The following is a 144,179-nucleotide window of genomic DNA, read 5'->3' on the forward strand; positions in this document are numbered from 1 at the left end:
TACCCATCCCCAGCAGCATTGGACGGCTGTCCACTGGTGCTGCTGCTGGTAGTGGTGGTGGAGGGAAGCTCCTGTCCATCCCCTGCAGCCTCGGATGGGTGCCCACTGCTGGTGGCGGTGCTGCTGCTGCTGGTGGTGGTGATGGGGGGAAGCTCCTGCCCATCCCCTGCAGCCTCAGATGGCTTCACAACCATGGTTGGTAGTGGGGGCTCCGGCTGAGTCCCAGCACCAGGCCCTTGTCCTTCCTGCCTGCTGGTGCAGGCCCCTTGCCCTTCCTGGCTGCAGCACGGGATGGATCCTTGCTCTTCAGGGCAGCAGCTGGTGCAGGCCCCTTGTCCTTCCTGGCAGCAGCTGGGGATTGCTCCTTGCCCTTCCTGGCAGCAAGTGGGGTTGGCTCCTTGCCCTTCCGGGCAGCAGCTGGGGATGGCTCCTTGCCCTTCCAGGCAGCACTTGGGGAAGGTGCTCTTTCTGTGAGGCTGTCTGGTACCCTGTATCCTTTACCACCACGAATTGCTGTGGACATTACTGGGCCCATGGACTGGGTGACTGAGGTGCTTGCCTGGGTTTTACCCACCCTGGCCAAACGTAGAGGACGGGGGGAGGGGTAGGGATGAGGTCATTGGCAGAGAGGAATAAGTTCTTAGGGACATTGGGGCGGGAAGAGGGAGAAGGTTTAGGAGTGGAGGAAGAGGGAGTGGTTGTAGGAGGTGTCTGTCTGCTGTGTTTGGGTGCAGGTCCATGGGCTGGATGCTGTTGTGAGGTGGATGGCTGTTGAGTGCTTGCGTTTGTGTACCTTGGGAGGAGGGGACACAGACACAGTGGGAGAGGACACAGGGGACGTGTGCATGGCTTTTGGGGTGGTGTCTGCCAGTGAGGTGTGTGTTCTGATAGGTCTGCTCCTGATGGCAGTAGTGGATGAGGATGTGGTGCATGCAGGTGTGAGTGTAGACGCAACTGGGAGGGAGGTGAAGGAGGAGGAGGAGGGGGACACGGTGGAGGCAGTGGACGTTGGTATGTCTGCATCTGGATGGTGTTTGTGTGAGTGCCTGTGGGATGAAGTGTGGAGCTTGTGTTTGCCTGGTCTACCTGTGTGCTTGGGATAGGTTGGAGTTGAGGAGAATGGGATTGGGTAGAGGAAGTTGGAGGGGGAGGGTGGAAACAGGGACAATGGCTGCCATCAGAGAGGAGGCCAAAGCTTGGATTGATCTCTGTTGGGCCACCAAGCCAGTGTGAATGCCTTCCAGAAATCCATTGGTTTATTGCATTTGGGCTGCCAGCCCCTGGATGGCATTCACAATGGCTGACTGCCCAACAGAGATGGATCTCAGGAGGTCAACAGCCTCCTCACTCAGGGCAGCAGGGCTAACTGGAGCAGGACCTGAGGTGCCTTGGGTGAATGACATGCCCACCCTCCTGGGTGAGCTTGCACGGGCAACTCGCTGAAGGGCTGCTCGGAGGGTGGCGCTGGCATGGGGGTGGCAGCTGTACCTGTAGCTGGGGTGGGCACAGAGGTGTCCGCCACCACCAGGGAGCTTCCATCGGAGGAGGTATCTGTATCCGAACTGTCCCCTCCGGCCTCCGCTGTGGTGCTCCCCTCATCCTCCATCCCACTGGTGCCCTCACCGTCGGTGGACTCTGCCTCTTGGGTCCTGTGGGAGGCAGCTCCCTCCGTCATCGGTGCCTCTGCTCCTCCGCCAGATGATGCTAATGCACATAAGGACAGGATGACAAAACAAAAAGGGCGGGGGAAGAGACAAAGGAAACACTTGGTAAATGGCTACACCAACACCATCGTTGGCGTACACAGCACCCTCACATACAGTGAACAGCCCCACGCACAATGCAATGCACTGCCAGTAACAATGCTAGTCACCAGGGCATGGGGAGGGACACATACCACTAACTGCAGCATACCTGGGACCCACACAGCCCTGCCCAGTAGTGTGTGCCTACTAGCTAGGAAGGAGGAGTATCACATCAGAACCCTGGCCAACATGGGGCCTACTCTGCGATGTCAGGCCTGGCCTAGAGGCACCCACAGACACACATCCCCAACCCGGATACCACCCTACCAGCGTAAGTTGTAATGATGAGAACTGTACTCACCCTCTGTGGCTGCTGTGATGCCCTCAAGCGACCACCTAGATCCGGATAGGCCACCGCCAGTATGCAGGCCATCACGGCGGTCAGTGTTCGACGGGCACCCCTTCCTCGTTAGAAGGTAATCCCCAGCTGGGCCTCCACGATCTTCCGTGCACGCGTCTCAGGTCCTCCCACAGTTTCCGACAGTGGGTGCTCCGCCTGCCATAGACCCCCAGGGTCCGCATGTCCTTGGCGATGGCACGCCATATACCCTTCTTTTGATGGGCGCTGATCTGCAAAGAAAATACACACAGGGAAAGGTATTAGTCAGACAGTCCTGCCTCTTACACTCATGGCCCACCATACCCCTTCCCATCCCCATTTGCACAGACATGGCCCAGCACACAAGCTGCAGGGGACATCCACCAACCCCCCTTGCACGAGCCCTTCACACACACCACTCCATGCATTCATGTCCCATGCATCGTGCTCACAGTGTACTCACCTGTTAGTCTGGAGGCCCATACAGCAGTCCGTACTGGGGTAGGACCCCATCCACCAGTCGCTCTAACTCCGCCGAAGTGAAGGCAGGGGCCCTTTCCCCACTCACACGAGCCATGGTAGGTTCCTGTCACAGGTGATAGCAGCACAGGCAGTGTAGGTCCTCTCCTGTTGAAGGTCAGGTAACAAGTGAGTGAACAGATAGAAAATGGTGGTGACGTCCGCAGCGGTGCATACCTTCACCGTCGACGTACATCACCATTGGCCATTGTACCCCATGGGCCCAATATTATCCAATGAGGTGTTGTACGGCGGTTCCAGACCGCCTCGCGCAACGGTGCACAACATCAGCAGAATCACCTCACTTCCACCAGTCCATCCACACAGGACAGACGTGAAAGCTGACTTCTATGCAATGGTACATATCCCCAACATAATTGGGGCGATTGATGGAACACATATTGCATTTGTTCCCCCTCCTGGCAAAATGAACAGGTCTTCAGAAATAGAAAGAGTTTTCATTCCATGAATGTCCAGATGGTGTGCCTGGCGGACCAGTACATCTCCCACGTCAATGTGAAGTATCCTGGGTCTGTGCATGATGCCTTTATCCTGAGGAATACCAGCATCCCAAATGTGATGGCCCAACTATAGAGGCACGGGCTGGGCTAATAGGTGAGCCCTTGTTCCCACCCAATGGATGTTGGTGTTTGGGTATGGTGTGGGCCATAAGGACTAGTGTGTGGCTAAATGTTGTCCCTCAATATTTGCAGGTGACTCTGGTTACACCAACCTATCATGGCTACTGCCCCTGTGAGGAATCCCAGGACCAGGGCAGGGGAACATTACAATGAGGCACATGGGCGAAGAAGAAGGGTCATAGAACGTACCTTTGGCCTCCAGAAGGCCAGGTTCCGGTGCCTCTATCTAACAGGTGGATCCCTGTGCTACTCACCCAAGAAGGTCGGGCAGATAATCGTGGCATGCTGCATGTTGCATAACCTTGCCTTGAGACGCCATGTGCCTTTTCTGCAGGAGGAGGAGGCTGGAGATGGCCATGTGGCAGCGGTGGACCCTGTGGACAGTGAAGATGAGGAGGCAGAGGATGAGGATGAGGGCAACAGAACTGCAGTGATTCGACAATATGTCCAATAATACATAGGTAAAAGAGTGGTACTCCACATTTCATTGTCATTTTTTTGTTTAACATTGTCACTGGCAGGCTGTGATTTCCCACTTCTATGCCCACTCACTGTACCCTTTAGAAACTCTTTTTGCAGATGTTGGTGCCCCACTATCACTCCTGGTGTGTTCACTGCAGCCAACTACAGGTCTCTCCTATGTGCACACAACTGTACAGCAATGTTTGAACCTTGTTAAACGAATACATACTCAAATCATTTGACATACTCCATACTTGTATTTTTTTTAAGTGTGTTTATTGCAGTACTAAGAAGAAAACGGGGAAGTGCAATGGGCTGGGGTGATGATGGAGGAAAGTCCAGGGTATTGTTCCAGTCTATTTGCAGCACAGGTACATTGTCCAAGGGGGCATAGGAAGGGGAGCAATGGCAGTTCAAGGTGGACAGGGTGACAGAGTGGGACACAAGGGTGACAATCAGGAGAGTCTTATTTCCTGGCGGGGGTCTTGTCAATAGTCTCTGGCTTATGCCTCGATCACAGGGAACGTTTGCAGGTGGTTTTCCTTCTGCAGGGGGAGGGGTGCTGGTGGCCCGTTGGTCTTGTGGCAGGGCCTCCTGTCCACTAGCGGCAGCAGAGGTGGAAGGTTGTTCAGATGTCTGGCTAGTGGCAGGGGCCCGCTATTGTAATACTGCCTTGCTTATAATTTTGGACATGTCTGCCAGCACCCCTGCAATGGAGACCAGGGTGGTATTAATGGCCTTCAAGTCCTCCCTGATCCCCTGGTACTGTTCCTCCTGCAGCCGCCTGTTCTCCTGCACATTGTCCAGGATCTGGCCCAGCGTATCCTGGGAATGTTGGTATGCTCATTCAACATCTATGTGTGGAAAAAACAAGGGGCATGGAAGGGGGTATCCTTTACTGACTATAGTTTACCAAAGTGAGACAGACACCCGTTTTTCGGGTAGATCGCCTCGTATACTCAGCATGAACGGACATGAAAAACATTAGTTGAAAGGGGCCGGCGGGTGGAAAAATTAGTTCTAAGCCTCGGTTTAGCATCGGAAAGGCGAGGATTGGATAGTCATGACATACAATAACAACTAGCCTTTTGTAATTTCAAGAAGTGAACATAAAGGGGCCGGCGGGCGGAAAAATAGAACCAAAGCTGCAGTACATGTTCTAAAAAACACAATGAATAGTCATAATACAGATGACAGTAAGCTTCATTTACAACATATTGATGTTAAGTGGCAATATCCGTAGTTCAAAACCCACATTGGGTTGGAAAGCTAAAGGGTAAATATACCACACATAAATGCACAACTACTTTCGATTATGACAATAATGGTAGTTTATTTTCATACAGTGTGTGACTACAGGGTGGTGCTCCACACCCGGCTTTGATAAAAGCGAGTGATAATGAAAATTCGGTGAGTGCACACACACATGCCTTCTTTATCTGTTTTTGGACTTGGGTATATGATAAGAAGACACGGGTGGATTCGGTAAATTTATATCTTGTCCACAAGTTTTTTACATAAAAATCAGGGGATCTGAATGCACAAGTTTAATAATTATTTTTTCCACACATAAAGGTGATGGTTTGGGGATAATTGAATATTATTAGCTACCATATCTTATTGACTCTTGGGCATCTTGCCTATTATTTCTTCCTACAGATAACTGAGTGTGTTGACAAATGAGAATTTTCTTAAAGGGATGAATAAGTGAACCTCCTGATTGAATGACAGGTAGGGATACTTACAATGACGGGGACAGGACGAAGGTCCTGACGAAGGCCGCATGACCCAAGTTGGCATTTTGAAAAGGCCGAAACATGTTGACCCTCCACAGATATTGGGGTGTACAGGTAATTAATTCCTGAAAACACCACTGATAACATATTTTAATCCTGTCCATGCTACACTAGAATAAAATAGGGTGAGTGATCAGCCTGAGTCATTTTTATATTTTCTCTGTTGTTTGTCTCTGGTTCTTGCACCATTATTGTTGGTCTTGTTTGATGTGCTTTGATGTCTCCCCACCCTTACTACTCCACTCCGAAGGGGATATATTTCTCGGAGTGTGTTAGCAGGGCCCTATGATGAAGCATGCCATAAATTGTGGGTGAGGGCTGTTTTTTCCACACATAGATGTTGAATGAGTCTGGTCTCCATACCAGATATTTTTCCTTGTCCTTTTTGTGAGAAAATATATAGTATAGGGAGGTTGAACAGGAATTTCCTCTCACCCCTTTGTAGTGCTTTGATGTCTTAGAATGGCCGCTGAGCCGTAGGGGTCTAGATTCTTTTATGGGCAGTGGAAGATTTTTCCATTCTTAGGTAAAAAATACCCCACAGTGGAATATTTAGCATCACCAATATGGATAAACAAGACTTTTCCTACAATGATGAAGCTGTGGCTTCGATCCTTTCTGGTCCCTCCTTATTAGGAGATACCACCATTAGCCAGGTCCTTACACAGATAGAAGGTTGGGATACTCTTATTGATTTGAAAAAGGCACTGATTAAAACAATCCTTTATGGAGCAATTCTTACAGAATATTTAAGAGCAAATGCAGCTCGTAAAGGACTACTGGTAACAAACGAACCTCTTATTTTTTTGGAGGACCCTCAGTTCAGGCGGGATTGGTCACTCATAGCATGGAAATGTACTAGGGACTGGTTGATTTTAATTATCAACACAGCTAAGAAGATCTCAGGTACATTATTAATTCAAATCCAAGTGAGTGAACAATCCTTTAAAACACAAATCACAAGTTTCAAAAAGAAACTAGATGAAACCAACAAAGAAGTAGCTGAATATAAAGAATTCCTAATGCAATCTAAAATTAATAAACTGCAGAAAGATCTAAAAAAATTCTTTAAGGAGAAAGTCTACCCATACGTCACTGACGAGTACGTGAATAAAACAGATTTGGAGAATAAAATAGGTTCTAAACAATATGAAAAAGAAGATGATCCCTCCAGTTCAGGGAGTGAGGACAGTGATTGGGATTTTAGACCCCGACAGAGGGGAAGGGGCAGGGAGAGGTTCATGCAGAGGGAACACATGTAAACCCATGGAAACTTCCCACCCCAACAACAACAAACCCCCGGACCTAATCAGGGTTTTGGCTGGCCATCTTTTTGTTCACCAGTACACAGCTATCTGCCTTATCAGTTTCAGCAAGGTAACCCCCCTTTTTTAGGATGAGGCAGGATAAGAGGATGAAACAGACAAAAAAACGGTCCAAGAGTACAATGGGACGACATAAATCAGAAGGTGACATGGAGTATGTCTCGGGAATTCACACCTGGAACCAGCAAGGAATAGGTCTCATTATGAATCTATCTAAAATTACCCTTACAGAAGATCAAGAAAAAGTTCTCAATAGAGGATTGGGGTATGTCCCCACAAATAAGATGAACAATTTCAAAATGAAACAGGAGCTAGCGGAATTTTTTAGACGTATTCGGCTTAAAATCTGTTTTGATGGTAGTGCAAAAATCTCCCAACGACCAGGAGACACTGGTTTTCGACTAAAATCTACTTCTACTCCCAATCTATCCCAGCTACCTCAAGAGGTCACGGCTTTTGAGCGGGCAGTAATCAATGAGATAGAGGAACTGGGCAAAGAAGATAAACACTCCTTAATGAACCTGTCCAGACTGGAACAAAAGGCCTTGGAAGAGCTAAATTTAAATTCAGCCATTATTATAAAACCAGCAGATAAAGGAGGAGCCATTGTAATCCTTGATAGGGAATTATACCACCAAGAATATATCTGACTCCTCTCTGACAATCGGAATTACAGAATATCAAAATCTGATCCAACTCTGGACATTCAAAAGGAGATCAAGATTTTGGTGGAGGAAGCGATTAATAATGGGTGGGTGACAGAGAAGGGAGGTAGCTTCTTATATAATAAGAGACCAGTCACCCTCTATTTTTATAATTTACCCAAGGTCCATAAACCTAGTAGACACCCCCCAGGTCGACCCATAGTATCCGGGATTGGATCGGTACTTGAACCTCTATCACAATTTTGTGACTTCTTTTTAAAACCAATAGAATGGAAGAGTCCCTCTTATGTGAAAGACACATGTGATGTTTTGAACTTGATAAGAAATCTGGGTTTTTAAGAAGAACAAGATTTTTTGGTGGGTTTAGATATAGAATCTCTATATACTAACATCCCCCAGATAGAGACATTAAAGGTGATTGAGGAGATCTTGTATCAACAGAATTGGCACCATAATACACCTAGGGCATTCATTTTTGATTTAGCACGTCTAGCTCTCATGAAAATCTTTTTTGAATATGAAGGCACATTTTATCTACAGACCCATGGTACATCTATGGGTAGTACGTTTGCACCTAGTTTGGCATGTTTATACGTGTCAGACTTTGAACATAAGCATGTTTTTCAGAATGCTCACCCTTGGCAGAAACATATTAGACTGTGGCGCCCTTTTATTGATGACGTCCTTTTAGTTCGGAGAGGGGATAGACAGTCAATTGACGGATTTACTCAGTGGCTTAACGAACGGGATCCACTTTTATTGTTCACGGCGACCATTACAAAAGACAGGTTACCTTTCCTTGACTTGGAGATTGTACCTGGTGATGGCTGACTGATTACCAAGGTTTATCATAAACCTACAGATAGGAACAGTTTACTTTCCTTCAAAAGTTTCCACCCAAAGGCACTACAGGAAAACTTACCTTATGGACAATTTCTCCGGATCCAGAGGAACTGCTCAGAGATAAGAGATTTTAAGAGGGAATCAGAGATCCAAACAGAGAAATTGATACAACAAGATTATCCATTGAGAATAATCCAACAGGCCCAAAAGAGAGCCAGGAATTGTAATAGGGATACTCTTTTAGAAGAAGGGAGTAGAACACCAATGGGGTCATTTTGACCCTGGCGGTGCGGGACCGCCAGGGCTAAAACGACGGAAGCACCGCCAACAGGCTGGCGGTGCTTCCAGGCGTATTATGACCGCGGTGGAAGCGCTGCCCAGGGGATTACGAGTCCCTGACCAGAAAAAGGCTGGCGGAACGGGGAGTCATGGGGCCCCTGGGACTGCCACTGCCATGCAGACAGTGAAAAGCTCGATGGGTGCAACTGCACCCGTCGCACAGCTGCAACACCACCGGCTCCATTTGGAGCCGGCTCCTATGTTGCGCCCGTGATACCCGCTGGCCCGGCCGGCGGAAACCAGGTTTCCTCCCACCGGCCCAGCGGGGATCTCCAAATGGCCGTGGCGGGGGTGCGGCCGCATTGGCGGCCGCATGTCGTAATGACCCCCAAAATCAACAAATTATCTGTATTACTACTTTTACTACAGTTTCCAACCGAGTAAAAGGTATCATAAATAAGAATTGGCGAATCCTTAACAGTGATGGCCTAAGTATATAGAGACCTATGTTTTCTTTCAAGAAAAGTGCATACTCCGAAATCTTTTGATTCTCACTTGACCACTGCAAAGAACTGTGAATAATTCCCGGACACAAGGTAACTTTTTACCTGTTAGAGGACACACAAAATGTGGATCTTGCAGTGTGTGTCACCTCACAAAGAACACAAAGACTGTCGATGTGGGTTTGGAAAAACCCTGGGTTCAGATGAGACATACCAATTGTGATGCAGAGAATGTCAAATATGTGATATGGTGTCACTGCGGACTTCTTTACATAGGAATGACTACTCGAAAGGTAAAAATTAGGATTATGGAGCACAGAAGTAACATCAGATGTAAAAGAACAAACACAAAAATGACAGCACTTTACATTGAGAAGGCCCATGGACCAGATGACATGACCTGGACTGTACTTGACAAACCCACCCCACCCAACAATGGCATTTATATAGGGGAATTCCTACTCCACCACGAACAACGGTGGATCTACCGTACTAAAAATAATATTCAGGGACTTGGGGCCAGATGTAGCAAACTTTTGCGAGTCGCAAATGGCCTGAATCGCAATTTGCGACCCGGCAAAATCGGAAATGGGATGCAAAAATCCCATTTCCGACTCGCAAAATGCGACGCAAGCCATTACCGACTCGCAAAAATAGCGACCCCATTTTGCGACCCGCAAATAGGAAGTCGCAATTTGCGAGTCTCAAACCAAATGCAATAGCCACTCGCAAATTGCGACTAGTCGCAAAAAGCCCATTTTGCACTTCCAATTTACCACTAACTCAGAGCAGGTGGTAACCAGAACCAAAGTAGAAAAGGAGACCCAGAAGGCACTAGGTTACTCAAGATGGCGGTGATATATGTGATAGCAATGAGGAGGAGAGCCCACGCCGCACAGCGGAGGAGGAGGGGCCAGAGACAGGAGACGATATACAGAACCAGGCAGACACTTTTCCAACAAACTGAGGAGGAGATATATGATAAATATAGACTCAGCAGTGCAGCAACACTAGGTTTAATAGATTTACTCAATCCGCAGCTACAACGCCAGACTGTTCGCGGCTGCACCATCCCTACGCATGTGCAAGTGCAATGCTCACTGCACCTCTTGGCCTCGGGTAGCTATCAGGGGGTCATTGCTGTGGCAGGTGGGGTATCCCAAAGTTCACTCTCACGGTTCCTTAGGGCATTCCTAGATGCCTTACTCACACACATGTCCAGATACATATACCTACCCAGGAATGAGCCAGAAATCAACACCACTAAGTTGGATTCTACAGGATTGCCAACTACCCCCATGTCATAGGGTGTGTGGACGGGACACATATACAAATCTGCCCTCCTGTAAACCTGGAATATCTGTTCCGCAACAGGAAGTGTACCCACTCACTGAACATCCAGGTGGTATGTGACGCCCATTATGTTATCACTGACATGGTTGCCAAATTTCCAGGGAGTACACATGACTCCTACTTTTTCAGGCACAGTGGGATACACCAACGCCTAGAACGTGGGGAGTTTGGAGACGGATACCTCCTAGGTATAGCTGAATACACCTTGCAGACATACACAGAGGTCACTGTGGAAACCATCTATGCCCAGCTAACATTGTACATTTTGTGCCACACAGGTGACAATGCATATGCACTACGACCATGGATACTTACCCCGTACTTAACACCCAGCAATGAGAAAGAGAGGCGATAAAACAGTGCACATAGGAGGACCAGAAATATCATAGAGAGGACCTTTGGACTGCTGAAGGCAAGATTCAGATGCCTCCACAAAAGTGGAGGTGCCCTCCAGTATACCCCAATAACAGCTTTCAAGATCGTTGTTGCATGCGCTATACTGCACAACATTGCCACCAGACGTGGGCTACCTCTCACGCCAGAAGACCCAGATTCGGAGGATGAAGAGCAAGAGCTACCACATCGCCATCATGGGGATAGAAGCATTGCAAATCAAGGCAGACTGAGACGGGACCACATTGCCAACCAATACTTTGGAAGGTACGTGCTAACTGTCACCACACTCACTAATGTCACACACAAAGAGTCCAGGTGTGAAGTGGAACTAACAAGTGATTTAATTATGTGCACCAAACAAAACTATATACATTAACAACTGTTCAGGGGCTGTAAAAGTCCACCTGGCATGAGGACACATTGACCTCATGTGCCTCTATCCCAGGACAGTGTGGAACTCATATTCTACGCCGCCCTCGGCCAGCATGGCTGGTACCTGGTGGGTCAGCAGTGCCCTGCCTTGCGCTTCCACTGCGCAACACCCTGGTGTCACTGGCTGAGACACTGCTGATGGTGGAGCCCTCCTCGCTGTCCTACGGCATGTCTGCCGCGCCCCTAGCCACCTGCCGTGCCTCCATGATATCTACGGCGTGGCTGAGACGTCCCAGTCCACGTGCCACATCACTGGCAAAGTGGCCCATGTCTACTTGGAGGCTGACCGTGCGCCTTGAAAGGCTAGTAGCATTCACAGCCAGCCTGACAATGGAGGCAGACATGCGGTCCAGCCGGTGCAGTAGCTGCGTGTCACGACGCCTTGCACCCTCTCTCTCAGTTATGAGTTCTGCCTCCAGTTGTCTCATTGAGAGTGCAAGGTCGCCGACATGTGTGTTGAGTTGTTGCAGCTCTGTGTGTACCAGCTGCATACCACTGTTTTGGTTTTGCTCCATGCGCCGCATTGCCCCTGATATTCTCCTTATTTCCCGTATCTGCAGGCGCTGACCCCGTAGGATTGCTGTCTTGGCGGACGACATGGAGGCATCCCCTGACTCAGCCTGCAGCTATGGTGGTACATTTACACGTCGCCTGCGACGCAGTGGAGGCTCTGTGTCATCTACAGTGGCACTGTGGCTGGGACCAGGTGCTGGCTCACTCACCAGTATGGCAACTGGTGCTTCAAGAGGGGACTGTGTGTGGGTGGTGCAGGTCTCTGTGGTGGCTGGTCCTGACTCCTCTGCAGGCTGGTGGCTGACCTGTGGCCCCTGGATGCTTTGGTTGGCGGTGGTGTCGTGTGGGAGACCTGTGGAACATAGGGAACACACTGTCAGTATCTACCATCTGATATCAACTTCCTAATAAACTGTTGCCTATCAACTGCCTACTTGACTACATTGCCCATAATGCACCATGCAAGTGGTTGCTACTCTGAAATGGAGCTATTTTGGTTGTGCATGCTGATGTGTACTAGGTGGGTGGGGGTATGGCAGATATGGGTGTACATGCATGTCTCATGGTACTCACCGGTTGATGGTCCTGGCTCGGAAGTATCCAGCTCTCCCATCCCGCACACTGCCTCTGGCTCCAGTGTATCCTCAACTCTTTCCTCCAGGGGTGTGGGTGGTGGTACAGTGGATGGTCCCCCTCCAGTGCCCCTAATCTCCCGGAGCCGCTCTGCCACCCTCTCCTTGGTCCGGGAGCGCAGGTCATACCACCGTTTCTTTAACTCTTCTATGCTCCGGTGGCTGACACCCAGGGAGTTCACCTTGTCTTGGATTTCCGTCCAGATTCTTCTCTTCTCCACCTCTGGCACACTGAGGGCTGCCCTCCCAAAAAGTTGTTCATGGTGCTGCCAGCACTCCTCTGTCAGCACCTCCAGCTCTTTCTCTGCAAATTTCAATTTGCGCTTCCTTGGTGTCTCTGCCATGGTAGCTGCTGTTCTCTCTGTTTGCAGTTCAGCAGTTTAAATGGGTGTGGTCCTCCCTCCTCCCAGGTGTATTTGTAAACTTCCTGGCTGTGATGTCATCACCAAGAGCCAGGAAGTGTTTTCCAGAGTGTTCTGCTGCACCTGCATTCAATTTCCAGCACAGTCGCAATTTGCGACACCCACTTGCAAATTGCGTGTTCGTTTTTAGCACGGTCGCAAAAAGCGACCTCACAAACAGCGGACTCGCAATCTGCGGTGCGACTTCATTTGCGAGTCGCAAATTGAAGTGGCTTTTTCTTCTTGGATACCATTTAGTGAGTCGGAAATTGCGAGTCGCATCGACTCGCAATTTCCAACTCGCTAAATTTTTCCTACCTACATATGGCCCTTAATGACGATATACAGTGGACCCAGTTGCTCAACCAATAATATTTCCATTTTGAATATAATTTGAAGAGACAACATGTACTGGCGAAGGCTCATTAGGATTAACGATATAACAGAAAGAATCATAACAAATTACAATTTTCCCCCATTCCCTTCCTCCCTCCCCCATCCCCAATAATTGTGGGGGATATATATAAATATATAAAAATCCTTTGTTATATCCACTTTTATAGTTTACATCAGAATTGGCATCAGGTACATTTATTGATTGGCTTTACTTTGAAAATATATAGACATTTCCACCAATATGGCCTCCACTCCTGCCTTTGATTTTTGGGCGGTTTCTCATTAAAGGTAGGATCGGTATCGCGACACTACTCAATATGGCCGCTACGTTTCTAAACCTCACGTTTCAGCCTTCTTCTTGACGATAGCGACGTCATACCCAGAAGTATTTTTCTACGGATCCGCGGCTCCGCTTCCTTTCATCAACGCATAGCCGGGGAGTGGCAATGACCAGCAGCACCAGACCCTTGATGAAGTAAGGAGATATTCCAGGTTTGGGGGCATGGAAGGGGGTATCCTTTACTGACTATAGTTTACCAAAGTGAGACGGTCACCCGTTTTTCGGGTAGATCACCTCGTACATTCAGCATGAACGGACATGAAAAACATGGGCCTTAAGAATATTAGTTGAAAAGGGCCGGCGGGCGGAAAAATTAGTTCTAAGCCACAGTTTAACACCAGAAAGGTGAGGATTGGATAGTCATGACATACAATAACAACTAGCCTTTCATAATTTCAAGAAGTGAACATAAAGGGGCCGGCGGGCAGAAAAATCGAACCATAGCTGCAGTATATGTTCTAAAAAACACAATGAATAGTCATTATACAGATGACAGTAAGCTTCATTTACAACATATTGATGGTAAGTGGCAATATCCGTAGTTAAAAACGCAGATTGGGTTGGAAAGCGAAAGGGTAAATATACCACACATAAATGCACAGCTACTTTCGATTATGACAATAATGGTAGTTTATTTTCATGCAGTGTTTGACTACAGGGTGGTGCTTCCAGCCGGCTTTGCTAAAAGCGAGTGATAATGAAAACTCGGTGAGTGCACACACACATGCCTTCTTTATCTGTTTTTGGACTTGTGTATATGATAAGAAGACACGGGTGGATTCGGTAAATTTATATCTTGTCCACAAGTTTTTTACATAAAAATCAGGGGATCTGAATGCACAAGTTTAATAATTATTTTTTCCACACATAAAGGTGATGGTTTGGGGATATTTTAATATTATTAGATATCATATCTTATTGACTCTTGGGCATCTTGCCTATTATTTCTTCCTACAGATAACTGAGTGTGTTGACAAATGAGAATTTTCTTAAATGCACGAATAAGTGAACCTCCTGATTGAATGACAGGTAGGGATACTTACAAATACGGGGACAGGACGAAGGTCCTGACGAAGGCCGCATGACCCAAGTTGGCATTTTAAAAAGGCCGAAACATGTTGACCCTCCACAGATATTGGGGTGTATAGGTAATTAATTCCTGAAAACACCACCGATAACATATTTTAATCCTATCCAGGCTACACTAGAATAAAATAGGGTGAGTGATCAGCCTGAGTCAGTTTTATGTTTTCTCTGCTGTTTGTCTCTGGTCCTTGCACCATTATTGTTGGTCTTGTTTGATGTGCTTTGATGTCTCCCCACCCTTACTTCTCCACTCCGAAGGGGATATATTTCTCGGAGTGTGTTAGCAGGGCCCTATGATGCAGCATGCCAGAAATTGTAGGTGAGGGCTGTTTTTTCCACACATAGATGTTGAATGAGTCTGATCTCCATACCAGATATTTTTCCTTGTCCTTTTTGTGAGAATACATATAGTATAGAGAGGTCGGACAGGAATTTCCTCTCACCCCTTTGTAGTGCTTTAAATGTTGGTATGCTCCCAGGATCTCAGTGAGTGCCTCCTGGAGAGTCGGTACCCTGGGCCTGTCCTCCCCTGGTGCACAGCACTCCTCCCAGCTTCCCTGCTGTCCTGTGCCTCTGTTACCTGAACCGTGTGCCCACTGACCCCAGGTCCCTGATTGTCTTGGGTATGGGGGGGTGCCCTGGGGTCCTTGTAGTGGTAGACACACTGCTGATTGACGTGTCCTGGGGACTGAGGTGTGGGTATGCTAGGTGGGTACTGTGGTGGTGTTTCCAGATGGGGGAGGCTCTGTGGTGGTGTGTGACTGTGCCTGGGTAACCGACTGTCCGGAGGTCCTTGATGGGCCAGGTTGGTCATCCAGATACAGGTGAGCCGAGTCGATGTCATCAGTGTGGGCCTCTTCTGTGGGGGGACTGGTTAGTGCTGGCAGCTCTTCTCCGATGACATTGGCTGGGATAACTGTGAGGATGTAAATGCAGTGTTATTGTTTCTGTGTGTGACATTTTCTGCTTTGGTGGGTTGCCTCCTTAGGTTATATTTGCCCTGGAAGCTTTAACTTGTGTGAGTTGGTATGTGGTGGGCTAGCTGATTATCTCCAGTGTGCATGCTTTAGTGATAGGTGTGCATGCAGGTCTGTGAGTGGTGTCCATCCATTGGTGGTGCATGCAGGGCTTGGCATTGGAATGGGTGAGATGTGATGGTGGGGTGTGTGGGTGCGTGGTAGAGTGATGGGAGTGAGGGTGGGGGTATGTGATGACATGCAGGTAGAGGGGTGATAGTAGTAAAGAGTTGACTTACCAGAGTCCTGTCCTCCTGCTACTCCTGCCAGGCCCTCAGGATGCATGATTGCCAAGACTTGCTCCTCCCATGTTGTTAGTTGTGGGGGATGAGGTGGGGCTCCACTGTCAGTCCTCTGTACATCTAGTTGGTGTCTTGCTGCAATGGAACGCACCTTCCCCGTAGGTTGTTCCACCTCTTCCTGATGTCGTCCCTTGTTCTGGCGTGCAGTCCTACGGCGCTGACCCTGTTCACGATCCTCTGTCATAGCTCCATCTTCCTAGCAATGGATATCTGCTGTACCTGTGCTCCAAATAGCTGTGGCTCTACCCGGATAATTTCCTCCACCATGACCCTCAGTTCCTCCTCAGGTAATCTGGGGTGTTGTTGTGGTGTCATGGGTGTTGTGTGAGTAGTGTGGGTGAGGGTGTATAGGGTGATGTGTTGGGGTGTGTGTTATGAGGTGCATGGGTGGTGTATAGGTGATGGTGGTGTGTGGCTCTGGTCTTGTCTGTGGTCCTGGTGTCTGACTCGTGCCAATAGTTTGTAAAGGTAAAGGATTGCTGGTAATGTTGGTGGGTGTTTTATAGTCGTGTGGGTGTGGTGTGTGTATGGGTGTCAGGTGTGTATAGTTTGAATTGTCCAATGTGGTCTTGTTTTGTATGTGTGTGTGTATTTTGAGCGCAGTGGTATGTACCACCAATGGTTTACCGCCATTGAATGTCCGCCGTGGTGATTCGTTGGTCATAATGTGGTGGGAGTAGTTCTAGTGGCGTAACAGTGTGGGTTTTCATACCGCCAGTTTATCACTGATCTTTGGTGTGGCGGACTTGTGCCTGTGGCTGAATGGTGACGGATTGGTGTGTGTGTCATAATATGGTGAACGGATATCTGCCGCAGCGGTGGTATATTGGCAGCAGTCAGCATGGTGGTAAGTGGGTTTTACCGCCAATATCATAATGAAGGCCATAAACTCTTGTTGCCATTCCTTCGTAGTTGCATACGCCCATTCAGGACCTGCGTATCTTCGACTTGCTATTCCCTTTCTTTTCAATTTTCGATCACCATTGAGCTCTCCTTCACTTAGATCTTCTCTCCTTGTGGTATCTATTTCTTCCTCCATTGTTGGTTCAACAATCACTTCTTTCCCTTTTGCCACTTGTGACTCCGGCCACTTATCTCCTTTCAGTGGACCCTTTGTCAGTGTTCTCTTTCGAACTTGAACCTTCTCCTTGTTCTGTGGTGTTTTCTCTTGACGGACCTGCAACCGGTTCAGGAGGAGTCAGATCACATTGACTTTGATCCACCTCAACTCCTTCCCCTTCTGGGTCTGGCAATTGCTCTGTTTGTCTCTCATGATCGTCTGCTTCTGCGAAAGCCCTCCTCTTACTAGGCTCTCCTGCTGCTTCAATTGAGATATGCTCTACGTTGCCCTCCTGGAGGTCTCCTCCTTTGTCTCTCACAGGAGTGACTGAACCGGCCTCAACAAGCTCAGATCCGGACTCAATTCCCCTTTGTTCTCCTTCCGGCCCTGAGACTTGTCTCACTGTTGTTGGTACTCTCAACAACGCTTCTTCATGGTCCAGTGTACATGCCACTTTCTTCGCATGGGTTGCATGAATCCAGTTCGGAATTCCAACACACTTCACAGCTGTGGTAGTTGTCAAAACTACCTGCTATGGTCCCTGCCAACGAGGCTCCAAACACATCTTTCTCACGTGCTTTCGGATGACAACCCAGTCCCCAGCTCTCAGGTTGTGTCCTGGGTCATGGATTGGTGGCAGTGTGGTGGCCTCCACCTGCAGAGAAAAAGAGCGAACCACATCAGCCAGACCTTTGCAGTAATCCAATACCATAGCATCTGTAATGTTGACAAGTGCATTTGCTGGCACTGCTGGTAGCCTCATTGCTCTGCCTATGAGGATCTCATGTGGCGATAATCCTGTTTTCCTGTCAGGTGTGTTTCTGATTGACATCAACACTAAAGGCCATTTAAAATTTGTGGACTCACACATCTTTGCAACTCTTGACTTCAGTGTACCATTCATCCGTTCCACTAGTCCTGATGCTTCAGGCCGGTAACTACAATGCAACTTCTGCTCAATGTTCAATGCTGCACACAGTAATTTAATTACATCATTGTTGAAGTGACTTCCCCTCTCTGATTCTAAAGAGATCGGAAACCCGAAATGCAGTATCAGTTCCCTAAGCAGTAGTTTAGCTACTGTGAGACTATCATTTCTTCATGTAGGGTACGCCTCAATCCAATGACTAAAGATACAAACAATCACCAACACATATCTCAAACCTCCACACACTGGCATCTCAAAATAATCCATTTGCATGCTGCTGAATGGACCTCCTGCTCTTCCAATGTGGCTCAAATTAACCATTGTCCCTTTCCCTGCGTTTAGTTGTTGGCAAATGACACATCAATGGCAAACTGCTTCAGCAACTTGACTAAACTTTGGGTTGAACCAATCATGTTTGAACAAACGAACCATTGCAACCCTCCCAATATGTGCTTGGCCATGAAAATACCTCGCCATTTAAGACAACAGCTATTTGGTAAAACCAATTGACCCTCTTCTGAAACTCACAATTCATCTTTGTCTCTGCATACATTTCATTTTGCTTCATGAATGTTTTTCCTTCTTCTCAACATTATTCTGCAACATTTTCAGTTCTTCCATCGTGTCAACTACTTTCAATGCATAGCTTGTACAAGTTTGTCTTCTTCAGGTAACAGTTCCCTTTTGTCTTTGAAGGAAATACAGTTCAATGCGCAAAACCTTGCGACTTGATCCGGATATCCATTTCCTAGTGGCACATAGTCCTGCGACTTCAGATGTGCACTGCATTTCACCACAGCACTCTTTTCAGGCATTTGAATAGCATGTAACAATTCTTTAATTCTCTCACCATTTCTCACTGGTGAATCAGAAGAGGTCAGGAAACCTCTCTGTGACCACAACTGACTAAGTACATGGACTATTCCAAATCTGTACTGACTATCCGTATAGATTGTAACTTTTAGGTGAGCAGAAACATGGCATGCTCTAATGAGGGATACCAGTTCCACTACTTGAGCAGAATATACTCCTCGAAGCCAAGAAGCTTCCAAGGTACCTGTAATTGTGCACACAGCATATCCTGATCTCAATGTCCCTGCATTTCCTCTCAGACAAGAACCATCAACAAAGATAATTTGGTCATTTTCTTCTAATCGGGTATCTCTAATTTCAGGTCTTGGTTTTGTGCACAAATCAGTTACTTCAAGACAATCATGCTCAACGTCTTCCTCTTTTTCAATGTCAGAAGTTTCACTCGGAAGTAAGGTTGCCAGGTTCAGCACTGTACATCTTTTCAATTATAAATTTGGTGACCCCAGAATACTAATTTCATTTCTAGTCAACCTCGCACCAATCAAATATTGGGTTTACGTCCTTCTCAGTGGAATCTCAATAGGGTGAGAGAACATTACTCTCAGGGGATGTCCCATTACAATGCCCTCACACTGTGTACGGCTTTGACCAACTGCAGCAACAGCGCGCAAACAACCCAGTAAGGCTGCTGTGACTGGATCCAAAGTAGCTGAAAAATATCCTACTGGGCGGTTTATACCTCCATGGACCTGTGTCAAGACAGACAAAGAACATGCATCACACTCATGAAAAAACAATGTGAAAGGCTTTGTGTAATCAGGCATACCCAAAGCTGGAGCACTGCACAAACTCTCTCTTAATTCAGTGAAAGCTTTCATTTCATCCTGTTCTATCACAATGGGATCAGTGTCTTCCTTGTGAATCAACTTCTGCAATGGTCTTGAAATGACTGAAGAATTTGGAATCCATTGACGACAATAACCCACCATTCCCAGAAACATCCTGATATCTCTCTGTGTAGTCGGGGGATTTATCTGCAATATGGTTGTAATCCTTTCTCTGGATATCTTTCTTGAAGCCTTTCCATTCTGGTGACCCAAAACTTCAATACTTTCTGACAATACTATAATTTACCTGAAGACACATTGTGATCATTCTTTCCCAAATGGTTCAACAGGGCAATTGTATCATACTTGCACTTGTCCCAGGATTTGGACGCAATTAGTAAGTCATCAATTTACTGCACCAAGGTCGATTGGCAAGGCAATTCCAATGACTCCAAATTCTTTTTCAGGATCTGATTGAATATGGAAGGTGACTCTGAAAATCCTTCAGGAATTCTGCACCAGCAATAAACTCGATCCAGGAATTTGAAACAAAAGAGAAATTGATTATCCTCATGAAGAGGCACAGAAAAGAATGCTTGTGACAAATCAATGACAGTGAACCACTCGGCGTCCTATGGAATCTGGAACCCCCATCGTTCCTTCAATGAGTTCACCCGCTTCCATGCCTAGCCTATTATAATTCAAATGCTCCTCTCCTTTAGGGGCACTCTGTGGGTATTCATCTTGTCTAACCATTCAGTTAATTGCTGAGCTGTCAACCCTTGTAATGAAATGTTACTTGCTTGGACCGATTGCTGCATTCGGAGTCTGTAGTGTCAATAATTTGAAACTCTGCCTAACGTTTGGCCTTGCCACAGCATCTGGACGTGCAACAAATGGACTAAGGTCTAACAATGATCTTGATCCGTCAAAAGTCTGTCCCACAGGAGAGACTACCTGAACCTGTTCATTATTTCCTCCCCTCATTAAGTTCTGGGACATTGCTCTCTGTTCGCCTACAGTCGGTTTCTTCTGTGCAAATAATGGTACCGTTGGACCAACAGTAATAGGTAGCGATATAGCATCTGGGGCTGCTCTGGCTCCTACACTCTGTGGGAGAGTAACTCCTATGTTCTGATTCATCATTGGCGTCATCTCTGACCAGGTCCCTGTCACTGGCGTAAATCTTGGCATTACCTGCGGCTGTACTTGGGGCAATAAAATCAGAGTTGGCTCTGTTTGAACCAATATCGGTCTCAGAAAGACCTGTTCCGTTGGCACCACTAAATTCAAAGTCATTTCCATAATGGACACATCAGGATAAATTCTCTGCACCTGTGGTAGTTGCATCTGGGTCTGCACTACAGGAGTGGTAGGCACATTAAGACTACTTTGCACCACATTCTGTGTCAGGCTAGTATTAACCTGTACTGGACTCACTGTCCCATTAATCTGTGTCGGAGCTGTCGGATCAACACTAGTACTTGGACCATTCTCATGTACTATATACGGTGGTGGTCGATCTCTCAATAACTGTGTAATAAACTCATCATTGTGTGAGTCTTCCTCCACTGTTGAAGACTTTCTAGCCTCCTTACTTGGACGGTACTATAGTAGTTTTCCAAGTAGCTTTCTTTCCTTCCTTCTCATTCTCCTGTATAATTGCAGGAAACAACTTAATTCGGCGCACGGTCTCCATTCTCCATGCTTTCTGAACACAGTCCCATCTAGCCTCTGCTAGAGTCTTTTCTGCCTTTCTCATCCTCCTTTCGAATTTCAGTTGCTGTTAATGTCTAGCTACTACCTCCCAAATCACTAATGCTTCAAACTGTGCTAATCTCGGAAGGGGCTTCGATTCATATAGCACCATCGTAAATGCTCCAAAACCCTCAAATTGAAAATCCCATTTGTAGGAAACGCTAAGGGCCATATTTATACTTTTTGACGCAAAACTGCGCCTCCGCAGTTTTGCGTCAAAAACTTTACCGCCGGCTAACGCCATTTCGTAGCGCAGCGCGGGCGTCAAATTTATACTTTGACGCACGGCGGCGCAATCAACAGGTGGGAGTCATTATTTTTGACGCACATCACGGCGTCAAGTCGTAAAGGAAAACAATGTTAACGCGGCGGAAATGACTGTGGGTCGATTTACGACACCGCAACCCGGATATGCGCCGTTTTTTGACGCAATAGCGTAAAAAAAAAACACAAACACTGCAAGTGCACCAGAGGAGAGCCAATATGGATCCCAGATGCCACTACAGACCCCAGGAAGATGACAGCAGACCAGGAACCAGCCAGGACGATCCATACAAGAACCAGGGCATTTATAGAAAGAAAAGAAAGTGTCGCTTCAGTGCAGAGGAGCAGGAAATCCTTGTTAAAGAGGTGACGGAACACCAGCACCAACTGTTTATCACCTCAAAGTTGCCAATCAGTAGGAGAGAGGTCACATGGCAACAAATTGTTGACAAGATCAACAGTGTGGCTGAAGTACGCAGGACAGTCACCGAGTGTAAGAAACGCTGGCATGACTGCAAACGTAGGACAAAGGAAAAAATGGCCAGGAACAGGAAGGCAGCACTGCAGACTGGAGGTGGGAGTCCAGCACACCAGGAGGCCCTGGACCACATGGAGGAGATGGTCGCAGCCGTCATCCCTGAGGAGATCGTCACAGGGATTCAAGGACAGGACAGCGCAGACTACCACGAGACAACACACATGCAGGGTAAGTCGCATGGGGAATTAAAATACAATCATGTTGACTGTAAGCAGGGGGGGAATACCTACTACACATTGCATGTAAGTCATCATATACATGGAGTGGCATGGGTAAAGGGGCACGGTAGGGGGGCATGGCCTGCACAGACAGAAGCTGGGGCACAACATTACACTACACCAACAACAGTCCTTTGGGGGCATGCTGTCATGCCAACAATGGAGCAAAGAGAAAGCCTCGATAGGAGGTAAGGCCACTACGTCAAACTTACATCCTGGCACTTGTCAGCCAACATATCTCCTACATTAACTAGGGCCCTATTAGCAATCCTCTAGCCAAAACGACAACTGCAATGTAACTGCCACAACAGTTGACACTACCACCTCTGATCTGTGTGAAGCTCAAGTAGCCAATGGCAGTAACCTCCCCATGGAACATACATACCTAAATTAGGGGGTGAGGATGACATCTGCAACAATCTCCTGAAACAAGACAAAGGTCCCAGTACACGCAAATGTCAATGCCCATAGGTATCACAAACATCAGCCAATGTAAACAACAATAGGAGTGGCACAGCACTAAGGACACACCCATGCTGCAGATGTCAGGGTCCTTCCCGTGCCTGGCAAACAAGGCAACATCACAAAAGTCCTACTGCTCAGACAACAGCATTGAGGAGGGGACACATGGAACTGGTCACTGAAATACACCTGCACAGTCAGAGGGGGAAATAGGACACTGATACGACTATCAGGGCAATGCAATGTAACACACATTACCCAACATCAGCAGGACACATTAACAATATCAACATCCATATCACATCATAACATTGCCATGCATAGGATATGCTACATGTCAATTACATTTAAGTGGATGTGAACGATCAGGGATTGGGGCAGGTCCTGAGAGTCAACTGTGCTGCCAGGACCATCAGAACACCCACACCCAGTGAAAGGTCTCACCATGAGAATGGATATACACGGAGGGTTGAGTAGGACAAAAAGGTGGCTATTCTCTATTTGGTATAAAGCAACAACTAGAGGCGATGAGGCTGACAAGTCTGATAACTCAATAACATACATGTGACACACAGGTGGGCCATAGGCCTATAACAATGCCCATCTGAAGGACAGCAGATACCAATACCAAACAAGATCACAAAGTGAATTCATCAAAAGGCAGGCACGTCACGTCAAAATTGTCACAACACAGACACACTAATTGTACCCTGTTTCATTGCAGAGGAAGATGGATCACCTGCCGATATGCCTGTCCCAGATTTCCCTGATGACATGGATGACGAGCCCATAAACATTCCCCAGGAGACCATCCAAAAGGTCCTTGAAACCCTCCAGACCCCACCTTCAGTCACAAGGAGGAGCACAGAACAAGCAGCCATCACAGAAGAACCACCCACCACCCCAATTGCAAGACCTGCCAGCTCCAATACAGCTGAGGACTCTGACGACACTGGCACCAGCTTTGAAAGAACTGTAGTTGGAGTACAGCGGGAGCTGGCCAAGGAGGTGCGGGTGGGGATGCAAACTATGGCAGCCAGCCTTGTGGGGGTGCTCTCGTGCATGATATCATCTGCAGATCAGGCAGCAGCTATGCAAGCCCTAACATCCATACTGCAAGGACTACAAGAAACTGTCAAGGAATTCACCACTGCATTAAGGGAGTTGCCACAACACCTCGCACTCCAAACCTTCCACTGCATGCACAAATGCTATCATGACTCCCTCAGGGCCGACCTGGCTGCCTACCATCGTGATGTGGCTGCTATTCTCAAAAACCAGCAGACCCTCCTTGCTGCAGTACTGTCCTTAAGACCTTCACAGGGAGCAGCGACCAGAATGTCTGACTCCACGTCTTCTAACACTGAGGTGTGTGTTGCCCCTTCACAACCAACAACAACAAGGACAAAGCAGGCAACACACACATCAGAAGAAGAAGACATGGAACAGATCACATTCACACGGAAGAGTACCCAGAAGCACTAGTCCCTGCGCCATGGCCTACTTTGACAAAGGTCCTACGTTTTGTCAAATGCCAGTCTTACTACAACTATACTCAATGACTGTTCTGCTAACCACTGTATAACTTGTCAGCATTGCCAGTGAATGTCTCTCTCCTACTAATCGGCAAATCCTGTCCCTCTGCACTGTCTGTAACATCACCCCAGCATGTCAGGAGCATTATCCACACCCCTTCTGTAGGATGACCATGTAAGATTGCAGTAGAACGGACTCAGCAAACATGGACGATGTACATATTGCACTACAGCACCTATCATTTAAATTGCACTTGCACACCAAATATGTCTCTGTGTAATTTGACACATCAACTGTGCAGTAGATAACACAAATGTGCCTGTGTGACAACCATGTAGCTTGTCAATACAACTGTCCTGACATCATGTAGTCAGATACATCTGTGCAGTGGCCAGGATTGCATCATAGCCTGCCCATCCTGAGGAGAATAACTGATGAAGGGAGAAACCACACACAATCATGCTGTGTTGTACAGAATAATGCTTCATCAAGAGAAATCAAAGTCAACTAATAGTGGCTGATAAATGTTGTCACCATGCAATACTAACACTTTGAATTATGCAGTCTAATCTAAGCAAACACTACAAAACACAGCATCAATCAACCTTTCTGAGTAAACATCCAAATAGGTAATCATGCTGAATTTTAGCACAAATGATCAATGTCAGTTATGAAGACAAGAGTGTTAACAAGACCTCATCTTCAAAGATGTCCCTGAACATCACACTGCAGTCCGACCTAAAAATTTCCCCACAATACCAAGTCTGGAAGCACACTTTGTGACGTAGAAAACATACTCATCGACACAAATCCTTTGTGATCCATGTCAACTCCGATTGGTGGTTCTAACAAATGATGGATACTTACAAAGGTAGCACAAGGGTAGCTGCCATTTTACACCTCAGTTTGTTTTGGTTTGTAGCATAGGACACAAATGTCATAGAACAACAATCACCTACACTGATGGCAAGGCCATGATCAAGTAGCAGTTAACACATAATGCAAAGGGTTATCTATATATTTATTCATAACTAATCACACCAGAGGCAACTAAGGGAAAAGTCATACCTACACTAATCTAACCTGAGTACTCATTACCCACAACTGTCCCTAACTAACCTAAGCTAAACTTACTCTACACATATAACAAATCGATCTAAACATTAACCCCCCACCCACCATTATGAGACAGGACACATGCAGGACAACACATACTAACCTACACACATACTATACTATCCTAAACAATCATATATTTTTTTGTATATTTATTGATATTTTTTGTATTTTTTGTATTTTTCTTTATTTTTTAAACACACAGGAACCCCAACATTGCCCCCACCCACCCACCCACACACTTAATAATGAAAAGTAGAAAGAATCAGGACCACCCACCCTCCTCACTAACACTAACTAAGCTAACAACCTATACTAACCTAACACTAATCCCCCAAGCCCACTAATCATGATAACAAGGAAAGAGGAGGGAGGAGAGGGAATTATGTACATTGAACATATCAGTCCTAGAGGTTGGCCCTCTGGAGGGTCCGCCTGATAGACCTGACCCTCTTCTTGATGTAGGCCACATCCTGGCTAAGATTGTCCACCTTCCTCATAAATTTGTCCATTTTGCGTTCCAAAGCCTGGAATGCTGCAGGGTCGATTGGAGGTGCTGCTGCTGTTTGGGTCCCGGCAGAGGTGCTCTGTGTGGGTGTTGAGCCTAGCCCACTGGACTGTCCTACAGCTGTCACACTGCTGGGTCCTGGTTGTGCTGCAGAGGCAGGGACAACTGTCCCCGCTGTGGCTGGGGCCACTTGGGGAGAACCGGTGGTTGTGGTGGTGGTGGCTGTAGTGGGCAACCTTGGGCCACCCTGTGGTGAAGCCCACCAGGCTCCGGAGGCCCGATCCAACTGGTATTTACTGGCCATCCGTCGGAACCCCGACTGCACCTGCAGGATGTGTCGGTACCTCATGGCCCGCCTCTCAAATTCATGCCTCTGTACGGCACTCATGTTTGCAGCTGTGAAGACAAAGGGCAACTATTTACCATAGGAACTGCATTGTGTGGAATAGCACAAGTGGTCAATCTGACAATACATTTACTGTACTTGTAACAGCTCATATCACCATTCAGATCATTGAAAGTCTCAGAGGAAGTACATGGGAAGCCTGCATACAAAGGTCATCTCACACATAGCATATACAATAATCTACATGATGGGTAACAACTGCCAATAACTTGTCATCAAAGTACTTACAGTTGCAGCTAACAATCATGCTGCACCTCCTCCGCCTATTGCCTGGACTACATATGTCAGTGTATGTGATAACAATCACAAACTTCAAGGTCTGCAATTTGTAATGGGATTTGCTAGTATAGAACTCATGTGCCATAACTGAGTGTGTACACTAGGTTCAAAACCATATTTCATATAATCACAAGTATGTGTAACATACTGGTTGCTTCAGTCCTAGGTACCCTATTCACAAACCCATGCCTGTCTTTGAGGGGGGGGTGGGAAGAACAACAAACAATCCCAAAATAGATGCACACCCAGGAGTGTATAGAAAGCTCAACATGTTTTTGCCTCCACACACACACCACCAGTGAAGGGCTATCAACAAATTGGAGTCAGCTAAACCTTGTCCTATCCAAGGTCCACACATGTCAAAATGTACTGACCTAGGCCAACATCACATACTTCCAGTGAGGCATATTTTTCTACAGACACAGAGGAGCAAGAACACCCATGATCATGAATAGCATGCACACCTAGGCCGTTGCACTCTAGTCCCACACACTTCTAGTACAACTTGTGGAAGTACATGCTCCCGAAAGATCCAACCTACAGTGTACTCAGTACATCGGTTAATAGGGAAGCAGCAGATTTCAGACAAGCCATTTGCAGAAGCTATCTGAGAGAATGTCAGTCTGACATGCAGACTCAGTCCGAGACGAGTCCCAGTGCAACTCTTAAAGTAACTAGTGTATTCCACATGACTCACCCCATTTCCCATAGCGGGCCCTACAGGAATGGCCTACAGACCCAAGATCAGACAAATGGATAAGCATAGGTCAACTCAAAATGAAGTGATAACTGAAATCCCACTAATGGAACAAGACTAATGATTGGGCAGCGCATCAAACCTTGCAATCTGTTCAACACACAGTAGTCCATCACACATCACCAGCAAACACAAAACATACCACACATGTCAACACTCACTGTAGGTGTCGGGGTCCTCAAAATGAGCCACCTCTCCCATTGTGTACGGTGCAGGTCCACCTGTAAAGCATGGAAGGAAGAATATGCTCAGAATCCGTGCACTGACAAACAATTTCAAATACAAACACAATGTGATAATCTGACAAGAATAATGAAACACTTTCACACATGCTCATACTGCATGGAATAATTCCTGTACAACATTTACATAGGATGGGTCTCCTGCTACAGTTACACACACTTCTCCACACATGCAGTGGGCCTGACTGTCATGTGGTGGCAAACATGCACCTCCATTAGTGTGCAGCAACAATATAGGTGTGTATTCATCTCATCATGTGCATCCAAGAGAGACATCCAAAAGCTGGTTACTTGAGGACTGCATGACCTGTCAAATAGCCTATGTGGTCATGACACATTTGTGACAGTTAGGTACATGGTACAGAGGGCCAGGTACTTTGGCAATACCTCATGTTGTTACAGTTTCATAAATTGATGTGTCCAAACAATGGTGATTGGCACCAAAACATAGATGTTTGTACTCTAGTCCATACCTTTGGACTGCCATCCGTATTCGGATTTTGGCACAAGTGACAATAAATACCTGTCTAATATGTTAGCTGAGGGCACCTGAGTCCTTTACAAATATGGTTCATGTTCAGATCTGGCATGTATCAATAAAATGTGAAGGAGCACATTTATCACGAACAGGCACGGCACTTCCGTGAACACTTTCCCTACACACTAACCAGACACACATGTGACATATGTGTGGGCCACATTGCTAACTTCAATTGACGTGAAGGCAGCACTCATTTTCAGCATCATGTAGGGTTTCAAATGTCAGTCTAGCTATAGCGTCAACATATGTAGGTATGATGTTACTACATCCATACTTCACTGGCTATTGTGACCTGTAGAGTCCTGATTGCCTCATTAATGTGTCGCTTGTCCAAGTGATGGCGCACCTTCCCCCACCTGACTTTTTGGGCCTCCGTGTGATACCCCTGTATCACCCTACCCCCAGCCTCCAGCATAAGTGGGAGGAAATGGCAAACCAGCCATATAAACCCCCCCAATTCCTCCTCACCCATCCTGGAAAGCCGTGGCCTACCAGACATTTAAGCACTGAAAAAGGGGAAAAGTAGTAGAAAAAAAGAAAAGGGGGAAATGGGGAAAGTTAGAGTGAGGAAATAAAAAGAAAACTTAACAAATAGAAGAGCCCAACTATCCCCTATATCACAGTACCCACAACAGACTCCCACAGACAATAAATACAACACTGCACTGGACAAATTTATACAACACAGACTCAGACAGTATTCTACAACAATATATTGATGACAAAACAACAAGTAAGATGGCACTCTGGACACAAAAGCACTAATACACAGGACAACACTTTGCACACAGCCACACAGTCTAGAATAATCAGAGACTGCAAAGTGAAAGTGAAAGTACACCCACTGTACAGAATCTGTAAACATGATATCCTATTACATCACATCCTGCATAACATGGCCGCCGTTTTTTTCCCATTATGCGTCATATTTTCACGCATACAGCTTGTACATCATATTTTTTGACGCACAGGAGAGTCCAAATATTTTTCATAATTGGGAATTAATATTTGTTTGCGTCCTATTTTACAGTTCTAGAGGTGAAAATTAAGCCGCAGCCAATTATGATATCTATTTATGAAAAATATTTTTGACTCTGCATTATTTGCACTCCTGTGCGTCAAACATTATGACGCACAAGCTGTATGCGTGAAAATATGACGCATTATGACAAATATGTATTTCATTTGTCCAAATGAGAAATGGAATTTTGCATGACCACACGGTGCTAAGTGATAAACCTTGGGGTTAGCTATAGCAAATGTCCCTTATAGGATGTATAGAAGGTATTCACAGTGCAATAGTAATGATTGGCCAGAATGGATATTACTCATAATTGTGCACATATGTAGGTAATTGATTTGCAAATTTCAAAATATGAAAGAGTTACCAGGATGTATTCCTTAGCAAAATTGTGAGCACATGTATCAAGCTATTCCAAATTGCATAAAGGCCAATTAGGTAATGCAATTGTCGCATAAACCTTTTTTGGGGGTAACCATGTCCTAATTACGAGTTAATGTAGCTAAAATGTGTTTCAATATTGACATGTAGGGCACACATGCGCCTTATGCATGTGTGTGCTTCACATGTGCATAAAAAAATTATATTTGGGGTGCAGCAGAGGGGGACTTAGGCCCCCAGCACCCTGGGGTTTGCTGTTCCTGACTTGCAACTTTATCCAAGGTTTACCCAAATTCAGTAATGCTAAACCATTGGCAGCAGGCCCATGGAAGCAAATTGAGTATGATTCTCTGTTTGCTAATCTGTAATCCCATTTGCCAATTTGATGTTTGCCCTATTGATTCTTTGGAGAATTCTGACATACCATTTAGAATTGATTTAATAGCAAATTCTCAATGTTCCTTATGTCATGATAGCAAATAGTTTGTTGATCCTCGGCAACACCCCGTCCGCCTGGGATGACTCCTGGTGGCCCTCGGCACCGCACTGACCCCCACAGACCACGCCCGCAACCTCGGCTTCATCTTGGACCCTCTTCTCACCATGACCAAGCAAGTCAACGCCGTGTCCTCCGCCTGCTTCCTCACCCTCCGCATGCTCCGCAAGATCTTCCGCTGGATCCCCGCCGACACCAGAAAAACCGTGACCCACGCCCTCGTCACGAGCCGCCTGGACTATGGCAACACCCTCTACGCCGGGACCACAGCCAAACTCCAAAATCGCCTGCAACGCATTCAAAACGCCTCGGCCCGCCTCATCCTTGACATACCCCGCAGCAGCCACATCTCCGCACACCTGAGACACCTGCATTGGCTCCCAGTCAGCAAAAGGATCACCTTCCGACTTCTCACCCACGCACACAAAGCCCTCCACGACAAGGGACCGGAATACCTCAACAGACGCCTCAGCTTCTACGTCCCCACCCGCCTCCTCCGCTCCTCTGGCCTCGCACTCGCTGCTGTCCCTCGCATCCGCCGCTCCACAGCGGGTGGGAGATCTTTCTCCTTCCTGGCGGCCAAGACCTGGAACTCCCTCCCCACCAGCCTCAGGACCACCCAGGACCACTCCGCTTTCCGGAGACTCCTAAAGACCTGGCTGTTCGAGCAGCGATAACCCCCCTTTTTCCCCTAGCGGCTTGAGACCCGCACGGGTGAGTAGCGCGATTTATAAATGTTAATGATTTGATTTGATTTGATTTGATTTGATGTATGTGGCCCTTTATGCATTACCTGGTTTAGTGGCATGTTTCATTCTTCCTGCTAGGTTACAACTGGGACACTACTGTGATAGGCTGCTTGCAACCATTTTGCTGATTGGATGGTACATGTACATGTGTGTGGTCCAATGTTGATCCGGTATCAACTGTTAAGGTGTATGTTGTCACTGTAACGTCCACGTCTCATCATGAGTTATTGGCAGCTAATCGTGTATCTAATGAGTATCGTTTGTAGCTAAATGTGACAAGAGTCATTGAGGACATGGTAACCTACACGTGGATGGTCCCACCCTATCACTGAAGACGTGTAATGAGACTTTCAACTGGGCAACCGTGGTGTGCTGAGTGAGAGAATGTCTCAGGTGTCTGGAGCCGGCATGTGTCATTGCAACATTTGTACTCAAGTTGGCCTCTGTGGATGGAAATGCATCAGGAAACATCATAGCCTCTGTGCAGAAGTAAATGGCTGGTATTTAGCACACATGACTCATCTCTATTATTTGAACAATGTTACTCAGCGTGTGAACTGTCAGGGTCCTCCTATGTGTTGACTTTTCATAGACATTATCTGAGGTTGCTGGTTCTGCTGGAGGCCACGTACACAATCAAACGCTAAGGGCCAGGTACACTGTAACACTTTGTAGTTTAGGCATTAATGAGGCCCAGACAACGGAAGGGCCATGATTTAGCTATTCAAGGGCACTGTCACAAATATGATATGAGGTTTTGGACAGCAAGTGTGGTTCATAGGTGGACACCGGGTATCTTTAGGGTGACCAACGGACAGGTGCCAGTCAGGCTGACAGGATGCTGGGTCAATCAGGAGCCAGCTCTTTCACAAATTACATGATCAGTGGTCTGACTAGGACTGGTCAGAGGGAGGAGTAGACAGTTGACATGTCACACTGTGTATGTCCTGTGTTGTCTTGAAGGTGACAGATGAACCCTGATAAAGTGTTACACAGCAACATTAGTAGCAATGCTTAATGGTGTCATTGCCCAAATGTCTACATCTATGCTGTCGGAGGCATCAGCAGGGACGGGGCATGTAAATTTGGGTGGTGTGCATGGAGGGGATCACTGGTGTGGCCTCCATCAGTGTCTCACTAGTCCTGTCGGATGAGATTTGCTTTAAAATGGCCTACAGTACCTTTCACACGAGAATCAATCTACAGGTGATACCAGGCCTTAAAAACTCCAAGCCAGTGTATTATATGAGTTCCATGCAGTGAGATGGTACTATGACAATGGTAGGCATAGGAAAGGGTGTGGCACACTGGATGACTATTGTGAGTGTGTGTATGTAGATGAGGGAATCTCAGGGTACACATATCAGCATTCCAGGGACCTCTTCAGACAAGTGGGGTGTGACCAGCCGCATGGGTGTGTAAGTTTTTTAGAAAAGGGCTGACATGTAGATGGGATGTGATGTGATGGATGCTTGTCATATGTGTGGCACTTGTGCTGTGTATGTTCTGCTTATGTGTAACTCTAGTGACAGATAGTAATTGCAAAGATTGTAAGTAGTTGGAATTACTGCTGCCAAGAGTCTGGTAATACATTCCTGTTCCTGAAGCAAAAGCATGTCAACTGCCTGATGTATGAGGCCTGTTTTCCCCTAGTTGAGTGATGGTGTTTTAGTTGTGTGCCATCTGCTGCGATGAACCATGTTTCTTACATGTATGTGTGTAATAGGTGTGGTCCTCAGCTATTGACCTTCAAAGGTGAACTGTACAGGATGTCAGTCATTTACATTGTGTGTGTATGTGACCGTTGTATGATAGGCATTATATTTGTAGTGTATTTTTCTGTGTCCTGATTGTTATATCATTAATGCTCCATGAGACGACATTCTTCTTCTGATATTTAGAGCTAAAGGTGTGCAGAAATGAATAGCCAGACCATGATGTGGTGTTTGTTATCAGTGTTTATTTACAGTAGTTCATTAAGTGGTGATGGTGATAATTATGAAAAAGAAATTGTTCACAATGTGTTGGCGCCTATGCACTCCAGCAGCCGTGTCTGGTTGTTCCCCCTCCTGTTGCAGGCCAGCATCCTCCTCTTCCTCGTCTTCAGGTATGTATGGGTCTGGTTTGAGGAGGGGAATGTTCCTTTTGACAAAAATGTTGTGCAATATTGCACATGTGAGGATGATCCTACAGACCATCTCGGGGGAATATAGTAGGCTACCACCAGTGATGTCGAGGCAGCGGAACCTTGACTTGAGGATGCTGAAGGTCCGCTCGACAATGCTGCGTGTCCTCTTATGGGATTCGTTGTATTCCCGCTCTGCAGCAGTACTTGGGTTGCCAAATGGTGTCATTATCCATGGCTGGATGCCATACCCCTGATCAGCTGAAAGAGAAAAAGAATAGGATCATGTTGATGTAGATGGCACTATTGAAAAGACCTTCAATGGCAGTAGTTGTCTTGTGTTGTCTGTGACTATTTAGTGTACTAATGTGACATCCTATACTTGTAGGCTATACCATCTGCATTGTGTTGTTTCCTTGGCTGAGTAAGTGTTTGTCTGCTAACAGTTTGTCATCAGTATGTTTTGGGATTTTCAGTGCAGTGTGCCCTCCCTAGCTTTGTGACTTGTGATACAGGTGTCCTTGTGTCTTCACTTGGGGTGAGTAGATAGTTCAATGTAGAGTTTCATTTATAAGTGTTGTTAGCACGTTCATATGAAAGTACCCTGGACATCCCATACCTTTCGACTTAGGCAGTGTATTAATGTAAAGGTCATTGGGACACTTACAATTTGCAAGGTGACATTTCGGCTACCACACTCATTAATGTCTTCACATTAGGCTGTTCAGTAAATTCCAATGTGTGACAGGTTCAATGGTGACTTAAGAAACATGGCTAGTGATGTCAGGACCTCAGTGTGTTCCTGTCTAGATGTTGCTGTTGTGGTGTATGTGTTGTGTGTCCTAGAGGGTTGCTGTGCAGTGTGTATATTAGTAGGTTTTAGTACTTACCAACAAGTAGTCCATTGCCATACCGTCCATCCTGGAAGTGTTGGTTGATGGTGCAGTGACGGAAGATGAATGAGTCATGGACACTCCCAGGATATTTAGCCATGATGTTGGTGAACATGCCCTGGTGATCGACAATGGCCTGCACGTTGATTGAATGTGTGTGCTTCCTGTTGCGGTAGATGTGTTCTGTTGCAGCAGGTGGCACAAGGCGTACATGTGTGCAGTTGATTGCACCAAGGACGTGTGGGAAGTTACTGATTGTGTAGAACCCCTGTTTTGTTTCCTGCTGCTTCTGCAGTGTGTTAGGGAAGCAGATGTGGCGGGGTGTCAGGCGAATGATGGCCTCCAGTACTTTGGGCAGAAATGCGGAGAATGATGGTTGTGATATTCCGCCAACCAGGGCACCAGTTGTTTGAAAAGAGCCACTTGCCAGCATGTGAAGTACGGCAAGCAGCTTTGTTTCTGTTGGTATGGTGTGGGGTGTCACCAAAGTGGGGGCCAACTGCTGTTCAATGTTTCTCAGCAGCTGCTGTATGGCCTGCCAGTTCAACCGGTAGCTCTGTATGATGTTGTGTTACCTGAGGCCCTGAAGGGTTGTTCTTGGGCGGAATATCCTCTCCTGCCTTCTGCGCTGCCTTTGGGGTCCCTGCTGGTGTTGTTGTAGCTGCTGTTGTTGTTGCTGGGCTCTGCGTCTGCGTGCACGCTGGATAAGAATCACCTCCATGTCTCCCTTTTGCTGCTCTGCTGCTCTGCTGTTTGTTCTGTGTGTTCTGATTAAATACAGGTGTGTTTGCCCCATTTTAACGCCTGCCCTGACCCAGGCGTTAAATTTTGACGCAAATCGGGCTGTGCGTCATTTTCTCGCTCCGCCTCCCGGCCGTGCGTCATTTTTGCCCGAAAGCATAAATACGACGCACGGCCGTTTAAGTTATATTTCGGACGGGAACGTCTACCCTGCATATCATTAACGCAGGGCGGGTTGCCGCATCCAGAAAATGACGCACACGGCGGAATTTTGTCGTCCGCGGGCTCGGGCGTCAAAGTTTAAATCCGGGGCAACGTTTGCACTGATTGTGCGTCAAAATTTTTGACGCACAATCGGCGCAAACGGAGTATAAATATGCCCCTTAGTTCCCATCTTTCTCTGTCAATCTGCACCATCGCTTTAGCCAAACACATGGTGCGACACCCTTCTCTTCCATTACAATGTAAGCTGATGTGCCTTCTGGTGGTGTAGCCTTCCCTACACTCATTGTAATATACGTATCTCCCCTTAGGGCACTTTTTAATGCTTTGAAAAATGTCATCTTTTCTACCTATTTGTTATTCAAAATCAAATCAGGAAATTACTTTTAATCCCAAGATTCCTTTCACCCACGTTCTCAACCAATTGCCTCTCATGGACGGCTGCCAATCCGTGCGCGACCGCTCTCACTAACCAACCTATCCCAGCACGGCTCCAATGACGTCACACTCACACGTACTGCGGCTGACAAAGTCTTGTGGCTTGTCCTCCCAAACTCTCTGATTCACACAAAACTAATGCAAATATTGCGAGCACTAATCAAAAATCCAAAAACCAAAAACAAATCTGCTGGTTTACTACAGGAAAGGTAACACAGCCGCTTCAGAAACCTTACAGATTTTTCACTGATGGCTCTTCCTGCACTTATAGCTACTCCTTCTTTCTCGGTCTCCCTGATTCGCAAGCAAAATTCGACCCTCAAATTTTATTGTCAACTGATCAATGGGTCTGTCCTGGTGCACAGAGGACTCGCCAAATCTCAGACGAAATTTTGTTTCACTCGAACTCACACTCTGACTTGTTGACCATGCCTGGTCAACCTACTAAACCAGACAAATTACAACATATAACCAAGTGTCTCATACACTTTTTCAATATACTCTGGAGTCTTAGACCACGCAGGGTCTGCACATCAACAACCACGTGGACAATTTTTCAGCACAAAGTGCCACACTCACACTGCGGAGTATGGACACTCCTACTACAACTTCATTTAGAGTATGAAAACTCCCTAAAACCCTCACAAACCTCACAATTCAGCTGCGATTTGCATAAGCTGGGCAAGCGCAGCCTATTTCACTCACGCTATCACTAGAACGCAGGGAACATCCTCAAACAACCATTAGCAGGATCCAGGATAGTCATTTCTGGACTCAAGGGAGCATCATTTTCTTTTCAATTATCATTGTTGAAAAACAAAAATCCAAATCTCTCCTACCCCCCTGGGACCTTCAATCCTGCTATTATCTCTGTTAACGCCTGTCGCTCTGTACAGCTCATATATGGCAAGTTCTTAAGGAGACAAACCATTAGTCTTTTACCATGTCTCTGTTCGTCTATTATTTCTATACCGGACATCTATGGTAAGCTCTTAAGCCCTCTCTGTTAGCGTGTCTGACCTTATTAAGTAAACTTACAAGAGGATGCGAATAGGTCGATGAACCTTTTGACTCACAATTAAGATGTTCTTACCATAGATCCAGTATATAATCAATAATCAATACGCAATAATCAATAATCATTAGTAATCAATAATATCAATAAACAATGGAGTCAGTGATTGTCACGCACCATGACCTTTCAGTCATAAATAACCACACCTTTAGTAAAAGTTAGAATATTTATTTCCCTATATTAACCATGCTAAAGTCATGTAGATTAATCTCAAAATCAAATGAAACACATACAGGAAATACACTGGTTGCCCAAAGCGGCGGAAGAAACATAGGGCCTGATTCTAACCTTGGAGGACGGTGTTAAACCGTCCCAAAAGTGGCGGATATACCACCTACCGTATTACGAGTTCCATAGGATATAATGGACTCGTAATACGGTAGGTGGTATATCCGCCACTTTTGGGACGGTTTAACACCGTCCTCCAAAGTTAGAATCAGGCCCATAATCTAATCAACGCTTGAAATACAACGCATTCTAAAGTTACGGTGCAAATCAATAGCGAAGTCAACTGCGTCAATGAAATGAAGTACATGAAGTTTAGTAGAGAAATTCATCAAGCATTAATCCCTGTTATCATAATTCATTTGTGAGGATCCTTAACCGCTTCTGTGCCTTGGACGAGATGATCTCGTCCAAGGCTACAGTTCCCCTGTGCCTTGGACGAGATCATCTCGTCCATGGCACAGGGGAACTTGGGGGCGCGCTAGCGCGCCCCCGTGCACCCCCCTCCCCCCCCAAGTCGGGGATGGAAGGGGAAGACCTTCCCCTTCCACCCCCTCCTGTGACGTCAGCGTGCGCGCGCGCGCTGATGTGTCACAGGGGCCTCCCTCGTCGCACTGGAAGCTCTGCTTCCAGCGCGATTGAAAAAGAAATGCAAAAGCATTTCTCTTTCAATCGATGGGAGGCCCGGAGGGGCTTCAAAGGGAAGGAAAAGTATTTCCTTCCCTTTGAAGTCCCTCCGAGGGTTTCAAAAGCCGGATTGCTTGCAATCCGGCTTTTGAAACCTCACTAGACACCAGGGATTTTTTTTTTTTTTATTGAAATTGACAAAAGGGAGCGACCCCTTGGGCAAGGGTTGCTCCCAGGGGGGGCATTTTTTTGAAAAGGCCTTTTCTGCCCCCAGGGGGGGCAGAAACCTCTAGGCACCAGGGACCATTTTTGTTTTCATTTTTTTTTTTTTTTGGTGGGGAGCGACCTCTTAGGCAAGGGTCGCTCCTCTTGGGGGAAAATTATATTTTGGCCATTTCTGCCCCCCTTGGGGGCAGATTGGCCTATTTTGATTAGGCCAATCTGCCCCCAAGGGGGGTAGAAACCACTAGACACCAGGGATTTTTTTTTTTTAATTGTTATTGACAAAAGGGAGCGACCCCTTGGGCAAGGGTCGCTCTCAGGGGGGGCATATTTTCAGGAAGGCCTTTTCTGCCCCCCCTGGGGGCAGATCGGCCTACCATTAGGCTGATCTGCCCCCAGGGGGGGCAGAAACCTCTAGGCACCAGGGACCTTTTTTTTTTTTTTTTTCATTTTTTTTTTTTGGTGGGGAGCGACCCCTTAGGCAAGGGTCGCCCCCCTTGGGGGAAAATTATATTTTTCCCATTTCTGCCCCCCTTGGGGGCAGGTTGGCCTATTTTGATGAGGCCAATCTGCCCCCAAGGGGGGTAGAAACCACTAGACACCAGGGAGTTTTTTCTTTGCGTGAATTTCACGCAAAGGGAGCGACCCCTTAGGCAAGGGTCGCTCCCTGGGGGGGAGGGCAATTTATTTTAGGCCATTTCTGCCCCCCCTGGGGGCAGATCGGCCTATTATTAGGCCGATCTGCCCCCAGGGGGGGAAGAAACCTCTAGGCGCCAGGGCAAATTTTTTTTTTGTGTTTTTTTTTTTTTGTTGTTTCTTTTTTTTAGAGATGGGGAGCGACCCATCAGGCAAGGGTCGCTCCCCTGGGGGGCAAATTGTATTTAGACCATTTCTGCCCCCCTGGGGGCAGATTGGCCGATTTTAGGTCAATCTGCCCCCAAGGGGGCAGAAACCACTAGGCACCGGGGATTTGTTTTTTGGCGCCAATGTCACGCAGGGGGAGCGACCCCGTAGGCAAGGGTCGCTCCGGGGGGGGGGGTGGGGGTTGGGGGGGAAATTTATTTTAGGCCATTTCTGCCCCCCCGGGGGACAGATCGGCCTATTATTAGGCCGAACTGCCCCCAGGGGGGGCCGAACCCTCTAGACGCCAGGGCAATTTTTTTTTTTGTGTTTTTTTTTTTTTGTTGTTTCTTTTTTTAGAGATGGGGAGCGACCCATCAGGCAAGGGTCGTTCCCCTGGTGGGGCAAATTGTATTTAGACCATTTCTGCCCCCCTGGGGGCAGATTGGCCAATTTTAGGTCAATCTGCCCCCAAGGGGGCAGAAACCACTAGGCACCGGGGATTTGTTTTTTGGCGCCAATGTCACACAGGGGGAGCGACCCCGTAGGCAAGGGTCGCTCCCGGGGGGGGGTGGGGGTTGGGGGGCAAATTAATTTTATGCCATTTCTGCCCCCCCGGGGGACAGATCGGCCTATTATTAGGCTGAACTGCCCCCTGGGGGGGGGGCAGAACACTCTAGGTGCCAGGGCAATTTTTTTTTGTGTTTTTTTTTGTTGTTGTTTCTTTTTTTAGAGATGGGGAGCGACCCATCAGGCAAGGGTCGCTCCCCTGGGGGGGCAAATTGTATTTAGACCATTTCTGCCCCCCGGGGGCAGATTGGCCAATTTTAGGTCAATCTGCCCCCAAGGGGGCAGAAACCACTAGGCAGCGGGGATTTGTTTTTTGGCGCCAATGTCACGCAGGGGGAGCGACCCCGTAGGCAAGGGTCGCTCCCGGGGGCGGGGGGTGGGTGTTGGGGGGGCAAATTTATTTTAGCCCATTTCTGCCCCCCTGGGGGGCAGATCGGCCTATTATTAGGCCGATCTGCCCCCGGGGGGGGGGGCAGAAACCTCTAGGCGCCAGGGGAATTTTTTTTTTTTTATTTTTTTTTTTCTTTGTTTTTTTTTTTAGAGATGGGGAGCGACCCATCAGGCAAAAGTCGCTCCCCTGGGGGACAAATTGTATTTAGGCCATTTCTGCCCCCCTTGGGGGCAGATTGGCTGAGTTTAGGTCAACCTGCCCCCAAGGGGGCAGAAACCACTAGGCACCGGGATTTGTTTTTTGGTGCCAATGTCACGCAGGGGGAGCGACCCCGTAGGCAAGGGTCGCTCCCGGGGGGGGTGGAGGTTGGGGGGAGAGAAATTTATTTTAGGCCATTTCTGCCCCCCCCCTGGGGCCGGCTGAGCTACAGGCCAAACACCACAGGTAGGCACCTTGCAAAAAACACCTCTGTTTTCTGTGAAAAAATATGTTGTGTCCACGTTGTGTTTTGGGCCATTTCCTTTTGTGGGCGCTAGGCCTACCCACAGAAGTGACGTACCATTTTTATCAAGAGACTTAGGGGAACGCTGGGTGGAAGGAAATTTGTGGCTCCTCTCAGATTCCAGAACTTTCTGTCACCGAAATGAGAGGAAAAAGTGTTTTTTGGACCAAATTTTGATGTTTGCAAAGGATTCTGGGTAACATAACCTGGTCAGAGCCCCGCAAGTCACCCCATCTTGGATTCCCCTGGGTTTCTAGTTTTCAAAAATGCACTGGTTTGCTAGGTTTCCTCAGGTGTCGGCTGAGCTACAGGCCAAAATCCACAGGTAGGCACTGCTTTTTATAAAAAAATGTGATGTGTCCACGTTGTGTTTTGGGCCCTTTCCTTTCGTGGGCGCTAGTCCTACCCACACAAGTGAGGTATCATTTTTATCGGGAGACTTGGGGGAACGCTGGGTAGAAGGAAATTTGTGGCTCCTCTCAGATTCCAGAACTTTCTGCCACAGAAATGTGAGTAACATGTGTATTTTTAGCCAAATTTTGAGGTTTGCAAAGGATTCTGGGTAACAGAACCTGGTCCGAGCCCCGCAAGTCACCCCTCCTTGGATTCCCCTAGGTCTCTAGTTTTCAGAAATGCACAGGTTTGGTAGGTTTCCGTAGGTGCCGGCTGAGCTAGAGGCCAAAATCTACAGGTAGGCACTTCGCAAAAAACACCTCTGTTTTTTTCCAAAATTAAGGATGTGTCCACGTTGCGCTTTGGGGTGTTTCCTGTCGCCGGCGCTAGGCCTACCCACGCAAGTGAGGTATCATTTTTATCGGGAGACTTGGGGGAATGCTGGGTGGAAGGAAATTTGTAGCTCCTCTCAGATTCCAGAACTTTCTGCCACAGAAATGTGAGGGACATGTGTTTTTTTAGCCAAATTTTGAGGTTTGCAAAGGATTCTGGGTAACAGAACCTGGTCCGAGCCCCGCAAGTCACCCCTCCTTGGATTCCCCTAGGTCTCTAGTTTTCAGAAATGCACAGGTTTGGTAGGTTTCCCTAGGTGCCGGCTGAGCTAGAGGCCAAAATCTACAGGTAGGCACTTCGCAAAAAACACCTCTGTTTTTTTCCAAAATTTAGGATGTGTCCACGTTGCGCTTTGGGGTGTTTCCTGTCGCCGGCGCTAGGCCTACCCACGCAAGTGAGGTATCATTTTTATCGGGAGACTTGGGGGAACGCTGGGTGGAAGGAAATTTGTAGCTCCTCTCAGATTCCAGAACTTTCTGCTACAGAAATGTGAGGGACATGTGTTTTTTTAGCCAAATTTTGAGGTTTGCAAAGGATTCTGGGTAACAGAATCTGGTCCGAGCCCCGCAAGTCACCCCTCCTTGGATTCCCCTAGGTCTCTAGTTTTCAGAAATGCACAGGTTTGGTAGGTTTCCCTAGGTGCCGGCTGAGCTAGAGGCCAAAATCTACAGGTAGGGACTTCGCAAAAAACACCTCTGTTTTTTTCCAAAATTTAGGATGTGTCCACGTTGCGCTTTGGGGTGTTTCCTGTCGCCGGCGCTAGGCCTACCCATGCAAGTGAGGTATCATTTTTATCGGGAGACTTGGGGGAACGCTGGGTGGAAGGAAATTCGTAGCTCCTCTCAGATTCCAGAACTTTCTGCCACAGAAATATGAGGGACATGTGTTTTTTTAGCCAAATTTTGAGGTTTGCAAAGGATTCTGGGTAACAGAACCTGGTCCGAGCCCCGCAAGTCACCCCTCCTTGGATTCCCCTAGGTCTCTAGTTTTCAGAAATGCACAGGTTTGGTAGGTTTCCTTAGGTGCCGGCTGAGCTAGAGGCCAAAATCTACAGGTAGGCACTTCACAAAAAACACCTCTGTTTTTTTCCAAAATTTAGGATGTGTCCACGTTGCGCTTTGGGGTGTTTCCTGTCGCCGGCGCTAGGCCTACCCACGCAAGTGAGGTATCATTTTTATCGGGAGACTTGGGGGAACATAGATTAGCAAAACAAGTGCTATTGCCCCTTGTCTTTCTCTACATTTTTTCCTTCCAAATATAGGAGAGTGTGTAAAAAAGACATCTATTTGAGAAATTCCCTATAATTCACATGCTTGTATGGTCACCCCGGAATTCAGAGATGTGCAAATAACCACTGCTCCTCAGCACCTTATCTTGTGCCCTTTTTGGAAATGCAAAGGTTTTCTTGATAGCAATTTTTTACTCTTTATATTTCAGCAAATGAATTGCTGTATACCCGGTATAGAATGAAAACGCACTGCAGGGTGCAGCTCATTTATTGGCTCTGGGTTCCTCGGGTTCTTGATGAACCTACAAGCCCTATATATCCCCGCAACCAGAGGAGTCCAGCAGACGTAACGGTATATTGCTTTCCATAATCTGACATTGCAGGGAAAAGTTACAGAGTAAAACGTAGAGAAAAATTGATGTTTTTTTCACCTCAATTTCAATATTTTTCTTTTTCAGCTGTTATTTTCTGTAGGAAACCCTTGTAGGATCTACACAAATGACCCCTTGCTGAATTCAGAATTTTGTCTACTTTTCAGAAATGGTTAGGTTTCTGGGATCCAGCATTGGTTTCATGCCCATTCCTGTCACTGACTGGAAGGAGGCTGAAAGCACAAAAAATTGCAAAAATGGGGTATGCCCCAGTAAAATGCCAAAATTGTGTTGAAAAATTGGGTTTTCTGATTCAAGTCTGCCTGTTCCTGAAAGCTAGGAAGCTGCTGAGTTTAGCACTACAAACCCTTTGTTGATGCCATTTTCAGGGGGAAATCCACAAGCCTTCTTCTGCAGCCACTTTTTCCATTTAAAAAAAAAAAAACTAAATTTTCACAGTATTTTGGCCAATTTCTTGGCCCTCCTTCAAGGGAACCCACAAAGTCTGGGTACCTCTAGAATCCCTAGGATGTTGAAAAAAAAGGACGCAAATATGGCTTGGTTAGCTTATGTGAACAAAAAGTTATGAGGGCCTAAGCGCGAACTGCCCCAAATAGGCAAAAAAAGGCCTGGCACAGGAGGGGGAAAAGGCCTGGCAGCGAAGGGGTTAACTAACATCAGATTAGCATCAACATGTTGGGCTTCATGCAAAACAAATTTTGTAACACAAATTTGGAAAAACATCTAACTATGGTAGAGCCATAGACAAAACAGCGCAGTTGGTAGCTAGAAAGAAAAAGCAAATATGCATAAGAATCACAATTTGGATATACCTATCCTCAGGGTGGATCAGCAAAGCAGAATCAGTCTTCGTCCTCAGGACATCAGTCGATCAGCAAGGCATCAGGTTTCAGCATCAGAATTTAAAAGGGCTAAATCTTTAAGCATTAAAGTTAAACATGTCTCGTATCAAGACGCATAAGGAAAACAATAACCTTTCGGTCAGGAAAAATGGCCAGTAAGCTGTTCTCTCTCAGAATTACCTTGTTCCCTCTGTGCAGTGTCGTTTAGGCAAAGTTTCCTAAACTACACCCCAATCCCTATTGGTCAGTTAATCATATGTTTGCACTCTGTCTTGCGATGTCCTCATCATCTGGCTTGTCAGGTAACAATATTGTTGCACCTTCTACTCTAGTCAGTATCTTCATTGTTCTTGTCCTGGGAAACTCAGTCTCACACACATTACATATAAAATGTTGCATTCGCAAGAACATCATCTCCTAGCTGTCAGTTCACACGAAAAGCTTCCGTTATGAGCACATCTAAACAATACAATAGAAATTCACAGTTTAACTTCTTAGTCAGCTATTTCATTAAACGCTAAGAAATACAGCTTTTACATGAGGCCTGCGAACTAGGCCAGGACACTCGCTAAGTTAAGGTCTACAATTAATAAAGCTAAAGCTTAATTCATGAGCCTTAATATGACATACTACTGCAATAGTCTAATATATTCAACATTTCATATTATTTATCCATTCATTTAGTACACTTAATTAACATTGATGGCCATTCTTCGTAATCGCATTTTCAAATGCGAGCATTATTTTGCTACATTATTATATTCTCTACATAAACTATTTAACGTCAACTAACTGATGATTTACAAACCTTTCTACATTCTTACCCAAAATTGCCCCAATCTCCTTTGACATGCAACACACCCAACAATACTACGTTCTGGTATTCAAGAGTGAGAGGACTCAGAGAGGAAAAAGGTCAAAGTCAGTTCTAATGTTGGTATTAATAGAATACATGTTCATTTTCACCAACCCTTCCCCTGCTCGGCCACAATACCTTGAAGTGTATTCTTACACAGGGCATATGCAATTCCTACAAAAAACAAGTTACACAAACCAGACATATAATTATTACAATGTGAGTTCTTTTCAAGTGTTCATATAGTTCATGCGGCTACGTTCATAGAATTAGTCCATCTTTTGATAGTCTCTCTCTCTCTCTCTCTCTATATATATATATATATATATACATATATATATATATATATTCCTTTACATACACAAGTTTCTTTTCTTGTGTTGGTTTCCTCTGGGTTTTCAAATATATATGATGCTGCTTCAAAGAGGAATTGAATTCATAATCACCAAACAAATCCAACAGGTGCTACACGTATGGCAAGTACCTTATAAAATACTACAGTACTATAGGGCCTCACCATAATTAGTGGGATGGTTTGCTGTTAATGAATATGCTATCACGTTTTAGTCTTTACAGGACTAGCTGTGCAGAACACAAGAAAATAGAAGAAAATGATTGTCTCCAACCACCTTCAAAACATACAGGTAAGCTTCAGGTGCTCTGAATTGTCAGAAGGGAATGATGCAAATCAGAAATAAGCTATCAGCAGTAATCACGCCAAAGGGAGTTCCAAAACACGTCAAACACCCAGAAGAACCCGCAGTTACAGGCAAAAGGTGCAGGCATCTGAGTGCGCTCTTGTTCTGTGCCATGGGAACCCGTAACACACGTGACGTCTTGCGATTGAAGGACAGGGGCCGATGCGGACGATTGAGGAGCACTAGACTGGCCTAAACTGGGAGCCATATCAGCTGTGCTGCTCTCCAGATATTGGTACGCACAATAGCAGCCGCTATAAATTTGACCTTCATATATTTTGCTTACTGGATACTTCATATTAGCTAAGTAAGGTGTTGGCTACAAGCATGCAAGATGCTGTTCCTTGGCATTTTCTCCATAAACAGACTAGATGCCATTTGTCTATTAGAGACTTGTAATCTCACATCTAAGGAATTAAATGAAATGGTATGTAGTTCTTTGACATTGACCAAGGCCAAGCACCGACACCTGTCTGTTTGTTGGTTTGTGGCAATAAACTCAGCACTAAAACGCCAATGAGTGTCCATTGTTTGTTCCTACAAGGAAATTCAAAGTAATTGATTGGTAAGTTCTACCCTGCCGGACGGTGGCACCTACTATCTGAGGAGTGACAGCCGAGATGGAATCGTTCTAAAATAAATCTATCTATCTATCTATCTATCTATCTATCTATCTATCTATCTATCTATCTATCTATCTATCTATCTATCTATCTATCTATCTATCCACTGAAAAAAATACTAGTTACAGGGACGTTATAGCAAGGCTCACATTATAAAACAAACCGAAACATAGAAATTCATCAGTTATAGTCATAGTTACCTCATGTAATCCAACCACCGCAGCACACGTCCGAAGGCCGCGTATGGTGGCAGTTGGCCACAGGGCCTGATCCCAAACCCCAATAAGTACCTAACTGTGCACGTCCTTCACCCACACGCAGGGGAGGTTTCCCGCAAGACCTACCCTGCAGCCAGACCCTGCGGCCAATACCCCCTAACCAACCAAACCCACACTGTGCACAGCTCTTTTGTCATGTGCAGAGGGAGTTGGCAGCAGCTTCTTTGGGTGTGAGAATAGGTGTGAGAGGATGTATCTGGAGTGGCTGTCAGATTGTCTGTCTGGTTGTGAGTGTTTAAGTGGGAGTGTCAGTGTATGCATGGGTCTGTGAGTGGGTGAATGAGGGTATCAGTGGGTTTGTGAGTGGGTGCGTGAGTGCCTGAGTGGGTCTGTGAGTGGGTGCATGAGTATTTGAGTGGGTCTGTGAGTGAGTATGTAAGCGTCTAAGTGGGTGTTTGAGTGGGAGAAATTGAAAGAGAGACAGAGAGAAAGAAAGTGAGAGAGAAAGAGAGTTTTTTAGGCTTTAATATCTCATATACATTAGTTTTTATTTTACAAAAATGCCCTTACAGGCTACCTGACACTGCGGGGGAAGCCTTTGCTTCAGCAAGCATGGGACGGAGCTGCATTTCATCTCAAGACAGAGATGAAACTTCGGATTTAGACAGCAGGACCTGCTTTAAGGGTCCTGCTGTGAAAACCCAAAGTGTTTGCTGTGGCTTGGCTGCAGCGCTGCAGCCAAGCCACACCAAACAGCTATGTCCCGGGTCTGGGCACCCTGGGACATAGCAGGAGCTGGCCCTGGGGGGTAGCGGTCCCTAAAGCCATCTGTGGCTCCAAGAGGGGGTCTGCACATCCCCCCTCCAATGAGGACTTAGCCCCAAGGCTGGTGGTCCCTGTGGCCCCATAGAGACCCCCTCTGTTTTTTTAAACTTTTGTCCCGGGGGCTGGTGGTCCCCGGGGAAGTGGGGGGTGCATGGCCCCAGCTCCAAATTAAGTATAGCCCCGGGGGTGGTGGTCCCTGGGGCATGGGGGGGCCACAGGGCCCACCACATTAATTATAAGATCACTATGGGGAGGCGGTGGCCCCTGGGGCCGCAGCTTACTAAAACAGCCCTGGGGAGGTGGCAGTCCCCAGGGGAGGCCGTCCCCACTTTTTTCAAAAAAGCCTCCGGTACTTGGCCCACTCAGGGGTATTAGAGTAACAAAGAGATGGAGAATGCACATCGTTTTTTTTGTTTTGTTTTATGAGCGGATTCGCAGATTCACCACAACTCCGCTTGTACAAAGAAAAATGCTTTTTAGCCGGGGGGAGGGGAGAGGAGGATGTTGGGACTCGGCTTCAGCCGAGTCCCAAGGTGGCTGACAACTCTTCAATGGCTTCTGTTGTTGAAGTGTTATCAGCCAATAAGATCTCTGCACAAGATCAGGAGGGGTCGCAAATCCTTTGCGTCTCTAGAAAATACAGATTTGTTTTCCCCTTAATTTCTCAAAAACGACTGAATAGATTTACACCGAAAGAAAAAAAAGCACTCTTTCTGGACCTGGACCTACCTTCCTGCCAAATTTAGTGTAATTTCGTCCAGTAGTTTGTGCACTATTCCTGTTCAAAATCCCTATGGCAAAATGAATGGGGAAAATGTGTTTTGGGCCCTCCCTTTTTCTTGCCTCCCCTGTGGATGAATCACCCTGAAACGTGTTCCAGGCAGCAGCTGACAGGACTGGCAAATTTTTTGGGGAAGTTTTAGGAAGATTCATCAAGCAGCACCAAGTAAAAAGGCAAGTAAAAAAAATGCTTTTTATATAGAAGCTAGGTCCTAGCTATAACTACCTAGGCCCACATTATGAACATGGTTGTCCGTACCGCACCGCCGGCGGTAGCGGTAAAAAACGGCAACAGAGGACTAGTCCGGACTGCCAAATAATGAACCAATCGAAACACAGGCATCCAGAAACCACCCACTGCCAGTAGAGGAGTGCCGACGATGACAGCAGAGTCCACCCAGAGGCCGACAGAAAGGTCCAACATGCCCATCAAATTATGAACCACTATTCCGCTTCCAGTTCTGGGGTGGGAACCACCGCCACGCATAGCCAGGCGAAAATTAACCACATCCAATGAAACACTCACCGGAGGCCCATACAACGCGCTGAAGAAGACATGGATAGAGAGCTGCAGATCATGCCAGCCCTGCTCCTTGTCATATACCTACACGACCGAGACCGCAGACGAAGACGACAACAGTAAGTACAGAAACCTACGAAACAAGGGAGGAAAGAGCACACTTACATACCCACCCACTACACCCACCCTGCAACGCCCCCAACCCTTCCCAGCAGCACAACCCATACACCCCACAGCAAGAGGTACTTACCCGACACAAGGCAAATCCAACTTGACCATAGTACATACAAATGCCCCACACCCACAAACAATGAAATGAAAGACCAGGGTGCAACAGTGTGCCACCAAAACACACGCCACACAGAAATAGTTATTAAAGCTCACAGAGCCAACTACTTCCAACAAGGCCAATGGCCAGTCCGTAGCGCTATAAATGCCATGGGCCTCAACGGACCCAACCTGACTCCCAAAAGTGCATGGTACCCCACCTAATGTGTCAAGAAAGGGGCATCTAGGCACCTCACAGATCGGGGGCAGAGGGTGGTGGGGGTGGGGACTTGCGACGGGGGAGGGGCTTGGACTTGCGCTTGGAAGGTGGAGGGGGTGTGGGTTTGTCCTTTGAAGGATGGGGGGTTGTTTCAAGCGGGTGGAGCCAGTTGGACTTGGCTCTGCACAGGGCTTCTTCTCTGGGGAAGGGGCACAGGAATGTGAGGGGCGGACAGGGGTGGGCTGTGAAGTAGGAGGAATGGAAAGGGCAAGGAGGTGTGCACGCTTAGGGACAAGAAGGGGTGGGCCAGTGGGTTGGAAGAGGTCAGCACGGGAGAGGAAAAGTTTCTTTGAAGCAATTGGGGTGGTCCTGGATGAGGGCGTGGGAGTGAAGACAGAGGCTGTGGACATATGTGGTGTTAGGGTGCGTGTTGCGGGTGCAGGTGACTGGACAGTATGCTGTGGTGTGGTGGATGTGTGATGGGTGGGTGTCTTGGTACGTTTGTGTGTTTTTGTAGGGGGGGTTGACACAGTGGGAGAAGACAGGCTGCCAGTGTGTATGTATGTTGTGTGGGTGTCTGCAAGTCTGGTGAGTGTGCTGCATGTGTCAACTACAGTAGTAGCGGTGAGTGCAGGTGTGGTGTCTGGGGTGCATGTATGGATGTCTGCTATTGTTCTGAGTGCAGAAAGAGGAGCAGCAACAGTGAGTGAAGGTGCAGTGCATGAGGGTGTGGATGTAGAGGGGACAGACAGGAAGGCGGAAGAGGTGGGCACACTGGAGGAAGTAGATGTTGTGTTTGCATGTGTATGTAGGCTGTGTGTATGCTTGTGGTGGAAGGTGTGGTGCTTATGTTTTGAAGTGTGCTTCTTGTGTGATGATGTGCTTGACTGCGTGTCAGATTGTGTGCTTTGGACAGGTGAAGACAGTGGGGTGCTGGAAGGGGTAGAGGAGGTTGGAGGTGGGACGGAATGGCCAGGAAAACTGGCTGCCGTCCAAGAGGAGGCCAGAGCCTGAAAAGATCTCTGTAGGGCAGACATGGCACAGTGAATGCCATCCAGATAGGCACCTCTAATGCTAGCCCCTGTATGGCATTGACAATGGTTGTCTGCCCTACAGAGATGGTTTTCAGGAGGTCAATAGCCTCCTCTGTGAGGGTAGCAGGGCTGACTGGAGGAGGTGTCTGGGGTGAAGGAGACGCCCACCTTTCTGGGTGAGCGGGCATGGGCAACTCAGTGGGGAGCAGAAGGGAGGTTGGTGATGGAATGGGGGTGGCGGAAGATGTCACTGTGGTGGTATGGCCACTAGGGTCCACCACCGCTGGGGAGCCCCAATCGGAGGAGGTATCGGAGTCACTACCTCCAGTGGTAGTTGCCTCCCCCGTGGTACTCCCCTCGCCCTCCCACCCACTGGTCCCCTTGGCGTCGGATGTTTCTGCCTTCGAGGATCCGTGGGCCGCTGCTTCCCCATTTGCCGGTGCCTCATTTCCCTCACCAGATGTTGCTGCTGTACAAAACCAACACAAGAGAACAGGGATAGGGAGACAAAACAGGAGAGACACTTGTAAATAGCTGAATGGAGGTACATAGTGGCCAGACATACACCCACCCAGAAAACAACCCCCAACAGGCAGCACCATTCACTTTGCCCATTGCCATGCCCCTGACTACTGACCAGAACCCTGCTCTACACCTATCCCCTGAACTACCTAAGGACCCGACGTGTGGGAGACCTGACAAAGACACCACTACTCCCTTTGGAGACCATCATGTAGATGGACACTAGTTAGAGTCCCTGCCTCTAAACAGCATGGCCCTAATGCACACACAGACATAATTCCAGACTTAAGTTTGTGACATGAGTACTCACCCCCTTGTGACTGCTGTGCAGCTATCAAGCGCCCATCCAGGTCTGGGTACGCCACCACCAGGATACGTTGCATGAGGGGGGTCAGTGCCCGACGGGCACCCCTTCCACGTTGGGAGGACTTCCCCAGCTGGGACTCACAGATTTTAGGCACCCAGCACTGCAGGTCCTCCCACCTCTTCCTGCAGTGGGTGCTCTGCCGGTTGTAGAACCCCAGGGTCCGCACCTCCTTGGCGATGCATGCCAAAGTGCCCTCTTCTGGTGGGCGCTGACCTAAAAGGGTGACACAGAAATGGAACACAGAGGTCAGGCACTTGCAAGATAGGTACATCTATCTATTCGTCCACTATGGGACGGAAAGAACTGTCAGTCATACAGGACATACGTACGCAGCATGCCATGCACCATGGCCCATGCAGGCTCAGAGGTGCACACATATGTCCTTACAACACCATCCATTATATTCAAACAGTGCACCCCAAACCCAGACTCACCTGTACCTCTGGCCGTCCATAGAGTTTTGTGTACAGAGGCAGTACCCTGTCCACTAGCCTCTCCAGTTCCTCCTGGGTGAAGGCCGAGGCCCTTTCCCCTGCAACCCGAGCCACATCCATGACCAGAGGCAGGACACAGCAGTACGCATAGTGGAGTACCTGTTCGCACGAGATCGGGGAGTCAAGTGAAGTATAGATGACTAATTCGCGTGCGTACCGCAGCGTTGTGCACCGTCACGGCTGGCAGCGATCATGATACTCGAGGATTCCCCATTGGCATCCATATTAAACAATGACGGTGCGAACGGTGGTAAACACCACCTTACGCTGTTACGTTAACCGCTAGCGGTACGAGGTCACTTCCACAACAGGCCTGGATTACAGTGGGCAGACATGTTGGCACTAACCACGCATCTATAAATAAAAATTGTGCACAATGCAGGCCCTACTTGCAGAGGTGTAGATGTAGATCTGTCAAGAACTTGTTACTGTTGAGTCACTCCAATGAAGTATGCAGTGCACAATTGATGACAATGTGTGCCTATGTATGTGTGTTCATCACACCTTTTTGATATCCCATGTAGGTACCGATCCTTGTGGCGAGGAAGGGCACCATTGGTGTACAGACCACTTGTGGATATGAGGACCATGTTTGAGCGTCAGATCATAATCAATTACAGACTCACCCGTGCAACAATTCTGGAACTTTGTGCATTACTGGATCCTGCACTAACTCCGGGAAATCGCAATCAGCATGCCATCCCTACTGAAGTGCAGGTGCTCTCCGCACTCCATTTCCTGGCCACGGGATCATTTCAAGTGACAGTGGGCATGGGTGCTGGATTTTCACAGCCAATGCTCAGCATGGTACTGGCAAGATTTATAAATGCATTTGTACCACACCTGCAGTCCTATCTGAGATTTCCCCAAAGTACTGACCTCCCTGGCATCAAGTTGCACTTCTATGCCTTTGCCAACATACCCCATGTGATAGGTGCCATCGGTGCACCCACATACCGATCATACCCCCAAGAGTCAGTGAACAGGTGTGCAGAAACAGAAAGAAATTTCATTCCATGAACATCCAATTGGTATGTACTGCAGACCAGTACATCTCACATGTGAATGCTATGTTCCCAGGTTCAGTCCATGATTCCTTTGTGCTGAGGAACAGTAATGTGCCACAGAAGATGGAACAACTCCAAGAGGACAGAGGATGGATCATAGGTAAGTGTTTCTGTCACTAACTGACACATAGCAGACAGCCAGGCTGTCTGGCTAAGGGGCTTGACAATTACTACTCTGTATTGCACCTTTTTCTAGGTGATTCTGGCTATCCAAACTTGCGTTGGCTCCTGACACCAATGAGAAATCCTAGGACGGATGCAGAGAGGAATTACAACGAGGCCCATGGACGTACTAGGAGGGTGATAGAGCGCACAATACGTCTCCTGAAGGCTAGATTTCATTGTCTACATGTCTCTGGGGGTTCCCTGGCCTATTGGCCTGAAAAGGTGTGTAGAATAGTGGTGGCCTGCTGCATGCTGCACAACGTGGCAGTGAGACATTCTACCCCCCTCTTGGAGGGGAGGGTGCTGTATGTCCTGACCAGCTACCTCGGAGAGGGGACGCGAGTGATGGTGATGATGAGGAAGGGGAAGATGTCAATTCCAGGACCCAACTGATACAACTCCACTTCCTGTAACTGTGTGGTACTTAGGGCTGACATTGGGGTGTGTGACACATACTGTCAGTGTGCTTAGTCATATGGGGGGGGTTCGAATCTGATATGTGAAACAGGGTCCAGTTCTGCATGGTACAGATTTAAATTTAGTGTATTTACTTTGGGCCCACATTTAGGCACACACGAGTCCTTTCATGCAACAATTTGACATTAAAGTGGTTATCAGCCAGTTGCATCCATACTTCACTTTGTTCACATTTTAACACAGGGGACAGTGTTACAGGTGTAATATGTGCTTTATTGGTGGTAGGGAGTGAATAGTGCTATTTACAGTGATGGCAAGTCGTCATGGGTGGGTGTCCTCAATGCCAACATGGTGGCAGCCTTGTTGGTAGTATTGATGGGTCCATAATTTCTTACATTAGTACATATTGCCTCTTAGCAATGTGTGGTGGTTGATTGAGTGGGATGGTTGCTGTGCAGGTTGTTGCTGAGTTACTTCTTGAAGGGGACCTTGTTCTTTGCTGGGGTTCCAGTGCCATATCTTGGCCAGAGGGTCCGTTTGGGTGCCTGCTGTTGATCTTGAGGGGATGACATGGTTGGCCCTTGGGTTTCCGGTGAGGGTAGTTCCTGGGATGTTTCTGATGATGGTGTAATTGGCAGGTCTGTGTCCAGTGCTGTAGTGGGGGCCTCCTGTCCTGTGTGGGTTTCAGACTGGGTTTGTACCAGCTGCAGCAGTGCTCCTGCTATGCTGGCCATTGTGGCGTTGTGCTGTTTCCACTGCTCCATGGCCTGTTGGTGGTGTTCCTGCTGCATCCTCTGACTGTGCTCCAGGGTGGATACTATCTGTGTCAACCTGTCATGGCTATGCTGGTAGGCCCCCAATACCTCAGGTATCACGTCCTGGGCTGCTGCATCCATCCTGTGGCCTCCCCCCTGGCCCACTGAGGCCCTAGCACTTGCCCTAGCCCCCTGTGCCTGTGTCCCCTGCAGAGGTCTGGCAGTATCACTTGTACTGGGGCCCTCGCCTTCTTGCATGTTGGGAGTGGGAAACTGTGGCTGCTGTACCTGTGTTCCACCAGTCTGTGGCCTGGAAGCACTGGTGTGGGGATGCTTGCCCTGGGCTGCTGTTCTTGACTTGGTGGTGCTGCTGCATTTTGACAGTTCAGGACTGTGTGAGTGGCCTGCCTGCTCATCAGTGTCCAGGGATCCTTCACCAGTGTCCTGTGAAGTGTCTCTGTCTCCGTGGAGGGCACTAGCACTCCTTGTCCGTGAGGGTGGCATGGGTGGTGGTACCTGTTAGGGGACATAGACGTGTCTGTTACAAATGCATGAACGTTTGGGGTCCACAGGACTGCGCTATTTTGTGCTGGTGTTACTTTCAGTGGCCATCCAGGGTGCCTTTGTCAGGTTTACACTGCATTTTGCTTCAGGTGTGGGGTTGCTTTGGGGGGGGGTGTAGTTCCGTTGTGGGCATTATAGGTGTGGTGTGTATAGGGTAAATGTGGACGACTTACCCAAGTCCATTCCTCCAGTGAGTCCTTCAGGGTGCAGGATGGCCAGTACCTTTTCCTTCCAGTCGGTGTATTCAGGTGGTGTTGGTGGCGGTCCTCCCCCAGTCTTCTGGACTGCAATGTGGTGCCTTGATACCCTGCCCCTGATCTTCCCCCACAGGCCGTTCCATTTGTTCCGGATGTCGTCCCAGGTGCTTGGATGGTGTCCCACTGCATTGATCATGTTGACAATGGTCTGCCATAGCTCCATCTTCCTTGCGATGGGTGTGTGCTGCACCTAGGCCCCGAATATTTGTGGCTCCACCTTCAGGATCTCGTCCACCATGGTCCTTAACTCCCTTTCTGTGAAGCATGGATGTTTGGGGGATAACATGGTGAGTGTTGGGAATGGTGTCGGGGCTGGAAACGCGGTGAGGGTGCTCTTCTGTGGGGCGGTGTGCGTCTCGTATATGGGGACGTTAGGTGTCTGCTTCTGGTGCTCTCCATCTTCTTTGGCCTGGTTTCGTTGCAAAGGGTTGTGGGGTGTGTCTAGGAGTGTTTTATGGGGTTATGACTGTGTGTCAGGTGGGTGGGTTTCACGCTTATCCAATGTGCGCACTTCTTGCTGTTAAGTCCACTTGTTGTCTGTCCTCCACTGTCCGCCAAGGTGATTTGTGCATCATTATTTGGAGGGCGAGATGTGGGTGTGCTTGGCGGTGGTGGTGGCGGTGTGGGGAGGTCCAGCATTCCCACCAACAAGGTCATGGCGGGGACAGGTGGTCTGGTGATTTTTGGCGGGGTGGGAATTTTCGTTCATTATATGGCGGGTTTCCATTCACCACCAACGGCGGCCTTCTGTTCACCGCCGCCATGGCGGTCGGCAGTGTTTACGGCTGTGTTCATAATGACCGCCCTAGTGGCGACTGCCATCAGGTTATACATACATAGTGTCGGTCACTACTAGGTAGTTATAGTTAGGACCTTTTCATCATAGACAGAGTGTTTTTTGTTTTGTCAGTAACTTTGACTCCGTTTGATGAATCTTCACAGAAGTTTAAAAACTTGTACTTCAGTCAGTTAGCTGCTGTTTTGGGGTGATGTGTCAAGGAGGGTCAAGATTAAAGGGCAGTCTCAAACCACTTTTTCCCCATTCCATGTCAATGGGGTTTTTCAAAATTTTGAACATGACTACAGCCCCAACTGCTGAAAGGAATTACATCAAATTGGGCAGAAAGCTAGTTTTTTTGATTTGGTGTGAATCCGCTCAGTAGTTTTGGAGAAATTTGAGTTTAAAAAATAAAGATATATAGGGACGTGGATGCTCCAGGGATCCAACTGTCACCGTGCAGATATCTGATTGGCTGTCAACACTTCAACAAGGAAGTATTGGCAGCCATCTTGGGACTCAGCTTCAACCGAATCCCAGAAAAGAGATTTTAAAAAAGAAAAGGGGCCAGAGTAAGGACATCCTGACCCCCTACACAGCCCCGGGGACAGTCATCTCCACCAGGGCTTTAACAAAATGTAATGTGGAGGGGGGGCGCTCAGTGCCGGGATCCACCACCTCCCTGGGGCTACAATAAAATAATTAGGGGGTCCATTGTGGAGCCCTAAGCCCAGGGGCCACCACCTACCCAGGATGTATATGTTGGAGGTGGCCGCACGACCCCCTGTATGGAGCCAATGACAGCCCTGGGGACCGCCACTCCACAGGGCCGGCTCCTGCTTTGTCCCGGGGTGTCCACGCCCGGGACATAGTTGTTTGTTCTGACTTAGTGGGAGCTTTTGACACCTCCCACCAAGTCAGAGCAAACACTTCACTTTTAAACTTCCAAACAACTCTCACTTGCAGAAAGTGAAGTTTTTATCTATTTCCCTGCACACAAATATGCGTGCAGGGAAACAGATGAAGATATTGCTCCCGCAAGCAGGGAGCTGCAATTTAAAGCGGGACGTAGGGAGCTGGCTAAGATCACTGGGCCTTCAGGCTTCCCCTGCAGTCTTTTCACTCTCTTTCTCTCTTCCATCCTATGAATGGATAGAAGAGAGAGAGAGAGAGAGATTGTTATTGCAATGATCTCTCCATGCAATGACTTCAAAAAGTCAGACTAGCAAGATGTTTACATTTGGATAGGAAGTGGAAGAGAGTCGCTTGTGGCCTAATGGTCAAGGTCTTGCGCTGTATGTTTATTTACGAGTGTTTTGATTGTTAAACCTTCCTAGTGATGGAACATTCACGTTTCTTTCCAATCACATCTGTTGGTTGACTGCAATAGGTGTGTCATCTATGGTCTAAAGGTGAGGGTCGCAAACCCTCGCACTGAAAGTTGGCGGTTCTGTTCCAGGTGTGTCTCTTATCATTTTCCTTCTTTAATTTCTTTTAAACTTCAAAAGTTCAAGGTCCATACTGAAAGGTGATGTCACTCTTTTTAATGGACAAATACATTTTTCTTACCAATTTGTCCAGAAATATCTCATTCTAACTATATCATTCATCAAAGCTTAACAAACTCTTTAGCTCTCTCCCTCTTACTCTCTTTCTCTCTCTATCTCCCAATTTCTCTCTTTCAATCTCTTCCCCCACTCACACACCCACTTAGACCCTTACACACCCACTCAAAGACCCACTCAGAGACTCATGCACCCAGTCACAGACACACTCAGACCCTTGTGCACCCACTCACAGCCACACTCAAACCCTCACGCACCCACTCACAGACCCTCCCAGACACTTACACACCTACTCGTGCCCTCGCCATGCACTGATAATTACCCCACAAATTAAGGCACTCATGACATCTTTGTTAACATTATTGATAATGTCAATGTAATACTTGCAGTAAAATTTTTGATGAAAAAACTGTGCATGGTGGAGGCACGAGTTATAATTACCTTAGAGCATTAGTTATACCTACTTGAGATAACTCTAACACTAACAGGTGAATTTCTATGGGTTTTGGATGTTTAAAATGGAGCCTAACTATAATCACCCTGTAACCTTTGTTTTTTCAGTGAATATATATATATATATATATATATATATATATATATATATATATATATATATTTATATGTAGCCTAGTTTCTATAGAAATAAAGTTTTTTGTTTTGCCTATAACTTTGGAGCTGCTTGACAAATCTTCACTAAATTTTCAAAATGTACACTTTCCAATTTTCAGCTTCTGTCTTGAAAGTTTTGAGGTGATCTGTCAAACAGGGGCTGAGAAAAAGGGGGGTCCCATAACGCATTTTCCCCATTCATTTTCCCATAGGACCTTTAGACAGGCCTACAGCCCGAACCACTGAACCAAATTACAACAAATTTGCCACCAAGCTAGATTCTGTTACGCAGATCTTTTTGTGAGTTGGTGCGCATCCGTTCAGTGATTTAGGAGAAATTTAAGGCCAAAATATATAGATATATAGGGATGAGGATCCTCCGCAGATCCAACTGTCCTATGCTGATATCTGATTGGCTGGCAACGCCTGAGCAAGGAAGTGTTGGCAGCCATTTTGGGACTTGGCTTCAGCAGAGTCCCAGAAAAACAGACAAAAAAAGAAAAGGGGTCAGGGTAGAGTCACCCTGACCCTTAGCCCTGGTGTTGGGGTCCCTGAGGGACCTTGCCAAGGCTAAAAAGCATTTCTCTTTAACAAAATTGGAAGTCTCTCGCACTTTTTTAAATTGCCCCTAGGTGGGCCAAGTCCCAGGGGCATCTTAAAGGTGGGGGGCGCACAGGGCCTCCCTCTTTGAGCTTTCATAAGCCCTTAGGACAGCCACCTCCATGGAGTAAATGTCTAAATAAGAGTGGGGGCGCAGAGGCCCCCCAATCCCTGGGACCACCACCTTCTGGGGCAAAAATACTTTTTAGTAAGTGGGGGCCTCCCCTGCAGCCTCAGGGACCATGACCGCCCGGGGCTATTTATTAATGTGAGGGGCCTGTGGCGATACACTTTATTTGGACCAGAGGGGCCAAATGGCCTTCCCCCCAGCCCTCGGGACAACCACCTCCCTGGGGATATTAGCTTAATTAATGCTGGAGGCTGTGACCCCCCTGCACCCAGGGGCTACCACCCCCCGGGGCAAAAAACAATTTATTTGCGGGGCCACACGCACTTTTGCTGTCCTGGGGACCACCACCACCTAGGGCAAATTTTCTAAGAAAGAGAGGGGATCCCAATGGGACCCTCAAACCCCAGGGACCACCACCCCCTGGGCTATATCATCATTGGATGGGGGCCACATTGTCCCCCTCTTGGAGCCACAGATGGCCCTGAGGACCACCATACCGCCAGGGCCTGCTCTTGCTTTGTCAACCCGGGACATAGCTGTTTGCTGTGGCTTGGCTGCAGCGCTGCAGCCAAGCCACAGCAAACACTCTGATGTTTGACAGCAGGACCTGTAAAGCAGGTCCCGCTGTCAAACAACAGAGCTTTCATCTCTGTCTCCTGCACACATGCAGGGGACAATGATTGAAATGCTACAGCAAGCATGGAGCTGCTGTCAAAGCAGCTCCTTGCTTGCTGAAGCATTGGGACTGCAGGGGAAGCCTTAGGGGGTCACTTCGACCTCGGCGGTCTTTTGACAAGACCGCTGAGGGACCGCCGTGCTGAAGACCGCCAGTGGTGGCGGTTTTCCGCTCGGCGTATTATGACTGCTGGCAGCCCTCCGTCCTTTTTCATACTGGCGGGCGGCGGGGAAGTGGAGGTTGCTCCATCTCCACTGCCACGTCAACAGAACACCGCCCACCAAATCACGTTCTGTGATTCGGCGTGGCGGTGTTCTGTTGACGGTGTGGTGGTGGCGGAGCAGCCCCCATGGATCCCGTCCCCTCCCGGAGGATCAACGGACCAGGTAAGTTGATCGTCCGTTAGGGGAGGGGGCGTTGGGGTGTTGTGTGTTGTGTGCGTGCATGGGGGTGTGCGTGTGTGTATGTAGAGGGGGTGTGTGAGTGCGTGTATGCATGCGGGGGTGTTGTGTGTTTGGAAATGAGTGCATGTCTATCTGTATGTCTGTCTGTATCGATGTGTGCGTGTATGTCTGAATGTGGGTGTGTGCGTATGACTGTGTGTGTGGCTGTTGGCATGTATGTTGGTGTGTGTGTGGGTATGTGTGTTGGTGGTGCCTGCATGCGTGTCGGGTGTGAATATGTAATGTAATGTTTGGGGTAGGGGTGGGGAGCGGGTTCCTGCCACCTTTGGGGGTGGCAGGGGTGGTGGGGGGTATAGTGGAAGGACTAGGGGTGGGGGAGACCCCTATCAGTGCCAGGGAAGGAATTCCCTGGCACTGATAGTGCTCACCGCCATGGATTTTATGGCGGTTCCAAACCCCATGAAATCCATGGCGGTCAGCCAGGTCATGATACCGCCAGAGGTACTGTGACGACCGCCGGGCTGAAGACCCAGGTCTCCAGCCCAGCGGTCGGATCGGAGAAGTGGCAGATGACCATGGCGGTAACCGCCATGGTCATAATTCCCAAATTTTTACCGCCAGCCTGTTGGCGTTAAGACCGCCACTTCTCCGCCGACCGCCAGGGTTGTAATGAGGGCCTAAATGCTTTCCCTGCAGTGTCAGGTAGCCCGTAAAATGCATTTTATTATAAAACAAAATATATGTAGGGACCATGGGGGGGACCTTAAGGGCTCCCTCACGGTCCCAGAAAGCCCATAAAGGGCTAAAATAAAAAAATAAAAAAAAAGCTAAGACAAAGCCACTGTAGCACAGTGTGAAGGTTACAGGCTTTCACACTAAGCTTTTGGAGTTCAAGTCCAGCTTGGCTCATTAAATATACATTTTTTATTTTAAATTGGATATAAATATCTCATTCTAAGTATATCAGACATCAAAGCCTAAAAACTCTATCTCTCTACCTCTCACTTTCTTTCTCTCCCTCTCTTTCTCTTTCTCTTTCAATCAATTCTCCCACTCACAAACCCACTCAGACACTTATGCACTCACTCACAGACCCACTCAGACACTCACACACCCAGTCACAAACCCACTCAGACCCTCTAGCACTCATTCAGAGCCCCAGTCAGAACCTCACACACCCACTCAAACCCACTCAGATAGTTACACCCCCCCTCACACACCCACTCAGACTGTCACACACCCACTCACAGACCCACTGACACCCTCAGGCACCCACTCACAGACCCACATACACACTGACACACCCACTAAAACATTGATGTACTCACTCTCACACCCAGGCAGACCATCTGACAGCCAATCTTACTCCACAATACACCCTCTCACACCAAGAGAGTCTGTGGACAACTCCCGCCATGCATGCCAAAGGGCAATGGGGTTGGGTGGTTCAGAAGGTTGGCTGTAGGGTCTGGCTGCAGGCCAGGTTTTGTGGGCAATCTCCGCTACACATGGGTGAAGGCCGTGCATGGTGTAAGGTTGGGTGGTCATAGGGGGTTGGCTACAGGGCTGGGCCACAGGTCAGGCCCTGTGGCCAATCACTACCGCACATGGCCAAAGGCCTTGCGCAGCGGTGGTTGGATTTACTTGGGGCATGAGTTAGCTACTTGAAGTAACTCTAACAGCTGAATTCCTATGGTTGTGTGCATGTGAATTCAGAACCTAACTATAATGTCCCTGTGACCTTTAGTTTTCCCAGTGAATTTCAAAGTTTTTTGGAATTATATTTCCTAACTATAACTATATAGTATGTGAGATGCCATGAATTGATAGGGAAACCCAAATCACCATGTAAAACCTGACCCAGAAATGTGTATTTGTGTGGCAACAAAAATATTTAAAAGATGATCTCATCCTTGCTAATGACTTTAAGCATTTCAGCTGCATTAGTTCCTGGAGAAACATGAACTTCATCAGTAATGTTGGAAGAAAATTGCTTGTTAAATTACTTTTATTGACTTTGAATTTAAATACGTAATAATAATATATGCATCATAAAAAGATAGGAGTGCTAGTAAAAACATTGTGAGTTTACATTTGCATTAAAGAATCAGGCAGCACAATGTTTACCACTAAGTTTCTATCTACTCATGACATCATGTATATTTCTTGAACATAATATTCAAAAGTAATGTATAGAAGATCTGTGGAAAGCAACAGAATGTCCGCCCGCCAGAGTTCCCCCGACAGAACACCGCTCCGCGGTCTGAAGACCGCCGCGGTGATTCTGTGTTTCCCGCTGGGCTGGCAGGCGAACGCCAGGAGGCTGCCCGCCAGCCCAGCGGGAAACCCCTTCCCACGAGGAAGCCGGCTCCGAATGGAGCCGGCGGAGTGGGAAGGTGCGACGGGGGCAGTTGCACCCGTCGCGAATTTCAGTGTCTGCTCAGCAGACACTGAAATTCTTTGTGGGGCCCTCTTACGGGGGCCCCTGCAGTGCCCATGCCATTGGCATGGGCACTGCAGGGGGCTCCATGACACCCCATACCGCCATCCTGTTCCTGGCGGGCAAACCGCCAGGAACAGGATGGCGGTATGGGGTGTCGGAATCCCCATGGCGGCGCAGAGGGCAGCGGAAAACCGGCGGGAGACCGCCGGTTTTCCTGTTCTGACTGCGGCCAAACCGCCGCGGTCAGAATGCCCTGCGGGGCACCGCCAGCCTGTTGGCGGTGCTCCCGCCGACCCCGGCCCCGGTGGTCCTTGACCGCCGGGGTCGGAATGACCCCCTATGTCTTTTTACTTGCTTCTGGAAAGGATGTGTCACAGCAGCTTTCTCCAATACATTCAACTTCTTGTACTGGGGTCACTTTACTTTTATTATCACATTTCTATGTAGTTTTCTTTACACTTACGTAAGCAAGAACAATACTTTAACTTTTAACATGTGAACACATGTCTCCATGTAATCTTATAGAATCCAAAGTTTTAAAACATAGTATCATTGTACATTTTATTGTTGATCTACTATGCTTGCATTTTATTTTCCAATTTAACCTTTGACTAAATTGTACAGTGTCAACAGGTATATATTTATCGTGTTTAGTAATGTTAGTCCTATGCCACATGAGCTCAGTAGTGTTGATATGTGCCATTAGACAGGTACAAAATGCAGCTTGATGTATAATCTTTACCTTGGCCCCTTTTAATGAATTAGCTGATGCTAAGGAAACCTTGATTTAAAGTACCTATGTTCTTTTGTACCCAACTCAGGATTCCTTTGGCTCTTGTTTTAAGACCCTTATATAGAGACATTTAACAACTGTACCTCAACTTTTACCTTTACACAGGATAACTGTTTGCATAACAGGTGATTAAAAGTGATTCACATTACTTTAGAAAATTTCTCTTAAGCGGTTACATTTCAAAGAGTAGCATTGATACTATGGCCCATATTCATACTTTTTTAGCGCCATATTTGCGTCATTTTTTGACGCAAATACGGCGCAAATGTACAAAATACAATTGTATTTTGTAAGTTTGCTCCAATTTTGCTTAAAAAAATTACGCAAATGCGGCACTAAAAAAGTATAAAAATGGGCCTATGACTCTTCAGGAGGGCCCTGCAATTTTAATTATTGTCAGGAAGAACAGTTGTATAAAGTTTTTGCTTGGGGTGATAAAATGCACACATCAATCTTCTAACTTTAAAACCAGTTGTCAATCGCGGAGCTTTAATTACAATCCATCAACAACTGGAATCTAAGACCTGTAATTAGCAAGACCCAACACTAAACATGTATCATTGATATGTTAGGAAGGAACAGACTGTACCGCAAAGGAAGTGTAGCCTTTTCAGCCCCGTGCTCACTGGGGTTGACCACTGCATCTATTGATGCATTCGCTCAGAGTTTTTCACCTTACTGGCTGCCTCTTCCCAGAATGTTTTCCTACCTTATCTTGTCTTCAAAGTGTCCGTTTGAGCTAATGTCTCAAATTGCAAAACCCATAGTTAGAGCCAAGTGCTGTTGCACTTTCTATATACCCATTCCCCACCCACTATTAAGAAAAGCACATTTGTAGTCACCTGTGCTGCTGGGCCAAAAGGGAAGTAGTGGTATGGGGAGATGTCATTAGCATGAAGGAGCACACTGGACTCTGTGGTCACTGTTGTGGATGAAGGACAAAACAGCTGGCAAGGACCACCTTCCATATAATCTCCTTTCATAATGCAGCTCCTCTTGCGTGGCATCAATTCCACTTGTGCGCACACCTGAAACCAGCTATTTAACACACAAAGGCCCTCATTCTGACCTTGGCGGGCGGCGGAGGCCGCCCGCCAAAGTCCCGCCGTCAGGTTACCGTTCCGCGGTCGAAAGACCGCGGCGGTAATTCTGACTTTCCCGCTGGGCTGGCGGGCGGTCTCGTTCAGACCGCCAGCCAGCCCAGCGGGAAAGAGGCTTCCACGATGAAGCCGGCTCGGAATCGAGCCGGCGGAGTGGAAGCTGTGCGACGGGTGCAGTTGCACCCGTCGCGTATTTCACTGTCTGCGCAGCAGACAGTGAAATACATGTAGGGGCCCTCTTACGGGGGCCCCTGCAATGCCCATGCCAGTGGCATGGGCACTGCAGGGGCCCCCAGGGGCCCCGCGACCCCCCCTACCGCCATCCGGATCTCGGCGGTCCGACCGCCGGGATCTGGATGGCGGTAGGGGGGGTCAGAATCCCCGCGGCGGTGCAGCAAGCTGCGCCGCCGCGGAGGATTCAATGGGGCCGCGGTACACTGGCGGGACCCCGCCAGTGGTGCCGGTCCGACCGCGGCTTTACCGCCGCGGTCGGAATCCCCATTGAAGCACCGCCGGCTTGTCGGCGGTGCTCCCGCGGTCCTCCGCCCTGGCGGTCAAAGACCGCCAGGGTCAGAATGAGGGCCAAAGTCCTATAAGAAAGCACAACTGGAGAAATTCAGATTCTCAGCTGTAGTGTCTTGCATGAATTAGAACAAAACCTTTCTGGCTCTCAGCAGACTCCATATCAGTGTGACGTAATCACTAGAATAAAATGTAATGAAAGCTTGGTTTAGAATATGGGAGTTCACGGGTACCCGCATAGGAAAAAAGACTTGTGATTTACAGTTCTGTGTGTGGCCTATTCAATTGGTAGGCACCCAGGCTGGGAAAGATACTATAAATGGTGACGAGATAGGAGATAAGTAACGAGAAGTAGAAAGTGTGCTACTGGAGAGTTTGCTGAGGTTAAAGCATATTGCTTGTGAGTTCCATGTATGCCTTCATTGGATTGCCGAGTTGATGGTTTGCAAATGTGGAATCAAAGCACAACTCCAGCCAGTGTAAAGCGTGTGACTGGAAAGAAAGCTTCACTAACAAGTCTACATATCATTGGTCAAGACCAATATCATACAAAAAAGAAGCACACTGCCACTCAAAATAAAGCCAAACAGTGTACGGAGTGTTAAAGCTGAAGGCGGATACAACTTGATAAGTGGAGCATTACGCCCTCAGCACTGGGGGGGAGACCCAAGAAGAAGCACTGGGGCTGTGCTTACTAAGCTGTCCAATATCTGAAGCGGAGCACCATCAAAGCTGTCAGGTGATGGCTCAGAAGAACAACAGAGATTTCCACAAGTGAGAAAGTTCCGATGGAGACCAAGAAGAAGGTCCCAAAGACTGTCCTGGATGCCCCGGTTGGTGAGTCATTGTGGAGCCTCAGTGACGATGCAGATTTCTAATGACAGATGACAGCGTTTGACACAACTCCACCCTCAGTGTCAGCCACTCCCATAAACAGTTATAATGTTTTTGCCCCCCTGAAACCACCATCACCTTTCCATACCACGAAAAAGCAAAATATTGGTGGTAGATGAAATGCCTTGATAAAGACATATCAAGATACAGTTGAAGAGATGGATAAAGATCATCAAATGTCTTAACAATCTTACTGGTAATAGTGTGAAAGGAGTCATAAAGATAATGCCAAGAACTGACGAAGAAGTCACATACCATCAGATTAAGAATGGGTTGAATCTCAAGCTCAATCCAGTACCAAAGGTTCATTATGAACAATACGTTTTCAGTCAAGAATATCAAAGTGCTGGTGAAACAATCAATAAATATGTGGAAAGACTTGACACACTCATCAACACTGTAAGTTCAATGAATTTCACGATGAAGAAGAACTGTGACTTAGAGTTATCATTGGATGCTTGTCCGATTCATTCAGACAGCAAATGCTGAGAGAAACTGTTAGTCTGGTGTGAGTGTTGATGGCTACCAGAGCTGAAAAACATGCTGAGATACAAGCTGTTAACATGAAGGCTGGAGATGCCAAAAGCGAGTCAGTCATGAGTGTGAAAAGTAATCCAGACAAAAAGTCTGGAAGGCACAAAAGGGGTCATTACGAGTCTGGCGGTGTCCGGACAGCCATATTGGCGGTGACGGTCGAACCACCAACCAGCTAGCGGGGAAGACTGCCAAATTATGACCATGGCGGTACTTCCAACAGAATACAGGCAAACCGCTGCCGGCACTGACAATGCGGTCAGGCTGCCAAAGACAATGGCAGCCACCTGCAAGCTGGCGGAGCCATGTTTTCATCAGACAGATTATGAGGCGGCACTCCTCCAAGGTTTCTGCCACAGTCGCACCACCACGGACACCCAGGCGGAAACCAACTGTATAAAAGGAGACACTCACATTCAGGAAGCCATGCTTGCCCGGAGCAGGCATGGACCCTGAACTACACGTCTTTCCGCTGCTCCTGCTCACCCAATGTCTTCAGAACCATCGATGATGACAGCAACCGTGAGTACACACACTTACCTGTCACTGTTGTAAAATGCCAAAGTTTGTGCGCTCACACAACATACCAATCGGGAATGGGGGCGGGGGTAACACATACACATGTAATTTAACACTGACACGCACACTCACACATAGCCGCATACACACCCGCACATACATAGTACACACACTACGCACATCACACATGTCAAAAACACACACCAACCCTCAGATACACAGCACCGGCACAGGCACACACACCAACACACAACACCACCAAACGCTACAACTACACCACAATTGTAACATCAGCAAAGCAATGTCAAGGACCCACAATAGACACTATCCCTTGACAAATCATACATACAACACAACGTACCAACACCAGGGAACGAACACAGACAATCACACATCCAAAAAACGCACCATACGACAGACACTGCATACACACATCACAACGTATCTGATATACCATTCTCCACACACACTCAAGCACACAATCCAACCACACAAAGGCACACACCACAGCAACTAACACATGTCAACACAAACACCACTCAATACCAACACAACAACATACACATGGCCATCACACAAAACACCCATCACTGGGGGACAAATGCTCTGCACACAACCACACATACTGCCCAGACAGAACAGGTAGCACAACCACCAGTGACACACAAATGCTCACACACAAACAATGTCAGCCAAGATCATAACTGCCCTTAATAAAGAAATTTAGGAGAACGATATAACATTGAAACCAACAACAGGTTGGTCCACATATGTATTAACTGTGAATAAATAATATGCATGTCCAAGGCCAGAGGCCAGTCCAATAAATGTATGTGCAACATGCACACAAAGAACATGTGTGCCCCCAATTTGACTCCTGACTGCCATGTAACCTCCACAGGAAGGGGCATCAAGGAGGCAAGCAGGCATCTCAGAGATTGGGGGGCAAAGGAGGGTGTTTGGGCTTTGGATTGGGAGGGGGACCTTTGAGTTTTGGCTTTGGGGTGGTGTTTAGGTCGAGGCTTAGGGAAAGGTTGGGAATTCTTGGGAGGGGTTGACTTCTTGGCTGGAGGAGGGGCATGAGTACTTGCAGGGGGGCAGGGGAGGTCTTGGAGGTGGAAGGGACAGACTTGGGGAGGTACACAGAATGTTTAGAGGTATCACAGGGTGGGAGAGGAGTAGGGAAAAGGGCAAACTCTGAGAGGAAAGCTTTCTTTGACACACAGGTACGGTCATGGCAAAAGGGTTTGGCTATGGAGGAAGAGGGAGTGGTTGTCTGAGGTGTTGTTGTGGATGTCTTGGGTGCATGTGTGTGCGAGGTATGCTTGTTGGTGGTAGATGTCTGTTGGGTGAATGAATGTAGGCGTTTATATGTCTTGGGAGGAGGTGGGTGGAGGTGCTGGGAGATGCTGTGGTGGATGGCTGACTGTCTGTTGGGGTGGTGACTGCAAGTATGGTGGATGTGCTGCATGTGGGCTTGTCTGTGGTTGTGGTGTCTGCAGATGTGGTGACTGGGGTAGATGTCTGAGAGTCTGCTGTTGTGATGTCTGTGGATAAGATAGGTGTAGAGGGTGGATCTGTGAATGTTGGAGTGGTTTCTGCAGGTGTTTCAGGTGTTGTGTCTGTGATGATGAGGGTGGTGGGGATGTCAGGGCAGTTTGTAACTGTTGATATGTCTGCAGGTTTATGTTGCTTGTGTGCATGCCGGTGGTGTGTCCTGTGGTACTTTTATTTGTCTGAGCTAGCCTTGGATGTTGAGGTGGATGCATGCTTGTCTGTCTGTGTGCTTTGGCTGATGTGGCAAAGAGGGCATTTGGGATTGGGAAGAGGAAGGTGGAGGGGGGACGGAAGACAAAGAGTGACTGTCTGCCATCAGTGTGGAGGCCAGAGCCTGAAAGGATCTCTGGAGGACTGCCAGTTCACCGTGAATGCCCTCCAGGAACGCATTTACGCTGTTGGACTTGAGTTGCAAGTACCTGGATAGCATTCACAATGGTAGACTGACCCACAGAGATTGACCTCAGGAGTTTAATTGCCTGCTCACTGAAGACAGCAGGGCTAACAGGGTCTGGGGCAGGGGTGCCTGCGGCAAAGGAGACACCCACCTTCTTGGGTGAGCGATCATGGCCAACTGGGTGGGAAGCTACAGGAAGGGTGGTGGTAGAAAGGAGGGTGGTGGACAATCATTGTGCTGCAGTGGTCCCAGATGGGTCCACAACTGCCAGGGAGTGTCCACTGGAGGAGAATTCCGAGGATGACGATGTAGATCATTTCTGCCCCATGGCACTCCCCTCGCCATCTGGGCCATTGGGTCCCTCGCTATCGGTGGTCTCAGCGCTCCGAGTCCTGTGACTGGCAGCATCCCCACTCGCCTGTACCCCATCTCCTTCGCCTGCCGATACCCACAAACAGAGAGAGAGGGAGGGAGAGAGAGGGTATTTATATTCTTCACATACACACATTACAAAATGCACTTCTGTAGGTATACATCTCCTGCCAGGGAAGTCCCAGTTTAAAACCCTCAGACCATACATCATGTCAAAATATCTCCAACTACACCATTTGTCATCTGTCTCACCGACATCAGAAGTAAAGTATATGAGCACTACTTGACCATCTCATTAAATCACCTGTAACTCTAAGGCATAATGCTCATCATGGCCTGGCTAAAGCAAAGATTTCATCCCCATACAGCTCGTCACTTTCCATCATCCTATCAATCTAAGGAATTGCAGTTGACAGATAACACCACATCATGCCTACTCTGACTTCACACCTGCCCAGTCCATCAACAAAAGTCATGTTCCAATCAAGGAAAGTCATCTCTCTACACATACGACACAGCACCTAGCCTTCCAATCACATGCCTAGCTGATCCTTCTGTACATAACTGACCTAATGGCAACAATATAATCAACATGGGGGAGTCCCATACAGAGGCCATCACAATTTGACATTTTATGTCTGGAGAACAGCTATGTCAAAACATGTACTAAATCTTACAGGGTTTTCTGCAGTCACTATTCACAGACATTGCCAAATACACTATAACTCCATGTACTGCAATTGTGGGCTACCTAGCACACATGATACACCCACAGACAATCACAGAGAGCATAGTTACAACCACAAAACTATGGACAGAATACAATTTTCGAGGAGGGCTCATAACATCCATCTGACACTTACTTAGAGACAGAACATGCGTACACCTACATCACTGACAGCTGTCCTGACATGTGATTCCCACTAGTTAAGTCCTGACAAAACACTTACCCCACTGAAAACCAATGCACACATGAATTATGCATGCACCTACAGGACTGCTATTTCACTGACAACATACCCCACAACACCAACAGGTGTATGTGAAATGGAAGTCCAGCTAAACCATGAAATCAGGTTAATATGAGGTGAGGCACACCCAAACCTGTCCAAACAGCCCAGATCAGCTAAGTTAAGTGTAGCAAAGAATAGATTAATAGACATGACTAGTCACCAAGTATCCATTAAGGCATGATATAGGCAGGTAATACCATATGTGACACTCTTATAGGTATGGCATTGGCATATCTAGCATGGACAATGCACATGGTCAAAGGGTAAAACAGCCTATCTACTTACCTCCTCTACAACAAAGGCATTGAGATACAAGTCATTTGTCCATATGTCAATGTAATGCCAAGAAAAGTTAAGGGCTAATAGACAACATGAGTCCCCCACTGTTGGATGTCCATCCTTTACAAACTTCTCATACTACATTGTATGATTATGACATGACAATGGGGACAACTCCTCAAACCTCATAGAGACAGTTTTATATTGGCCATACACATTGCCTGAATGGGATGCCAGCCTCACATGAAGTTTACAACTGTTTCAGGACACAGGATCACTAGGGCCTGTAACTAATATGTCAAGCCCAATTTTGCATATAAAGCAGGTCCATTTAAATGGGAGGGGTCTGACACCTTAGAGCTATATTAAACACTAATTGGATGACTGGACCTGGGGACACTAGACAAGAAGGATGATACAGCAGCTTAAAGACATTTATATTGCTGGGGATTGTCACGCATGTGGCTCAGTCACATGCACATCTTCACATGCAGTCATACCTATTGTTGGACACAGGTGATCAACATGTTTTGATGCACAACCCAAAGGACACATCTCTATTTTTATATTTGCAACTGGAGCTGGAGTTCTATGTATTCCCAGTAGTCAACGTAATTGTAGTAACTACTACATTGTCACAGCTGCTATACTGAGACAGCATATATCAAACAATCAGAGGAAACTACATGGATTCAGTCAGTATTTAACCCCTGTGGCTGCTGTGCTGCCCTCAAATGCCCATCCACCTCAGGGTAGACCACTGCCAAAATACAGGCCATTGAGGGGGGTCAGTGTCCGACCAGCACCCTCCTTCGTTGGAAGGACATCCCCAGCTGGCCTCAGCGGTCTTCCGGGCCCAGAGTCCAGGTCCTCCCATAGCCTCTTACAACGGTTGCTCTGCCGGCTGTAGACCTCCAGCATCCACACTTGCTTGGCGATGGCATGCCAAATCTCCTTCTTCTAATGGGCGTTGACCTGCATGGATGATACAAACCTAAGGAGAAAGTCGTGTCCAAATGCACCATACCAATATGAGTGGACAGTACACATCAGTCACAGCAAGCTGGCACACATATCCCTCCCTTCAGCTCACACGCCTTCACAATATACCATCAGGATACATTAACACCTTCACAAGTTTACATTAATGGTACATCGTCAAACACCACACCTATCACACATTGCTATGACATTGAACTCACCTGCTCCTCTTGTGCACCATATAGCTGTTCATACAGGGGTAGGACCTCCTCCACTATCTTTTCCAGCTCTTCAGGGGTGAATGCAGGGGCCCTGTAACCTGCAGGACATGGCATGATAGCTCCCAGAGGCAGTACTCAGTAGCTCAGGTCGTGGAGGTCTAGCTGGCAGCAGTGTCAGGAGGCAAGTGAACAATACTGCAGAAGATGGTGGTAACGGCTGCCACGTACATGATCATCACTGCTGGCAGACATCCCCATTGGCCCAAGTCCACCAAAGGCAGCAATATGTTCCAATGGCAAGTTGCACTGCAGTTGTGACCTCCTACCACCATGACGACTTGTGCAGGTGGACTTAGGTCACTTCCACCTGTCCAGTACAGTAGGTTAGGCACCTGCCATTTTGAGCACTTTTCATGTATGGACGTTTTTCCAAATCTGCGTCATTTACTTAACCCCCTATTGTGCTGTACATTTGCCCTCATGATTGGGTGACATATTGTGCATATGTGCTGTAAAAGCTGTGTTGTTTGAGGACATGTGGTGGTAGCTATGTAAAGCTACTCAGAGGTTCTGATTTGTAGGAAAAATATGATGAAGTCCAACAATATGTGAGAATTAAATATAACAGATTAGTCTTACATACATTGACAGTTACAGTTGTTTCATAATTTCTATCCCATTGTCATAATTGGCAATGTGCACCAAGGAGGGTGTAATCAGATGCATAGCTATGTGCTGTACTGTATATGTCAGATGTTGTAGCGGTCCTCTACAGCTGTCAGGTGTGAGGAATGTAATTAGCTATACATGATGTGTGCATTCTGCATTTTTCATACTTTGTTCACTTTTTTCACATTGTTATCCTGGCACGTTTAGAGTAAGATAACCACCAGTGTACTGTTCACTAGTAGACCTGCATACCATGGAGGAAAGGCATGTAATTCAGACATATCGTCTGAATCGTCATCCCATTGTGAATCTTTGCAATCAGTTGGAACCAGATCAGATGCATGCCATTCGCAATCCCTATAGCATACCTTCCTTCATTCAAGTCTTGTCAGTGCAACACTTCCTGAATATTGGCTCTTTCAGATGTACTGTGTGCATTGTTGAAACACCTGGACAGCTACATCAGGTTTCCCACCGAGCGGATATTGCCTATGTGAAGGCAGACGTTTATGAGATGGGACACATTCCACATGTGGTAGGAGCCACTGATTGCACACATGTAGCCTTGGTCCCTCCCTGTCCAAATGAACAGGTACTGTACTAAAAGTTAGTGAGATCCCACTTAAACAATGTCAAAATACAAGTTCATCAAGTTGTTTATTTGTGAAATGAAAAGCTGTAGAGAAAACACACGAATCGTAGTATAGTCTTGAATTCAAAGTTCATTGAAGTATCAGCCTTAAACTGTGAAATAAAAGGCTGTAGAATAAACACACGAATCGTGATATAGTCTTTGGTTCAAAGTTCATTGAAGAATCAGCCGACACGTGTTTCGCCCATTGTTGCATGTATGCCAGGGCTTTTTCAAGGCTGTAAAAAATATTCATTCAAAAGTATCATGAAACACTGAGTAGAACGAATGTGATCAACGGTGCTACCAAAAACCGTGAGTAGTGTAGGTATATGCTGAAAACCCCCCAAAAAAGGTTCACCTTTAGTGCTTCCCATATAGTGGAGAAAAAATACTAATCACTGAGAAAAACTCATAATAGAATTCAGAGACTAGAGATGCCCTCGTCTTCAAATTTATTAGTCTGAGAAAAGTGGAAAAATGGAAGAAATGGAAAAATGTGCATTATAAGTGAATATATTTATAAGAAGAAAAATAGTTGACACCGTGGTTTAAATTAAAGGTGGGTGAAATAAATTAAGAGTATAGATACTATGCCTTTCAAAGAAATATACATGCTGGCACACTCATAATTTATCAATAAAGAGGTAAGAGTGATATCTCGATATAACAAGAAAAGATGTAGATAAAGAGAAATAAGTAGAACTAGTTCCAAAAGAATTATTTTGCATACCAAATCATATGTGGTAGAAAAATCCTCTGGTACAAATACCACATATATTGAGGATAATCTGGGTACAAAGGTGTTTATAACATTTTAGAGAGAATGCTGCCCCACATAGCATTTAAATAAATATACAGTCATACAAATACGAAGGACAATAATGATACACATAATGGAAAGCCAAAGGCTAATCAGTATAGCTAAGGTTAGTACAGCGTCAATAAACTATTCGTTTATAAGAGAATACTTGAAAAGAAGAGAGAACTGCAGTGAAATTAACAGGCGGGGGGGAGAAAGAAAGGACGATAAAAAGCTCAGAGCGCTCTGCTCCTTGAAGTATGAGTTACTGTAACACAGCGAATATCCATTGTAAATAACTGGCTAACTTGGTTAAAGGATACACTTGCAGAAAATACTCCGTAAAGACGGACATTATTTCAATTCTAAAAGAAAAGTGAACAAGTTCGGTGCAATACCCTTACCGAACTATGAGCTGGATGATTCCTGACAGCGCGTCCCGCGGTAAATCGCTGAGGCGCGAAGGCGAGTTCCTTATTAAATAGCTGATGTCCTTCCTCTGGAAACCTTTATGGAAACAGAGGAGGGACTAAAGAATCGTAAATATCGTCTGGAAAAGTGCCACCATATTTGAAGGCAGGAAATGGCATACAGCACAAGCCTTGAAATAGGAAACCAAGATAAAACAAGAGATTGGGCAAGTAAAAGAAACGCGAAGAAGGAGAAAAAGGAAGAAAAGAAAACAAAAGGAAAAAATGGAGGAGGGGAGAGAACAATACTAACAAACCAGATTTCTTGAAAGTAAAGCTATGGCACAGTCTAACAGGAAGATAGAGTGATCAAGAGAAACCCGGGCCAAACTAAAGTAGAAAGTGAGTCAAGCGAACATGCAGGGGACCAAAAAGGCAAGAATAAAATTAGTAGTAACCTCCCTATAAACAGTTACAGGTAAAACAAACACATCTAGTGTGTAGACACCTACGGGAATCTAGTAATCATTCAAAGGAAAAAGAAAAAGAAAAAGAAAGAGAGGGGAGAAGGCTGCTGAATAAAAATACAAAACAAAGCAAAAATATCCATACAGGCATAACAGGTCACAAAGTTACTTAATCGGCCCCACAGATTATAAGAGCCAATAGTGCCATTCATGATCCTGGTTTAGTCCTTGATATACTGTGTTGTGGTGAATAATTATTCGACTTTCTTCCTGACGTAGGCGTAGATGTAAATTGCCCCCCCTGGGGGTCATTGTCATTCGTTTGAGGCCAGAGAAGGTAAATTGTCATTCATGAGAATGAAATGTTTTGTAATGTTCCACAAGAGGTGCCTTGGACTCCAGTTTAAGAATGTTACGATAATGTTCTTGAATACGAATTTTTAAGGGTCGAATAGTACTTCCTATGTAAACTTTTTGACAAGGACACCATATTGCATATATCACATTGGTACTCTCACAGTTGATAAAATCTTTAATCCCAAATTCTTTGTCATTAAGTGTGATAGTCGTGGATTTATTGAGCCCAAGTTTACACACAGAGCATTTAGTACAGGTGAAGAACCCCTTGGGTTGTGGAAAGAATGATCCAGAAGGTTTTGGTTGGAAAAAGGATGGGCAAAGTTTATCCCTGAGATTCGGGGCTCGACGGAACCCAATTTGTGGGTAGGAGGTAATGTGTTCCTGAATGGAAGGATTACTTTGAAGTATGTACCAGTGTTTTTGCAAGTATCTTCGAATAGAACGATGACCATTATGAAATTGAGTAATCAGGCGGATGGTTGGATCCTCTTTGTGCCGATGTGAGTTGTTGATCATTTTATGTCGATCCAATATGCCTACCTCTTCTTGGGAATGGTTGAGGGACATTTGATTGTATCCCCTGGCATTCAGTCTCTCAGTGATCTGTGAGGAAAAATAAGTGTAGTCACTGGGATTAGTGCAGTTTATTTTGCCACGTCTGTACTCTCCTTGTGGAATGTTTCTAATTATGTTTGGTGGGTGACAACTGGTCGCATGTTGTATTGAATTTGCCGCTGTCTGTTTCCTAAAGAATTTGGTCTGTAGTTTATCATTTTCAATGTAGATAAGAAGATCTAAATATTCCACTTGCACATCTGAAATATGAAATGTAATGTCTATGTCCCATCTATTAGGTACTAGGGACTGTAAAAATTCGGTCAAAAGAGCCTTTTGTCCTTGCCAAATCAGGAGTATATCATCAATATATCTTCCCCAGAAAATAATATTCTGGGAAAAATGTTCATTCCTGTCACTCCACAACCATTCTCTTTCTACTACCCCATCACAATGCATGCATATGGCGGTGCAAATTTTGCCCCCATTGCAGTCCCTTGTAGTTGCAGGTAGAAATTACCATCAAAGAGACAATAGTTATTTTCCAAACAGAACTGTAGCATGTCCAAAATCATGAGGTTGTGTGTGGCGAATGCCACTGATTTTGTCAACAAGATTTTCTTGACTGCTTCTAGACCATCCTGATGTTTGATGGATGTGTAAAGACTTACTATGTCGATGGTGACGAGAAGGTAATCGGGTTGCCAATCAATGTGTTGAAGTTTTTGAATTATGTCTTTGGTGTCTCGTACAAAAGAAGGCAAATTTGCCATAAAGGGTTGAAGAACCTTAGGAAGGCTGGGGCCCAGGCCCTCCGGTGAAAAGTTCCCACAGTCTTATAAAACGGCATTTCTTACAGGAAGTCTTTCGCCTGACCTTTGAGCTTCTCTGTAACCTAGTTTCTAACAAATATACTTCCTGTCTAAGCCTCTGATTCGAAATGGCTTTTCCCTTGAATCGAAGAGAACAACGTAATTTGAAATTAGATCAAGTCTTCAACACAACTGATGCTGGCACCCTCAATTCTGCTAATACCAATTTCGCTTCAGCAAAAAGTACGTTCTTAGCTCTGGAGAAATCACTCAAAAAGGAAACAGCTAAACGGTGGGAGGTGGGTTCCCTGAAAAAATATTTGGAAAACGATTGCATTCCTCGAGGACTTTGCATTTTGATATTTCCACCTACTGATACTACTTCTCAAGAATCCTTACAAAAATGGGAAGCCAACCTTAAAACGGCCTCGGTTAATATGATCCAACAACTTATCGATATTTCTCAGGAACAGTATGAAAGACATAAGTCTGAGGTTGACCAACTCACTCAACGGATTGAAGAGGCTAATTGGGGGGACATCACTACCAAGAATTTTGCCATTCTTAACAGCATTATTGACAACTACGAGTCCGACATAATTCAGAGAAAGAATCAAAAATTTCGAAGAGACCTACGTGATTACCAACAGGGGAGAGTTTATACTTTTAGTAAGAAATACGACCAAATATCAGATACTAATTCCCCTTCTGACACACAAAATTGTCCTGACACCATTGCCTCCGCAGAAATTGAGACCTCAGATGAATCTGAGGGGGATTTATCCACTAGACCCAGGGTGAATTTTTTAGAGGAAACAAGGCGATATCGCCTTGGAGCCTTACAAGATACTCGAGTAAAACCACCAGGTACTTCAACTACTACACCAAGCACGTCAGGTATACAAACCAGGGCCCGCAGCAAGAGCCTCCGATCATAAAATATGATAACCATCTAGTTGTTAATCTTTCTGATTACATGCTCTCCTCATTTGAACTTCAGACTCTGAACCATGGTTTATCCTATTGCCCCACTAATTTCTGGAACATTACACAAACTAAAATTGATTTCTTTAAATTCATCCATCAACTCAAACTCAAATCATTTTTTTCCACTTTTCCCTCTTCCTCCTCTGTACTACCAACTCTATCATCCCCATCATTCCTTTCTAATTGTGATTTTTCGGTTCAGGATCCTGAAGACATTCAACTTCTGTATAACTTGTCTAACACTTCTGATTCAGACCTCTCACTCTCTGCACTAGCCCAAGACTTAGAATTAAATATCAATCAATATCACCCCTCAAATCTTCGGCCTAAATCTACTTTTACTCCTGTCCTTCCAGCGGGTAATTGCATAGATCTTTTCTCTACTGCAGTTCTAAGAGACCTTGACAAAGAATACAAAAGATATTGTCGTAAGCGCAAATATCTTCCATCTAATCTTAGCCACCAACAATTAACAACTTTAGTGAAATTACGCAGCAACCCTAACATCATCATTAAGGAAGCTGATAAGGGAGGCAATATTGTTATTCTCAACACTAGTGATTACCTTAAGGAGGCCTATCAGCAACTACATAATCCTAATTGCTATAAACGCCTCACCTCTAATCCTACAATTCAAATACAACACAAATTATCTGTCCTCCTTGATCACTGGCTCTCCCGACAAGTGATATCTCACAAAGAGAAATCTGCGTTATTCTTATCTCATCCTACCATCCCTACTCTGTACCTCCTACCGAAAATTCACAAACAAGACTTTCCACCCAAAGGTAGGCCAATCATTTCTGGTGTAAACTCAATATGTTCCAAATTAGGGATTCTCATTGATCATGTTCTTCAACCCTTTATGACAAATTTGCCTTCTTTTGTACGAGACACCAAAGACATAATTCAAAAACTTCAACACATTGATTGGCAACCCGATTACCTTCTCGTCACCATCGACATAGTAAGTCTTTACACCTCCATCAAACATCAGGATGGTCTAGAAGCAGTCAAGAAAATCTTGTCGACAAAATCAGTGGCATTCGCCACACACAACCTCATGATGTTGGACATGCTACAGTTCTGTTTGGAAAATAACTATTTCCTCTTTGATGGTAATTTTTTGATGCAACTACAAGGGACTGTAATCGGGGCAAAATTTGCACCACCATATGCATGCATTGTGATGGGGGTAGTAGAAAGAGAATGGTTGTGGAGTGACAGGAATGAACATTTTTCCCAGAATATTATTTTCTGGGGAAGATATATTGATGATATACTCCTGATTTGGCAAGGACAAAAGGCTCTTTTGACCGAATTTTTACAGTCCCTAGTACTTAATAGATGGGACATAGACATTACATTTCATATTTCAGATGTGCAAGTGGAATATTTAGATCTTCTTATCTACATTGAAAATGATAAACTACAGACCAAATTCTTTAGGAAACAGACAGCGGCAAATTCAATACTACATGCGACCAGTTGTCACCCACCAAGCATAATTAGAAACATTCCACAAGGAGAGTACAGACGTGGCAAAATAAACTGCACTAATCCCAGTGACTACACTTATTTTTCCTCACAGATCACTGAGAGACTGAAGGCCAGGGGATACAATCAAATGTCCCTCAACCATTCCTAAGAAGAGGTAGGCATATTGGATCGACATAAAATGATCAACAACTCACATCGGCACAAAGAGTATCTAACCATCCGCCTGATTACTCAATTTCATAATGGTCATCGTTCTATTCGAAGATACTTTCAAAAACACTGGTACATACTTCAAAGTAATCCTTCCATTCAGGAACACATTACCTCCTACCCACAAATTGGGTTCCGTCGAGCCCCGAATCTCAGGGATAAACTTTGCCCATCCGTTTTCCAACCAAAACCTTCTGGATCATTCTTTCCACAACCCAAGTGGTTCTTCACCTGTACTAAATGCTCCGTGTGTAAACTTGGGCTCAATAAATCCACGACTATCACACTTAATGACAAAGAATTTGGGATTAAAGATTTTATCAACTGTGAGAGTACCAATGTGATATATGCAATATGGTGTCCTTGTCAAAAAGTTTACATAGGAAGTACTATTCGACCCTTAAAAATTCGTATTCAAGAACATTATCGTAACATTCTTAAACTGGAGTCCAAGGCACCTCTTGTGGAACATTACAAAACATTTCATTCTCATGAACGACAATTTACCTTCTGTGGCCTCAAACAAATGACAATGACCCCCAGGGGGGGCAATTTACATCTACGCCTACGTCAGGAAGAAAGTCGAATAATTATTCACCACAACACAGTATATCAAGGACTAAACCAGGATCATGAATGGCACTATTGGCTCTTATAATCTGTGGGGCCAATTAAGTAACTTTGTGACCTGTTCTGCTTGTATGGATATTTTTGCTTTGTTTTGTATTTTTATTCAGCAGCCTTCTCCCCTATTTTTCTTTTTCTTTTTCTTTTTCCTTTGAATGATTACTAGATTCCCGTAGGTGTCTACACACTAGATGTGTTTGTTTTACCTGTAACTGTTTATAGGGAGGTTACTACAAATTTTATTCTTGCCTTTTTGGTCCCCTGCATGTTCGCTTGACTCACTTTCTACTTTAGTTTGGCCGGGTTTCTCTTGATTACTCTGTCTTCCTGTTAGACTGTGCCATAGCTTTACTTTCAAGAAATCTGGTTTGTGAGTATTGTTCTCTCCCCTCCTCCATTTTTTCTTTACGTTTTCTTTTCTTCCTTTTTCTCCTTCTTCGCGTTTCTTTTACTTGCCCAATCTCTTGTTTTATCTTGGTTTCCTTTTTCAAGGCTTGTGCTGTATGCCATTTCCTGCCTTCAAATATGGCGGCACTTTTCCAGACGATGTTTACGATTCTTTAGTCCCTCCTCTGTTTCCATAACGGTTTCCAGAGGAAGGACATCAGCTATTTAATAAGGAACTCGCCTTCGCGCCCCAGCGATTTACCGCGTGACGCGCTGTCAGGGATCTTCCAGCTCATAGTTCGGTAAGAGTATTGCGCCAAACTTGTTCACTTTTCTTTTAGAATTGAAATAATGTCCGTCTTTACGGAGTGTTTTCTGCAAGTGTATCCTTTAACCAAGTTAGCCAGTTATTTACAATGGATATTCACTGTGTTACCTTAACTCATACTTCAAGGAGCAGAGCGCTCCAAGCTTTTTATCGTCCTTTCTTTCTCCCCCCCGCCTGTTAATTTCACTGCGGTTCTCTCTTCTTTTCAAGTATTTTCTTATAAACGAATAGTTTATTGACGCTGTACTAACCTTAGCTATACTAATTAGCCTTTGGCTTTCCATTATGTGTATCGTTATTGTCCTTCGTATTTGTATGACTGTATATTTATTTAAATGCTATGTGGGGCAGCATTCTCTCTAAAATGTTATATACACCTTTGTACCCAGATTACCCTCAATACATGTGGTATTTGTACCAGAGGATTTTTCTACCACATATGATTTGGTATGCAAAATAATTCTTTTGGAACTAGTTCTACTTATTTCTCTTTATCTACATCTTTTCTTGTTATATCGAGATATCACTCTTACCTCTTTATTGATAAATTATGAGTGTGCCAGCATGTATATTTCTTTGAAAGGCACAGTATCTATACTCTTAATTTATTTCACCCACCTTTAATTTAAACCACGGTGTCAACTATTTTTCTTCTTATAAATATATTCACTTATAATGCACATTTTTCCATTTCTTCCATTTTTCCACTTTTCTCAGACTAATAAATTTGAAGACGAGGGCATCTCTTTTCTCTGAATTCTATTATGAGTTTTTCTCAGTGATTAGTATTTTTTCTCCACTATATGGGAAGCACTAAAGGTGAGCCTTTTTTGGGGGGTTTTCAGCATGTACCTACACTACTCACGGTTTTTGGTAGCACCGTTGATCACATTCGTTCTACTCAGTGTTTCATTATACTTTTGAATGAATATTTTTTACAGCCTTGAAAAAGCCCTGGCGTACATGCAACAATGGGCGAAACACGTGTCAGCTGATTCTTCAATGAACTTTGAACCAAAGACTATATCACAATTCGTGTGTTTATTCTACAGCCTTTTATTTCACAGTTTAAGGCTGATACTTCAATGAACTTTGAATTCAAGACTATACTACGATTCGTGTGTTTTCTCTACAGCTTTTCATTTCACAAATAAACAACTTGATGAACTTGTATTTTGATATTGTTTAAGTGGGATCTCACTAACTTTTAGTACAGTATCTTTACCTTAGGAGGGCTGGGGCCCAGGCCCTCCGGTGAAAAGTTCCCACAGTCTTATAAAACGGCATTTCTTACAGGAAGTCTTTCGTCTGGACCTTTGAGCTTCTCTGTAACCAAATGAACAGGTGTACAGGAACAGGAAAGTCTACCACTCAATCAACGCTCAGGCGGTGTGTCTGGCAGACCAGTACATCTCACAAGTCACAGCCAAGTATCTAGGCTCTGTGCATGATTCCTTTGACATGCGAAACAGCAATGTGCCACTGCTAATGACACAACTCTACACAGAGAGGGCCTGGCTGGTTTTTACGTGATCATTGAACTGTGTGTTTGTTATTTATGTCTGCTACCATCACAATATAGCATGTCACACATACATGTTTTTGTTGTTTTCACATTGTGTTCACAGGAGACTCTGGCTATCCAAACTGTCCTTGGCTGTTGACACCAGTGAGGTACCCAACCACGTCAGGGAAGTCTGCTACAATGAGGCCCACAGGAGGACAAGGCGTGTAGCTGAGTGGCCTTTTGGGCTCCTGAAGGCAAGAATTAGATGCCTGGACTTATCTGGAGAAGCCCTCCTCTACTCGCCCCACAAGGTATGTCAATAATAGTTGCCTGCTGCATGCTCCACAACGTAGCCCTGAGACGTCAGATACCCTTGATAGCAGATGAGGGGGAGGCAGGGAACCTGTGGGTGGAAATGCTGATATGCCAAGTGATGAAGAGCCATAGGAAGATGTAGTAGGTGACTCTAGGGCAGATCTAATCAATCAGTACTTCAACTGAGACACAGGTATGTGAATTAGACCTATTGTAATGATGTCAGTGTACCACCAAATGGCTGGCATGACACCTCCTTTCTTGCTTCATCTGTGGGGCTGTAATGAGCTCCAACCTTGATTAGTTAACCGTCACAAAAATGGGGTGGTAAATGCTTTATACTTTTCTTTCAATTGTGTGGTAGAGAAGGATGTCAAATGGTGTATTATGTGTCTGGAGAAGTATCTGACACGTGTAAAGGTTGGATCATAGCCTCTTGCTTCATAATGGGTGGAGTACTTTGTGATTGCCATTGGACCTAGTTGTCATTTTGTTCTTAATTTGCAGTCCAAGGTGCATGTCAGTGTAGACTGACATAGGTGAGTGACAATTCTACAGGTATGGGACCAATGTTAGTGTATGGTTTCAGTAATGGGTACCTCAGTTAGAATATTGGTAAGTTTCATCGGATATGTGATTTAGAAGTGATGGTATGTGTATGTGAAGGGCCTATACCAGATGATACAGAGGACCTATTAGTGTGCCCCTGCTTTGTAGGTGGATTACTATGAGCCTAACTTCTGTATCCTGTGTATTTACATTGTATGACACCACTGCATACATCCTGATGGTGATCTCAATCATGCTCTATGTGCTGATTGCAATACTAACTCTAAATTTGTGTTTTCTTTGACATATATCCTGTAACATTTCTGTTATATTGGGTCTCCTGCTGATGGAGTCCCCGTTTGATGTCATTACAATGGCTGTTCAATGCGGGGGGGATTATCACACCGGAGTTGGCATGCATAACTATTGTACACGGATTCTAAAGGACACATACACAGGACCTGTGTTTAAGTGTGATTTATTGTGCAAATCAAATGAAAACTATAACCATTAAACTAAACAGGGTGTATCTGTGGCACACAAGGGCGACTAATCAGTTGAGGTTCACTTCCTGGTAGTGGGTTTGGTCTTGGTATCTGCTACTGCTGGATATCTGGGTGGAAGTTCATGTTTGCAGGGGGTTCTTCAACTACAGAGGGAGGGGTGTCTGAGGCATGACCTTCCCATGGCAAGGCCACCATTCTACTAGCAGCAGCACATGTTGAAGGGGCAGATGTTACATTGCTAGTGGAAGGGGCCAGTTGTTGTGTAGAGAAACTAATCAGGGTGGTATTGATGTCCCTCAGTACCCCTGCAATGATAGCTATGTGGGCATTTCATGCCTGCCACTGCTGCATGACTTCCTGGTGTTGGTCCCTCTGCAGCCTTTGATTTCCCCCCAACATAGTGATGATTTGGCCCATCCTTTCTTGGGAAAATTGATAGGCTCCCAAGACTTGGGAGATTGTTTCATGGTCAGTTGTGTCCCTTTGAGGGCCCATCCTCTGGCCCAGAGCATCCCTCCCACGCACCCTACCCCCACATTCCTGTGCCACTGGTACAGTGTGCCTACTCCCAGTGGTTGCATGTCCATTATTGTCAGGGGTGGCAAGGTTAGACTCAGGTACTTGTACTGTGGGGCACACAATAGATGATACAGTCCTTGGGACTCAGGTTTGGGGGCAAATGGTTGCCTCTGATGTCAATACAACAGGGAAGGAAGGAGGTGATGTGGGCAGGGTGAGGCAGAGAGTCGTTGTCTGACCAGGTGTCCCAGATGGGCCAGGTTGTTCATCAGTGTCCAGACATCCAAAGGTGTTGTCCTCACTGGGGCCTCCATCCTGAGGGGGGCTTACAGTCCCAGGTATGCTCTCCATGGTGGAAATGGCAATGGCAAGGTAACCTGTGGAGGATGTGAGACACAGAGTTCAGATTAAAATATGTGTAAAGTCTCATTTGTGTGAGATGCAGACAGTGGCATAACATGATTCCCTGCAATGTCGTTGACAGCTGCTGCACAGCATACCTGTGTTGTACATAAAACTCTGTGACTTGATTTCCATACTCCGTGTTGAGAGTTGTTGTACTAGGTAGGTACAGATTGCACTGCAGATTAGATATAGTCTGATTATTGACATGACTGTTCATCTCTGTTACCTAGTGAATAGTCAGGCTTGCTAGATGTATCACATGAAAGCTGCACAATTGTGTCCTAGCGGGAACACAGTATGTGAGTATGCAAGGGAAATTGTCCCGTATCTAGAGGTTGTGCATATGCAGCGACTCAGCTATCTGACTTCCCAACCCAGGTCAGTCTATTTCTGGCTTGGGATATTTGATCTGTGGCCATTTAGAATGGTCACTCAGCTGTAGCTGTGTTTTGCTTTGGTTGATATTGTGAATGTGCCACTGTATTGCTGTCATTGTCATGTACGGGTCCTCACTAGAACAATCTAAATGGGGTAGCTAGTAATTTAGTTGTACATGCATTACATGTGATGTGTTGTGCATATTCCAGGTTTTCACAATGACTGATTAGTGGATTCTGGGAGATGTAGTGATATGATTAGCTAGTAGTTAACGTGCCATTTCCAAGGGCTGTGAGGGCAGTTGGGCTCAGTGGAGAAGTGGCGTGCCAGAGAAGGGCATTAGGTGAATTAAAGAGTGGTGTACTGGGTAAAATAGTTTATTAGGGTGGGTTTAGGTGGTGAGGGAGTATGCAGGACAAGACAATTGTGTGGCATACATTTTGTGGGTACTTTCCAGACTCCATTCCCCCAGGTATGCCTGTCAGGACCTCAGGATGCAGTATGTCCAAGACATTCTCCTCCCATGATGTGAAAGTAGGGGACAGAGGTGGGAGCCCACCGCCAATCTTCTGTACGGATAGCTAGTGCCTGGATGTCATGGAATACATCTTGCCCCATAGGTTGTTCCACCTCTTCCTGATGTCCTCCCTTGTGCATGGATGACTGCCTACAGAATTGACCCTGGCGACTATTCTTGGTGACAACTCCATTTTCCTGGCACCAGATGTTTGTTGGACCAGTGCCTCGAACAGGCGTGTCTCTACCCTTACTATTTCATACACCATTCATCATCGTCATCAGTAAAACATGGGTCTTTTTGTGGGGACATGGTAGTGGTTGTGTAGATGGTGTATGGAGTGTTATGAGTGTAAGGGTGCAGTGGTGGGTAATTGGTGAGGTGTGGGTGCTACGATGTGAGTTGGAGACGGTTGTAGTGGATTATGTGTGCTAGTGATGTGCATATTGTGATAGTTGTGGTGATGTGGAGTGTGTGCTGAGTGAAATGTTTATGTGTGCCTATAGTGTACAAGTACAAATTATTTTCTTTTTTGGCCTCTCTGTAGTTTTGTATGGCGTTCTGGATGCAAAGGATTGTGGGTTGTGTAGGGGTGTGTTATATAGTGCTGTGTGTAGGTGTGTCTGGTGTGGGAATGAGTGTCAGATATGAGGTATTCAAACTATTCAATGTGGTGGTGTGTTCTGACAGAAGTGAGTTGTGACCGCCATGTTTCGGACTGTCAGTTTTTTTCCTCCATTGAAGAACCACTATGGTGATTGGTGGATCGTAATTTGGTGGGTGGAATTTTGTTGGGCTGGCAGTGCTGGTTGTGGAGCCGCCTCTTTTCCATACTCCTATAACCTGGTGGTTTCAGAAATTTGGCAGATTTTTGGTGGACTTCACAGTGCGACTCTTAATGCGGCAGTGCCTAACATGGCGGTCTTTTGGTGGCCGCCACTACAGCGGTCTTCGCAAAAGACCACCAAAGTCATAATGAGGTCTAATGTCTACACGTAAAAAGAAGTTGTGTTTCAGATGTGGATTTTCATTTCCACATAAAGGAAAATGTCCCACCATTTGAGAGATATGAAAAGGCTGTGATAAAAAGAAGCATTTTGGGATGATGTGTAACGCAAAGAAAAAAGTAAGTGTGTCATGGCACGAAGGCAAAATGGCTGCTAGAATGTTCCAGAAGCAATGCTCAACGCACACCTACTAAGCCAAGCACAGACATCAGTTGAGGCAAATAGATACTAAATGAAGTTGATCATCATCTAAATCATTATGAAACAGTTCTTCTGTCTCATTAATAAGTGATGAAAGCGATTGTGCCATGCCGATATTTACCTAAGAAAACGTGCACATGTCGGACTGGTCGCATGTGAAGAAAAATGTCAGTCAAAGTCAACATGCCAAAGCAGCAAAGTCTTACAAACACTTTCCAAAGATAAAATTAAAATTAAGTGGATGTTCAATGCCTTTCATTATCGACAGTAGTGCCTCGATAAATATAATGTCTGAAGAGAAATACAATGAACTGTCTCCAGTACTGTGACTTACCCCGTCGAAGGCCAAAGTGTATACTTGAGCAGCATCGATGCCCATGAAGAGTCAAGGTTGATTTGTAGTGACAGTGAAACATAAGAAAACAAAGATACAAGCACTAATTCATGTGCTTCAAGGTACAGCAGCAAGTGCCTGTTCGCTCAGTTTCAACAGGGCTGCTGACATGGGACTGATTTCTGTGAACTTCAACATGAATGCTCATCATAAGATAGTAAGTCAATTCCCTTTGTTGTTTCATGGTTTAGGAAAGCTAAAGACCATGAAAGTAAAGCTGCATATTAATGAGGATGCCAATCCTATTGCGCAGAGACACAGAGAAGTTGCTTTTCATTTACAAGAAGCTGTTGAAAAAGAATTTGGATTGTTACTTAAGCATGATATAATTGAGCGCTCCACTGGTCCAGCGTCATAGGTTTCTCCTATAGTAGTACCCAAAAAAGTCAGTGAAGGTGCTGTGGGCATATGCATTGGCATGTGTCAGGCAAAGAAAGCAATTGAACAAGAACGACATCCAGGGATGCATTTTGCTGACATGATAACACAATTGAAATGTGCCACGTCCTTTTCTCGACTTCATTTGAATGAAATCATTAGTTGAAACATGGAGAAAGCACGAGGTACATTACAACCTTTTCTACACATGTTGGTTCACTTAGATATAAAAGACTTTGGCGGTCATTACATTGGCGGTAAAAGCCGCTTACCGCTGTGCAGAAGACCGCCAACACACCACCGCAGAATTCCGCCACAGCTATTATGACCCACATCTCTGAATCCGCCAAAATTCAGACACCCACACAAGTCCGCCACACCAAAGGTGAGTGATAAACTGGCGAAAACAAAACCTCCACTGTCACGCCAACAGAAATACGCCCACACTATCACGACACACGAATCCATGCGGCGGTCTTTCATCCGCCGTATTCCATTGGCGGTACACACCGCTGCGCTCAAAATACACGCACTCTTACAAAACATCCCCACATTGGACAATTCAAAATACACACCCCTGAGACACATACACACACCACTCCCACACACCCATTACAATATAAAACACACACCCACATCACCCACAAACCCCCACGAGAAAAAATTCAGAAAGAAGGCCAGAGAGACACCACCAGCAAGAACAACAGCATCCACAGTCACACAACACACCACTACATATCACCACACTTATCACCACACACTCCACCCCACACATCACCCACACCACCCCATGGCACGGCAAAGACACCCCAGGTTCTCGGAGGAGGAGCTCAGGGTCATGGTGGAGGAAATCGTCCGGGTAGAGCCACAGCTATTCGGAGCACAGGTGCAGCACACCTCCATAGCTAGGAAGATAGAGCTATGGCGCAGAATAGTGGACAGGGTTAACGCAGTGGGACAACACCCAAGAAATCGGGCGGACATCAGGAAGAGGTGGAACGACCTACGGGGGAAGGTGCATTCAGTGCTCTCTAGACACCACCTGGCGGTTCAGCAGACGGGCGGCAGACCCCCACCTCCTCCCCCACAACTAACAACAGGGGAGGAACAGGTCTTGGCGATTCTGCATCCTGAGGGCCTCGCAGGAGTAGGTGGAGGAATGGACTCTGGTAAGTCAAAGCTTTACTATTACATCCCCCACCCTACCTGCATGCTATCACTTACCCCCACCCTCACCCTCACCCCCAGCACCCCAACTCCTCACAAATGTCCCAACATCACAAACCGAACATCCCAACACCAAGCCCTGCATGCAACTACAAAGCATGGACACCCATCACCAAAGCATGGCCACTGCACATACCCATACACCCCCCTAAACCACCATCACACAAGCTCCCACACAGGAATGCTAGCACTGGGGTACACGATCACCCACCCATTGCACACCATTACACACACAGATTTAACAAACATCCTTTTATACCCCCCTGCAGGACCCCTACCCAATGTCACCGGACAGGAGGGTCCACACATGTCCACACCACCAACAGAAGAGGCCCACAGTGATGACAGCACCTCTGTCCAACTGGATCTAGATGACCAGCCAGGACCATCGGGGACCTCGGGACAGTCAGTTCCCCTCACACAGGCACAGGCCACCACAGACCTTCACCACTCTGGAAACACCAGCACAGCACCCACCCTGCGGGCCCATACCTCCATCCCCAGGACACGTCAATCAGCTGTGTGTCCACCACTACAGGGAACACAGGATAATCCACCACCCCAACAACAACAGGGACCTGGGGGCAGTGGCAGTGGGCCCACGGTCCAGGGGACGGAGGCACTGGAACACAGCGGAACTGGGAGGGCTGCCGTGCGACAGGGGGCGGACAGGCCAAGGGAACCCACTCTCCACGAGGCCCTCTCCTCCATCATGGGAGCATACCATCACTCCCAGGAGACGATGGCAACGGTACTGCCCAAGTTTCAGGAGACCCAGCGCATGCAGGAGGAACAGTATATGGGCTTCAGGGAGGAACTCAGAACCATCAGCTCCACCCTGTGCACCATTGTAGGGGTGCTGAAGGAAGTACTCAACACCAGGAGGGACACTGTGGCACTACAAGGGGCCCTTGACACTAGCCTGGACGATGAACTGCCCACCACCTCTGCCGGCGCTAGTTGGCAGGACGCCCCACCACAGGACCACCACACCAGCACCCCACCCCCTGCAGAGGGAGAACCACCCTGCAAACTGTCCCTGAGATCCAGGAACAAGACAGAGAACGATGCCAAGACCCCCGCCAAGAAATGAGACCACCCTGATTGTCATCCTACTGTCCCACTTTGTCACCCTGTCCATAATTAAACTGCCCCAGCTCCACTTCCTATGCCCATATGGGCAATGCACCTGTGAGAAGTCAGCATAATGAGAGTGTACTCACCCCCCTGTGTCTGCTGTGATGCCCTCAAGTGCCCATCCAACTCCGGGTAGGCCCCCACCAGGATCCTGAACATCAGGGGGGTCATGGTGCGACGGTCGTAATTCAATTTTCTTTACCCGCGGCCTGTTGTCGGTCTTACCGCCGCTTTAACACTGTCCGCCAGGGTTGTAATGACCACCTTTGTGCCTGATTTAGATTTTGGCAGTGAGGTGACTCCATCACAACTGTGATGGATATCCTGGCTGCCAAAATCTAAATACCATAAGAAACAATGGAATTTAAATTTAGGTGGACAGCATACCCATCACTGTTGTGACGGGTAACCCCTCCACCAAGATCTAAATCAGGCCTTCAGTTTTGGTGTGTCATCGGCTGCAAAACTTTTCCAAGATGTCATTCGACCTATCATACAGCCGGTTGTGAATGCAGTCAATTGTAAAAATGGCATATTAGTTTTAGGAGCTGTACAGAAGGAGCATGATAGAGCTCTCAGACAAGTATGTCAGTTACCCAGTGATGCAGGTTTGACTTTGAATGCAGACAAGTGTGAATTCAACAAAGAAAAACCGAAATTCTTAAGCCATGTCTTTTCTGATGGGGTATGACACCTGACCTTGACAAAGTACACGCTTTGTCAAATACTGACCCCCCCCCACAAGATGCTTCAGTGGTACGTTCTTTTCTTGACATGGCCAGTTGCTGTTCAAGATACATACAAGACTTTGCCACTGTTAGTGCTTCATTACAAGAGTTGACAGAGAAAACTGTTTCTTTTCAATGTTAACAAGAATGTGAGAAAGGTTTAAAAAAAACTCAAACACGCCATTGAAAATGTTGGGGAAATGGTGTACCTTAATCCAAAGCTTCATACAGAGGTCGTGGTTGATGCTAGCATGTTTGGGTTAGGCACTATCCTTGCACAGCATAGTGGACGCTCAAATGCTTGATGACATAAAGTGGCCTGTGTTAGTAGAAGTTTGTCTCAAACAGAATGTGCTTACTCACAGCCTGAGACAGAAACTGTGGCTGCGGTATGGACTTGTGAACATTTCCATGTCTTCCTATTTGGAAATCCTTTTACCCTGGCTCAATCATCAGTCATCAAGCTGTGATGACCATCTTTGGCAATCCAAAAGCCAAGGTGCCTCCTTGCATTGAACAATGTGGATTAAGATTACAAGACTACAATTACACAATTGTGCATGGTGCAAGAAATAATCAGAATCCTGCTGACTACATTTGAGAGTGCCTATACAACATTACAGTACTCCATTTGAGATGGCTGAGGCCTACATTAATTTCATTGTCAAGTCAAGTACAAGCTTTGTAAAGTCTGACAATGGTCCACCATCCAATAGTAAGGAATTTAAAGAATTTCTGGAGTATCTGAACTCAAAGAATCAAAAGATCACACCTTTATGGCCACAGTCCAATGGACTTGTTGGGCGTTTTATGAGTACACTAAAGAAAGCAGTGCAGTATGCAACTCTTGAGCAGCTTAATTTGAAAACAGTATTGAATTCTATTTTACAAGCTTATTGTTCTACACCCCATTTGACCACAGGTGAAAGTCCTGCGACATTGATGTTTGGGAGAGCAGTAACAACCAGGTTACCTCAATGAACCACTAAGAGAGATAAAAGTGAAAACATGATTTGTACATGGAATTAGTGTAACAAGCCGAAAATGTAAGCTTTTGCAGACAAAAAGTGGCATGCAAAAGACATCTTGTTCAGAAAAGGAGATATGGTGATCATTTGACATATGTGCTACAGAAAATCTGATGCTCTTTATGATACTGAACCTTCAGAGTGGTGTCTACCAATGCCCTGGGAAATCTATTACCATAGACACTTATCACTTTAGGACTGTGTTTCATCGGTCTTGCACTTGAAATGGTGAAAGAAAAACTGACTGAAACCTTAATGACTGTTGCTGATCCCTTACCATCCTTTGCAATCTCCGACACTGAAGAGGACAGTTTACAGTTTTTTGTAACCAGATTGGGTTGGATGATCAAAGCGCCAAGAAGATTGATTGAAGAGATATAGGGGCTCATTCTGAGCCCGGCGGGCGGCGGGAGCCGCCCGCTTGGAGGGAGCCGCCAAATGACCGCACCGCGGTCAAAAGACCGCGGCGGCCATTCAGACATTTCCTCTGGGCCGGCGTGCGCTCTCCAAAAGAGCGCCCGCCGGCCCAGAGGAAATGCCCCTGCAACGAGGACGCCGGCTCAGAATTGAGCCGGCGTAGTTGCAGGGGTGCGACGGGTGCAGTTTGCACCCGTCGCGTATTTCAGTGTCTGCATTGCAGACACTGAAATACACAGTGGGGCCCTCTTACGGGGGCCCCTGCAGTGCCCATGCCATTGGCATGGGCACTGCAGGGACCCCCAGGGGCCCCGCGGCACCCCCTACCGCCATCCTGTTCCTGGCGGGCGAACCGCCAGGAACAGGATGGCGGTAGGGGGTGTCAGAATCCCCCATGGCGGCGCAGCAAGCTGCGCCGCCATGGGGGATTCCAAGGGCAGCGGAAAACCGGCGGGAGACCGCCGGTTTTCCTTGTCTGACCGCGGCCGAACCGCCGCGGTCAGAATGCCCTGCGGGGCACCGCCGGTCTGTCGGCGGTGCTCCCGCCGACCCTGGCCCCGGCGGTCTGAGACCGCTGGGGTCAGAATGACCCCCCATAGTTGTACATGTTTATATATACATGTGTGTATGTCTAATAATGTTATAAAAATTGTAATCTTTCATTTAACAGAGGGAGAGATGTAGTATCTGGCATTATTTAGAACGGAACCTTTCTGGCTACCAGTGGACTCCATATCAGTGTGACATACTCACTTGAATAGAATGTAATGAAAGCTTGGTTTAGAATATGGGAGTTCACAGGTACACGCAAAGCAATAAAGATGTTATTTTCAGATCTTTGTGTGGCCTAATCATTGGCAGGTACCCAGGCTGGGGAAGATTCTACATCAGCCACTTCCCCAGTATGAGAAGCGAACCAACTTTCCCTGCGTCTTAAATCTCCTTGTGCCTTTCTTTGCCTTCCTGTCTATGATTGGTTATGTATTTATGCATTGTTCTGTCATTTGCTTCAGTTTCTACATCATACTACCCTTTCCTACTAAGGACAGTCTCTTGAAGACTTATCTCCTCCTGCTGCTTACCCTACTCCTTCCACATATGATTCTGTCTCATTACATTTGCCCTTTTTTGCTGACCAATGATTGAAAATGCTCTCCCATTTTTGCCTCAGTTTCCTTTCCTCACAAACGAAACTGGTGATGTACACTCTGGGAACACAAGCTATAATCAGCAGTAGATTTTGAATCATGTCATTCCCACTGGAACAACAGACAGGATGGAATGGAATTAGTGGTGATGGAGCACCAGTAAGACCAGTTACTGATTATGGACCTTGTCTTCTCATTTCCTCGGGCCACTGGTATTAATTTTCTACCCGTAAGGGGCGTCTCACATTCAAATTAATGTAGTGAAGCATTAAACAGAACCAGACACCCATCTTGAATGCTTCATACTGTAAACAACATTGTGGCTCAGCTACCATTCAGGTCCTCAGTTCAGGGAGTCCAAGAAAGTCACAACTCACTCAATGTTGTAGCTGTCTCAGGACAATTTCAGGAAAGACTAGTCATCCAGAGAAAGAGCGGTTGAACTGGAAATGCAAAATTGGTTGTGGAGGTCAGTAGTGTATAGTCAGTTCTTAGTGCATCCAGTCTGGAGGACGAAGTCATGATAGAGTCTGGTGGGGAACCATCAGAATATTTAAATGATGGAAACAGTGATCCACAGGGGCCTGGAATCTATGAGAGAAAGATTCCGAACAGAGGAGAGACAATCAATAACGTATCAATCAGTGCAGTACCACCCATTATTTGTGGGCAGGGGGAGATATATGTAGAGTTGTACTTGTACCCAATCCAACCTACATCATAAATTTGTTCATCAGAAAATCCTAATTGTTGACAAACATTCAATGTCTTCAGTGTATAACTTAATCATATGCCTTGTCTGTCAAAATTCAATCCCAATTACCTCACAATCATTGAAGCCATACACACCCCACTCCCTGCTTCTTGAAAATCAGCTCCACTCCCCTTCTCTGTCAGTCTCAACCATCTCAACCACCGTAATCTAACTATTGGACGGTACGGAAAGCAAATCAATTGTATGATTCTTATAATTAGAAATGTGAGGCAGTGACCTGAAACGTGAACTGGTCATGTAGAATTATGTGCTATTCTCGGAACTAAGGCACAGACACATACTGCTAAGGTTTCTAAGAACTGTCATGTCAGAGTGTCTCTTTGTGTCACTTCCTACAGCTGACTTCACAAGAACTAAGTAAGGACGGGTCACTTGTCACGCAGTTATTCATCCTTTGTCAGCCATGAGCAAACTGTAAAACAAACAGGACATTTTTACATTATGAACTGCAGAGCTGAAACTGACAAGGAAACCAGAGATCGAATACCGGCGCTGGGGCATGCCATCACTAGCAAAGGGAGGGATCACTGGGTGGGTGTCGCAGAGTCACAGCAAATATTTATTATTTCTAGCACTTCCTCCACATCTTCTTTCAGTGCTTGTTGGGTTTGCTGTATTTGTTTGCTCTGGCTGTCTCGCACTTAGAAACTGTTGTGCAATCGCTTTTGTTAATGTACCACAGGACAATCCATCGCTTTGAGGACTCAGCTACTAGTCAGCGCATGTGCTGTGAGAGAGATCACATTTTATTTATAAATTAGGGGCATGGAAGTTAGCATATGGTAATAAGTGAAACCTGCATTTAAAAGCCTAGCAGAGAAAATAACATGAGTTGTAAAGTGTGCATGTTTGAAATTTGGTGAACCATGTGGGCACCATTCTTATTGAGCACCACGTTTTAACACGAAATTTTGCATTTTATTAAATGAAAGTACTTAATTTAATTGAGCTTATGTTAAAACGTTTAATTAATATGAAGGTTAATAACTGAAGCATTAATTAATCGTACTTATATTTCTGTACGAGTTTCATTAGTATCAATTATGTATATGCAGAAACATAAGTGCACATTTAAAATTAGTTCAAATAGTTATGAATAATGTTAGCAATTAAAAGGCCAGAAGAAGAAATTCATTATGCAACAATAATGGAAAATCACACGCTTAATCCATCCCCTCTGATCTCAATTCTTCCCTTAGGTTACTAATGTGAATGTTGAATGTCCTATTGTATTGTAGGCAAGAGACATGTTTTAGAGGCAATAATGTAACACTGTTTGTTCTAGCTGTTGAACAGAATAGGAAATCTGCGACTCTCACATGAAATGAATTAGTTTAGTTTATTGTGTGTGATGAGAAAGGAAATGCAAGTAACAAATACTTAGAGAATGTAATATTTTTTTAGTCAAGCGTGAAGTTACCCGATGGATGCTGAAATCAATGCCCAGAATGTACCCACCTGAAGGGCCAAGGAATGAATTGAGCATATTTTAATTAGTGAACAACTTTTAAACTGAAGTCAGTTTATTACCTGCTCTTCTTAGAATCTTGTCACAGCTAGTTCACTCTTGTCTTGAAGTTGTCCAGAACTTTGTCCACTTCTGTCTTAAGTCTGATGTCTCATTCTTTTCTCTAAGCCTCTGAAGAGTTCATAGTCATGATCGCACAAATGCGGATTCAGTACTAATAAAGCCAACTAATTCTGAACTACTGAACTGTCCTATGTCAAGCCCGTGTTCTGCACCATCTTGATACTGCTATCAACTGACACTGGAAGAAGGTGACTGTTCCTGTGGAATCATCCTGTCTGCCATCCTATGATGAGAGGTATAACTAAATTTGGTTTCTTGTATCCTTATGTTATTGACTTACACCAGCATAGTTTAGAGTTAGTTGCCCTAGTTAGATGTTTTTTTCCAAATTATTTTTGTCTTTCTTATATTTTACTTTTGCCTGCATGTGTTAGCCCATTCCCACAAATGCTAGTCCCAATTTTGGTTAATGATAAGGATAGCTCAGCTCTGAAGTTGATTGTTAAAACTGTATTTTGATGATTTACTGATGTCACCATCATCTGCTTTGAAATCTGGTAAAAATGTTCATACTTTATTGCTGTTAATCTATATTATTCTTTGAAGTGTCTAACTGTATTGATGTTCAGTGGGTTGAATCTTTTCAGATGTTTTGTTCAGCCTATGGTTTTCATGTATGTTTACAACTTAGTTTTGTGAACCATTTGTGTGACACTGATTTTAGGATTGTAATAACCCTTTGAAACTTTACTTGGTTTGGACTTTGATTTAGTGCTGAATTGCCTATGTTGTATAGAAGTGTTTATCGTATAATGTCTTTGATTTTTTATTGAATGATTCGGACTACTACACTCTTCGCCAAGTGCTAGATTCAGTTGATCACACTAGGTGAGAATGGGGATGGTGTCTCACCCGAGCGGGGGTGGTTGTTGAGCCCGGAATTGGAGAGCAGAAATTTTACGCGCTCCAGCAGCTGCCTTTTGCAAGATATAATGTGGGCTTACCAAAAATGTAGAGCAGCACGGAGCATACACATTGCTTACCATTGGTTGCCTTCCTGTCCCTCTTATTTGTCTGCTTCCTAGTCATGTCCCAGCTTGTAAATCTTGTGTTTTTCCCTCCCATGAAGCATTGCCTCTTGAACCTCTCTTTTGATTTGCTAGCTTCTGTACTTCCACTGCTTAGTTTTCAAAAACTACTTGTGTCTTTTGGGTTAAGCATTCCATGGTATTGAATTTGTTTCACACCCGTTTCCTTAGTGTACTTCTTTCCCTTGCACTCATGTTAAGCTTACTCTTGTGTACTCCCCTAGATCCCAAATTGCTTTCTCGCATATGTGCTTCTCCCTCACCTGCTCCATGTTACTCTGTTTCACCTGTTTGCTCCACTCAGCACACCACTTTGCTTTCTTTCAGTGTTGTCTGCTTATCCTCACTCACACCCTCAGTGTTACTTCTGTGCCCCATGCACTCCCGTTTGCTTCCGCCTCCACCCGCTTTAATAAACAATACGTTCGCACATCTGTATTCTTTTAAGTTACTGATCCAATTTGGATTGGTAACTACAAAGAAGAAAAGCAGCTGTGCAATTTTGTAGACAGGGACCTACAAAATGACAGAGCCCACCACACCAAACGCTTTTATTCTAAATTCTTTAACCATGCCACACAAAATCGGGATGCTGTGTTGTGCAGCATGGCTAAAAACAATGGGCAAAGCCAAAAGGTGCCAATAAATAGGCATCTTTAAGTGTGTCATAGTAAGCCAAGGAAAGAATAACTGCTAGCAAATTCGGTGAGTTGAGTTAAGATGAGGTCAAGGCAATTTTTTACGTATTTCATGAATCACTTAGCTTTCTTGCAACCTCTCTTCCAAAGGATACATTTAATCGTAATTCACAATTAGGGCCATGTGTACGAAAGCTTTTTTCCCATAGAAACAGAATGGGTAAAATCCTTTCGTACATCTGGCCCTTAGTGATTACATTTTGCAGGATTGCATTTTGTTTTAAATTTGATGGTAGCCTACTGTGGTTTTGCATCAGTCAGTTAGCTCTTTTCACCCAACTTCAATGGCTTTTATCATATAGCACTTAGCCACACTAGCCACGGATCACTCTAAGAAAAATGTAAACAGAAAGAGAATGCACAATTTAAATCAAAATACTATAGCAGAACGCTAGGCTATATAAAAGTATACCTGCAAAGGAATTATTTTTAAAAAGATCACAAAAAAAAAAAAAAAATCAATATTTTGACATTTTGGAACGGAATGGTACCATTATAGCTCTCTTTTCTGAATTAAATTGTTTTGCCGCTCACAAGCTCTGAAAAAAACAGAGAAGGTGCTGTTTATATAGTACTCTGTGTGTTATTGTTAACCCTCCTGCCTTTGTTACACTAATGCAATGTAATTAAATTGGAGTGTGTCAAATCTAATACATCTAAAAAATAAATAGACTGGCTAATAATGAACATAATAAGAAAATGCCGTGAGGGAGAAAGATGGGTGTTTGCTGGAATGAGTTGTGCAACCACTTCTTTAGAATTTCAGTTTAACCCTGGCACTTGGCTATGCTTACCTAAGTCAAGACAATAGTTTTGTCTCAATATATAAGATCACTATTTCTCTCTGTCTAAGATCTGACTTCACCCATCAGTGACATTTCACTACCATCCCGTCCACCCATTGAGAGATACGAGAGGAGCACTGGTCTCATTTCATCTCTCCCATGTCTTGGAGAAAAAAACCTACAAAAACAATATTTTGGAGGAATAGTGGGAGCAGTGGCCCCTATGCTGAAATTTGGAAGCAGCAGGGAAAAAGATGATGAAGGTCATGATCTTGGAGTCGGCACAAAATAATGTTACTGAATTTCATGACGTTGTCTGATCAAGTGACTCTTCTATTCTAGTGCCAACAGGCTACATTGAGCTGCTGCAGGCTGCTCCGAATGGCAAGACTGCAGCCATCCTTTAGTAAATCTACTCTCACATTGAAAATACATCAGGTAAAGTTACTGCAGTGGATCATTCTAGAATAAAATCTTGTAAATAAGAAGATATTTTCCTAACCCTAGAATCACAGCATCTCCTTTTACCGAATCGGTTATGATCAAGACTTTTTTTATTATTCCCAGAACTTAATATATGGTCTAACCCTGGGCATAATTGTTGTACATACTTTGCCAATCGTGACAAACTCCACACTTCGTCTCTTTCCAGCACAACCACATTTTTCTTGACTTTGATAATAGGGAAAGGTCCTTTGTAGATTGGTTTTCCTTAGGGTATCCACCTAGGCTTCTTGATATAAATCTCGTCCACACACTGGTTCCTGTGGCACACTCAATGTTTGGCATCATACTATTTGGCAAACGCTCCTTGGGGGAATCCTTCCTCTCCATCACAGTTTGGCCACACATCTTCACTAAACCATTCGTCTTATCTATCAGGCCATTAGCTTGGGCTGCATATAGTGCTGTGCACTGATAATTGATGGACAATTCACCTAGACATTTCTTCCTGTCATCAGACACAAACTGGACACCACTCTCTGTAACTATGGTTTCAGGAAACCACAAACTAGACACCACAGCCTGTAGCTATGGTTTTAGGTACACCTTCAGTCGCAAAAACTTTCTTCAAAAATGTCAGCACATTTTTTGTAGTTACTGAACTGACACAACAACCTGTCACCTGTTTAGATGTGCAATCGCCCAATGCCACAAAAAACCTTTCTTTACAAACCAACAGGTCGAAAGGCCCCACACTGCCAAGCCCAACATACTCGACTGTTCTTCAGGATTTTACACAGGTGAGAGTGGAGCTGATCTTACAAATGTAGCCTTTTCATTTCCTCCACGTTGGAAAAAGTTGTCCATAGCCATCTCAGCTTGCTTGTCTAAGCCAGACCATCAATCTTTCTCTCTAGTCCTGGATGTGATAAGATTCCTTCCCAAATACCTTTCATGAGCTACATTAACAATCTTCCTTCTGAGGCCCAACAGAGGTACCAACCAGTCACCCCTATATAACCTACTATGCAGAATGCACCACTCATTACTCACTTTCCAAAAACCTTTGGGCCTCATTAAGAGTTTGGACTGCATTGTTGGCTGTGGCGGTCCAACAGACTGGCGGAGAAGACCGCCAAATTATGACATTGGCAGTGATGCATACAGGATCCCGCCGAAGCACCACCTGCACCGCCAATGTGGTCAGACCGCCGCTGTTTATTAGAGTGCCCATCAGTTCGGCGGTGACCATGTTTCCGCTACATTCATTACAAGGTTGCATATCGCCAACATAACCGCCGCTTCGGACCACCACGGAACACCAGGTGGAAACAAACAGAATAAAAGTAGACACTCAACTCCAGGAACCCACACTCATCCGGAGCCGCCACATCCCTGCTCCTGCTCGCCTAAATACAACTGAATCATCGCCGATGAGGAAGAGAACAACGTAAGTACACACAATCACCTGTTTGTTTGTAAAATGTATGAATTACAATTGTTACATGACATATCATAGGGAGGGGGGTGCAAGGGCTATACTCACATGTAACAGTACAGTGACACACACACATACAGCAACAAATACACCCACACATTTACAGCACGCACACTGCAGCCAGCACACACCACACGCCAACAATTAACACCTATGCATGGAAACACAGCACAGGGCCAGCCCCAACAAATTCACATACAACAAATGAACTCGTAACAACAACACCACAACCGCACAAATATATACTAATGTCAAACACTCACAACTGACACTGGCCAGGAACTCCACACACATACAACACAATATACCACCATCATACAACCAAGCAATCAACATACACATCACACACACACAGTACAACAAACCCATTGGGCCATAATGCATGATAAACGCAGACTCAAACAGGCCAAACACACAAAGACACACAGCACTACAACAAACACATATCAACACAAAAACAACACACCACCATGACAACAACAATTCAGCTACATACACATACCCACCACACAAAACACACACAATCCCTGGGTGATAAAAGCACTGCACCAACCTCACAGACTGCTCAGACAATACGGGAAGCTTCAAGCAGCACACACACACAAATACTGCCACACAAGCAATGTCAGCCATGAACAACTCAAACCTAGGAAAGGAAAGGCAGGACAAAGATGGAACATTAAAACCAACAACTGGTTGGTTAAACATATATGTGGAATATTTAGTTAAAAACAATGTCTAATGCCATAGGCCTGTCCACAGTTGTTCAAAAACAACACCAAAGGCACTAAATGGTGCCCCTACTTGACTCCTGACTGCCATCTAACCTCCACACGTAGGGGCATGAAGGGGACAGGCAGGCACCTCAGGGATTCTTGGGGAGTGGTAGGGCAGGGGGTAGTTAGGGCTTAGGCTTGGGAGGGGGTTTAGGCTTGCGCTTGGGATGGGGGATAGGCTTGGACTTGGGAGGGATGGATATGTTTGGGAGGGATGGACTTCTTTGCAGGGGGAAGGGCAAGGGGGCTGGTAGGGGGGAGAGACCTTGGATGTGGAAGAGATGGACTTGGGGAGGGAAACCGACCTTTTAGGGGAGGAGAAGTAGGAAGAGGTCAAACTCGGAAAGGAAAAGCTTTCTTGGACTCACAGGGATGGTCATCTGAAGGGGGTTTGGGTGTGGAGGGTGAGGGAGTGGTTGTATGAAGTGTCAGTGTGAATGTTTTGGGTGCGTGCTTGAGGGAGTTGTGCTTGTGAGTGGTGGGTGTCTTTTGGGTGGTTGAGTGTAGGCGTTTATGTTTTCTTGGGCTGAGAGGGGTGGAGGTGCTGGGGGATGCCATGGTGGGTGGGTGGCTGTCTGTTGGGGTGGTGACTGCAGGAATGGTTTTCAGTGCTGGCTTTGAGCAACTGTGTATTTAAAATCCGATTTAATAAACATGTTGTGAGAGGCATGATATGTGAGTCCTGTATCATTAGTGGCATGCTCTGCACCCTCATGGTAATTGGATAAATGATATATTTGTCTATTATGTGTGAACCATGATATGAATGTTATTATCACTGAGACTTTCAGTAACGTGTATCCATCTACTAGTCATAATCAAGGTAAGGTGATGACATTGCAGCAATAAGCCTTCATTCGCCTAGGTATGTCCTGTGCACCATGTTTAACCATGTCACATGGCACATCCACGCATCATGTGTGACATATGTGCATTCAAACTTACAATGGACACAATGACTGATCGACATACCTTCTTGTATTCCTTCTTCTAGTTACCCTGGAATGAGAAGGGTCAGACAACCTCAGAAGTACCGTCCACTAGCAGACCTGCAGACCATGGAGAATTTACATGTCATCCAGATCTACCATCTGGATATGCAGACAATCATGGATATATGTCGTCAGTTGGAGCCAGATCTGATGCCTGCCATTCATCATCCAAATAGCACACCACCCATTGTGTCAGTGCTGCATTTCCTAGCCACAGGGTCCTTTCAAAATACCGTGGCCCTAACTGCAGGCATGTCCCAGTCTATGTTCAGCCTGGTCTTGAAGGATGAACTCTCTGGATTGTTAAAACATCTTGACAGCTACATCAGATTTCCACAACGTGAGGATTTGGCACATCTGAAGGCAGATTTTCATGCCTTGGCACACATCCCATATGTGGTGAGAGCCATTGATGGAAAGCATGTAGCCTTGGTTCCCCCGAGTGGAAATGAACAGGTGTTGCGGAACATTAAGATCTTCCACTCCATAAATGTCCAAGTAGTTTTTGGCGGACTTCGCTACATTTTCCAGGTATGTGCAAAGTACCCGGGTTTAGTTTGTGATGCCTTCATCATGTGAAATAGCAATATCCCACAGATGATGACACAACAGTACACAGAGAGGGCCTGGCTGGTTGGTAAACCATATAGGTGATGTCAGTATCTAATGTCTGCTGCCAAATGTAAGGATGGCCTATATTAATGTCTGCACACATGTAACAGTTCCGTACAGGGGATCCTGGCTATCCAAACTGTTCCTGGTTGTTGACACCAGTAAGGTACCCAAACACCGCAGGGGAAGTTCGCTTCAATGAGGCCCAAGGACGGGAAAAGTGTGTAGTAAAGCGGACTTTCGGGCTCCTAAAGGCCAGATTTCATTGCATTGACAAGTCAGGTGGTGCCCTCCTCTACTCACCTGCCAAAGTCTGCCAAATCATTGTTGCCTGCTGTATGCTCCACAACCGCACCCTGAGATGTAAGATCTCATATATACCAGATCGGGGGAGCCAGCAGTTCCAGCGGATGAAAATGCAGAATTGCCAAATGAGGATGACAGTGATGAGGATGAAGGTGGAGACAGCCATGCAGATCTCATACATCAGTACTTCAACTGAGTGTAGGTATGTGTTGTTTTGTATGTCACTTCACTCAGTGGGTTTTTAGGTGGCTTAGAGATGTTTGTGAAGGGTCTTAGTAGGACCATCAGACAGCTCATTAGTTGCTTATTAACTGTGTATGCAAAATTGTACATGGAGTTGTGACTATCCTGATGATCTCATTTGTTAATGTTTATGACACTGCACAGTCAGTGTGACAATTGTATTTATGGGTCTTCATTACCATTACTTGTCAATTCAGAATTGTGTCACAGGCTGGTGGGATTTGCAGGTCTGACATGTGAAGTGAGCATAGATAGATCCAGGTACTGTATGTCATCATATTTGTGCTGTCTGGGTTTCATGCCTAGACCGTCAGGATAGTGGGATGGTGGTGTACTCTTCCTCACAATAGACATGTGTGCTATGTTGTCTGGGTCCAATAGTGTCATATGTGTAGCCTTGTGTCTCTGACACATGTCACCCTGTGTACTCCATTGTCGAGTAGGATCTCATTATTCTAATGAGACTCCTGGATTTGGGCAGCAGAATCACTTGTGCTGTGGGAGACTGAGTCTAAACCCACTACAGGTGACACCTGTTGGCCTAGTCCAGGTTTTGCTCCAGCTAACTAGCAATGCCTAATCTCCACCCAAGAGCAGGGATGATTGTGGTCACTCAGATCGCATCCGTTTCTCTCAGTTACATTAGTCTCACATACAAGGACAATCAGATATTAAAGCATGTACTGCAATAACTAGGGTGATGAATCATGACAGGATTAAAATTCTGATGAGGAGAGTAAAGCATAGAAATAACGCTACCATTTTGTCACTAGAATCGTTTAAATAATTCCTTCCTAGGCTATGTTGGAGCACAGCATGTTAAGCTCTAGTTCTGCCCTTCGGGTTCCCCTGGGAAGACATCATCCCTCATACCTGATCAAGAGGCATGTAGTCTACTTAAGCAGCTGTAGCAAAGCACTCAGCAATCAGCATACAGTCGTGGTCATCTGGCTGGAATCTCTCTCTAACGTACATGGGTCAAAGTAGAGTTTTTATAATAAAACAACTGATGTTCCAAGAAAGGATCCCTACGAAAGAGTGTGTATATTTTTATGAACACTAGAGACAAAGCGTTACCACGTTTGCCATCAACCTATCTCACTGCAGCCTTGAGAAAAGCACAGGTTGAAATAAATGTCTTATTTAAGAATGCAGTGCTGGCTTGGGCAAAGATATGGAAAATAAAACAAGACCGCAAATGTAGCTATTGTTAAAGTAATAAACGAAGCTGAATAAAATATATCTAGGTTAAAGTGCACTGCGGCAGGCCTAGTTCGCTAAAATAACGTGTATGAAGCTATAACTAAAATGGCATAGGTGAGCATCATGCTTATAGATACCTGACCAAGGTAAGTGGAAGGTTCCATGACTGTGGACAGTTGTACTGACCTCTGTCAGCAATATGGGGTATGGTCATTTGGGAAGAATGGTATGGGAATGTGATAAGGCTTTAGTTGATGAAGCATTGAACCAATCTGTTTGTCTATTTAGATAGCCAAACACTGGCATGTCCCTAACTTCAGTAGTCTGTGGCGTTCTTGTTATTCATACCTAGGCAGAAGAATTACATTGTGTAGCTATATTGTCCTGTGTGATATTTGGCATGTTGTCAACCTATGTGCTGGAAAGTACACTAAATGGGAACGGGAGTGTGTCCACTTGTACAATTTTACATGTATCAGACCAAGATTCAACAGTACATGTGAGATGGAAACATATGTGAACATCATGTCTATGCAACATTTTCACAGTTTACTATAAAATATAACAAAGAAATGACTCTCAACCAAGATATGTTGTTTAGTTGTGTTTATTTACAAGTTCACGTGTAGGTCAAAGGAATGGGATAAAATCAGATAGTGCAAACAGTGAAGGGTTGAGGCATGGTGGATGTAAACATCAGGGTAGCTGCTACAACATTTGGAGCCTCATGTCCAGTGTCCTTCTGCCTTTGGAAAATGGAGAGTGGTGGGAAAACAGTCAACAGGGTGTATCTATTACACACAAGGGGTGGAGGTTCACTTACTGGCAGTGGTTGAGATCTTGGTATCTGCTCCTCCTGGATGGTTAGGTGGATGTCGACGTTTGTGGGGGTTATTCAGCTATAGAGGCAGGGGTGTCTGAGGCATGTCCATCCTCTGGCAGAAGCTCCATTCTGCTGGCTGCCAGAGAGGTAGAGGGGCCTGACGTAACATGGCCTAAGGAAAACTCAGAGTGGGATTAAATGTCTCTCAGCACTCCTGTTAGGGAGGCCATGTTGGCATTGTGGGCCTCCCACTTTTGCCTGACTTCCTGGTGGTTGGCCCTCTGCAGCTGGTTGATCTCCCCCATCATGGTAAGTACCTGGCCCATCATGCATTGGGTCTGTTGGTAGGCTCCCAAGACTTGGGAGATAGTGTCCTGGCCAGCTGTATCCCTTGCAGCCTCAATCCGCTGGCCCACAACATCGCTCCCATGCACCCTACCCACATTTGACTGTGCCCTCGTCACTCTTTGCCCACTTCCACTGGTGCCAGTTCCTTCATTGTCTGGGTGCTCTAGTGGTGGATATGGTACCTGTACTGGGGGGCACATGATGGTATTAACTGTCCTTGGGACACAGGTTTGGGGCGAATGGTTGCCTGGGATGTCGAAGCAACAGGGAGTAGTTGTGGGTAGGGTGAGGCTGACAGGTGTAGACTGACCAGGTATCCCAGATGGGTAAGAGTCGTCCTCATTGTCTTCACATCCAGTGGTGTTGTCCTCACTAACAGCTTCATCCGGGGGAGGTGGCTGTCTCAGGTGTCTTCTCCATGCTCACAATGGGTAGGTGATCTTTTGGAGAAGTGAAACAGACAGCTACAGATTGTCAAGCAACATGTGGTATCAAACTTTGACAGGTGGATATGCTTTGAGCCATGTACAGGAAGGCTTTAAAAGATCCCCTGATATGACAATGACACCTGCTTTCAAATCTGGGATACAGCTATATGGGATACATGGACTTCCTATGTAATACACCTTGCTACAGGATATCAGATTAGCTTTGCAGTTAAAGGCCTGTTGACAGATGCATGTCTTGGCAGCTGTGAAGCTTGATAATGTTCATGGTACCTCTCAGTTAGCAGTAGTTCAGTATTAAGTCATGAGACAGCTGCAGAATGTAAAGTGGACACTGACCTGTCCATCAGCTTAGGAGTAACCATTCTACCTGGCCATACATATCAGGTTACACCTGGTACAGCACACTGCAGATATGTGTGTTCCCCCAGGTGAGTATCTATCAATGGGTGATGGGAGGTAAAAGGGCCATTTTAGCAGAGGACACTGTAGTAGCTGTGTGTTTGTGGTATTGTACTGGCAGATGCCCTTAGGACTGCTGTCATTGCCCTAGACTATAAAATTGTGGGTCATTCAAGTGGGTAGAGTTGATTGTGTAGTTGACATGCAGGGCTATTTTCATTATAGTAAACTGTTCTGGTTTCCTTAATGGTATTACAGTGCCTCCTGGGAATTGTAGTGCTCTCAGTCCCTGTACTACGCACTCCATACACAGACATTGTGCCCCCAGGTGAGTTTAGTTCACATGACAGATGCCAGACAGGGGTATTTGGACAGTTGAACACAGGGGTGGTGAGTGCTTTGGCTGTTAAGATATCAAAAGGTGATCAGTGAGCATGCAAGACAGAACTTTAGGGTGACATTTCCAGTGTTAGGAATTACCCAACTCCACTCCCCAAGATATTCCTGTCAAGCCCTCAGGATGCAGGATGTCCAAGACCTTCTCCTTCCATGATGTGAATGTTGGGGTAGGAGGCTGGGGCCGACCACCAGTATTGCGGTCCACCAGCTGATGCCTGGCAGCCATGGAACGTACCTTTCCCCTTAGGTCATTCCACCTCTTCCTAATATCGTCACTTGTGTGTGGATAGCTGCCTACAGCACTCATCCTGTCTACTATGTTTTGCCACATCTACGTTTTCCTGGCAATAGAGGTTTTTTGGTTGTTGGCTCCAAAAAGGTGTGGGTATATTCTGATGATTTTGTCCACCATGATCCTCAACTCATCGTCTGTGAAGCGGGGATGTTTATGTGGGGACATGGTAGTGGTGGACGACACAGCGGTGATGAGGTGTGGGTGCTGTGTTGTGAGCGGGTGACAGGTGGTGTCTGGTGTGGGGAAAAAATATTGTGTGATGTGTATGATGTGTAGGTGTAGGATGAGTGGTATTCGGAGTGGTGAGAGGTGCCTATTCTATGGATCCTAACTTAAGTGTGTGGCCTCTGTCTAACTGTGTATGATATTTTTGATGCAATGGATTGTGGGGTATGTTTTGAAGTGCAGTTTGTAGGTGTGTTGAGTCTGTGGATTTGTGTCAGGTGTGTGGAATTCAAACTATCCAATGTGGTGTAGTATATCACTGTGTGTAGTGTATTACTGTGTAGACCACTGCGGTTTTCTGACATGAGAGAACCATTATAGTGATTTGTGGGTCATATTTTGTTCTGAGGATTTCTGACGGGCTGGTGGTGGATCCGTCTCATTCCTGCCCTCCAGAGCCCAGGCAGTATCACCATTTTGATGGGTTTTCTGCGGCTGTGCCTGTGCAACTCCTAATCCAGCGGTCTATGTGACTGCCAACATTACGGTCTTATGCTGGCTGCCACCGCAGCGGTCTTATCGTCAGACTGCCAAACTCGTAATGAGGCCCTTTCTCTTCTATAGACAACATAGACCAGTTTGGGCAATCTCTAACCACAAAATGCACTACACTTTGTAAAACCTCATCTTTAGTGGTTTCAGAAAACCACTCTTCTTCCTTCTAAGCTATTTCATTAACCCAGATTTCCTGATTGTTGGTTTCAATTACTATGAGGCTGTCCAAAGGCATTTTGGAAAGATGAACAGTAGTCGTGTTTCCTGCACCAGGAAGATACTCTACCTTGAAATTAAATTCCATCAGATCCTCCATCTATCTTTTGATCCTAGGAGTTGCTCTTCTGTTCCCTTGCACGTAATATCTGAGTTAACGGTTTGTGCTCTATTCTCAACGTAAAAAGTAAACCCCACAAAAATAATATATTGTGGTGTCTAGCCCATATACATGCAAGAGCTTTGTGATTTATCACTGAAAACATCTCTTCTGCTCCTTTCAAAGAATGCAAATTAAATGCTATCACCCTCTCTTCAGCATCCACCACTTGGGTCAAATCTGCACCCAACCCATTCACACTGACATCAGTAGTTACATTTCTTTTTGTTTATGTCAAAATGCCCAAAAGAAGGCATTTTTCCCAATATCTAATTTCACCCTGGAAAATGCCAACTCACACTAATCTGTGATAAAAAAAACTGGCTGCACATGGAAGACTACCATTGTGTTCAGCCAGGTAGCTGTGCACTGGTAGCTTGCTGCAGAAGGGACTCTGCAGGGTTAGATGTTGATCTGGGAGACACCTCATAATTCTAGTGGGCAGTATGGTTTACTGTTTTGTCTGCAGTGAGTCAGTATTATACATATATGGCCATCTGCCTTGGTGGGCAGTTTCGCTTTCCTTAGACCTAAAAAGTCCCAGGAAATGTGAAGCTGGGGTTAAATATGTGCACCCAGTTTGACTACATAGATCTAAGGAGCATACATGTACACCTTATTGGCCATGCAGAATTCGTATATTTCTTTGGTGCAGTTCAGGATCAGAGTGTGGGCCTTTTTGTCATGCTGATGGACCAGTTTAATTACTGTGCTCCCTAGCAGAGGAAGCAAAGGCCTTCACACACAAAAGGAGTAATTACTAGTGTTCATCTCAGCTCTTTAGCAGCAAGAGGTGGGGAAGAAAATCTGCATCTGTTACTGAGTTGTCACACTGTACCATGGATGGCGCAGCCCAGGCCCAAACCTCTGGAGCCAACTGAGGTGGGGGGGGCTTCCTTTTGAAGTTTTGATTGGAAGGACCCTGGCAGTGATGTCAGATAGGGGCAGAGCTCAGGTTTCCAGAGGAGATGTGAACAGTGACTCTTTGACTGTGCCATCTTGAACTGTCTCAGCATGTTCTGCAGGAGGGATAGTACTGTGTGGAAGGGGGATGTGGCACCCTAGGATTGCACAAAGGAGAGTTTTTGTAGTTGGAGATGGGCTCATAAACTAGACAACGGCTGTACCATGGAAAACTGGAAAGACAAGCCCTTTGATGTCAATATGGACTAGGAACTCTCCCCAGAGGTGACTCTAGGACCAGTGGGTCTTTCAAGGTCCAGTGAGGCTGACCACTCTATGTCAACTGAGGATCTGTTGGGGAAGACTTGGACACCACTGCGCCCAACATCATTGCGAGATGGCCAAGAGGTCATGGGGTCTTTGGAGGGCACAGCAGAGAAGAAGGTTTGTGCAGGGCACCGGTGAAACCAGTTCTCTCAAGAGTGCACCCCTTTAGAGGCCAGGAGGCCTGCCAAAGCTGAAAAAACTGCTCCTGGTGGCTAGAGCTTGCCACCAGGAGAAAAATGAGCTCAAGATCGTCCAAAAACCACATCTACCGATCTTGACCTTTGACCTCCTGTGGGGATCAACGTGCATGGCCACTTCTAACCTTACCCATGGAGTGTGTCAGGACTCAAGGGTTGATGCAATGTAATTTTCTTCATGTCTGGGGGAGTGGTGTGTGTTAGACCCCATCCACTGTTTCTGGATTGCCCCTGAGAGCACCATCATCCTGGGGGCTGACAAAAATGAATGTGGCCCGACAAGAGCCAAGAAAGTATTCTGGGGATGTAGGACTCCCAGCCCCTGGGCCGTAGGCCGCCCCTACCCCCTGTGCCAGTGTGTGCAGGTGGCAGAGGGCTGTAACATCCAGCTGCATCAAGTGCAGGTGGGAAACAAAGAAGAATTGTCCTGCAGGGCAGGAGTAGGAGAAAGGCTGTTGTTGGATCCTGCCTAGCATGGAGCTGTGCATGGGAAGTCATCTGAGGTCACAGGTTCCTTGGGGCTTCCTCCACAGCCCAGCTCCCATGGCAAAACTTACAAACCTACCTTGAGGGTGTCTTGGGCAGGACCACTTAAGTGTTTTATGTAAATATAAAGATATTTCACATTTCGCTACTGAAAAGCCAATCCTATTCTTTTAGATATATTACCAATACTGAACATTTTAACAAAGAAACATGTCAATGAAAAAATCCTTCTGTTGGTTACATCAGCATGCCAAACTCAGCATCCAAAACATAAGAGATCCCACAACATGCTCAGACATAGAAAAGCTCAATCATATGAGTGTTTTAATTGAGCCTTAACTTTACCTTTGGACAATGATTCTTTCCCCAGAGCCTCGGAGTTCTTAAGGTGCCTGCTTATCCAACACTTGAGGGGTCTGTCCACTGCTCCCGGAAGCCCATAAGATTCTGTGGGACCATAGAAGACTTTACATTTGTAAGGACCTGTTACCATATACAGCAGTCTTCACTGTGATGCTGTTGTACAGGCCTGAACATTTGTACTTTGCTTTTTAAACTCTTGGTGCACATTCTGCACCTAACATCTTCAGAGCAAGTGCAGTGCCCCCTCCGGGGGGCACCCATACACACACATGGCCTTTGTGCATGCCCTATGGGCCCATGGGACAGAAGTCCTAGAGTTGCATGGCCCTGCTAGCCTCCCTACCTGTAGGCAGTCTTTTTACAGGTGACAGGTGGGGAAGTCTGGTGCCTCCTGTTCTCCAGATCACTTCACTTTTCACAGCAGAGGTGAGTAGCTCGTTAACGTGATCGATGCACGGTGGGTCTTCGGAGTCCCCTCCCCTTGCAAGCCATGCTGTCTGGCCCATGTGCTCCCCAGACTAGAGCTTACATATGTGAACAGACAGTGGTACCTCCATAGGTATTTGACAATAATTAATTATTTGGAGCTCATTGAAATTGTACCTGATTAATTTATAAAAAAATCCAGAAAATACATAAAGAATTTGATATGCATGATTTATAAGTGACAATAAGGTCCTATAACAAATCTTCTGACTATTAAGGTAGTATGTATGAAAATCATACAGAGCAGGTGCTTTAGAAAAATAGGTAATGTGCAGGCTCAAGTATGTCAAATGTGAAGAAGTCAAAAAAGTTAACTTGAAATGCAAACAGATCAAATACTGAATGGCTGACAATAATTTCATACCCTGAGCTTAGTGGCATTTTATTACTGGGTTTCTAGGATGCAACTTTAGTAAGTGGATTGGCAGTCCAAATGGTAGGTGTCAGTGATGTTTCAACTCTAAGGGAGAATTCAAAATTGTCATCATCGGGAGAAGGTGAATAACGTTTATGATGGAAGCAACACCAAAAAAAAGTAAAATATATCAAATAAGAGGAGAATGAGGGGGTCATTACGACCCTGGCGGTCGGCGTTAATATGGCAGTAAGTACCGCCAACAGGCTGGTGGTACTTACTGCCAATGTACCACTCCGACCGCCATGGCGGTAACAGCCGCCAGGCTGGAGATATCCATCTCCAGCCCGGCGGCTGTCATTGTTCCGCCTGCGGGATTATGACCCTGCCTACGACCATGCCACAAAAACCATGGCAGTAGGCCATATCAGTGACAGGGAATTCCTTCCCTGTCACTGATAGGTGTCTCCCCACCCTTCCACTCCAGTTACACCCCCCACCCCCCTACCACTCTAGATCCCCCTTCACCCCCTACATTCACGCCCCCTTCATACACACACGCATACGCACACCGATTCCAACATGCTTCCACGCATGCATACACCCATTCATGCACACATCTGCACACACTTTCACACATACACGCAGACATGCATTCAAAATGCACAACATACACGCACTCACACCTCCATACATGCACACACGCATTCAACATGCAACACACACCCGCATCCACGCACACACAAATATTCACACACCCCCACACACAACATCCTCCACCCCCTCCCCTGTCGGAGACCCGACTTACCTGTAGTCAGGGGGTCCTCCGGCAGGAGACGGGACAGGGTGCTGCTATCGCCAGCAGGGCCCGCCAGCAGAACACCGCCAGGCCGTATTATTTCTCATAATACGGTGGCAGAGGTCTACTGGCATGGCGATGCTGGTGGCAGCAGCACCACCTTACCGCCATTCGCCGGCATGGCCACAGTCGGATTTCTACCCTTCCTGTGTCAGAATTCCGACTGTTGTCATAGTACGGCAGCCGGCTGGTAGCTGCGGCGACAGTCTTTCGGCGGCCGTCGCCGCGGCGGTGAGTGGTTTTTACCGCTGATGTCAAAATGAGGGCCTAAGTGATAAAAAGGGTGTCCAAACAGCAGATGTGTTTGCCTTGGTCAAGAATGAAAGGCTGCACAAAAAAATCCAATGCCAAAAAAAATTGAAAAAAGGAAAGGGGTAGGCCAAAATTTGAAAAATAATGCCCCTATCAGCAAGCATAATGGAACGATCACAGGAGGGGAAAAGACTTACCTCGAAATGATCTGTTGTCCATAGAAAAAAGGGAAATAATTTTTCTGAAGGAGCCTGTAATGAATGAAAAAAAGAGGAAATCCGTCAAAGATTTCCAATCAATAAGCATACCTATTACCAGAGAATTAAGGGCTGGCTAAATGTGGAGAAACTTTAAGCACATACTCATAGGAGCCGAGCAAAAGTAGTGCCTTGTCACTGTTAGTGACATGAAACAGTTTTCTGAACTAAGACTATGCATAAAAGCGTGTAAAACAAGATGACAGCACTCACATGGCTGCTTGCCATAAATATGTTAAGGCATTTAGCAATCACAAACAAGTGTTCGTCTGAGCAAGGCCCTGTCCACATATATCTAATTTCCTCTCACTGCGCTTTAAAGAAACTCTCCTCACTGAAGCCAAATATCTGGCTGTCTTCCATTTGCCCCATCAGGAACATCCTGCAAATTCTTGACAGGGAGGTGCTGATAATCACCTTTTGGCGATTTCACACACCCGTCCCCTTCCACTGCATGGAGAATTCTAATCGCCCAGGTGTTCCCCCGGGATCGTTACATTACAAGCATTGACCTGTCAGATAGCCAGCAGTTTAATTAACTTGCAAAAACAGTTCAAAGCATGAATTCCATTAATGCTGTCTCAATGAAATATGTCAAAATAAATATTCACTTAGATGAGAACATTTCTACATATCTTTGTAAGTCTGACTCTAGATAGGAGTTCGTGACTTAGGAATTGGTAGAAAAAGACTACTCAGCGACCATTTTATTTCATGCCAATCAAGAGTCATATTGTGGGCACACTACCATTTGCAAAACAGTTTAATTAATATAGATTTTTCGCGGAAGCCAATAAGAAAAGGGAAATGTTTCATTGGTTTCTCAAATTGAATTATATCACTTTAGCAGACCAAAACCAATTTAATATGGGCCCCATCTACAACAGTACAACCTGTGGGTAGATGCCAGGTTAAATCATACAACTGTACTCCTGGCATAGCTTGTACACTTGTGCACGCCCATGTGAACACATGTCCACCCAGCACCTGCACAGAGCCTTTTATCTCATCTGTGTAGCAGTATAATTTATTTTTTAAGTTAGGCGCTAGGGGTTACATTTCATGTCCACTTAAAAATAGTCCTTACGGTGAGTAGGACTCCATCAGGGAGACTTCCTGATTGCAGGGGTCTAAAGAACAGACGTCCATAAGCACAAAACTTTAAATGAGAGCATCTGGGAAACATCGGAGGTGGGCATCGCTTTGTCTAATTCAGAAAGCTAATGTCAGAGATACAAGAATGACTATACCAAATAAACATTGAAATAGTAACACATTTTGTGAATTGGGGATTATAGCATGGGTTCTTTCCTTGCTCCTGAGGAAACTATTTACTCTTCTGGGCAGTCCCTATTGTACTTGGACTAGAATCTTCCTGTAAAGAAACGAGAGGGCTGGAAGCATTAAGGCCCTCATTACAACCTCGGCGGTCTTTCAAAAAGACCGTCAAGGCTGCGGGAGACAGAATACCGCCAGTGCCGGCGGTATTCCTGGCTCCCTGTTATGACTTTTCTGCTGGGCCAGGACAGTAACAGTGTTATCATGGTAGACCCAGCGGAAAAGTCACATCAACATTGCTGCCGACTCGTAATAGAGCCGGCGGTAATGCTGATGTGCAGCGGGTGCAGTAGCACCCATCGCGAATTTCACTGCCCAAAATTCGGGCAGTGAAATGCACGACGGGGCTATGCCTGGGGGCCCCTGCACTGCCCATGCCAAGTGCATGGGCAGTGCAAGGGCCCACCAGGGCACCCCAAGTCCCCCTTACTGCCAGCCTTTCCATGACGGTGTTTACCACCGTGGCCAGGCTGGCGGTCAGGGACTCATAATACCAAGGGCAGCGGTGCTCGCACCGCTGCCCTGGGGATTATGACCGCCAGGTGAAAGCCTGGCGGTATAGTGGAGGGGCAGGCGGTATGGCCGTGGCTATTGCGCCACGGTCATAGTAGCTGGAGTAACACAACCAGCCTGTTGGCGGTGTTACCGCCAGCTTACTGCCGGCCGCCATGGCCGTAATGAGGCCCTAAGTCTCTAATGCTGTGTTACTTTTACAATGCTGTAACTACTAAGTGGTATGTTTGCCATGGTGTAATTGGAAGGCTTGATTCTTAGTAACGTTAGATGTTACAACACAGTAGTTTGTCACGCATAATGTTACAATGCATTATATATATAAAGGTTAGTTTAGGTAAGTATGTGACAATATTTGGGTTATGAGGTGCCATTTTTTATATGTAGAAAAGGGAGGTCGAAGGGGTTCACTACTCTTAAATAAATATTTGGATTAATGGGATATTATTAATTTTCAATGAAACATAGAATGGGGGATAAGTGGCTTACCACTTCATAGGCTAACATTAAGCCTATTATTAAAAAAAAAAAAAAAAATTAAATTTGAATGTGAAAAAGGGGAGGTTCGAGGTTGATTTACCAGCTTATAAATTAATATATTGGGTTATTGTTTTAGTATGTAAAAAAGGTAGTTGGGAGTTTGCCACCCTCCATAAATGAATATATGGGGTAGGGTAGTGGTTATTATTTTGCATGCTACAAAAGGGGGATTTGGTGGTTTACTCCAATAATCAAATATTAGTATTATTATTTACATAATATCTTAGCAAACATTTTTAATTTAATTTTCTTTTTTTTTTTAAATGTTTATCTCATTGGTTAGGCTAATTGTTTTTAGCAGCGGGATGCTAGTGCTTTAGAAGTTTGGAGTGCCTTTCCCTCAGCCTTTTCATGGCGGTGACCCTGCCATGAAAAGGTTGGCGGAAACGGAAATTGTGATAAGCATGGCAATGCTGAACTCAGCACTGCTGTGGCTGACCATGACTTCAAACGCAGCCAACCCATGTAATCCATGATCCTGGTGGTGGCATTAGTCCCTTAGCGATCTGACTGCCAGGGTCGTAATCTAGCAGTCCGGCTGCCAGGAATGCTGCAGTCCAAACGCCACCCTGAGGGCAAGACCACCAAACACATAGCTAGGCCCTAAATTTGTGATGTTTAAATTGTGAGGACAATATTCAGCTGAAATGAAGTTTTGAGGTAAAAAAAATCATCTCAGCAAATGTAATTTTTGTGAGAGAATTTTCTGTCCAAGTTTTGTTATGGAAAATTTTATTTTATATCCAGCAACTAAAAGTTCACTAAATTTCACAACCTTTACAAAGTAGAAATTAGTTTTATTTCAGACACTTCTAATCTCTAACACTTGATGCCCCAAAGAGAGCACAGGACAACAATACCCAGATTGTAAATAATGGTGATCAAGACGAAATAAATCTGAAAAGCAACAGTGAAGCAGCTCTTTCCAGAGAAATCTTTGAGGATTATTGGTAACCAGTTTCTCTAGTTATTTCTCCAGATGCAGGTTTCTTGTACCTCATGATTATTCAGCGGGAATGTGACACATGCATATTCTTGGCCTTGGTGAAGTTAGAGAAAGTGGTGCCGCAGGCTTGGAAAGATAAACATTTTTAGATCAGTACTGTAATTTATCTCTGACAGGCTTGTGAAAATGAAATCTCACACTTAGATTTCTGATGACTTGTTTTAAATTCAGACATTTGTGGAGTTTGAGTCACAGAAGTGCCTTTGTGTATTCACTTCTAATCCTAAAGCTTAGACTACTGTACAATTCTTGTCTTATTGTCAAGTCACTTGATGCCAGTGTAAAGTTTTGACGGTGTTTTCCGAGCACAGCATTTAGAATTTGCAATCCTTTTCAGGTTTTGGGGTATGATACCACACAAGAGAGTTAGGAAAGAACACCACAGGGAGCAGATGGAGAATGAGGCAAGAGACACCATAGCTTCCAGAGTTGGGTCACACACACACTACATCAGTCACCAGAGGATGGGTAGCTGGCTTGCAGGTGAGAGAGGAAAGAGCCCTAAAAAGTCTGAGTGGACACAGAATACTATGTGTAGCAACAGCAGTTTTTTCTACTTCCTTGATTGACATTACATTTCACACCCAGAATTTTGTCCCATGGTGCTATATGGTTCCTTTGAAAAAAATAGTAGGACTGTGTATTTGGTGCACATAAACGTCAGGGTGTAGGGTCTCAGTCCTCAAATATGATCAGCAAATGCTGACACAATTCCTAGCTAGCTCATAGTGCCCTGTCTGAACCCCTAAACACCAGGGCACCCGGACACAAGATAGATTCCTCAACCTTGAACATTGCTGCTCAGATTCTCAAGGAAATCTTGGAAAAGATGTAGCCTTTTGTTGTCATTTAATCTTATTCCTGCATTTAAAAATTTGAGCTGCAACTGTTAGGCAAACTAAACAGAGCATGGTGACCAGCATTACAAAGATGGTGAAAAAGATAACCAGTTCAACCATAGTTCTGTAACTGTATTAGTATACTTCTGTCTGTACCTACCTACATTGATGAGAGCATAGTGGGAGCCCCATCTGCCAGATCTGTTGGAAAAATCTGAACCCCATACCTGGCTGAGATGTACCAGTATGTCAGGAAGCCGGTCTGGTGTAATGCAGGCTATTGGTCCTGTGAATGGTAGTGGTCTGGTTCAGGATCGGCATCGGAGTCACCCACCCTGTATCTCAAGCACTGTATGCCTGGTTCCAGGAAAATCCCAGTGGAAGTGCTCCTCTGTCGCATATGGTTCAGAATACATTTTTATGACACAAGTACCATCCGTGTCACACTGTGTCAGAAGTGCAATTTCAACGCTGTGATATGTCTACAAATGCGGAGCTGTCTCGACGGGCAGTCACAATGTTTTAAACATTGTGTTCTGAGTGCTCAATCTTGAATGGAGTGTACGGATAAAATGGCATCAGCACTTACTAGGAACTAGCAACATGTGCAATGATTTTGCAGTACATTGTTACATAAGCGAAAAGCCATATAAAAGGTTACTGAGTAAATGTTAAGGGAAATATGTGCAATTCAATAAGGAAGCTGTAAGCATGGCCTATCACGCTGCACTACAACAGCTTTGTTGTTTTCCCCTCTGTCGGTTAACTTAGTCTCACTACTCCCAGTTCAGTCATGTCCTGTGATTTGGCTTAGATGACAAGTAATCTGTTTTTGACCTGACTACCAATTTTCTCTTCTAATTTGACAAACCCTGGAAGTTGCCACAAGCATTTCTATAGGATGTACCTGTTATAAGAACCCTTATTCCACTATCTGATCCTCACTATCTTCTGTTTTCTCTCATGATAGTGAGTCAAATTATGCCTTTGTGCCCCATCTATCTCAGACAGTCCAGACCAGGTCTTCTACCGTTCTACCAACATCCTGCTGGAGGTAAGTGTTACCTCTCTCACTCTCTCTCTTTCTCTCCTTCTCTTTTTATCTCATCTCACAATCTGACTCCCTATTTGTAGAGTCTGGTGTTCCATACTTACCTGGAGTGTGATACAGGAAGGAGGACAACCTCAGAAGGAGAGAATACGAGGTTACACTTGTTGTCCATCAGCTTGAATTGCAAGGGTTGTTACAGTCCTGAACTTCAAGAAATGTCTCTTCTGGTCTCATCAAGAGACACTGTATGTTCAGCTAGAGGTTCTTGGTTTTTCCTATTGTAAAGGAGCTTGATGTCATATTTAACAGGCCTGACGTTCCTGGCATCCAGCTCCTTAGTATCAGCATACACAAACTTCCACCAATGGGCAGAAGGTGAATCAATGCTGACCATTGAATTATGGGACAAGCTCCAGAGTCTTGGTGGAAATCTTCAGTTAAGCAAAGACTCAAATGTTTATGGGTGACGCAAATTATTTTTTAAAGTAAAAAACAGGAAATAATACAATTTCCAAATCAAGTGATAAAAAATGAAGAAAAGGAGAATTTTTAAAAAGACACCAAGATCATCAAAATAGGCAAAGAGGAACAGGTGATACAAAATTTAAATTTTTAAGGGCAAAGAGTGCCAAATGACATTAAAATGGCAAGCAGAGATCATTATTTGTGGTTGAATGGGACCTATGTGCTACTTCAGGTTGACTACAAATGGAAAGAAGGTCGAGCAGTTTTTCTTGTCCCCAATCAAAGTTTTTACCTTCTGACTTGGGACCTGCTATGAGTTTGGTGGTCGAACTGCCAGTCGCTGTGGTGACTGTCCGGTCTTTTGCACACCCTATTGCAATGCATGCAGCCTCAACTGGTGACCACGCTGACGGAGTGTGTACCGCCTGCGAAGAGGCGGCCTGCAACGTTGGCTATATGTACTCCACCGCTGTCAGGGCATGGGGTTCCCGCCAAGCAGATTATAAAAACACAGTGCCACTGGCGGTCCCTTGGTGGTGTTTGCTGATGATAGTTGACCATAATAGTGGCCATTGGATGCATACAAATACAACACACCTTATGTTCATCTGCTAAGTGGATACACCTGCAAATCACTCTGTAAAACACACCCCAGATCACCTCATGATCCTTTGCCACTCTACTGCAGCACAGCCATTTCAACACAGCATTTTAGTGAGAGAAAGCAGGCCTATTGTTTTCACCATCCCTATTACTACTCACCACATACCTTGCCAGCACTTTTTTTCCTCATACATTTGTGTAGTTTTGTGACGTACTGTCACTGATCTTAATTTGGGGATATGTCATGGCCCAAAAACCCATGTTTTTCAGAGGCACACAGATAACAGTCTTGGTGAACAAAATCATAACAGTAGAGCCACACTTGTTCAGAGCCCAAGTCCAAAATACCGCTATTAGAAAAGGGAAATGGGCACCTGAATAGTAGACAGGGTGAATTCAGCAGGTATCACCTTGCGCACACAGGAGGAAATTAGGAAGAGGTGGAACACCCTGAGGTGCAAGGTGATTTCCCTGGCCTCCAAGCAACACCTGAGGACAATAGAGCTGGTGATGGTCCTCCCAGCAACCCAATCAGATAGCTCACATTGGGGGAGAAGGTCTTAGCCATCCTGCATTTTAAGGCTTGTCAGGAATAGCTGGTTGAGTAGACTGTCTTCATTCCAGCTTTTGCCTTTGTGTTGTCTACCTACTTGCCTAACATGCAACCCACAACGTAACAGAGAGGTTGTCTTATCGTTTTTAATGTGTGTTATTTCAGATAAGATCACATATATCAATTACCATCACAGGCAACTTATTGCAATGGAGTCTGTAAGTGTAGTCACACAAGAAATCTAAATTCAAGGGCCATTATATCTGTCAATAGGTAACTATATGGTCCATCTCAAATGCAGTTTGTGAACAGGTATGTTACACTAACAATTTTGTAAGTATTGGCAAGTAGACACATAAATGACACTAACTACCACAAGGCCTTGCGTTTGCTAATCCAAACATAACAAATTTGGGTTTTTGACCATTCTCACTTGTTTGATATATCACAACCGATGTCCTTTTCACATGGCTTGAGCAATCAACATACAATGCTCTACTCAGAGACATTTCTGCTTACTTTGCTTTTATTGTCCTGGTCTACCCAACTGAAACAATTGATGGAATGAGTGCAAAGTGTGTGTGCCAAAGTTTTGCAAGCAATGAAGTCAACTCAACTGTCTAGGAATTGCAGGTGAACCGTTGCCTCTGCACTGGTCACATGATGACTAATGCAAACTATACAACCAAGTTGTATGAATGCATGTATTGTACACAGCTAGGCCTTTGTAATGGTCAGATACACTTGTTAACTCTCTGTTGGGTTGGCTAGAATATTGGGGAGATGTCATGTTCATCCCTCAATACAAAAGGAAAATACCTTAGTACATCTAATGAGCTGTTTAATTTAAGTATATTTATTTAATGTCTACAAATGTCTGGTCAACAAGTTTAAGACCACTGAAATATATCACAGTAGTAGCCTCTATCTAATTTTAGTTCATCTAGGTTTCTACTGATTGTGTCATAAATGTTTGGATGTAGATAACACACTTTCGTCCATAACATTGTTCTCTATATCACAACAGGTCTATCTAGCAGAACACCTGGCCAGAGGCTGGAGACAGAAGAGAAACCCACACTACCCCAGTACCAAGCCTTTAGGGATGAAAACACTCCTGGTGATCTGGATGAGGATGATGGTACTGGTCTATCTAGTCAACCTGGGCAGATTTAAACTGTGAGTGTCACTGAGCCCACAACAATACCTCTCACCCCAGTCAACATCATCCACCATAGCCTGTGTTCCTAGCACGGTAAACACCATTTAGCGCCCCCATGCTAAATCTTGATGTGACAATCACCACCCCAGTTACAGAGGAGCCAGGAACCAGTGGCAGTGGGCACCCTGGGTCAATGGCACAGGCTTATGGTGGGAAGAGTCGCGGGAAGGAAACTGTGAGCCAGCAGAGTGAGGCCACTAGGTACATTCAGACCAAGGACACCATGGACCAAGTCTTAAGAGCCTATCTGGAGACCCAAGGTGTGATAGGACATGTACTCACCAAGAGATTAAGCATCTGCAGAGGGACATACACCATCAGATATAGGCCCATAACTCCAACATGAGCTTCTAAAAAGGGATGCTGATAGACATCCATACCCAGCAGTGCAGGGCTTTCCCAACACCATCTACCTTTTCTTGAGGTCCAACTACATCAGGAACCTCGATATCTTTTGCAGCTACAGGAAGGGAGTCCCTGCCAGATGAAGACACACTTTCAGACACTCTTGTAGCTGAGGATCCCCCCCCCCCACTGCACTGGCAAGTGGGGACGTCCACAAAAATTACCAGGAGGTGAGGATTGCAAGACCTCCAACACCAAGAAACCTCAAACCTAATTACCTTCAGTGTGTGTAACACATTCACCCTGTGGACTATCTCGGGACACATCTACCTTTGTGACAGCAGCAGTGTTTTTGACTTTGGACTCCAAATAATGTGGCAACTACAACTATAGTTTAATTCACCATGACTGACTTCTTCACCTTTCTTTTTTCATGTTTGTATTATGCAATGTTTCTTTTATCGCTGTTCACTAAAATAAAACCACTAGTATGAAACTCATTGCCTGCTTTTGTATATTTCAGATCTAGAAATGTATGCATGTACTTCCACATGAACTTGACAATGGCATGAATATCTACTTGTGTAAGTATGAACATGTTGGCTATATACAATGTGTAGCTCAGGATCACAACCATGTCTCACCAAAACATACATACAAGTGTGTACTCATATACCAGCTTAAGTACATTGCACCAACAATAGCCAGGCATCATATCAGAAACATGGCAAATGAGATATGACACTAATAATCTGGGACAGTGCTCACACTTTAGTTTGCAGACATTAACAACATGGAAGGAGGGGATACATCTGACAGTTTCATTATGAGTCATCAAAATTTAATTTGTCTATGTCACCAGCTGGAGCCATATCACCTAGCCCACAAAGGTAATCCCTCATCAATAACAATAATAGACATACACATGGCAGTACTACATTGTCTGATCACAGGGTCATTCCAAGGCATATATCAGGTGTCTGGTGGAATGTCAACAACAAAGATCTGTGGCATGCCACAAGCACCTTGCCCTACAATGATTACACATCAACAGCTACATTAACATCACACACAATTGGGATTTAGCCAATCTAGAAGGAGAATAGCATGTTTTAGCTCCACAACAACATTTTGTTGTACGACATTATGGCACACATATTGCATTAGGACCACCACATGACAAGGAACAAGTCCAATGGATTCCTCATTAATTCCAGCATATCACTGGACGCACTGTACTGGTACAAGATTTGTACACCCAATGTCTCACTTACCCAGTAACAACCACTGTCCCCATTGTACATCCACACAGCACCATATACCCACAAATGTCACAACTCTGAAATGTCTGAATGATGATGCCATTGTGAAGGTACCTAAAACAGACCATAAATTAAAATTAGCTTGCAAACCAAACAGGTAAGACAATTCAGATAGTCAACTCCTGGAGAACACAGTGGATAACAAAAATCAGAACAAAACAAAGCAACACAAATATAATGACCATGTGTCATGACATTGTTCAACAAACACCTTCTACGTGCATTGCTCTCCATGAACTTTTCATATAACATACTCCTCCCATCATCACTCCAAGAGTTGTTGTTATAGTCCAAGTCATGACATGTCACCAAAACACTTACTCTCATATGAAGAAGTTGTTGATCAGATATTGACACAAGTCAGCTCCTTCCTCCTCACCATTATTGGCATTCCAGGATCCTCACCCGGTGGCACTTCAGGGTCTCCATCCTCTGCAATATAAGGGATGTTCTGTCGCATGGCAGAGTTGTGGAGCATGCAGCAGGCCTTTGTGATCTGACACACCTTCCTGGGTGAGTGGAGGAGGGCTCCTCCAGGTTTTGTCCAGACAGGAGAATCTGGCCGTCAGGAGCCCAAAAGCCTGCTCCACTGGCCGCCTTATCCTTCCATGGGCCTCATTGAAGAAGACTTCCCCTGGTGTTGTTGGATTCCTCAGCAGGGTCAACAACCATAGCTGATTGGGATAGGCTGAGTCTCCAAGATGAAAGACAGTCATAGGTGCAACAGTTAGTTACACAGTTCCTGTTCTTACTACCTGACATTACCCACCCAAAGTTATGTCACATCATAATTGCCAACAACCAGGCCCTCTCCGATTGTAGTTGTGACATCAGCTGGGGTAAGGTGATGTTTGGCATGACAAAGAAATCATGGAAAGATCCAGGGAACCAGACACAGACTTGGAGTTTGATAAAATGGAAGTTATTCCTGTTATTGTAAACTTGTTCCCTGGTATGTGGTGGTACTAAGGAAACATGGGTGCCTTCAATGGCTCCAACTACATGTGGTATCTTAGCACCTCCAGAGAATCCAGCCTTCACATCGGCTAAATCCTCATGTCTGGGGAACTAGATGTAGCTGTCCAGGTGTCTCATCAGTGCTGAAAGAACATCTCTTAGCACACGAAAGAACATTGATTGTGACATACCACCACATATTGCCACTGTGTATTGAAATTAACCTGTTGCCAAGAAATGCAATATTGTCATCACTTTCACAAATAGCTGAATTGGTGTTTTAAGGCAGAAGATCAGGCTTTGAATGGTTGACATAGGACCAGTATGATTTTCCTATTCAGACTAAATGTGCGGATGATGTCCCTTTCTTCCATTGTGTGAAGGTCTGGAAATAGGTGGTACACCGGAGGCTGTTATCTTCTCCTTCTCCCAGGGTACCTATGTGTGAATTCTAAACAGTTTATGAATGTTGGTCATAATGTCCACAGAAACATATGTGAAGAGTAAGCCAAAACTCATGTAACAGTACATAACTGTTTCAGTTTTCAAAATACACATTTTCATTTAAATGGTATATTGTGCAACATCCATCACCACATTGTCACCTTGACATGTTGTTTGTCCATTTATGTGTAAATTCTAAATCACTGATTAATTATTTGCACCTGTTCTTTTTTTGTAACAATTTGTACTGGAGAAAATATCCTCAATGGCAGAGTACTGTGCACCACGCTAATCTAACCTAAATGCACGCTAACGCACCAGACAAATGAAAAGTGTAATGAAATTATATGACAAAAGTTATTTACATGTTAACACATGTAACCCTCATCTGTAGTGGTGGTGATGAAGTTAACTGTCACTATTACAGCATTTTCAGCCCCTAAAATGCCGCTGCCTGAACTTGCATATTGGACACTGTGGGGGTTATTCTAACTTTGGAGGAGTGTTAATCCGTCCCAAAAGTGACGGTAAAGTGACGGATATACCACCAGCCGTATTACGAGTTCCATAGGATATAATGGACTCGTAATACGGCTGGTGGTAAATCCGTCACTTTTCCGTCACTTTTGGGACGGATTAACACCTCCTCCAAAGTTAGAATAACCCCCTGTGTGTCTGACGCCGGCGGTGGAAGTCAACTACGCAGTAGCAGAAGAGTGCATGATGGACACAGCCACAGGTCAATGATTGAGATTCTGATGGTCAAGAGCCAGGTCGAGGCCAATGTCTGTGTCTGTATATGCTGATGAGCGTGTACATTGCATATATGTATGCTGCGGTATGAAAATCCTCACTTGCCTCCTGTCACTGTTGCTATCAAGACCTCCTGAATTTTTGGCTGCTGTTTGTCACCTCTAGGAGCATTCATGGCAGGGCAAGCAGCTGAATGGGCCTGTGCCTTCTCAGCAGATGAGCTGGAACAGCTGGCAGATGAGGTCCTTTCCCTGTATGTCCAGCTCTATGGCTTACCAGAGCAGCAGGTAACTCTTTCACTTGCATGTTTCTATGTTTTACTCCATAAAGTTCGTTCCCACAGGTAACATTGTGCCAATTGAGTCAACTTGTTCCGCCTGATTACTTGTGTAAAGTATTGTGGTCCTTACATAGAATAATAATGTCAGGGATCAGCCAGCACTACGTATTATGTACTGAACATCATCATTGGGCTGTGTAAAATGTGGAAAGCCCTATATTCCATTTGAGATGCATGTGGGCATATATGCATGTATAGCTTTCATTGTACCTATGCCTTATTCAGCATTAAAATCATGCTAACTGTGCAAACACATGCCTGGCCCTTACTGAATGAGCTGTGATTGTATCCTGGACTAAACTGTTGAGGATGATGTTAGGAAGGTCTAAGTTTTCACATATCACTCAGTGTAGATCAGGTCTCAAAACATATGTTGTTTGTGAACTACCAATAGTTCACAGACCCTTTCAGAGTGCCACACAGCCTTGAGCACACATATGGAATTATCTCAAGTTACAAAGTATTGTGTTGAAATGTTGGAAATGTGATGTTCAGGGGGGATTAGTTCAGTATGCTCTGCCTGTGGGCAGCAAGGTCTGAAATCGAGTTTTGCCCAGTCATTGCCCAGGGCCAGGCTGGAGCAAGGGTTGGGTGGCAATATAACTGATGCCAAGAGTATTTTCCCTGTAGATCTGTGAATTCTTGGATGTACACTGAAAGAGTTTGAACACGCAATAGCAGCCTTGATTGCTTTTCCATAGAATACATTAGGAATGGTGACTGAGGTAACCCCTTTCACTTGACACTTAATTCCATTGACCCACATTGTTAATGTGTCACATTTCATGATGGCAGGACCCTCACACCTACAGCTCTGGATTCTATTTTCCATAAGTAATGCTTCGACTGAACAGGCAGAATTTAGATTACACATTTACAGTGCAGATTTGTTTGGTTTAGAAGTGGTTTTGATATATGTACCAACAGTTTGTTAAAATCCATCCAAACAAGAAAAACAATGGTATGTTAATATAATCCCCGTAACAGTGCCATAAAGGCCAAATGATTTCTCCTGTCATGCCAGTACATACTACACAAACTCTAACAGACGTAATATGATGTTACACTAGGTTGTCCACATGCTTACACATCAGCATAGTGAAAGCTATCACAGGTCATATTGGACGGGCTGTCATGTGTGTCCAAGTCCTAGGATATAGGCTATATTATGCCTCCTGGCTGTATGGACTGTATGCATCAAGTCAATGGGTCAGCTGTAAAGGTGTCTGTAGAATAAAGCAGAAATAGTGTGTTGTTCTTCAGCTCACAATGGTGTGTCATGTTTCATAGTGGCCATCATCACAGTCTATGTATGATGGCCAGGGTTACATGATGTTAGTGTGTTGGCTTAGTCAGTAAAATAACCAGGCATGAGCATGGTCAGCAGATGACTCCTTAAGTGTCTGTTCATTTATTTGTAGTGCTCAATATGTGGAAACCAAACATGCTTTGTGTTCAATTTTGATTTTGCCTCATGTTAGTTGTAGACAAATTGTGTCACAACAAAAAACGAAAGCCAAATAATTGTAGTGACCTACGGTGCTTTCCTCTCTTGTGTCCTTACAGGACAATGCGTACCCTAGAGCTGTATGAATGCATAGAGTACCATCTGGAAAGCCATCACCCAGAAAGTGTGGACCCTGGGGGTCTATTCTCGGTGTAGCATCCGTTGCAGGAAGTGGTGGGAGGACCTGAGGCACTGGACCAGGAAGATTATGGAGGTCCAGCTGGGGATGTCCTCACAATGAGGACAGGGTTCGCACCGGCAGCTGACCCGCCTAACTGTCCGCATACTGGTGGTAGCCTATCCTGAGCTTGATGGGCAGCTGAGGGCCCAACAGCAACTACAAGGGGTCGAGTCCTGGCTGAGCAGTCCGTTACCTTTTAAACTATTTTCTTTTGCAGGGAGCCATTTGCCAAACATTATTGTGAGTGTGCCATGTCCAATGCACAGGAAGAGTTCTGGATTGTGTAGGTCTGGTAGTAGGTGCACGATTATGTGGTTTGGCTAATGTCTTTATGACCAAGAGGCCAGCAGAGTTCAGTCCACTGCCAATTTTCTGTTTAGACCAGACACAGGGCTGAATAAAGCCATGATTACCTCATGTTGTTTGATGTTCTGGATGATGGTTTACCAGACAGACCACTTGTCTTCATTGACTAAGGAGTGATGTTCCCTCACTACTGTGTCCCATGTGATGGGAGCCATGTTACATGTGCCATAGCATACAGTGAACTTTTGCTGCAGTGTCTGAACTATACTTTTCATTGGTAAGTTGGGATTCTACAGTGACATTAGTATGACAACATCACTGGTGGCATCAGCATTAGTGCCTACGTGTTAACCACTGTACCTTTCCCTGTTTTTGTTTCATCTGCACTACAGTTTCTAGGTACATTCACTGACTGGTGGCATGCATCAGGGAGTGATATGTGGCAATATAAGGATCATATGTGAGTGCCTGCACTCAGTTTTACAGATCCATTGGTGTTTCATATACCAAATGGTGCTGTGTTGTGCCATCCCATCAAGACTGAAGTGTGTACACCTCTTCATGCCATTGATTTTCACTGACATACAACAAACCTCAAAGGTGTTGTGGCTTTTCAGAATGGGGATGACCATTGTGCCATAAGTACTATTATGATGTGTGCATTTGTAGTAGCTAGTTCCAAATGTCTAGTCCATGATTCTCTCCAGCTTACTTTTCTACACTACATCTGATAGGTAGTGGAGCTACCTTAGTACAGCTTACATTTTCCTAACTTGTTTCTGGACATATGATGAAGTGTCAACAGAAACATAAAATCAGTGTGAACTGAGCTTTTGCATGTGCCACAGGACTTATTGCATCTACCTTGCTGAATGACTTGCCCATCATCACATGATGATGTTGTTGCGAGGAAATGTGTATGATGAGAATTCTGGGGCTTATGTGGACATTGTAGAGATGTCTTATTGTTAGCCATCATATCTTGTGACATCAGTTCAGAATAGTATGCTACAAGGGCCAAAGTATATGAGGTTGTCAACTGTCCTACTATATAAATGAGAGTAGAGTGTTGACAAGTTAAATGGTATAGGATATTTTTGGGGTTATGACATCACTGTGACCAACTATTTCTTGATGATCTAGCATGCATGCACATGCTCCTGCTAATGTTGAAGGTCATGTAGTGAGCCATGCAGCTGCAGTAGTCTGTGCCCTTCTGTGATCATGTGCATTTTAATCTGATGGTCCGGTGTGTTCATGTAAATCAATCATTTTTAATGTGTCATTTCAGGATTTTCCATTCCAAACAAAGGAGACAGTGCCATCGTCTTTTGGGAAGCAGCTGGCCACAGTGGTTCTGGGTACGAGTCTCAAGACACACAGGGACCCAGTGGCCAAGAGGGTGCAGGGAGTGACATGAAGGATGCAAGTTCAAGCTCATCATCATCCTCCTCCTCCTCCAGTGAACACTCCTCACTACCTCTGTCAATTTTTAGGGCACACATTTAACATTTAAAAGAGTGTCCCTGTGCAGTGTAAGTGAGGGCATCGGAGTGGTGACTTCTGACCATAAGGTATTAGCTGTTCCAGACAGGGACCCACAAAATAGGTTTAGCCCAGGTCCTCCCATGAACTTTACATTGCACCTGTCTGTACATCTGTTAAATGGAAAGTAAATGGAAAAGGGTGGTAAGACGACTTACTGTCAGTTGCATCCACAAAGGTGTGGGTTTTTAACATCATCAAGCAGCGGCAGTGGCAGGACATGTATGATCAGCTTCATGGCAGCAGTGGACTTTTGCAGGTGAGTAAAGGTGAGTTTCTGCCTTTTATACCTCCATTTCCACCAGCTCAGGTGTGGATGTTTTGCTGCAACAGTCATATCAGTGGCAAAAGGCATAGTGATTGGACTGGCGGTGGAACAGGTAGTCTGCTCTCCAACATGCACATTAACCTCGACCATCGCTGTCTTTCCTCTATTCACCCACTTGACTGATAATTAGGGGGTTGGATCAGAGAAAATAACACCATTTTTTGACTGTGGTGACCTTTCTGCCAAACTCGGAATCAAGCCCTTGTTTTTCTTTTATGGAAGTCGAATGTTCCAGTAGGAAAAGATCCAAGGCTGAGGCCAGCAAGCATCCCTCAGAGTTGGATACATCGTCTTTGAGCCCCTCCTGAATTTGTGGTTTGGGTGTCACAAATTCTGAGTAAGACAAGCGTAGATTCCAAAGCCAGTGAGAGTGCTTTGTCAGTCACATAGATATGCTGCCTTGCCCCAGTCCAAGGTTAGACATTTGTAATTAATCACTTTTTTCGGTAACTGTAAAATATTTAATTACCTAAGATTTCTCCAAACCACTTTACCCAATAGGTTATTCAATATTTATTATTTTATAATAAGATAATAAATATGTACTAGCAGCAGCTGGCAACTATGAAGAATAGAGGGTTGGGCAAATGAGTGATGGGTGGTAACAAGCATGAGAGAAGTGCCAGGATTGGAGGCAGCAGCATCTCTCAGCACTCTCAAGAGCACTGGTGGCCTTTGCTTTCTCTAACCCAGCTGTCTAAGACAGCTGGGTTAGAAAAGTTTAAAATGCAGATGTCTTTATTACCATTTTATTTTTCATATATGAGACTTTTCTGGGGAACATTTTTGTTAGTGGGACGATGTCCTCCTGCCTAATGGGAGATCCGTTCCATACTATTTTATTATTTAGTCACATTTATTTATATTTTTCACTATTTTAAATTATTGAATTTAAATAAACAGAAGTTAACATTATTTTTATTTACTGTTGTCCTGCACTGTTATATTTCACAGAGTCCTAAAGCTAGCAAACGGTGACCATGCAGAAAAGGCAGATTTGACAGAACATTCTATAGGGAAAACGACCGTGCATGGTAGGGTTTTCACTTTTCAGGTCTCATAGCCATTCTGAAATTGTCCCAGGCTGATACTCATCCACTTTCACAGCTGAGATCTAGAAAATAATTAATCAATCCCAACTCAGTTACATAGGATTTCTGTGCTCAGAATAACAAAGCTGTTCTGAGCCAGGTTTGAGATAAGGTAATGTTAGCTATTTCTCTAGTAAGACTTCCGGACTAGCTAACTGGACACATGCTAAAAGACTGCTTTATGTGGCACACAGATATTTGTTGGTGCTGGAGGAACTGTAATTTAGTGGCTCTTAATATGTGGTCTGAGGATCCCTTGGGGTACACGAGGCCTCTACAGGGGGCCCGCCATTTTTTTACCAAAAATAAATAATATTAAAATTAATAAATGAAAAAATAATAAAGTATATACAAATAAAAAAGGAAACTGAAATTGTGAAAGCTTTTCCCATATTTTTCATATTTGATTGTGAATAAAACAAAACATTTCAATATTTGAGCATTTGCTTCATGTATGCTTATTTTTGAATTTTTTTGTATTGTTTTGAGGTTCAAATCACAGAAATTGTCCCCGGCTTCCAGTAATGGCTGGGATAGAGGGTCTCGGGAGTCAAGAAGTGATTCAGTGGGGGTCCATAGAAGTCAAAAGCTTAAAAACAGCCGGTGAAATTCGTTTCCGGGGTCTATTGAACAGGTTACATCGTATCATGTAGCTCTTATTGTCCTGTGTTTCACATGTAGCAGCTTTTCATGTACACTTTGAGGTACAATTAGGATTGCTTGTAATTCTATCAATGCAACCTCTCTTTTTTTCAGCAGAGCTATATACAGAGATGCACAGTGATACAGCTATACACAGAGAGAAAGTCTGTTACTTTTGAGAGACCAAGAAAACAAGTGCATGAAGACCTTCAACTTCCGTGGAATTTAAAAAAGAGAATGCAGTTAGGCTAAGAATTAGGCGTATGTAAAGTTTGTTTATTTAGCTTTTGCATGATTACACAAACTTTTGGCAAAATGACATGAAAAGCAAGTGTGTCATTTTCTGCTATATTTTAGTGCAAATTGCGTCCTTGCATTAATATTTTGCACAAGTGTGCATTTCCACAAAAAACAAAGTTGCACACGTTCTGTTGTTCCAGTGCATTCACAGTAAATCTGAACTAATAGTGTAACCTCAAGAATTTCATGTAACAGGAAACACTAAAAATCATGTGAATTATGCTGGTGCAGTTTGCGGCATTGTAAATATCTGGAGCACCACAAAAGGGAAGATGACCTCTTACAAGGTCAGAGCAGCGGTCAGGTCTTTCGGACATATAAATTGAATATTGTAAATACCGTGACATACCGGCAGAAGAAAAGATGCTTGGTGAATTTGGGAGTAATTGGCTCACCTGGTAATGGAAGCAAATGCTTGGCAAAGTCAGGAAATATGGATGGTTTGATGCAGATGGAATGTTTTCATGGAACATGTCAGAATAATGTAATAAATATCTCATAATGGCATTTTGCATGAAAGTATGCTTGTTACTTAAACTGAGACAGAATGTGAAATTGTGTGAATTAGGATTAGCCACATTTTCTAAAATTGCCAGACAAGGCATCCATAACATAGATTACAAGTACAAAGCTCACCCTCTTCTAATGCAGAAGATGGTAGTCACTGGGAGGCAGGTACACAACCCTCTGTGTATGCTGGAGTTCCCTCAACTAATGGCTTGCCTTTCTGGCATTTTCTCTGTTGGCTGTCAGGTGTGACCTCAGATCCTTGGGTTTCATATTGTGACAAAAGTGGCCCTATGTACGGTTAGATAGGCAACAGGTTTGATAATTCAATAAAAGTTGGTCTATCAAAATCCCTTTTTCAATTCTCTGGGAAGATGCCATCTTTGAAGTTGTCAGATATAGCATAATATCCTAAGTAACAGGTTGACTATATTAGCCTGTAACTGCATGCTTTCTTGCCTATGCTGTGTTTATCGGTGTTGTCCAACTCCGAACTAAGACAAGAAGTGCAGTTGGCACAGCAGGTGAAGTTTTTGAATTTGCTCTGGTATTGTAGAAACTGTGAGCTATTGCTGATATTTTCTGAAGGTTGTCTTCTCAAACATGAACTCATCCTGGCACCTGCTCATGTGGTAGTGAAACTTTTTTTAAGGAATATTTTTCAAACTCTGCAGAAGCAGTCGTTTATCTACAATATAGACAGTGTTACATAGCACCATGTACATTACATTATTATTTCTAGTTTCAACATCTTCTGCCCTGTACACTAATGGTATGACTGCAGTTATAATCATGCATCTGAACAAGAAAATAACCATCATGTTTCCCAGCGAGGGATTCTACGACATCAGTATGGGAAATTGTTCTTGCATCTGGGATGCTGCAGAATATTTCCATATAGATGATGTCAAATGTTTTGGTTACTGAGGTGTTTGATTAGTGGTGATATATATTTTAATTTGTTTCATTCTTATCTAAGACAATCACATCTGATGACTTTCAAGGACACAGAAGAATGGGAAAGAACAGACCAGGTGCTAGGGCCTAAATGCAAGAATCGTCACAAGCGTGCAACTGTTTTCTACGAATTGTAGGATTGTCACTACAGGGGCTCAGAGATGCTTTAGGGCATGGGCAAAGTGGGTTTTGGCCCAGGGCCCCCAGCCTTTCGGGGACTCCCTTATAGAGCCAGCTCTGTTCTGCAGAGAGTGTTGCCCTAAGGAACTTTATTTTTTGTTTTGTTTGTCCTCATATCACGACCGATCTACGTTTCCAATGCCCCTGGTACTCGAAATAGGGCTCAAGTTTACAGGGGCTAAACAGAATGGTCACAGCTTCCCCAACCTTACTGATTTAGGAGGGTGTAATAATCAGACAAAATAACATATAGGGCCTCATTCTGAGGCTGGCGGGCGGCGGTAGCCGCCCGCCTGGCGGGAACCGCCAAATGGCCGCTCCGCGGTCGAAAGACCGCGGAGGCCATTCTGGTTTTCCCACTGGGCTGGCGGGCGACCGCCAGAAGGCCGCCCGCCAGCCCAGCGGGAAGCCCCTTCCCACGAGGAAGCCGGCTCCAAATGGAGCCGGCAGAGTGGGAAGGTGCGACGGGTGCAGTTGCACCCGTCGCGTATTTCAGTGTCTGCAAAGCAGACACTGAAATACAAAGTGGGGCCCTCTTATTGGCATGGGCACTGCAGGGGCCCCCAGGGGCCCCACGACACCCCTCACCGCCATCCTGTTCCTGGCGGTCGGAGCCGCCAGGAACAGGATGGCGGTGAGGGGGTCGGAATCCCCCATGGCGGCGCAGCAAGCTGCGCCGCCATGGGGGATTCCCAGGGCAGCGGAAAACCGGCGGGAGACCGCCGGTTTTCCCTTCTGACCGCGGCCAAACCTCCGGGGTCAGAATGCCCTGCGGGGCACCGCCAGCCTGTTGGCGGTGCTCCCGCATCCCCGGACCCGGTGGTCCTTGACCGCCGGGGTCGGAATGACCCCCATAATATCTTTGACAGTTCCCAAAAAACTTCTTATTCATTCCCGTTACTGCTCTTTCTATTTCCTTGAGAAAAAACACTGATCTCTTCCAGGTTTGCCAGGTAGGGGCAGACACTTAAGTCCATGAGTCCAAAGCTTACATAATTGCCTTCTTGCGATCAAAATTAAATAAAAGATCAGATTTCTATTCTTTACATGTGAAAATTGGCCTCCTGTATCCTGCTGCACTATCCCAAACATGATTAAAGTGGAGCTTGCCTCCGTGGTGGTTCCCAAAGAGTGAGCAATGGTCTTACCCTCGGCTATCCAAAATTCCTCCAATTTTCAGCAGGTAGGAAACATATGCTCATCATCACCCTCACTGCTACCACAGCGCCAGCATTTTGAGTCTCCACTTCCCCTCATTTTTGCCAATTTTTTCGGGGTCCAGTAGACTCTATGGAGGGTAAAACGATGATTTTTCCTTAGTGTAGTATGCTTTTCTCCAAGTAAAGTGTAGATAAAGATACTTGCCCCGATGAACTTGAGCGATTCTTAAACAGCTCTGCTAAAAATACAGTTTTGCTTGAATTTATTTTTAATGTAAGTGATGTGTGAGAATCTGTTACAGACATTTTGCAGAGACATTTTGTTTGTTTCATGCAACATCTATGAAAAGTTTCTTTTAGTTCAAAACAGGAGATCTCACATATGAGAAACTGGAGGGTGTCACAGAGATTAGTTGCAGTGATATTAGTTAGCTGCTGCTGTGTTACAATATCAAAAGAACTTGTCACTATTCCTGAATATTAGAAGGAGACACATTTAGAATTTGGATGTGTCTGCACACTGTTAGTGACCTGGTCAAAAATGGCATGTAAGAGCTGAAATTGGATCAGAAGTTCAAAGTTGTTCTGAATAGGGGCCCTCAAAATATCTTTGGCCCAGGGCTCCCAAAATCCTTAAGATGTCCCTGCCAGAGCTCAAATACTATGCAGGGGTGCATTGGGGGTGGAGGTAAATTCCAATGTGCAGTGCCTTACCAAAATTGTGAGATTCCCCAGAAATATGTGTACCTCACCAAGATAATGTTGATCTGGCTTAGGTGGGTGACCTTCAATCAATCAGCATTTTTTAAAGCACACTACTCACCCGTAGGGTATCAAGGCACTGTTTAACACCATGCCACCCCAGTTTGGACCCAGCCATTTGCAAATTAGTCTTGACCCTGTTCCCCATGGGAACAGTCCAGCCCAAACTGCCAGGCCAGATCCTCCCTGGACCGGAAACAAGCAGCCTTAGACATTGAGATAGCAAGAAAGAAGGAAAGTTCTGGATACATTGCCTTGCCCATGCCTGCCTGGTTTTGTCAGTTAGGCAGTCTTGAGGGTGATGCAATCTTTCCTGTTCCGCTAGTGTTGGGTTCTTATGGTGTATGGGATGCAAATTAATTATTTGAGGTGAATATAAGATGGGTTTAAAGGTGCTGGGTTCTATTAGGGTGTTCACAGCAGACAGCCTATTGCATGTTTAATTCAGTAGTAAATTTCGGGATATCACAACTTTAAAGTCTAGCACAAACCTGTGGGCCAAGAATAGGATGATCCCCAGCAGACATTTTAGATGGTAGATAAGGAGGCTTTGATGGCTATGTTGATTTGTGGTAAGAACAAATTGTTAATTTTGAGGGTCACTTCTGGGTGTTGGACATTTTCCTTGAGAGATGGATTCCAAAGGTATGCAGCCAAGGGACTGGGATGTGGGCACAATACAGGGCTCCTCAGTTGGCCACACTAAGAGCTTGGCAATTTCAAAAACAGCTACTGATGATTCACTGAGTTAGAAGCTGAGAGAGGGTTTTGGGGTAGTAGCCTCTGCTTTGGTCATTGAGGCCTTGCTGTAGTGAGAGGCCTAATTTCTTAAATGAGAGCTTGGCTCTGCATGAATACTTTATGCAACTAAGGCGAGGCTGTTTACCTGGGTGCATAAATAACTATAGAATAAATGGAAATAGTAAATGTTGTTGGGTTCAGTAAGAAATGAGGCCTCTAGTTGGCAGTGGTTTGCACCCTGTCTAAGAAGGGACCCTCACTCTAGTCAGGGTAAGGGAGTCACACAGCCAAGATAACCCTTGGTTACCCCACTGGTAGCGTGGCACGAGCAATCAGGCTTAGGTCAGAGGAAATGTGTAAAGTATTTGTACACACACATATTAATGCAGTGAAAATACTACAAAAGGACTCCACACCAGTTTAGACAAATAGCCAACATTTATCTGAGTGGAACAAGGCCAACAGGATAAAAATCCAGCAAACTCAAGCAAAGATACACATTTTCAAAGATTATGGGTCTGATTACGAGTTTGGTAGTCCTAGGACCACCAAACTTGCGGTGGCAGTTGGATCGCTGTACTCCTGGCAGTCCGATCACCAGATTACAATCCTGGTGGTCAGACCACCACCATTGCCACCAACACCGCCACTGCCAGAATCATAGATCCGATGGGTTGGCGTGGTCAAAGTTATGGTCAGCTACGGCAGAGTCTATAGGGCTCCCCTTCCAGCACCCACAGAATTCTGAGGGTGCGTGTGTGCGACAGCATTGGCCTCGGCCATCCACTGCACTGTTTCCACGAGGCTAAGCAGTTTAAACATCATAGTTTGACATTTCCTACCGTCAGCCCATTGGAAACATTGTAATATGACAGGGGGTGAGGCTGCCGGCTTGACAGCGACCTCTTCCCCGCCGCTTTGGCAGCCCGACAGTCGGACCGTCATAGTCGTAATTATACCCTAAATCTCAGTAAAGTGATTAGAAACACCATAGCTCCAACTGGGGCTATGATGATGTCTTGACAGAGTCATTCCCTACAGTCCGACACCACTTGTGAGGCAGTGTGGGTCGGTCATGGAGTCGCATGGACTCCAGGCACCATACCTTTGAAAAAGATGAGGAAACAAAGACATTGGACAGAGTCGGGGAGGTGAGGCTTCCCTGGAGACGGTGAGGCACTGGTCCCTTACTGCTACTGGGGAGGTGAGGTATCTGTCACCTTACTTCTAGACAGGGGAGGTGAGGCGTCGGTTCTGTATGGTTGCAGGGGAGGTGATGCTGCATTGGTGGTGAGGCGTTGGTTCCTTATGATCTTGTGGGGTCGATGAACCCAGCAAGTCCAGACGTGATGCATTGACTTTGTGGTGTCATGATCACACCATGAGGCCACAGATGCTGTGGGGCAGTCGGGTGTCATGAACGTCAGAGACACAGCTCTCTGGGCTCATGCTGTGGTGGACTTCAGAGGCACCGCGGCATCGGGTCTGTGGCAACAGTTGGGGTTGTTGCACTCAGCAAGGACCATGGCTCCTGTGCAGGCAACAACGTGTGGTCAGACAGCTGTATAGGTTCTGAAGTCACTCTGGAGTCGATGTATGTGGTTTCTTCTTGGTTACATCAGGACCCACTCCCAAAGGCCCAGGAACTGGATTTGGCAACACTTGGCGAGTTAGGACTCTCAGCTACAGAGCCCAGGTGCTGGCAGATGAACTCTTTGATGTCCCTAAGACTTCTAACAGGAGGCAAGTTCAGTCCAAGCCTTTGGAGAATCTTTGGAAGCAGGATGTATTAAAAAAAAGTCCAGTCTTTTCATTCCCAGGACAGACACAACAAGCAGCAGGCCAGCACAGCAAGGCAACAGGCAGAGTGGCAGTCCTCCTACAGCATCTAGCTCTTCTTCCTGACAAAATGTCCTCAGTCCAGGTGGATTCTAAAGTTGTGGTCTCAGAGGTCCAATACCTTGAGGACAAATCATTTCTGCCTTTAAAATAGTCAAACTTCAGATGAAAATCTTTATAGTGTACAAGACCCTGCATTTCATGCCCTAGCCCGAGACACACTTGGCGGGGGTGGTTGGAAACTGTTTTGTGTAAGGACAAGCACAGCTTGTTCAGGTGCAAGTGTCAGCTCCTTCCACCACGCTCGCTCAGGAAGATCAATCAGGACATTCAGGGCACACCTCAGCTCCCTTTGTGTGTCTGCCTAGAGTGAATTCACAAACAGCACAACTGTCATCCTGACCCAGATGTGTATTCCACAGCCTGGCAGAGGCACAGAATGGGTATGCAAGAAAATGGCCACTTTCTAAAAGTGGCATGTTCAAACTTATAGTCTAAAAAACAACTTCACCATAAGATGGATTTAGAGACCCCCAAACTCCATGTCTCTATCTGTTCCCAATGGGAAATTGCAATAAAACAATATTTCAAGGTCATCCCCATGTTACTATATGGGGGAGATAGGCCTTGCAAAAGTGAAAAACAAATTTAGCAGCATTTCAGGACATGTAAAACACACCATTACATATGGCACACCAGTACACCAGTAAATATGCTGCACATTGCCCAATAGGCTGGATTGGGACTACCTTAGGGGTGACTTACATGTATTAAAAGGGAAGGTTTATGCCTGGCAAGTGGCTGCACTTGCCAGATCGAGCTAGCAGTAAAAACTGCACACAGAGACACTGCAGTGGCAGGTCTGAGGCATATTTATAGGGCTACTCTTATGGGTAGCACAATCAGTGCTGAAGGCCCACTTGTAGCACTTGATTTAAAGGCGCTGGACACACACTGTGCACTGTACTAGGCACTTACTAGTAACACAATATTTGTTTGAATCTCAAACTTGTTTAAAACATTTATTAATGAAATGTATTTCTTTCGATATGAGTATTTCTTGTTTTCTGCTGGGCCCGAAGCTGAGCAAGGCCACAGCGAGAAGTTATCTTACTGCCAGTTTTTAGCTAAAGTGTCAATTGTATGTGCTCATGTCCCTTGAATACCAAACTTCTTTTGTTTGAATCAGTGCATGTAATTAATGTAATGTATTTCTTTCAAGGGAAACAGCACTGTACGAAAATGTTGAACATCTTTGTAACCCCTGTCTAGTAGAAGCAAATCCAGAAGATGCCAAACAAACGGGCCTACAGATGACAGACGGAAGAGAAAATTACAGTGCTACATTTAGTATAGTTTGCAATTACGTAAATAAAGCAGAGACCAATCAGTGCTTTGCACATAATTATAGTATCATCCTTAGTGTATTTGTGATATCTGATGTCTTTGCAATTGGATGTTTTTTTCTTAGCATAATGTTTTCAGCCAATGGCAAATGTTAATTTAATGTTTGAGAGTCAGACATTTGGGGGTCATTTCTTCCTGGTTTCCAGAGGCTCCACTTCATATTCTTGTGATCTGTCACTTTGACATTTCCTGCTTTGCCAGTCAGTGCACTGACATTCTGGTACTTTATTATTTTGAGTTCTTTCCCATGCTCCATGCAATGATGCTGGTGCTTACTTTAGCGCTCAATGCTTGGAGCCTGTAGCGCTTTGCTGACTGCCCTAGATAATTAACTTGATGGTTCAGCGAACAAAGGGGCATATTTATACTCTGTTTGCGCCGAATGTGCGTCAAAATGTTTGACGCACAATCGGCGCAAACCCTGCCCCATATTTATACTTTGACGTCCGACCCCGCGGGTGTCAAAATTCCACCATGTGCTAGGTAGGCGTTCCCTTCCAAAATATGACTTTAAGGCCTGTGCCCCTTATTTATACTCTGGCGTCATTTTGACGCACAGGAGGGGGTGGGCCTTAAAAAACGGCGCACAGCCTGATGGGCACCGTTTTTTAACGCCTGGGTCAGGGCAGGCGTTAAGGGACCTGTGGGCTCGGAAGGAGCCCAGAGGTGCCCTCCCCTGCCCCCAGGGACACCCCCTGCCACCCTTGCCCACCCCAGGAGGACACCCAAGGATGGAGGGACCCATCCCAGGGAAGTAAAGGTAAGTTTGGGTAAGTATTTTTTTCAGATTTTTTTTGTGGCATAGGGGGGGCTGATTTGGGCCCCCCTACATGCCACTATGCCCAATGACCATGCCCAGGGGACATACGTCCCCTGGGCATGGCCATTGGGCAAGGGGGCATGACTCCTGTCTTTGCTAAGACAGGAGTCATGTCAATGGAGGTTGGGCGTCAAAACAAAAAAAATGGCGCAAATCCGGTTTGAGGCCTAAATTTTGCCTCAGACCTGACTTGCACCATTTTTTGGCGCACAACCCCCATTTTCCCATACGCCAGCGCTGCCTGGTGTGAGTCATTTCTTTTAACGCACACCAGTCCGCAGCGCCGGCTAACGTTATTCCATTAATAAGGCGCCCGCATGGTGCGTTGGAATGGCGTTAGCCGGCGGTAAAATTTTTGACGCACAACTGCGTTGGTGCAGTTGTGCGTCAAAAAGTATAAATATGGGCCTTAGAGTCCAAATTTTGAACTGTCACCCCTTTTCCTGCTCCCTGTCCTAATGCTCATGCTGCTGACCCTCTGGTGAAGATATACTGTTTTGCTGATTCCCTAGGGATAGGTAACTATGTTTAATCTGTGCATTGTTATTTATCTTTTGTTTCCAGTTACCATCTGCTACTGTTTTGATACTGCTGCTGTTTTGATAGTGCCATAGCTAGATGTTTTATACATTTATGTTATTAAACCTTTTGCATGGAGCCCAACATGCTAATGCTAATCTGAGGTTAGTGAGGTGTTTCCTCATGCCAATGAACTGCTGTTAATCTGCTTGCTGAATAAATGTATTATATATCTCTTTCTCAAATATTGCTGCTATTAATGAGTATGTTTGCTCTTCTGATTATTGTTCTTATTGCTTTGTTTAAACTAAGATTCTTTGGGCGATATGGACAGCCTGCAATGGTTCTTTACTTGTACCATTTGGTGTTGAGACTAATTTGTGTGACCTTAGCATTGTTAATATAGGGAAATAAACATTTTAATTGATACTAAAAGGTGTGGTTATTGGTTGCTAAATTGGTCATGGGGCGTTCTTTGCTGATTGTTATTATTTAGTGCTGTTGTGTTACATGACGTTTAATCTACATATAATTTAAACAAGTCAAAAGATTAATTGACCTTAAAGCAGCTTCCAGACACTTACTATGATGAAATAGATAAACCAAGGGCACACTAGCACTATCGTAGGATTGCTACCTACAAATCACAGTTAAAACTACATTTGTTTTGGTTGAATTTCTTTTAGAGCTCTCTGTCCTTTATTGACAAAGTTGTGTTTGATGTAACACTCTCTTAGAAATATGAAATGTTTCTCAGCTTTTGCTCCTTGGTACAAATTTGTTTATCTGAACATTCTGAGGTATTGTTTAGCAAAAGTACAGAAAATGTGTTTGATATTTTATTACATAGAACCAAGCATGTTTCCCATTTCTCTGTCAGCCCTTACTGAATAATCAATTCAAGGACAATTGTGCCAGTGAAAGAACTTAAAGTGAGAACATCTAATGCAGGGCCATTTTTAAAGTGAAATAGCTAAATGCACCAACATAATTCCATTTAAAACTGTGTTTAAAACTGCAACGGATACTATTGAAGTACTGCGCCAGACCTGTTGTGGTACTTGATAAAAACATTGTGTGATTCTGCACAACTTATATCACCGTTGTGGCCCGATGGTGTTGTGGCTCAATATTTTCCATATGTAAAATGCACACTTAAGTAAATATTGGTAAAGACCAGCATGCTGTCAATAATATATGTGTGTATGTATGCACATATGTGTGTGTATGTGTGTGTAGTATTTCTATAGCACAAGCCTAGTCAAATGTCCTAGTTACATGTCCACTACATCACCCATCACAACCTAGTTTTTTTCTGATCTTAACCTAACCCCCACACACAGTTTACTTTACAGCACCTCATGTTTTAGGTACTTCTGCTACAATAATAATGTTCACTGTAAAGTGTTGCTTCTTGGCGATACATCATGCTATGCTTGCTGTACCATAAGTATGCCAAAGATTTGTTGAGATGAAGTTCAAAATGCATAATTTTTTAAGTCCTTCCGTAAGTGTGTCTATTTGCTTTCGGAAGATACATGGAAAGCTCTTATTAATAATTAATAATTAACTAAATTAGCAGAACAGGATAAAAAATCAACCCACTTCGCATATGGAAAAACATTGATGATGAATTTATATTTGAGAGGCTGTGGCTTAGGGCAGATAAAAAGACAGATGATTTGACTAAGTAGCTTGAGTCGCATGGCCTTACCATTGATCGAAGAAGGAGGCTTTGGGAAAAGCCGATACTCTGTGATGCACCACCAGAATTGGAATGACATTATGAAAATGAAAGAGATTATTATTTTGGTATAATCTTTGATATTAGCACCCGCTTTCAACCATAAGTAAAAGGGCCACATCAATCTGATGAGAGTACACTTGAAGCATCATAAGAGTGCAAACGATGCATAGCTCAGAAAGATAGATCAGCACATTAAATACTACTTACTAAAATCTGGCTGTAACAATCATGCCTCCTTTTTTAAATTGTGCTTGTCCTCTTTTTATCTTTCTTCTGTTAAAAACTGTAATTCCAATTACATTGCCAGTTGTGACTGTCTTGGTGAAAGCACTATTAAACATCATATCTGTGATCCTATCAACTAAACAAATTTTAGAAGCTGGAAAACGTTTTGCAACTCCTAAAATGGGTTTTTAAATCAATACCGATTTGGTAAGGTATACATCCCATCATCAGGCAATCATTCATATGATGTCCTCCAATCGTAGTGAGTGACAACTTGCCACCCACCTCATTAATATTCATGTGGTAAGTCAGATTACGATTTTTAGGAACTGGCCTATTAGTACACAGGATGGTTTGAAGAAATGTTTACTAATCACAAAAATAATGGTCACAAATTGCAGCCACTATTATCTGACCTGTAAAAATTACATATGTACCTTAATTTACTTAGACACTGATTTACTATATTTCTCTATGTGAAGATAAATTGTCATGGTAGAGTAACTTTGGTATTAGCACAGAAGTCATGTGTCACTCAAGAAGGCCTTTATTTAGAGTTTGGAAGACTGGGTACTCTGTTGCAAAAGCTCATAACTCAAAGTCTGCCTCATTTAGAGATGGATGGAGCATCACCTTTCTATCAGCGTAGTCCCCAATAGTTCTATCAATGGAAAGCTATGTCAAATGGCCTTATGACGTAGAGGCTATCAGAGTGAATCTATCACACCGCCCACTATATTAAGAGAGGACAGTGTGACAGTGTTTTTTTTATTCATCACCATCAGCAAAACCTAGTGGTAACAGCAAAAAAAGAAATTAAGACCCCCACACCCTGAGACTCAAAAACACATCCCTGTCCAATCTCCAATTGCTCAAATCCCTCAAGTTCCTTGAGTTACAATCCGCTTCCACATTGCTCTTCTCCGAAGTATACTGTGTCTGAGCCATGATCTTCTCTAAATAATAACTCCAAAACTTATTTTCCATCTCTGCCAACACTATTGACTGAGGTCCTCCTAACTTGTTGACATTCCTCACCGCTGAGACATTGTCAATTTTCAACAAAACACAGTACTTCACCTGATCCATCCCAGGACTCTTCACTGCGAATGATCCTGCCAACTGTAGGCAACTGATATGCATCCAACTGTCGTTGACTGACCAATGTCCTCCTGTTGTCACTCAACCACACCAAGCGTCTCGTCCTTGAAGACTTGCATGCCACCCAATCACCATTTCTGGAATCTCTCCAAAAATTGCCCTGCTGCCACTCCGAACCTTCATATTCATCAACCACTAATTCACTTCCTGCACTACTTCCTGACTTAACCTCACCTTCTGTGAATACTTCACCCCCAAATGCAAATTATATCCTTTCAACCTCTGAAGCACTATGTAATGCAGAATTGGCAGAAATATTATCTGAATCTACTCTGACAGCAAACACAACAACCTTTCTAACTGTCAGAAGGTGCTCCATTCCGACCACTTCACTCTCTTAAATACCCTGAAAATCTTTTTCACTTTCTCTTTAGGCAATGTCAGCACTGCCTTCAAAGTCTGCATCTGAAAACCTAAAAAGTCTGTCTTCTTTTCAGGCATTAAGTATGACCTCTCCTTGTTTACTACAAAACCTAAATCCTTCAGAATTCTCAAAGCCAACTGTGTCTGCTCCCTCATTGCTGCCATAATCAGGACATTTTCCAGATAACCTCAGATCCATAAAATCAGACCTATTCCCCTTGACCTCAACTAAGCCATTACTGGCCTTGTGACTTTTGTAAAACATTATGGAGCTGAGGTCAATCCAAATGGAAGGCTCTTGAACCACCAACGCATTCCCTTCCAACACAATTGAAGGTAATCCCTGCACTCTGTACATGCTGGAATTGTCAAGTAGGTATCCCTCAAGTCCAAACTTTTCAACCATTCCCCTTCCCTTAAAAGTTCTCTCATCATATAGATACTTTCCATTTTAAAGTGATTGTTCACTTCTCTCAGACTTATGACTGGCCTCATTCATTTGCACTTTTTTCCTACTAGAAAAATATTACAAAACATCCTGAATAATCATTTGCTCTCTCTATGGCCCCTTTCCTTTGAAGTTACTCCACTTTCTGAGTTCATACTTTTTCTCGATCTCTTGAAAATCTTAACATTCTCAGACCCACATCCTTCACTGATGTCCCTATAAAATCTGTCTGATACCCTTGCATCATCCGCAACACCACAGATCTAATTGCAATCCACCTTGACACAAACTGAGCTAACCTGCCACTCGGTTCAACATGCCACTGATAATGTTTTGTTTTAAACATATCTGCTCCTCCTCTTGACCTACTCTCACTTCAACTTTCTTGTGATCTGGACCTCTGTCTTTGTGGATAAAAGCCACCTTGCTCTGCCTTGTACCCAGAACCATAGGGCCTAAAACCTCGCATAAATGACCCATGAGTGATGCCTTGTCCACAGCTGAGGAATCAACTCCGCATTCTCTTGGCCTATCAAAAAACCTTTCTGATGTCATTCTGAAGCTTTTGTAAGGAATTCAATGTGGCCACATACCTGAACGTATCCCTCCACGATTCCTCTCCAAACAGAATACCATTGCTTTCTACCCTAAACTCCTTGCTGGCCAACTATGCCAACTTTTGGGTCGATCTTCATTAGCATGTTTTTCCTCTGCTCGATACAGAGTTTGATTTTTGCATTGCCCAACAGGCATAAAGCCCTCTGGACCAACTATTGCATTTCCACTACATCTACGCCTATATTACATATGTGAGCCTTCTCACACATGTTGAGCGCCTTTGCCAAAAGGTCTAACAGTCTATATTGGAATTTCTTTAAACTCTTATACAAACCATTCCTAGAGTCACAGCCCAACTTATTAAAAAACTCATCATCTTTGAATCCAACCCTGGCTTATACGGTACCTTAGAATCAAACGTAGGCCTTGCACACTCAGACCTCAACCATGTATGTACCTCCTTTGGTACTTCTTGCCGTAACCAGTAGGATATACAGTGAGCCAAATGCTCTGCCGGCATCCACTGGGGTGATAATGGGTGCTGTATCAAAAGGGGGAAAACATCTCCTCCCCCAATGGATCCACAAGATCAGTAATCTCTTCTTTAATTTTTTATTGTCCCACTTTACATTTTTTTGGTCTATCACTTTCCTCCTCTGTTTCATCTAAGTCTAATGAACAGGATAACTCCACCTCACCACTACTCAATGTCCCATCACATGCAAAAGCATTGTGACCTTTCCCTTTAGACATTATAACTTTCCACAACTCTGAGGCCTTACGCCCAGAACCTTTAGCATTTTTATTGCTGTGCATCTTAATATGCCTCCTCTTTTGTGGGTTTTTGTTTTCTGGCCAACCACACCAGAGCCACCTGCTTCAGTCTTCACTTGCTCCACCAATGAATACCTTTCATTCTCCACCACCTTCCCAGTGGCATCCCTTCCAACTATGTGCCTTTTCACACAGTCATTTATTTCTTTCTCCGACTTTTCAGTGAAATCTCCAAAATATTTTTCTTCATAACCTCTGACCTTAACCTCAATTGCCTGCTCCTCTACTGGCTCCATAACACTTCTCTATATTTTGTCTAAAATACTCTCCTCCGAAACAAATAAACACCTTCTCTCTCCTACAATGCCTCAAAACAGATTATCTACAGTTATTAACCCTTTGTACGCCACAGATGTAATGGTTACGTCCTTGGCGGTGCCTCTCAGGTGCCACGGACGTAACCATTACGTCCGTGTACCGGACCTCGGGGGAAACGTTAGCGATCCCCAAGAGGGCCGCCCCACCAACCCCCCCCAGGTCAGGGCCACCCCGACCCCCCCAGTGACATCTGATAACGTCAACACGCAATCGTGTGCTGACCTCATCAGAGGTCACCTCCCATGCAGAATAGAAATGCAAAAACATTTCTCTTCCACTCAGGAGGAGGGGGCCAGCAGAGGCATGAAAGGAAAGGAAAGGCCTTTCCTTTCCTTTCATGTCTCTGTAAGCATTTCTTCTGCCCGATCGCGATGCGATCGGGCAGCAGAAATGCCTACTAGACACCAAGGAATTTTGGGTTTTTGTTGTTGTTGAAAGAGGGGAGCGGCCCCTTGGGCAAGGGCAGCTCCCCAGGGGGCCAAATTATTTTTAGGCCATTTCTGCCCTCCTGGGGGCAGATCGGCCCAATATGATTAGGCCAATCTGCCCCCAGGGGGGCAGAAAACCCCTAGACACCAGGGACAATTTATTTTTATTTTTTTATATGTGGGTAACGACCTCTTAGGCAAGGTTCACAAACCGGGGGGCCAAATTATTTTTAGGCCATTTCAGCCCGCCCGGGGAAGAAGCCACTAGACACCAGGGATTTTTTTTTTATATACTAACGCATAAGGGGAGCGGCCCCTTGGGCAAGGGTGGCTCCCGGGGGGGGGGGGGTCAAAATATCTTTAGGCCTTTTCTGCCCCTGGGGGGGCAGAAACCTCTAGACACCAGGGATATATATATATATATATATATATATATATATATATATATATAAAAAATGTTTACTTTATGGTTTTATGTATGGGGAGCAACCACTGGGGGAAAATTGTATTTAAGCCATTTCTTCCACCCTTGAGGGCAGATTGGCCTATTTTTGTTAGGCCAGTCTGCCCCCAAGGGGGGCAGA

Source organism: Pleurodeles waltl, chromosome 3_1 (assembly GCF_031143425.1).
Source record: "Pleurodeles waltl isolate 20211129_DDA chromosome 3_1, aPleWal1.hap1.20221129, whole genome shotgun sequence".
Taxonomy (NCBI): Eukaryota; Metazoa; Chordata; class Amphibia; order Caudata; family Salamandridae; genus Pleurodeles; species Pleurodeles waltl.